General features: G+C 41.6%; 1 protein-coding gene across 2 annotated transcripts; it reads left to right on the top strand.

The window, feature by feature from the left end:
- Positions 1–77,365: 77,365 nt before the first annotated feature.
- CYYR1 (cysteine and tyrosine rich 1) lies at positions 77,366–131,603 on the top strand (the record flags this gene model as incomplete). Of its 2 annotated transcripts, none has more annotated exons than XM_080613474.1 (4): positions 77,366–77,456; positions 79,561–79,663; positions 128,331–128,488; positions 131,470–131,603. In XM_080613474.1, 4 exons carry the CDS (start codon positions 77,366–77,368, stop codon positions 131,601–131,603), a joined length of 486 nt encoding a protein of 161 aa, XP_080469600.1. The 2 variants fall into 2 exon arrangements, with proteins under 2 accessions (XP_080469600.1, XP_080469599.1); XM_080613473.1 differs by having other exon boundaries at positions 79,558–79,663.
- Between the last annotated feature and the right edge of the window lie 12,576 nt (positions 131,604–144,179).

The raw sequence follows: 144,179 nt of genomic DNA, 5'->3' as shown, positions 1-144,179 counted from the left end.
GACGTGTATTTTTCTTGGGCATACAGCGTGCTAAAATAAAAGGAGAGAGAGAGTAAATTAATTTATAGGGCGAGATAATGCGATAGCTGTTTCAAAGCAAAATTCAAACGCTCTCTTGAAATTAAGGATGAATTTCACTTCACAATCAATACGATATCCTCAGTCCCTGGAACCCCCTAGGAGAAATAAGCTTATTTTTTAACCCTCCTTCTTCACCACCACCTGCAATAAATGGTCAGACAGGCTTCACCAGCCCTCTCCCTTGCTCAGCAGGTGACACAGGGACTCAGAGATGAGGTTGGCAGGGCACTCACTGGGTTTTGTGGGCTCTGCTGGTCACAGGCACCTTAACACCCAGCCCAGGGAGGGATGGACACCATGCCTGTGGGTGCTTGTATCCCAGAGGAACCTCTGCAGCCACATTTGCCCATTCTCCCCACCCCTTAGCCTCAGAGGCCTCTGCTGGTTTGCAGCCCCTTTGATCTGAGATGAGGGCTGGGACACTAACCTGTTGGGCTGGGATCAGGTTGCCTTTTCACCCCTTGAGAGTGCCTTCTGCTTTCCCTTTGTCTGCTGTGAGGTAATTTATCTCTGCCCTTATCTTGGCTTCCTCTAGGTGAAGAGGGTAGACCGCCTGGTTTGTTATTAACTGCAGATTCAGGAAGGACAATGTCAACCAAGTAAACAGAGATGTGAATAATACAAAAGGAACCCAAATGGCAATACTTGCCCCGGAAAATCTCACCATCAACCAGGCTAGAGTGGATCCCCATTTGCAAGTAGGTGCACTTTATCTGATAGAATTATAGAATAGTTTGTGTTGGAATGGACCTTAAAGATCATCTGGTTCCAACCCCCCTGCCATGGGCAGGGACACCTTCCACTTAGATCAGACCTGTCCAGCCTGGCCTTGAACGCTGCCAGCAGTGGGGCATCCACAGCTTCTCTGGGTGACCTGTTCTAGTGTGTTACCATTCTCATAGTGAAGAATTTCTTCCTAATATCTAATCTAAATCTACCCTCTTTCAGCTTAAAGCCATTCCCCCTTGTCCTGTCACAATATGCCCTTGTAAAAAGTGTCTCTCCGGTTTTCTTGTAGGCCCTCTTAGGTACTGGAACACTGTTATAAGGTCTCCTCCTGAGAGGAGGGTCCTGTTCTTCACAGAAGCCCTGAAAGGAGGTGTGGAATAGAAGATGCTTTTGGGGAATCTTGTCTATACATTCAGGATTATAGGATAGACTAGGCCTTAATGTGCTGTTTTTCTGTTCGAGTTGTTGACATTATTTTAGTTTCCTGCTAACAGAACCTCCTGTGAGGAGAAAAGCCTTGTTTACTGTGAATATACTTTGCTTTTTCAGTCTGCATTTCGCACTATCCAGATGGCTACTGGTCATCACATCTCAGACCTCTTGTGGATGCATCTTTACGACTGCAGTTATCTGCCGCATGGCATGTATAGTAAGTTCATTTAAACTTGTTCCATGATATTGCCATGTCTTGTGTTACCTCTGCCAACTTGTATATTGCTGTAGTGACATACCCACCATGGCTCTGAGCGGTTGCTGAGCACACTGACAACTTGCATGACTGTCATAAAATAAATGCTCCAGTTCATCAGCTCCAACCTGAGCAGCACTGGCAGATCTTGTTGCCCTTAGATCAAATGGCAAGGACAGGTCTTTGGGGTGCGGGAAGTCCCTTACTGTGATGGTATGGCACTTAGCACCATCCCACAGCTGGGACACTCATGCCTTAGCAAAGTGCAATCACCCAGGAGCATAAAAATGAAGGTAAAATGTTTGTTGCTGCTGAGCACCCATGATGGCTGCCCATTGCCATGTACAGCTAAAATGACTTAAACTCAAAGCTAATCGAAATAGGAGCAAATCAGACTTGATAGCTCATATATAGAGTCTTAATTACTCTGGAAGGACAAGTCTATATTCCCAAACTGGTGGCAAGGACTCTAGGGCACTTTATACAAAAAAAGGAAAAACTAATGCTTCTTAGAAAACATGGTCTTGCCAAACATCTTCTGGATAATCCTGCCTGTTAAAATGATGCTGTGAACACCTTCTCAGCCAGTGTTTTTAGGTGCACTCTGGAGAACTGCAGCTGTCAGTATCATCACTGGAGAAGGGTGGGCATGTTGGAAGATAACAGGCGTGGCTGAGGAGGCATAGTAGTTCAAACCATCAAGACTTCTGCCTCCCTTCATTTATGTCTCCTCTTCCGGGGGTGACACTGCTCAGGCTTCGTATGACAGGTAGATTTCACCAGTCAAGTTCAGATTTGCAAATCCCTGCCTCCTTTCACAGTGAAGGGTCAAACCTTGGTGTCTCCATGACATTGACCCCATTCTTCTATCCTGCTGACATTAAAGGTATGGTCTCAGAAGCAAGTGAGCGAGAAATATGACATTGTAGAGAATCTGAGAGCACAATTAGGCCATAGTGTCTTCAGTTTCCCTTCCCTAATTCTACTTCTTTCAAAGAAATAAAAGTTAGGCAAAATTCTTTTGTAAAGAACTGCAAAAAGAATTATTTTCATCAACACATGAAAGCCAAGCTATAAAATTCATGCCCCAGAACCTCATGCAAAATACTATGGCTCTTTCAATGATTAACCACAGTTCTCTTTCTGGTGGTAGTGAAGAAGGTAGGGGCAAATACTGAGTACCTGGGCAAGTAGTGGAGATTGCACTGCATCTATGGTTGGACAGGCTTTGATTTTCCAGCATTAGTTTCTTTTTCCAGTAAATACTATAAATTTATAATGTATTACTATTTGTGAAAAGAAACCTTTAAATGACATGGGAATCTACAAAATAAATGACTCCTGGGAAAGGGAAATTGAAATTATCCTTCACAGGTTGCATAACTTGGTCTAACTTGTGACGTGTCACATCAGATCACTGAATAGTATTAAGCCTGTGATTTTAACTGTAAAAACTCTTACATGTGATGTCTTTTATTTTTTTAACTAAGTAAACTAAGTAAAAAGTGAAGGACACACAGACATGAATAAACAACCTCTGAGGTAAAATTACAGATAAATCAGTTATAGACCTAGACATCATTAATAGTATATTTGCTTGATTTTAAGCAATTCTGTTCCCATATTTTAGATTTAGCTAAGCAGCATGAAACCTACAACATAGACCAAGTCAGATGTAAAGGCAACAAAGGCCTTTTAATGGTTCTCATAAAATCTTTCGACTTGCAGTCTCCATGGTGGTTTTTTTCCTTTAAAGTTATTGTTTTTTCTAGTTACAAAGGTTTGTGAAGGGCATGCAGGGAGCTTGGTTACATAATTATTCTCCCCTTACTAGTGCTTGTATGAAATTCTAGTTATTTTCTTCATCTTGGTCTTGGTCTTGCACATTTTTCCAGTGCATTCAGTTTCAAATAAGCTTCTATTCAGGCAGTATGGCAAACTGATTTTGCAAATCTGCACAGAAACACAGAAAAGTTCAGGTCCACAACATTTATTTATTACAATTTTGCTTGGTAGGCTAAAATACATGAATAGAAATGAATCTTCTCAATATCAAGCATGTCCTAAGGCAGCAGCTTGCAGAATAATGTTAACCAGGTTGCTGGTTCTAATTTTAGGTAATTGTGTACTTATTTGACAGTACTCTTCCTCCTGGGGCAGAATGTCTGGCTTGTACACACATGTAGCAGAGAGTCCTTGTAACTTCTTATTCCTTGTCTAAATACCTTCTCCCACTTGGATGTCTTCGAGGAAGCAAACAAGGTTCCGCTATCCCTGCCCATGGTGGCTCCACTTTGCAAATCCTGTGTATTGGGAAGCCCTGTAAGTTTTCCCTCCTGCTGTTTTACTGTCAGATTCTGAGCATCCTCTTTCATGTGCTCCTCCAGCTTCTGCAGTGACCAACAGATTATGTCAGTTTTGGATTTATTCTGTGTTTCAGACATCAGTTTCTGTTTTCCTTTTTGGATTCTTTGGCGATAAGTGGCTGGTTACTCCTCTGACAGGACTCATTTAAGTGCTGTGGATCCATTCAGTGTATTATCAGATATTTTAATGAAAATTTCTTTTGGTGTTTCCACATCTGTGTTGAGATGGGAAGAGCATATAAACTGAGTTTTTCCGCTTACAAGTCATCACAGTAGGTTTCCAGCAACCAAACCTTGCTTTAGTCAGTGGATGCAGCTGCCACCTAGTTACTTCAGTCCTTCACAAATATACATCCAGGATTGCATATTACTGCCACCACAGAAAATTCGCTTGTTTCTTGTGCTTACATGCTTTTTGGACATGGAGGCAGAGATGGAGTTGTTCTCCCCCAGTTACAGTTTGGAAAGCAACTCCTTTCAATCCTATCTGCCACAGAGATAATGAGATAATGGGCTGGTAGAAGTATTATTTATGCTAGCAGTTTCAAGGAACTGTGACCGGTCAGCTTCTTATCAGGTGCCCTCAACATCAGAAAAAACAGGTTTTGTTCATATATATGCCCACTTATAAATAGTCAAGTTATAGATGGAGTTCTAGGAAAGTTTTGTGTTTTCCTAATTCCACTTCTCACCATCTAAGTGTCAATCTTTTGCTGTTGTTCATATTGGAACTAAGTGAAGATTTTATTGATGTTGGCTTGGTAATATTTAGTAAGGGGACAAATTCTAATCTTGCTTTAGAATAATCACAGTTTGGGGGATTACTGTGACATTTGAAGTTATCTATAGATTTATTTTTGAATTTATCTACTCCCCTCACCAAAGTCCTTCTGGGTTTGTATGGTTGGATTTTGTTCTTTTGGGTTTGTTGGTTTGTTTTTTTTTTTTTAATGTGGAACATTCCAGCAATTTAGTTTTCTATCTCTTGTGTAGTCCATAAAATATTATTTTGTATCCACAGTTTCTGTAAGTTTTAGATGACGACACATTGCTAGATATTATTTCTAACAGAAATGGAGTAATAAAATGTCATCCTGATTTGTTGCAATAAGACTACTACTAAGGAACTCTTAGAACAGAAAAACGGTCATAACAGCAAAGAAACAGAGCAATGGTTCAAGTTAACATAAGGGTGTTGATTCGGTTGTGTTCTGCTTTTACCTAAAGTATACCAGCAGTCTATGAGGCACAAGAGTCAAGAGACGGTCTTATTTCTATTTATTGAAAAGAATTACGCTGAATATGGCATTCTTCTTTCACACCTCTTATACAGCTTAAAATCGTTAAGTTTCCTTCTGTATGTTTCTGTTCATTGCTGACCATTTCTTGCTGACCTCAGTGTGCCAACTGGTATGAAGAAGGGATGGGGAAAGGTGAACTGTGGAGGTCATATGTCCTTGTGGATGTCCTCACTCCCTTTCCTCCTTTGCCCCTTTCTCCATCAGTGACCTAGAGTTGTTAGATGATTTCTTTGCTTCTACAAAACTTCTGGAAAGATCTGGAGCAATTGAAACTCCTACAGATCCTCTAATTTCCACTTAGAAGATGGGTCTATTATAGACTTCACTGAGAGAATAACTTCTCATTTACAAACTAAAATTCATAGCAAGTGTCTATAGTCTGAAGTGCTATTTTCATTATGGTTTTGAAGATAGCAGTTGCCAGTCAGAAAATCTGACAACTTTCCACAGATTGCATTTCATGTTTAATCAGAGGAAACACACTCCACTTCTGTGACTACATTTTTCTTTAACTTTCTTGGTATGTAGAGGGAGAGATTCCTTGAATCCTTCCCCATTACTTTTCCATAATCTCATCACTTCTCATGTCCAGCTGTACTTCTGAATGTATGTTTATATTTTGTGATATAATGTGAGAATAGTTGTGGTCATTACCCAGCCTGGGTGAATTTCATGGTAATTATTATTTTGGGGTTTTGTTTTTAAAAGATAAGTTGCCTAAGGTGCCATATCTATTTATAAGCTTCCCTCCCTTCCCACCCCCCAAGCTTCCTAAAATTATTATTGTGTTGAAAAAGTGCTTTGCTTTTGATGAAGTAGCCGTCTGCATTAGGAGGAAAGGTTTGTATTTCTGCATTTCACATCCAGTTCTTCAATACGCTATGGGTGTTGTGAAAAATACATTTTTTTTCCGCTTTTTAAAGAAAGGAGGGAGTAGAAGCCTTCACTGTTAGTTACCCCTGGAAATAATCTCACACAAGATACAAGGAAAAGAAATAATCTTTAGTCCAGAAATCAACATGCTCAAATTATTCACTCATTGGACTCATATATGTAAAACCTACTGCTATAAATTATTCATCTCTAGAGAGCACCATTGTTGGATGGATTGCAACAGTGGGCTTGCAGTGGCTGACACTTTTTGCTCACCTCATTCTTAATTTCTTCTAGACAAAAAGTGTGTAAACTAGCATGCAGATGGCACTAAAATGACTAGGGGGATTAATTTGGCTTGGTGGAAGAGAGACTTGTATAAGGTCAGTATTATTTTGCTGTACTTGAATGCAACTTTTTTGAGCATACTGACTACTAGAATTCTATTGCTAAGAATGTAACCAATTTCAGGGCTAAAATTTAAAAAAACCCAAACAACCCAACAAACAACAGGTATGAGGCTTGTAAGGTTCAGGAAGTGGAATGAGCACTCAACATAATACTTTGCTAGATATATAAATGCGTTGCAGAGATTTGTTTATTCTCGTGTCTCTTACGGTGTTTGTTTCTAGTTAAAGAGCAGAAGGTAACAGTTCCCGTGATATCTTTGTAACAAATTTAATCTGAGCTAGCCAGAAGTCCTATCTTGTTTATGACTACAAACAAGCCATATTAGGCAAGGTTGATAGTGACATTCTCAAAACAGCCATGCCATTGGAAGGCTGTTTGGTACTATAACAGGCTGTATGGTTTACTGCAACAAAAAGTCAACCCAGCTTTAGGGGCTACTTATAACTGTAGCTGAAAACTGAAAAATCTCATGTGTCGCCTAGGAAGTGAGTGGAAAAGATGACTAGGGCATATATTAAAAGATAAATGGCATTCAATGATATTTCCAAAATAAATAGTCAGAGAACACCTCTATGTAAAGCTGCCTGCCAAAAAATATTCACTCTTAAAATAAACAACAGATTCCAAATAAGCTATGGCACAATGGTCTGTACTACAGTAATGTGGCATCTCAGTTCATCATTCTCAAGAGAACCATACTTATTTCTAAAGACCCTGTCTTACTAATGTTGTGATCTTTCAGTAGTAAAACATGACATCTGTAGCATATTATTGTTTCATTCTTAAAGCACAATCAATACTGTAATCTGTTATGGTACTTTCAGATTAGTGTTAGTTATTTCACAATAAGCAAATAGCGAAAATGGAGAGGAAATGGAAGAAGGGAAGTGTTCCACAGAGAAAAACATTTCACAAAGAGCAGTGGATCATCCAAGCATGCTCTCTGCTGTGCTTCAGGAAAACAAGTCATTTACCAGATGTTTCAAATTGTGTGTAAAATATAAAAGAGCATATTGGGGAAAATGTACTTAATGCTAGAACACTCGTCTGTCTATTGTAAGAATACTAAATGTGAACCATAAGATAGCTTAAAAATATTAAAATGCATCTTATTTTACCCTTGCAATGAATAACTATATCTTTCTCAAATTACTTTCTTTGCTGTCAGAATCTGAGGAGAGTAGTAAGCTTGCTACATTTTTCTATCTGTCAAAAATGAGCTGATTCCTCTTTTTCTGTTTATATCTCCCTTTACTGATGTTTCCCCAGCTATTATTTCACTTTTTTCGTATGATGACACATACAATAAATTTTTGGGTAAATGTCAAAAGGCAGAGATCATAGAATCATAGGGTAGTTTGGGTTGGAAGGGACCTTAAAGATCACCTAATTCCAACCCCCTGTCACAGACAGCTACACCTTACACTAGACCAGGTTGCTCCAAGTCCCATCTAACCTGTCCTTGAACACTACCAGGGATGGGGCAGCCACAGCTTTTCTATACCAGCGTGCAAAAATGGAGAGGAGTCCAGACTGTGGAGATTACAGACAGGGTGGCTGCTACACAGAGTCTGGTAGAAGCAAGTATATTTTAAGATTGGCCAATCAAAAAATTTATTTTTTAGTGGCGCCTCATTGCCACAAGAGGGGAGAAATACGGGCTAGTATGAAACTGCCAAAGTAGGAATGTGGTCTTGCAGTGCAAAATATTACTTGGAGCACTGGCTTTTTGGTCTGTGATAACTGAACACAAAGTTTGTTGTTTCCAGACTTGGTTGAAATAGAGCTTGCAGTCCTGTGCACACCTGGCACCACTGATCACATTTCCAAAGTACCAAGCAAGTTATAGCAGTGCATAGCAAAACCCCCAAAGTCCATTTTCATATAGATTTATGTTTTGAAGAAAAGCTCCTGTGTATCCTCTGGCATTTGATAAAGAGAACTAGAAAATCATAGTGGCTTTCTATATATTATGCATACTACAAAAGCGTGAAGAGCAAAGGAGAGAAAGATAATATTATCTCGCTTCTCAACATGCCAAAAGGATTGCATTAAGATGTTCACTGTGTTCTCTCTGAGCAAAGCATCAAACCCCACCCGTGAAGTACATGGGCATGGCAGGGCTCTGCATGCAAAGAGGCTCAAAACATGGCATAGCACTCATTCTCCACAGTCCCTTGTGAAGTGACATTGCAGTGACATCAGTATACATGTGCTGAGGAGAGGCTCGAGCACAAAGGAAGCCTATGTGACTGCTGCAGAGGTATGCTGAAAGAGCTGTGCTGAAAGTGTGGAGACAGACAATATGTGGTAACAGTCCTGACATGAAGGCGCCTCACCCTGCCAGGGAAAGATAGAGCTCCAATTGAAACTGGGGGAGAAGAAAAGAGTGGTAGCAGAGCAGCTGGAGGCATTACCAAGTAACTTCTAATAAAACTGTGCCAGCTGACTTCTCTTTTTCCTTAATCTTTTATAAGCCTTTCCTGAAAAGACATTGCTCAAAATATGGCTAACATCTCTTGAAGTCATAAACTTTCCTTTTGGCTATATGATTGAGCCACAGCATTTGGGGTTTGTAAATTTTCAATAACTGCCTGATTTGCATAGGCGTGTTATTTCTTATAAGTGGAGCTGGCAGTGCTGCCAATAGTTACATTTGGCCAACAATTTCCCTTGTAAAATCCTGCTTCTGCTGGGGTAAATTATTTTTCAGTGCTCTGAAATGTCTTATGCCAGGCCTCTGTCTCAGGGTGAATACTTGCACTTTTATTTTACAGTTATTGATGGCTTTTTTTAACATTTCTGCCAAAAAAATAAAAAGAGAAAAAGAAAAGTCATCTGTTCTCAAGATAATTGTGGCATGATTAATTTTCCCATGTCCCTGAGTTCTCAAAAGTGTTCCACTGGGACAGGACAAGATCTTCAAGCTTCGTAGCATCAATTTGACTTCTGGACAGGGAGAGCCGTGTGTGTCTCCACGGAAAAACTGCTTTGCTCATGAAATTTTGCCCAGATGTGGTTAAATACAGAAGCCTTTGAAGAATCTTTCTTCTATTATGTTAATTTGAAACTCACTAGGGTTTCTTGGCAAATGCTCTGGTGCTCCATCTCCATGGGGTCAGAGCTGAGTGCAGGATTGCATCCAGCAGTTTTCAGGGCTGATGCCACAGCAGAGCCAGGACTGAAGCTGCTGGTGGCTCTCCTGGGTCTCACAATCCCTTCGTCAGTGCTGGGACCATCCAGCCTCTGCATGGGGAACAAAGGCATGGACTGGATCAATGAGTTCTAGGGGAGAAAATGGATGAAGCTGATTTGATTGGGGGAGGAGACTTAGGTTTCTGCAGCTCTCATCCAGGAAGTTCTACTTTTTCTGTCTCAAAAAAAGCCCAGAGGCTTTAAAAGCTCTAGAATTTAAGGAAAGCTCTGCAATTGAAGCAAATTAGGATAAACCCATGAATTTCTCAAACCCATCTGCAAAGACTAGATTTAAAAACTGGGCTCTGAAAGGATGGCTCAGTTACAGCCCCAGAAATGAAGTGCACTGCTTAAAATCATGCCAGTTCCCCCCTGCCTGCCCAAGAAAGGTTATATTTTTTTTTTTCTAATTGCAAGTGTTGAAAGGATTGGTTTACGATGTTTTCTGTCTAATCAAGTTCTGTAAATCAGTAAATTCGATTATATTTATCATGGCTGCAAGGCAACCAGTTGTAAAGGACCCATATGGCTTTAGAGTGAAGGACAGAAGTAGGAATACTCAAGGCAATTGTTCAAGTCTACAGAGCTGCTAATAAATTCTTGTGGGGTTGTTCAAGACCTCTGCCCTCACACAGGTATGGCAGTGGAAGAAAATTGTCTGTCTGAGGTAAATATAAATCACTAAAAAGAGAGCAGTTTTCCAATGTGCTGCAAAGATATACATCAGAAAACATATCTCATTACATTAGAGAGAAGTAAATCATACATTCAGAGACATTCATAGGCCTAATGGAGAATTTGTCCAATCAAACATTTTACCATGGATTAATACCCATGCTCCTTGTGTTCCCAGAAAAAACTAATGATTTATGTCTGAGGTATTTTTTGCATATGAAACAAGTGGAGTGGTACTTCTCCTAACAAATAACAAATATGTGAGACAATAGAGTCCAATTGCTTTGGGAAGGAAACTTGGATTTAATATCTGTTTTGCTGGGTTTGTTTTTTAATAGGGCAGCAAAAAGACCACAATATTAGAAGGCTTCTAGGGAAGAAAAATGCTTGTATCAGGGAACTGATGGAATGATTAGCAGAGATAGAACCTGGGCTGTCAGAAACCCCTGGTGTTTGCTCCATGTCTGTTCAGCTGGTCACCTTGGACAGTGCCACCATCTGCCCTGTGACCCTTTCCATTCTTCCAGACAACATTGATCCCAGTGAGAAATGGGTGTAAATCAGCATCTTCCAAAAGAGAATAATGCAAGAAAACAGGCTTCAGGCATAAATTAGTTTTAATTTAGCTGTTGTAACCCATTGTTTCAGAGAACACGAGAACTGCTGTGTTATGTAGAGACCTGATCTATTCTGATCACAGCCTGACTGTATAACTCACACTGATAAATAGCTTCTTTTATACTAAACATCTGTGGGAAAGGCTGCTTCCCATGCTGGCCATATGCCTGCTAAATAAAACCCAGAGGAAATTGGCCAGGCAGTTCTGCATGCCATTCTGAGAGAGGTTAAGGTTCAGCAATGACCTCTGATCTGTTGCCCCTTGAACTGATGGGGCTAGATGCACCATGAAGTTGGCACACTAAGTCTTTGCTTTGCTATAGAAGTGCCTTGACCAGTCAGGTTAGTCTTTAAAAGGATTAGCTGTCACAACATAGGAAATGTGGTTTTGGTGGCCAATGTCCTGCTTTTCCTTCTCCATCAAAAAACAGAGGTTGCAAAAATGCAGAGTAAAAAAAAAAAAAGAAAACAAACAAAAAAAAACAACCAAACAAAAATATCAGAAATGTTAAAATGCAGAAGCTAGGCTGAAATATTTCTTCAAGCTGGTTGATTTCTGGAAGGGAGTTTTATTAATAGTAACTTACCAATTACATAATTGGTTACATGCAGAAATCTGTAAAATTACAGACCAATACGTTCTTTTAATAAATTTATTCATCTCCATAAAATAACCAGTGATCAATTGTGAAGCAAATACTAACTGTGCTCTAAAGACAGATGTCAGTGATGAATGATCCAATTAACCAGACTACAGAACTCTTTTAAAACTCTTTTTTCCACTCTTGGTGAAATATCTTGGTGCTTTCACAATGTATCCCATAAACCTATGAAAGGGACTGCAAATAGAAAAGTCACATTGCAGTATGATTTTGCAGTTCAGTGTTTGATGATGGAGAACAATGCGTGCTCAGACACATTGAGTGTGCCAGGGAGGTTAGAAAGCATTTCAAAGAAGGACTTAAGTAAGTCTCTTGTGGACTTAGTAGCAACTCAGACCTCTGATTCTTTAAGTGCTTTGGGACCCATTTACCTTTACACACAATTAAACCCACTGAAGACAAGTATGCAGTAGCCAAAGCAAAGCTTTTGTATAAATTTTGAGATGATTTGGTGTATATCTTTCTGCGGTTTCTCCCAAAGTTGGGTACTTAGAAGTATTAAGTGAGAAATTCTGCTTAATTCAACTTGAAAAATGAAAATCGAATTTAGTAACTTCCAGATCTTCAAAGAAAGGAGGTCAAAAATTGAGGAAGGGAGTGCCTTGTTTAAACAAAACAGAGATTTGCTTTGTCTGCCCTTGTGTAAATTTTCCTTAATGTTTGATATTTGCAAATTGTTTTTCCTTCAGAGAAGTGCAAAGGAATAGAAAATTTTAAAGAGGTTATTTATGGAAAGTAAATATTGAACTCCTTAGTACAAGAGCTTCCTGAGATGCCTGATTTTTAAATGTCACTTGGGTCTTGAAAGAAAAGAAAAAGCCTGCTTTATATGTCAGCCTAAATACAAAGCAAAGAGGGTTAAGGATACAAAACACTTATCAGTGTATACATTATATACATTAGTTATTGCAAGTAACCTGGCAAAATCTAGGTTTATGTATAATAACTATGTTAGAACTAGGTTTATGTAACCTAGTAAGAAAAAAGATTATGTATAATTACTGATAAATTTTATCTATATATGTTAAAAGTGATATTATTCTGTGCAAAAAAAGATCTAACTTGAGCAATTGCAGATCATCAGTTGTTCAGATTTAAGTGTAATGCTTCATTCAGCAATGTTACCCAACTCATAAGACATCAGAGAATGTACAGAAATGGGAGTTCTTGTCCTTCTCTGCCTGTGCTTGCTTTTGTGGGTTTTTGTCAGACCTTAAACAGTGTTTGTGTTTTTCATCAAAGATAAGCTCTCTGACAAACAGAAAGAGGGTATAGTAAAAGGTGGACATAAACCATATACTGGAACTGCTGGCATACAGGGATTTTATTTGCCTTTTTTATTATTCCTGTATCTGCAATATACCTATCGCTTTCTCTTCAATTGCTGTCTCTTGGCTCTAGTAAATGCTATATAACACAGGATATCTTCATGTCCAGACTGAAAATTGTTATGCAGCAGTTCTTGTGTTTGTGTGTCCTTTATGAATTTGCACAGATACAGTTCACTTGCAAGTGATGGCTTCAGGAGAACAAATATCACAAGGAAACCCCAGTCTTTTTCTATATTCATCCAGCCAAGTAGCAACAAAATGTATCCAAAATGTATGTTTCATTTCTTACTCTTGAAGTAAAAAAGCTCTAAAGTTAACATGTGTGATCTGAGGATTTGAAAGCAAATCAACTGATACAAAAGCAACCATTCCAACTTCAAAAAACCTCACTGATCTGCAGAAACATTCATTGAATCCCTCAGCGAGGAAGCTTTTAACTGTGGCTTTCTCATACAGCATATGGATACTGTAGTGTAGACCAAATCCCCCCCAGAGGCTCAAAATAATTCAGCCCTCTGAAGAATTTGCTTGGGTAATAGAGACATTCAGCACTTTGCCATCTCTTAATTTGTGTCTAATTTTGGCTCACACTTTTTTTCTATGAACAAAACTATGCAATCTCCTGGAAGCTTTTTGATTTAGATGCAAGAGAGGCTCTGTCACAGTCTCTTTTCTCTGAAGATGAAGCCTTATTTATAATACTTTTTTTATCTGTCTGGTTTGTTCTGACTTACCATTCATACCAGCGTTTGTTTATAGCACAGTAGCTCCTCAGGCTTAGTTGAATCCAGCATATAGCATTGTCGTATATAGAGAGTCCTGCTTCTTCATCTGCATAGTACAATTACAAACAACCTGATTTAAGCAGCACTGGAACTTGGTTGAGTTAATAAATCATATTAAAAAGTTGCCAAAAAATATTGCCTGCTTTAGTTGACTGAAAGCTGTCTTCCTGTCCAGTTTTACATGTGGCCTTTTTACCTCAGTGGCATTTGCACCCTCAGACAAATGGCGCTCAAAAATGTCTGGAGTGATTTACCTTGATTTTGTTGTGCTGAAGATGATTTTACTCTCCAGATGTAAGATGCTTGCAGGGCAACAGAGCCACAGTAGGGTAAGTCCTGAGGTCAGACCTTGCGTTACCCTTCGTTTTCTAGCAGATGCTTTGTTGTTTTCTTGAGGTTGCTGCTACCACTTTAAAAACAAGCATCCCAGGAATTTACTTTTGAAACAGGCTTTCCCTCTCAAAATCCAATTATACTACTTCAGCTGGGTCATTTTCAACCCCTGCTGCATTTTTTGGTTCTTTTACAGAGTTTATTAGAAAACATTGCCCTGCTGTGGGGAAAGCAAGGGGAGTTTTCACCAGTCTGACTCATGGCTCTGCTCCAGCGACCCTCGTGGCTCAGGAGTCTGGTGGGTTCCCTTTGGAAACCATGGGCAGGAAAGACAGAGGCAGCCCCACAGGGGCCAGAAGAAGGCAACATCTCCCTTTGGCCAGCCAAGGGCTGTCCACACAGCATGAAGATCGAGCTGGACAAGCCTCAGCCACCCAGGGGTGGAGGGGAGAGGTAGTGTCCAGGAAGTCCCCCATGTCCATCAAGCAGAGCCAAGCTCATACTTCCTGGTGCATGGCTGCATAACCCACCAGGATGCTGCCAGGTGTGAAAAGAGGCAGGGATGAGCTCCAGCTGCTGGATTTGCCATCCATGACTCTGGCAGCACCTGAGTCCAGGCTGTGTTCTGCATGGGGATAACAGCTGGAAGGACTTGACATAGTGGAGGTGGAGGGAATTGCAATAGGACAAAATAAAAGGATGGAGGATGTGGAAGTGGGAAACCAAACTTTATCATTCATGTTAGTTTAGCTAACGGAGTAAGATTTAGTTTAGCAACAGGAGAAAAAAACTCAGCACATCAGATGCTCTGTAACATTGCTACTATCCTACCCTCAAAATAGTTAAATTAGCAAAAGCAATTTGGAGTTAAGGTTGACAACTAGTATCAAAGGTGCCCTTTGATCACCTTTGCACCACATTTGAGGGGAGGGCATGGTGTTAGTGCAGAATCCTTGGTGTCACAGATGCCATGAAACATGCCTCACAAGCAGTATGACTAAAATGCTATGCCTTTTTGCTAGAGGTGCATGATCCAGGAGCAAGTTCCATCCGAATTGTCAACTGAATTCCATAAGAAATCATTTCAGTTTAAAAGGAATAAATATAGAAGACTTAATTAACTAAAAAAGAAGCCCTGAAGAACTTCCATACAATTTGTCCCTCTGGCAATGTTACTCTCAAACGTCAATTAGCATTTCTGTTGTAACCATGTATAAAGACCCTCTTATTACGGGCAGTAATAAGAACAGTAATGGACCATGTTGCCTTCATCAGAAAAGTGGTCTTCTATTCTTAGAAGACATTAGGAAGTTTTCAGATATGGTGGAGTTAAATGCATTTCCTAGCTTCAAAATAAAGTGCAACATAGTTTTGGGCAATCTGTATTTCTGCTGTCTGCAGAATCCGGGTTTAAATTGGGATTATTTAACATAGATTTTTTTTAGGGTTTTTTTTTTTAATGGAAGTCTTATATTTGTCTTTCAAAGACTTCTTGGTCTTTCCTAATTTAGTCCTAACAGTGGATATTAGTGGGGCGCTTCATGCCACAAGTCCCTGCCTAGCTCCCTGTGAGCTCCCAGCTATGCAAGGTGACAGTGGGCACTGCACAGGCTGAGATACTGTGGGAGCCTGTCGGGAAGCCCAGAGGAGCCAGCTGGTTCCGACAGAAGGACCAGCAATTTAGGAATGTGCCATTTCTCTAGTTTTCTTCGGAGTGCTCAGCAAAGGACTTGTTGTGTAACATTTTGCATTACAGCATGGCTTTGCAGTCAGCACCACGCTAGTCGGCAAAAACAGTGAAACAAAACAAGGCTTTTGGACCCAAAACATGAGTTCATTTCTGTTGTGAAATCCCATATAAATTTCCTTAACCGTTGTGCCACACACAGTGAGGGACAGTGAAGATGTGTGTTCCTGACAGCTGTCGCTGTTTCTTGCTTCAGCACAGTGTTTTATCTCTACAGCTGGAAAGAGGCTCGAAGTTTATAAAATGCCTGAATCTGGGTCAGGAAATATTTCTGCTTATTGCAAGTCGATTTCCCCGTGCGATGTGTGCTGGAGGTGTTAAGAGCAAGATGTTGCTGCACAGCTGCTGTGGCGTTGCTCTTCCATCTGATAATGAGCTCTTCAGAGGCTGAGAAGAAAACTCCGAGACAAAACTGCCAGGCGGGCAAGCAGCCCCCTATTAACTGATACTTTCCTGTGTTTCTGTTGTCATATACATGTTTAACCTGAAGGAAAAGAACATGCATCACAAATGCATATATCTGAAGGGGCACCTACCAGCACACAGGAGGGGAGAGGGACATGCACAGCGCTTGGTGTGTGACCAATACATCAGTCATGGCCAGGGTTTCCTGGCATCCCATTTCACTGATCCTCTTTTTCCCTCTCATATCATCACATCACACAGCAGCATGGTAGGGTCCTCACCCCAGTAATGTTAATTCTTACACCACAGGAAGACAGATTTGACCTGACCCCTTGCAAATCCTGAAAAATGGTGTGTTAAATGGGCTCAGCTGGGGACTGGGATGGTGGAAAGGAAATATGGACTCTGCTGCAGCTTGTATGTGTCTTAGAAACACCTTCCAGGTTATAAACCCTGCCCCTTAGGGAGTCTGGCACTTTCGTTGCCAGGGAAGATGCTCACAGTTGCACCCCCTGAGCTGTGGGGAATAATCCCTGGCAGTTTCTCCTGCTGTTTTCTCAGGGAAAACCATGAAGCAGTTTTGCATTTTTGTTCCTGAGCATTTAATCTTCTCTAGACCTCACCAGTTTTGGAGGTGGGACAGGCATTTGATGAGGAAGAAGCAGTTAAAGAGGAGTAAAATTTGCCCCTGCCTCTATGCTCTTAGTTTTGGGTTAGCACTGGGCTTAACAGAGCCATCCTCAGTTTTGTTCCATGGAAGCAGATGTTACCACATACAGTATTTACAGTTTTACCAGCCCTGTAGTACAGCTCTTGCTCTCCAGCCCACCCCCTTTCTCTCTCGAAAGAAAACCTCTGAAGTTTGTTCTTATTGTCCCAATCAGCATTTGCTGTTCCCATCCTAAAGGCAGCTATATTTCACTACTGCATGAGCTGCATGTTTTTATATCTGTTCATTTTGTACAGCATTTATCTCTTGAGATTAAAAATACACCAGAAATCAAGATTTGTAATGTTGTTGTGATTGTTTTCCATTTTACAAATTGCAAACAGTAAATCACTTAGTCTCATTCAATAAATCATGTCATCCAATCTATTTTGTTTATGCTGTCTCTTAGTTCACCTTGGCTCCCTTTCGATTCCAATCATATGAAAATGCTCAGAATCATATACTGGCTTGAAAATGGGACGTTTTTCAAAAAGAAATCTTTGTTGCTGAGTCTAACAAGAAATACTGCTGCATATGGGTGTTTGGTTGCACGTATATGAGAACATCATGTAGAAACAGATATTTTGAACATAAGTGAGTTAAGAGTTGAAGTTGGCAAACATTTTACTTTTTAAAAATTGTTATTTTTAAAAGCAAATTGTCTTTTTAAAAGCTGTGGCATGGAAATGCAAGGAATCCATCTTTTTTCCCTGTTCTTTATATTTTGCCCCCACCTTTAGGTATGGTCACACAAAATCTGACTTTGGCTCAATCCCCTTCACTGATCTAGTGAGGTTAAAAATATAACGCAGATTACCAGTGCAAGCAAGAAAGCTGTACCACAGAACGCTTAAAAGACAGTCAGGATGCTCTCTGGGATATGAACTCAGATGTACAAATGTGAGAAGGACACTAGAGCTCACCAGCTGCCCTGCTTTAGGCTGTGGAGGATTGCCTGCTATTTTGTGAATGGAACATGAACTGTGTGCATGTGTCTGCATGTCTGTGTCAGGGCTTTTGTTTGTGAGCTTGGTCACTGTTTCCATTTCAGAAGAAATAAGATAAATCCTTTTGACATTATAGCTCTTTCTTTTCTTGGCTGTAACTCATGGTGAATACTTCAGATTTGGCAAAGAATTTTGTCTGCCCTAAAACTACATTTCTCAACAAATAAACTATTTGCCGGTAGAAGTCTGCCAACTCAGGACTGCAAAGGTTTCTACACATTTCAAACCTGAATAAAAGCCTGTGTAGGTTTTTTCCAGCTCTCTATTGTTCTAGTAAAAGATATGGCCTCTCTCAACAAGCCCTCCCTACCATCATGGTTCTGTATCTGCATAGAAGTAAAAATATGCATGCCTTTATTTCTTTAATGTGACAAAAATGTTTATCATATGCCTTGCTTCAGCATTTTAGAAAAGTTTTTATATATATATATTTTTTTTTTTAAGTTTTAAGGAATAAATAGATGATAGTTTATTACCATAATCTGTTAGCCTTGGTAAGCAAATAGCTCTTGAAAAATCATTGCTCTAGGCTGTATATGCATTTTATGGTTTTCTGCATGCTTCAAAAAGTTAATGCGAGAGTTGCTCTTTGCATTATTAACAAGTCAGGGCTGGACCATCCACTTGCCACTGTCAAAACATTCTACTTTAGGCAGCAAATTCTTCAGGGGGAATAGATCTGTGTTACTGATTTCTCATACTTTTCTTCTTTTTATTCTTTCTTTTTGGAATTCCCATCCCTTGACGAATGCAACATTTTCCTCTTCCATTCCATTACGCATGTGATGGGAGTAAGCTTTCAGAGGCTTGTTAGATATGCAAAGGTGAGGAATCTGTGCAGAACAGTGATGTATTCTGTGCTAGCTGAGAAAAGCCAGAGGCTGACTTGTTTCTGCCAAACCATGTCATGTGGTAGGCAGTAGGATAGGAACATGATGGAAGCAGCACAGCACCCACAGACATATCTTTCATGGGTTTCAAAGGCACGTCATCATTTCTTCTTTAAATTGTGGCAGACTAATGTCTTGCTTGCTGTAAGCTGAATGAGGTTACAGTAGAGTTTTGAAAGGAAGGACCACTATGAGCCTGTTTGTGAAGAAATAAATATAAACCCTGACAAACCAACCAAACAAACAGAACTGGAAGACAAGAAAAAAAGCTGAAATGCTGACTCCTTGGATCTGTTGGGTAATACCCACACATGCACTCATTTTCGTTTGCTGTTTCTTTTCTCATGCAGTAACAGGCTTCTTCCAGAACAAACAGTTTGCTGAGATTGTATCCAGGGGTTTCTTCTGCTGTTGCCTGAGAAACCTGGGCTCAACAGTAGCAGAAACTCTTAAAGGAATGTCAGATACAGGTTCTTAATTAGGTTGTCTGAGGTTTGGGTTGTGGGTTTAGGGGGGTGGTGGTGGTTGTTTTAAGTATATCTTAAAAGGATTCTAACTTTTACAGTAAGAGCCTTAAGAAATATGTTTCATCTGAAAGGCAAAAATGCATCTGTAGAAACCTGACCAGTGTTTTATTAGACTTCTCTTTACATTTACCTGCAGCCAATAACAACATTGTGTATATTATTTTGGATGTGAACATCAAGAGCTCTGAAAGAACAGAATAGGACATTGAAAGTGCACTGAATGATCTGTGGTGATTTGGCTGTTGTTTTTTTTTTTAATGGGGACAGAAAACTGAGCAGATGCTCCGAGTTCTTAATTTTGCAGATGTAGATACTTATACATCAAAGAAAACTAAAGTCAGCCCTGTTCTCTTTTCCAGAGAGAAGGAAGAGGGGTGGAGACCAACGGCTGTGGCAGTCCCTGTCATCTCAGTGCTTTTGCTCAGTGACATCTGTTGGCCACCTTAGTGGGCAGCAAGCAGCAATGAAGGCAGCAATACCTCTAGTACGGAAAAGGCCAGCTGGCATAAAGTGATTTATTCACTAACTAATGGAAACCGGGGTGTGAGTTGTTCACTCAGATCAGATTGCTGAAACATCTGTGAATTGCAGATAAGCAGCTTGCAAGTCCCTAAAGTCATAGGAGACTTTTCGTTCAGGTGTGAGACAGGGAATGAATGCCTTTCCTTTCCTTTATGGCTTCAAAGGACTTCTCAGAAAAAGTGTAAATAACTGCTCAGAAATCAGATTAATGCACAGGATTTTTTTGGATTAACTTTCAGACCAAGTGTACATTTATTACTCACAATGAACTTTGGCAGTGGCTTGAGCTCATTACTCAAAAGCAAGTTGAAAAATTAGAATTTGTTGGTTTCCCTTCAGCAGAACCTGGACAGCAAAACCCTCCTGGACTACTCAATCAAAGTGCAGCATGGCCATCGTTATCTGCTTATGTATAGCACGTAATTCAGTAGCACCTGGGTCCTGGGTGCAGGCAATAATAACAGTGCAGCTGAAAAGAGATTTGTGGGTTCTGAAGGGATCATCTGGCCTTTTTGAGACTGCGTCATCTGCTATAGCCAAGTAGGGGTTTGTCAGACTAATCACTACCAGTGACGGATGCTCTTTCTCTGCAGCTTTTTTTAGCAAAATAATCTGAATACATGTTATTTGGTAAACATCAGCATCCAACATTTATTTTACCAAAACAAAAGCTCCTGCATTATTTGTAAAACTGTAAATAAAGCAAAAGGTTCCTTTGCATTGAAATTTGATTCATTTTTTGCTTGAATGACTGCAGAAACAGCACAAAACCCCTGGCCATGAATATGAAGCATATGATAAGACAGATAGATGTTCTATTCACTTCTGCGCACACTGGCGTCTAATTGCTGAGCTGGTTGCTCTTCAGCAACCAGAGGGAGTTGCACGGGAAGTTAATGGTAGAAGCATGGCTTGTAAATCAAATACGAAAAAAAGGCAAGGTGGACATTAGATTTTCCCGGTTAACTTTCACCTAGGCCCCTCAAACTGATGACTACTTCTATATTTTGAAATATCTGGTCCCAATTATGCTTTGTTATTTTGACATGTAACCAATAAAATACGTTAGTGCAATCTCCACATGGCAAACAGTAGCAAAGGAAAGGAGAGCTCGGGATAGATAGGCAGTGCACCGGTAATAAATTCCTAGCCCAGGACATCTACACGCACTGCACAGAGCTTGCTGAAATGGGCCCAGCTGGTGTCTAGTCAATGGTGGTTGCAAATGGCTGCAATGCACTTAGCTGTAGGGGGAAACAAGTCCCAGAAAGACACGCACACAGCTCTAGTGTCAACGTGTTGGCCATTTTAGCGTTCTTTTACAGGTAGAATCAGCTGGATATTACAACAAACTGAATCCACTCATTTCTCTAAGTATATCCAGTACAAAGTTAATTAACCATCAGAAATAAACAGATCACAGAATCATAGAATGTTTTGGGTTGGAAGGGACGTTAAAGATCACTTAGTTCCAACGCCCTCCCATGGGCAGGGACACCTTCCACTAAACCAGGGTGATCAAAGCTCCTTCCAACCTTTTTTTTACCAGCAACCAACCTTTTTTTACCGTTTGGGGTTTTTTTTTTACCAACAGCAAAAGAGTACATATATAACGTTTTTATGTTCCAAAAAGAAGCTGCTGTAGGAGAAGGCTCTTAGTTCAAAGCTGTGGCACTAACGTGCTTGGCTCCGCAAGTGCTTCGTTAAAGCCCATATCGAACTGTCAGTCAAATTAAAAGCTATTTCGTGAATCCCAATGGGAAGGTGTGAGACCCCTGAGGGGGCCTGGCGAAGGAGGAGGGCAGAGGACTCCTGCTTCCAGAATGGGCCCGGCTGCTAGGAGGGGGCGCTGCAGCCGAGGAAGAGGCGCTGCGACCCGCGGCCGCTAGGTGGCAGGCAGTGCACGCCTCCAGCAGCCTCAGCGCAGCTCCCGGTGCCGGTCCCGGCGGCCGCCTCCGCCGCCGAGGGAGAAGAGGAGACGAAAGCCACGCCGGGCGGTGCAGTCTGAATGTTATACAGTGTAAACCGTCTCTAAAGTGACAAACCTTATTTGCTTCTCAGAAGCCTTTGGAATGAAGGCTGCGAGAGATTCTGTCGAAAACTGTGATGAAAGTCACATACGTTGAATAAATTTAACTGCACGTTTGCAACGGGTAAGTAAATCAATGTTCCGTTACAGTGAAACATTTAATTTACTTGATGGGAGGACAGTCCATTCATATATTTTTTCATTAAATCTAAGAATCTGTCATTCAATCTCTGACTTGGCTACATCTTTGGGTGTGATAATGAAGTCCGGTTTTATGTTACCACATACCTAAACAGGAATGAGTTAGATCTGTTTTGTTGGTGGTTGCCTGATACGAGCCCACTGCCCGCCTTTGCTGGAGCAGCTGTGGGGCCCCGGCTGTAGGTCCAGACTGGTCTCCATGTCCCTGCAGTGGACATGAGCCCTGTGCTGTTAAAGAGGTGGATCCCAGCCCTGCCCCACTGAGTGGGCAGAGGAGGGTGTTGGTGACCAGTCCAAGGCATCTCTGGGCCACTGCTCATGACCCCCTTCTCAGGCAACTCCTGCCTTCAACAATGCACCTGAGCAGGAGGTAAGGGCCAAAGGAGCTGGGAGCTCGCTTTTCCCTGTTGGGAATGTGGTCTGTGGGGCTCAGTGACTCAGCGTGTGGCAGGGCCAGGTGGCTGCTGGCCACCCTATCGGCTTCTTGGGGACACCTGCCTGGCCCATCACAGGATGGGAGTGGCAATGTCATGAGGAGAGTCCTGGTTCACACCCTGGTGACTTTCCTCCCTTCGGCCATCCTTCTGTACCACATAGTCACCCTTGGGATGGGGGCTGCCTGTCTCGGTAGCAGCCAGGCATGTCGGTACTGTGCTTGCATCAACAGAAACCCACCAGGCTGCAGCTTCAAAGAACTGGTTCAAAGAAAATGTTAAAAGTAGAATAATAATGCTAAATGTTGAGGTATAAGGATTTAAGATACATTCAGAGATATGCATTTTTAATATCAATGAGGACTTCCTTGGTGAAATAACATGGCCTCCAGTTTAACACAGTCACTGAATTCCCCTGAACTCATTTGTGCTTCAAGTTCAAAATAAAGCATAATGAGCTATAAAAGTGCATAATTAGATGGCCCATTTCATCTTAGATGAACTGGTCATATCAGCCTCCTTAGCCCTGCTTAGTGAATTAGATAATTAAGAATAATAAATGATCGGCAGCCTTGGAGTTTTAGGGGTTTAGTTTACTTACTGCATATGGTAATGCATAGTAAAAACTGAGCTATTCCATGCTTTTTTCAGTATTTTTGTTTTCTATATACTAAAGGTATTGCTGCTGGGGAAAGGAGAAGGTTTTAAAAGAATATCAGAGTAAAACATGTAGCAGTAGCCTTCTGGGAGATCCAAAAGTTGCATGTGAACTTTGAAGGGGCTCCTGTCTTAAGTGCTGGGACTGCTTGCTGTAATGTGGATGCTTAGGAAAGCTGAGGGACAGTCTTTTCCCCTCTCAGTTTTAGAGTAGGTTATGGGGGGTTTATTTATTTCGTGTGTGTATACTGCAAAATAATGCATGGTGGCATATCCTATGGTAATTACAGTTCTTTGGAAGGTTATGCCATTCTGCCAGTTTATATACACTTTCCCAGGCTTGCACTTCAGGAATAGCAGACAGCAAAAAAGATTTCCATTAGGATTTTTCCGTGGGGAAATTATATTCTAAAACCTTATGTACTCCATTATTATACCTCTATTTCCTGATCAAGTGAAAGGTGTCCCTGTCCATGGCAGTGGGTTTGGGCTAAATGATCTTCAAAGGTCCCTTCCAATCCAAACCACTATATGATTGTATGATTTTTTAATTTTTTTTAATTATTTTTATTCTTAACTACTATTTTTGGAAATATGCTTTTCCTGCTCTTTTAGACTCAGTTGCCATTTGTGCTAAGTTCTTATCTCGTGTGAGCCTGGTATATTGCATATAGGCTAAAGAAGTAACCAGATGTTTGATAGCCATACTCTATGCTTGTCAGCAGTTCAACATTACAATTCCAATCCATTCCAAGAGGTGACAGACATCCTGTGACATCATAGTCAGCTTCCAGACACAGTTCATGACCATCCTGGATGCCACAGCATTTGTTTTAACTGAAATAGTGAGTATTGAGACTACTCCTTTATTCAAAAACGTTACTGCAGAACAGCAGTAATGCTTTTTGTTCCTGGGTCATCTCATCCTCTGTTTGTCCCTAGCTAATATATAAGGTAGCTTTTGAGCTATTCATTATCGTCAGGAGCAAGATGAGCTGAGTAAAATATATATATATATATATAATTGTATAGCAAATTTCTCCTGTTCCCCACCTCCTCAAAAGTATTTCCTAAAGACTTCAAATATTTCTGAATGCAAAAGTTGAAACAAAGAACTTCTTATAATTTGCTTTGATAAACGGAAAATGAAATATTTTGACTTTTCAGTTTGAAACAGTATTTGGTAAAATAACCTCAGAATGTGTTATTTTCACCTTCCCACCTTCATTAAAGGGCTGGTAAGGCTGCCCACCAGTCAGTCCCCACCTTTCTTCCCCAGCATCTCTTTTTGTCTGCAGATGATTTTCTTTGGAGTTGTAGGGAAAGTGACTGAGTGATAGATGAAACTTACTCTCTTGCTGGAGTAGTGATTTCTTCCATACAAAGACATTCAGGAATAATTTAATGTTGGACTAAACAACTAATCCATCAAACTCCTGTTCATCAATCTACATAAGGGCTGCCAGGACCATCGCCATGAAGGTGCTATCAGCATTGACAGAAGGGAAACTTGCTGAAATACAAACTTTGCCAACAGAGCTGGCTCTCCCTCATACATACCCAGCAGCAGTAATATTCAGAGGATTAATGTATTCATTCTGCAGTGCTACAGAAATCTTCAGAAAGAAAAAGTTAGCATTAGGGAGGTTGGCAGTGAAAGACATGGAAGTGTTAGTGGTGGGTTGGAAGGCACCTTTCCTCTGTCCACCTCTCTTCACTGCCAAGAGCAACACTAGTATTAATTAGTAGTTACAAGAAAATCATGTAATGAATTTAAGCATAATAATAATTTTCTAAACTTTTGATAATTATAGAATCCATCTCCAAGCTTATTACATAGGAGAAGTGCCTACAGAAATAAACTGTGTAATAACTTACATGGGACTATATTGAGAAGGCACACGTTAAAGACCTGGGAGTAAGAAGCTATTTACTTACTTACCACCCAATCAAGAAAGTTTGGTGTTTGTTGTGTACTCTCAAATGCTTGGTCCAGTCTGTACTGAGATGACTCTGGTAATGTGTCTGCCTCTTCTTTTTTGGAAACAAGTCTACAGTTTGATAAGATGTCTTGAGTTTTCTTATAATAATTGCTTTCCTCTTCTTGGCACTCCAGCTGCTTACATCAACAGAGCTGAGAGAAGTCCTTCTGCATGTTTTTATAGCTTGGCAAGTGCAAAGAGGCAGTTTTGTTCCAAATTGGGGGGAGAAATAAATGCATTGCTTAACCAAAATCGCTTTGCTCAAGGAAGAAATTGGTGGTTTGAAACTGTCAGGTCATATCTAGTCCCACTTAGTATTTCAGAGGGTTGCTTATATGACTGACTTCTAAACAAATGGACATGTAAGACTCCCAGTATAAAATTCTGATGGATGGGAACAGATCATTTTAAACATAATGAGACAGATGCTAAAACTAAAAATATTTTTTGAAAGAGAATTTGATAGGGTTGTGAAGAGAAAGTTAAAACTAATTAATTTGATTTGACTAATACTGAAAATGAATGTAAGTATATTTTCTACAGCTGTTTGTTAGTAAAATGACTGATCAATTTGATCAAAAGGGAAAGCTTAGGGACAGGAAAGAGAATGGAAAATGTAGCATATATTTCTGGGGGTACATTTTCAAAGACAGCTGTTTCTCATGAAAAATCCTGCAAAACTCCCTTGTTCATTTCTGAAAACCTTCCTTTCTCGTGGTTTCAGATGAAGGTTGACTTTGCTGTCTTGAAGCATACACACACAAAATGATCCTTGTGTTACAGGAAGGTTATTTTTATAAGCTGAACTGCTCGCTCATATTCGGCTGATCACAAGAGCTGCCACGCCGAGGCCCACGACCTCCCTTGCATAATGTTTAATATCTGCAACTGCTTTCTTCTGGCAGAGAAAAACACAGTGGGAACTGTGGGTTTCAAGCTCGCCGAGACTAGTGAAAACCTTCCCACTGATCTGGGACTAAGGATGAGGCCCTAAGTTAGTTAAATGCATTAAAAATGGACCACATTAGCAAGTTAATATGGTAAATTTCATGCCATATCAGTGGAGATAAATAAAATCTGGTCTCTTTAATTTCATCAGCTTTCTTTCCTGAAGAGTATACCTTTTCCAGCTTCACTGCAGCAAGGCTGATCTGCTACATTCAGCATGTTGCACAGACCAGTGGATACATGTATTTGAACATTAAGGCCACAATGTTCAAACTCAGCTGAATGCAATGAAACAGTAATACTATGCCCTCCTCAGAACGAGACCTGTTGGGGCAGCGACCAGTAGAGTATTCAATATCACCTCTTATTACAGTGAATAAATATCACAGTCCAGTGCAACCACAACTGGTAGATATTGACCACTGAACACCTTTAGATGAAATGTCTGATCTGAGAGGCTGTTTTAATGATGGGATCTCTGTCAGTGGTGAGAGGAAACAGCATGATGAGTAAATCAGAAATGAGCACAGTAGAGCTCTGCTGAGTGCTGAGTATGGGTATGGCAGTGTGTACAGTGCAATGTGTACCTGGGCTGCATGACCAGTGCGGGCACAGCTCAGGACAGAGGCAGGGATGTTGCAGGCAGATTTCACACTTGCCTTCCATGCCTAATCAGTGGTTATGAGGTAGGAGTGCCCCACTTTTCAGTTAGTCAAGCTAAGCAGGAAATAGCTTCGAGGCTCTGATGTTTGTAGGTGTTTGCCTTTACTTCTGGGATGAGTTAATGACAGAGTCTATAGCCAAAACAGCCTTATGTGAGCAGTAGCAAAGTATGCCTGCCTGCCTCAGCCATGTTAGCATTTCTGCACAGGCAGTCTGCATGACACAGCTTCATCTCATCTCTCTCTCCTGCCTCGTGTGACAGAAAGATTTGTATTCAAGCTGGCAGAGCTCTATTTTCAGTATTTCTATTGCTATAGTTTCTCTCTTTTAAAATAATCTTTTCTGAAATTATTGTTATTTGAAAATATTGGATTGATACTATTAATAAGTACTAACATATGTTTGGATTTGGATATTGACTGCATTAAACAATAGCATTTCATATTCTGTTGATTGTTTCTGAACATGCAGCTATTCGTTAAGGCTATTTCTTTAAAAGGGTGCGTTTCTTTGTAGTCACCTCATATAAATATTTAATAGTAAATGATACCTTAAAATTAAACACATGTGTCAGTGCACTAATTACTGGTATAGAGCAAAGACTTTCATAACATTACTCATTCAAAATCTTCGTACAGTTACAAAATGGAGCCTGTATAAAATGTGAAGACACTCTTCCCCCTCCTGAAATAGTGCTGAATGCTCAGTGTTTCCTAGCATCATGGTACAGTGGGAAGCTACTGGATACTTCAGAGAGACTGGAATTTGTACAGGCTTTAGTGCTTTTGAAATGCTTACTAAGAAAAGACCCATGCTCTACTTAGCCCATTTACAGCTCATACTTTAGGGAGAGGATGAGCTAGAATCAAGTTAGGTCCACTTGGTTTAAGTACGTACCATTGTACTGAGGTATTTATACCTCTCCTATTGTGTATGTATTGGTGGAGTCGCTCATTTTCCACCTGCTTCACTTTATTTATATTGAATGTCATCTACCCTGATGATTTTTTTTTTTTTTAATAATCTATTGATCTTAATACCAGTACAGTTCCCCTGGCTGATTGGTTATATTAAACCGAATGATCAGGGCGCTAGATGATAGTCCTGGCAATCAGTGCCATGTAAAAAAGTAGCTCTGAGCAGAGTACTGCTCCACATGTTCTGCAGAGATCCCTTCCAACCCAGATTATTCTATGCTTTAGTGATTCTGTGTTGATTTGCCCCATGGCAAGTTTTATTTTGAGCTCTGAGTTTAGATTTTTGTTTGGATTCAGGCATTGCGATGATTAGACACTGTATTTCTCAGTATGGCTGATTTTCTACATTTAAAGAGAATATAAATGAATTCCACAGACAGATAAAATTGACATCTTAAATGTAGATTCTATTAATAAGAAAGAATATAATTCTTGAAGTAGTTAAACTGTAGCAAAACTACAGCTGAAAATTTCCTACTTTGGCTCTCAAGTCAGAGACTTCTTTGTACTCTGTTGTGTTATGGAAAACAAAATGTTTTTCAGCATACAGAGTAATTTTTACAAGTCAGATTGGTTATACAAGTACAATGACTGTCCTTGTTTCTTAACAAAGATATCTGATGCTGATACCCATTGAGACTAGAAGTATCTGAAAATTTGCCCTGGCAAACACTGGGAATTTTGTGCCAAGTTTTTCCTTCCCTCCTGCTTGGACAGGTGAAACTACCTCCAATAATCCCTGAAGAACTTTTGTGCAGTCTGCTGCTACATTGCCTGAGAAGGGAGACAGCATGGAGCTAGTCTTTCTAGCTAGGAAAAACAAAAGAAGTATTATTCATTTACTGGATCTCTGGTGGGTTGTTTCAGGGTCCTTTTCTTTCTCTACACCTTCTCTCCTGGGAGTGTTGAAGGATGGGTGCATGAGGCTGATGATCCACCAACCAGAGCGCATTGCATGGGGAGATAGATGGTCCTTCTGACATGGGACTGTTGGTGCATGTTCAGAGGAGGACAACAAAGATCACTGTGGGCTGAAGCACCTCTGCTATGAAGACAGGCTGAGAGAGTTGAGCTTGTTCAGCCTGGAGAAGAGAAGGCTCTGAGGAAACCCTATAGCAGCCTTTCAGAACCTAAAGGGGGCCTAAAAGAAATCTGGACAAGGACTTTTTACAAGGGGAAGTAGTGACAGGACAGGGGAGGATGGCTTTAAACTGAAAGAGGCGAAATTTAAATTAGATATTAGGAATAAATTCTTTACTATGAGGGTGGTGATGCACTGGGACAGGTTGCCCAGAGAAGCTGTGGATGCCCCATCCCTGATGGTGTTCAAGGCAAGGTTAGATGGCTTTCAATAACTTCGCCAAGTGGAAGGTGTCCCTGCCCATGGCAGGGGGTTGGAACTGGATGATATTTAAGGTCCCTTCCAACCTAAACCATTCTATGATTCTGATTCCGATTCAATTTCTTTTGTGGTCTCTTATGTCTATGTTGAAATTCACAGTCTCTGCATCTGTGCTTGCTCAGTTCTGCTGGCTGCCTGAAGGGTAAAGAAATGTTTTATTAAATCCACATTGAAGAACAACCTTTCTTGCCCTTTTTCATCTGAGTATCAACAAAATGAGTTTAGCAACTTCATATTTGATGTGAAGTCAAGCATTGTCATCTCCAGAGGTTCTGAATATTTGGTAACACAGGAAGTGCTATATTTGTTGCATGTTGCTCCTTGAGTCTCATTGAACACAGCCCTCCAGTCACAAGAGGACCTGTGGGCCTTGAACTGCCTCCCCCATTACTGTCTGATCCCAGGCTGGTCTGCACCTTCCAGCCACAATGAGTTCAGCTGGTCCAGCCTCAGCTACAGGTCCTCCCTTGGAGGTATGACAATTGGCCAGGTGGCACAGGCAGCTTTCTCAACACAAAGCACAACAAAATCAGCATGAAGTGAAAGGCCAAGGTTAATAATTTCTTTTCCCTGAGCTGAACTCCATAGCAACAGCTGAGGCAGGTTTGTTTTGTCCCACCTCTGCCTCCAAGCTTGCCAATGTTTCCCCTGGCAAAACCTCTGCAAGCCTTCTGGATTACACCTCCTCTTCTGTGCAGAGCCAGTTTTTAAAAGATCATTTAGATCTTCGTTCTCTTAGGTAAATCAGGACAGTCATAGGCGAGATGGAGGGCTTCTCTGTGGTTAACAACATGGAGGGGAACACTCCTTGCGGAGTCCATGGCTTTCCCTTCCCTTGGGGTGCACTTACGTAATCCTGCCTTTTGTTTTGGTAAAGGGTTCTGCAACACTTAGCAGCGCAATCAGACCAAACACATTATTCCTAAAAGCAGCAGAGATTTATAGCACACTTTTTTGTTTCACCCCAGTGCATGTGGGAAGTCACACTACTTAGTTTTGTAAGCATATCTGCTGTTTGATTGACAGTACTATGATTAACTCCACCAATTTTACTGAGTTTTAATGGCTGCATGTTTTGTTTTGTTATCGTATCTCCTGGATCATGTGGATATGATAATCTCATTTGCAAAAATAAAAATTTCCAAACCTCCTGAGTCTGGAAGGAAACTGGAAAGTAAGAACACATTTCAATGTGTAAAGGGAAACAGAAAAAACAGAAAGGTACTAATAAAGTACCTAAAGTAATCACATTTTCCTCTTGAAGGCAATAGGGGCATGTGGCCATGGGAATGTACAAATTCATAGCTTGGAATTAGCAAGACTGAAATAAGGTGTTTCCTAGAGCTGGGTGTTTGGCTTCATTTGTCTGTTCAGAAGACAAAAAGAAAGCATGATATTTGCCAACGCAAAGCTCTAGTATGGGAGGAGATTTTGCTCTGGGTTTTTTTACAGTGCATGTCGCCTTTTTGCTGGCAACCCAAGATGAATTAAACATAAGATTTCTTTACTTTTTTCTTTTTATTTAGTGAGAGATGTGTCTGAGGAAAGTGAAAAAAGAAGTACCTCAGGAGGCTATAGAAAGAAGGCATTGCAATGTCTATTGATTGATAACCAGTCCAGAAAGTAATTGCATTGAATAAACCTCCTCAAAATATCACTAGAACAGAGAGAAGAGACAATAATGATGAATATCCAGTTGTCCAGACCACAATTTCAGTGTGGCTTCTTCAGTATTTTCTCAATAGGTCTTACCTGTATTGGCTTAGGTTAAGGTATTGAAAATGTTTCAGATGTGCAACATATGACTCCTGCTAAAGGAAAATTGACTCTGTTATTTGAAGGCTCCTTCCTATGGCTTTTTTACCAGTCATTAAAGAAGAATACAGGGAGATGAACATGAACAAAAATACTTAGAACTACAGCTCCAGAATACAAAATTGAATCTGAATGCTTAAATGAACAAAATTAGATGTCATGAACTCATTTTTTAGCTGAATGTGGATTTTTTTATCATAAATAGTCCATCAAACTATATTCAAACCCTATCCTCTTTTGCAAACATTTTATTATAGATTTTTTAAAAATTATTGTGTTAGCACTGCAATGTAATGAAGTGCAGAAATATGCGCAGATTATCAAAGACCTTTCATAACTGGACATAAATAGAGCTTTTGGAGAAAGTGAATGGAGTCACAGCCATATCAGAATTCACTGGTCTGTCTCTTAATTTTATCTTAAAAATCAATTTTATAGACAATAAGAAAATCCTTGCAGCATACATGTGTAAGTAGCACGTGCACTGTGCTAGAGGCAAAAGCCAGCCTCTAGTCTTGCAGTAGGACAGCGTCTGAAGTATTGTTTGATTTTTCATAAGTGTCTCTGTATATCACCCCTTGATGTCTGTTCTAATACAGCCATTTATGGCATTGCACACTTTTTCCAGGAAATACTTTTCCTGCAGGGAACTCTCTCTGGCATTATAAAGCAATGATGGATTAACCATCTTCCATAGTGTTTCTGCAAGTAGCAGTCCATGTAGTTTCAAATATGGAGAACTGATATTTTTCAACCTCCCCTTTGTCAATTCACGGAATTTTTTTGTTGCTTTTTTATGAAGACTTGCATAATCAGGGTGAAAAGGAAAAGAATAGAGTATCTGTGTGGATGCAAAGCAGGAACATGAAGTAAAGCATTAGATTTTCACTGGAGTCCACCTATGAAATGGTGAACGACAAAGGGGTACTCGCGTTTTAGTTTGTGATCAAGGTTTTTATATGCCATGGCTTTGGCAATTTCTCTAAATAGGTATGTATATACATCCTGTATTTCAGATAGCAGTCACTTTTTGAAACGTGGAGGGAAAGAGATGACTGTTTCTCTGCCATTTTGTCTTGGTCGTTTGGGGTTTTTTTGCCACATATCTTTTTCTTGTTTTGCTATGGAAGTGAAGAGAAAGTGAGGTAGAAGGGGAAAATTGACTTATGTGTAGCTGGTACAAAAAGCTTGGTAATTCATTCTGTGGGAGTATTTGCCTCCCCAAAATGTTCAGAAAGATTAGATTAAAAAGGAGTTATTTAGAAAACAATAAAAGGCTGGCGCTCTCAGTTCTGGCTACTGTGGTGTAGAGTATTGATATTATGAACTTGCTCCAGATGCTGAGTTTTCATTCCCAGGTTTTTCTCACCCCTTTCTGGAGGGGGTTGACAAACATTTCTTAACAATCCACTGCAATCAAATACACAGATCTGTTCAGAAGAGGAGGAAGAATGCAACTTGTGTAACATTCTTATAGTTCCGGTGCCCTCCTGCCTATGCGATTCACTGCCACTAAATGAAGTAAGAAAGATTCAATGGGTGAGATGATTTTGAGTTTCAGGCCACTGATGTCCACATCTTTTTACCTATGCCCTTCACAGGTCTAGTGTGGAGACACACTGGAAATCATAAAAAGACCTGAATTAACCTATGGACCAATTTATCAGCCCCCAGACCTGTGTGGCAACTCTTGATATGCTCCAGATCTTCATCTGCAGTACCAGTGGTTTCCATGTTGGTGAGCACCCTCTAATAGCAATGTGCAAGCCTCAACAACATCCCAGATCAACAGCAAACCTGCCAAAACAGCAAGCCAGGTCAGTGAATGAGTGCCTAACTATTACTGATTTACATGATTGAAAATGTAAAGTTCCCAGAGCTTTAAAAAAGCTATGGAAAGAGAAAGACAGCATGTCTAGACACTTACTTATTAGGAGTCAAGAAGGCAAAGGAAGTTTCCTTATACCACAAGGACTTAATTTCTAACTTTTGCTCTCATTATAGCCCCAAAACTGGGACGGTTACACAAAGCAAAACTATAAAAGGCCACCACAACACAGACAGAAAGAGTAAGGCAGTCAGAGAAAATTACTTTTTTATCTGATTACTCATTTTTCCTCAGCTGGGTCTGCTGATGAATTTTACTTGAACCTGAAATGCTCCTTAAACAACTTTAGAAAGTTAATAGGCATTGGATACAGATAGGTCAAGAAATCTCTAATAAGAGCTTACTACATCATTGCTAGCTCATAGATGAGACTTGATCTCAGACAAAAGTATTCTTCCCTTCACGCAGAATATTTCATGCTGGTCCAATAACACTTCAGTGAAAATCAGCTCTTCCTCTCCTTAGGTGTTTTTCCATCCTAAAAGCAAGACCATGTTTTCTTTTCAAGTTCTGCCGTTCTGCACTTCTAAGTGGCATAGTTTCAAGGAAAAACCATCATGTTTCACTTTACAGCCTGTCTAAGCAGACTCATCAGTGCTTGAGGAAAAAGAGGGATTGATTTCGAATTTACAGGTAACAAGTACTTAAAACAGAACTGAAGGATGATTTGAAGCTTCCAATCCAGTTAACTGAGAAGAGATACTTTAAGTGAATTCCAATTGGCTTTCAGGAGTTGCTGAAAAAATCTGTAAATCACTGACTACAAATATATGGGAAGGGTATTCTTTATGTCTGCAATTCATACTCAGAAATTTTCATTCTGTCTCTGCCAGAGGAAATATCTTTGTCCCATGTAAAAAATTATTAAGAGATGTTATAGAGCATAATTTCTCTTCTGTTCCTCCCAGTCCAATAAACAGAGGGAAAAAAAAAAAAGGGGGGGAAAGATACAATAATCACATCAAATGCCATAGAAGGTAAAAAAAAAAAAAGACCTTATGAAGAGGCATTGATGACCCTAATGTGAAACCACATGCAGCTGAGGCAATTTGCAAACATAGAACAAGCAAACAGAAGGATCAGTTGAGTGCCATTTGAAGTAAACCAACCTGGTTTCTCATTGCTCAATATGGTGCCATTTGCTTTGGATTTTGTTTATCCAGCCTTTAAATAGCTCACGTGTTCTGTTTGAATTGTCTAGGGTTCTTGTTTTACGTTTTCTTTCATCAAGAGCTTTTAATTTAGGTCATTTAGCACAGCTTTTACAGAAAAAAATAAAGATGCTAGGAAATAAAATGCTTTGTTGCTGTAGGCTAGTGCTTACTGTGTGATCTTTTCTGAAATTAGTACCATAATTATTATTTGTGGCATCACGCCATGTTCAACAAATGAATGTGTTTTAAAGCTTCATTGTCTGCACAACAGTGGCATTAAATAAGTATCAGGCACTGTGTTCTTTTATCACTTAACGTGAATACAGCAGAAGGGTAATGAGTATAAGCAGGGAAGAAAAGACTCAGATCTCAGGATGCAGCATTACAGTGTTTCTTCTTTTTTCCTTTTTCCATCTGAATCACTGTGGCAGAATTTACAGCACCAGCAGACACTCACATAGCTATTTAGCCTATGAAAGGCCAAACTGTAGGTTAGACACAATTTTGCATATGGTTATAATGAGAAATAAAATTTAGTAGCTTATGTCAAGTCTGTGAAAATCTCTAACTCTGAAGAAATATTTTGGCTTAGCAAGAAAGAGAAACTAATAAATAGGCATTATAATTTTATTCCCTGCACCAAAAATGACCCAAAGGGAAAGCAGTGCTAAGCAACCTCCTGCTGTTCCTGCAACATCTTCCTCAGAAGTCATTCCTTTTGCTTTTCTTTCTTTCCCCTACTGTCCTTCCTTACCTCTGTGCTATTATCTTTTTCTATTGTTCTCCCTTTGTCTTACAGCAGCCACCCATGGGCTCTAATTTTTAGTAGGACCTACTGTGCTGGGTACAGGTGAATACAGGTGCTGAATACAGGTGGAGAGAACTAACAAGTTAGTCCTTGCACTGAAAAACTTCCAGTGTGCTGAACAATCTGTTCTCTGTTTCTCTTCCTGACTTCATTCACTTCTTTAAGAATAAAACTGATAGGCTGTTAAAGGTATGTGACATGAGTTCAGCCCCCTATCAGCTGTAAGAGGGTTTTGAAATTTCTAGTACACTGCTGGAACTCTCCTATGAACACAAGAGTAAAAATAGTCTTTTTAAGCAGCCTTCATTTTAGAGGAAATCATCATAACCTCAATCATCTTCTGCATCTTCTTTCATACACCTTGCTTTTACTAAGGCAGTTGTCCCCATTTTTATTTCTGTCTGATATGGCTGTAAAGTTTCAAGGTATGTTTAGCATGATTGGTCCTCATTTTTATTTCTGTCTGATACGGCTGTAAAGTTTCAAGGTATGTTTAGCATGATTGTGTAGGGAGTTGTGTGAGGTGCTTTGCTTATGTAGCATGAAACAGATACTTGTTAGTAAAAAAGGTTCATGGCATCATCTATGGTCAAAAAGAGCTAGCCTGAGAATTTTCACAGCAACCAAACAAAAAAACAGTTAAAAACAGATTTTGCCACAGCATGTTTTTTAGAATTTGTAGTCAGGCAGTAGTAAATATGTGTGGAAGACAGGTGTGGCCAAAAGGGTGACTTCTTCATTCTCCAGCTCTATAGTCTAAAAGTCAGTCAGAGGGGAAAAACACTCCTCTCAAAGGGAAGTTCACAAAGGGAAGGAGTCCTTGTCTGTATCTCCCTGCACTCAGCCTCTGCTTATCTCAGATATATAAAACAGCACAAGGGGCTCACCAAGCCAGCAGTTAGGAAAGCAAATAGAATCACAGAATCATAGAGTAGTTAGGGTTGGAAAGGACCTTAAGATCATCTAGTTCCAACCCCCCTGCCATGGGCAGGGACACCTCACACTAAACCATGCCACACAAGGCTCTGTCCAATCTGGCCTTGAACACCACCAGGGATGGAGCATTCACAACCTCCCTGGGCAACCCATTCCAGTGCCTCACCACCCTCTCAGTAAAGAATTTCTTCCTTATATCCAATATAAACTTTCCCTGTTTAAGTTTGAACCCGTTACCCCTTGCCCTATCACTACAATCCCTAATGAAGAGTCCCTCCCCAGCACCCTTACAGGCCCCCTCCAGGTACTGGAAGGCTGCTATGAGGTCTCCATGCAGCCTTCTCTTCTGCAGGCTGAACAGCCCCAACTTTCTCAGCCTCTCTCCATACGGGAGGTGCTCCAGTCCCCTGATCATCCTCGTGGCCCTCCTCTGGACTTGTTCCAACACTTCCATGTCCTTTTTATGTTGAGGACACCAGAACTGTACACAATACTCCAAGTGAGGTCTCATGAGAGCAGAGTAGAGGGGCAGGATCACCTCCTTCGACCTGCTGGTCACGCTCCTCTTGATGCAGCCCAGGATACGGTTGCTTTCTGGGCTGCGAGCGCACACTGAAGCCGGCTCATGTTCATTTTCTCATCGACCAACACCCTCAAGTCCTTCTCTGCAGGGCTGCTCTGAATCTCTTCTCTGCCCAACCTGTAGCTGTGCCTGGGATTGCTCCGACCCAGGTGTAGGACCTTGCACTTGTCATGGTTAAACTTCATCAGGTTGGCATCAGCCCACCTCACAAGCGTGTCAAGGTCCCTCTGGATGGCATCCCTTCCCTCCGGCATATCAATCAAACCACACAGCTTGGTGTCATCGGCAAACTTGCTGAGGGCGCACTCAATCCCACTGTCCATGTCACCGACAAAGATGTTGAACAAGACCGGTCCCAACACCGATCCCTGAGGGACACCACTCATTACCGGTCTCCAGCCGGACATCGAGCCATTGACCACAACTCTTTGCGTGCGGCCATCCAGCCAGTTCTTTATCCACCGAGTGGTCCACTCATCAAATTGATGTCTCTCCAATTTAGAGACAAGGATGTCACGTGGGACAGTGTTGAATGCTTTGCACAAGTCCAGGTAGATGATGTCAGCTGCTCTACCCCATCCATCAGTTCCGTAGCCCCATCATAGAAGGCCACCAAATTGGTCAGGCAGGATTTCCCCTTAGTGAAGCCATGATGGCTGTCACCAACCACCTCCTCGTTTTTCATGTGCCTTAGCATGCCTTCCAGGAGAATCTGCTCCAAGATTTTGCCAGGCACAGAGGTGAGACTGACTGATCTGTAATTCCCCGGGTCATCCATTTTCCCCTTCTTGAAAATGGGGGTTATATTTCCCTTTTTCCAGTCATCGGGAACTTCACCTGACTGCCATGATTTTTCAAATATGATGGACAGTGGCTTAGCAACTTCATTTGCCAGCTCCTTCAGGACCCGTGGATAGTGTCAAATGATTAAAAGTAATTCTAGCTGTTCCTGATACTCCAGCCGAGAACAATGTTCCCATTGTTGCTGGTTTTAAACCGCTATGTGGCAACCAACCAGGACTCAGACATGTACCCATAATGACAGTTTCTGGCATTTGTAACCAGGTGGCCATGGACTTTTTCCTATAGATGCTCTCTGGTCAGGTGTTTCACACAGCAGGAGTATTCTGGGACCACTTTCCTCTGGCTGGGCTCAGTGCAGCTGAGATATGTGCCAAAGCTCCTGGCTGAGCTTGCCTTGAAGCAGCTTCACCTTTGGCCAGGAATGGCCAGGACTCCTCTCAGGCAGTGATTGCAGCAGAAGTAGGTGAAAGTGTGCTTAACTAATACTATGTTTTGGGTTCCTTTTCTTATAACCAATCCCTTCTACCTGAATGACCTTCTTGCCACAGGATATCAGACAGACACCCTTGTGTTAAGGCACCTGCTCACTCACACAAAAGCCTCTCTTGGCCAAGGCTATTAGCTTCTGTAGAGTTTCTTGCACTTCCTCCTCAGCTGTGTGTGCATCAGGGATGTTGACTGTTTCAAATTTGCTTTTTTCCCAGATAATCAAACTAACTTTAGAGTAACTTGCACAAAATGTCACACAGAACCAAAGAAATTTGATCACCATAAAGCTGAGACAGATCAAGTGAACAAAATGAAGGGGTAGGGATAGAAGAGAAGATGCCATGGCAACAATAGGAATGTGTTAATCAGCAAGAATAGGTATGGGCAGAAAGTGGCACTCCCTCCATCTAAGCCCAAGGGAAGAAGATCTCCTTGGAACCACACTTTCGCACTGCTACAGGACTAGCTCACGTCTGCATCACTCTAAGGTTAGAGACATTCTGTTCCAAGCTATTAAGTAGGATCTTTAAAGATACTGTAATATTTTAGCTCTTGTGTTTTCTAGATAGCTATTAAAGTTCCTGTAACAGAGTTAATGAGAAAGGAAGTCATCAACTTTAATGTTTGGGTACAAAATGCTGACTTTACTCTTGCCTCTCCCAGTGTTGCACAGTGCAGTGACTGGCCCAGTTTAATTTGTAGAAAGTGCTACTTTCCAGTGATAGGCAGAGATTAGTTAGTGGCAATGGACTGGGACCTTCTGAGATGAATGATAAGGTTAAAATAAAACATTGTGAGAGATGTATAACACAATTCTTAAACAGTAGATATGGCTAGTAATGATTTTATCAGATTCATCATTGATGTCATAGAGACAAGCGATGTAAAAGAAAGAGAAGATATATTTGTAAGCTAAATCTAATTTTGGAAAAAGGTATCAATACCCAACACTGTTGCGTTACAAGGTCTGCAGTAAAGTTTGTGCCAAACTAGAAGTCATTACACATAGTTGACAAAGACAATTAAAAAGAGAAGAAATTTAGTCAACTTTACAATTTTCCTCAGTCAGAAACACCTTAGCATACATTCAGTTCTTTAATTTGGGGGCAAAGGGGATGAGAATAGGTTTGAAAGCAAAAGTCATCCTACCACTGACTGCCTGACTGATATTCAGATTCATTTCAGGAAACATAGTGAGCCTGTGGGACACAAGGTAAAGTCAGGTATGACTAGTTTGAATGTCTAGAGATAATGACGTGTCCCTAGTTAGAGGGGTGCACATTATCCCATCCTGCCTACATGATGTTTCTACATCCATCATTACAATTTATTGTTATTATGCTTTTATATGTCTGGAAACGTATATGGCATCTTACACTATTAAACCTCTAAGTTGCTGTTTCTTGCTAATTCAGCTGTGAAACACAAAGCAATAATATCAGTGATATAAAAATTATATGATGTTTTCTACAATCTATTTATATGGAAGAACAAAAATCATCATATAAAGTATTATACTCTGTTCCTTCAAAAGGCAATGAGGGTTCCTAGCAAGAGGTAGGAACTTGCATTAATCAAGCAGGAGAAAGAGATTATTATGAAGATTTACTATTTTAGCAGTCTAATTTGGTTATTTTTGAAGTGAGAAAAAGGAAACAAGATATTGAAAATGGAAGTTATAACAGAGTTCATAACTCTTGAATTGGCTAATACAGCTTTTAGATGTTTTTAATGAGTTTGCACCTTTGGAGAGAGGGCCCCTGTCTTTCTTCCTTCCCTCACATCCCCCACATCCATAGGAATCAGCTTTTCAAGCAGCTGAGGCCCTTCCTTGCATAACAGCAGTGCACCCATCTGAGTGTGGTGCAGGCCTGGAGCCTTGCCCAGCAGAAGTATGTAAGGAAAGGAAGGGATAAGAGGCATTTACTCACCACTTTCAGCTGGAAAGTTAAATGAGGGATGGCAAACTCTTGTGTTGATTAACAGCAAAAAGCCACTGATTGATCACTTACTTTAGTTTTCCCATCTGTGGGATACCAAACGTTTTAGCATTTATTCATTGACAAATGACTTTTAAAAATTAAATGGCTTTACCTGCATTCAGATGTTTGCAGCCGTGAATATTCTAGCAACCGCATTTACAAGAGGGAACAGTTACTGTAGCATTACAATTATATGCAGTTATAGAAGATATCCACAAAATGATGTTTGAATTCATAAAACCTGTAAAAACTCAAAGAATTACACTTATCAAACACATAAAGAGCAAAGAGCCCCTGAGGATACACATCCAGTCTGGACCAAGCTTTGCATGCCTTGATCTGCATTCAAGTCTCTCTGGCCACAAATGTTCACCCAAGTGGTTTCAGCAGTGAGATCCAGAACAACTGATTGAATTTTGATTGTAAGGGAGTCACAAGAGACTGCTTATAAACTGTTTGAGGGAAAGCTGAATAATGAACAGATTCAAGCAAATAGCATGCTGCTCTTCAGAGAATGAACCACTGCCTCCAAGCTAAGACACCCCTGTGGCCAATGTTGCTTTCCATTGGCTCTGCAGAGAAAAAAAAGACAGAAGGAGCTAGCCACAGATGTTAATTAGTTAAATCATTCCATGTTATTTTTACAGTACATTACAAATACCTTTTATTATTTCACAGGCATTGGTATGTTTCTGAAACAATAAGAGCTCTTTCCTTTATCATGTTCTTGCAAACTTCCCTATTGTCACCCCATTGTAACTCCAGTAAAATTGTCCTTGATTGCAATGTAAGTCTCAGTAAGGTCCTACACATTTGGTTTTTATTACTTAGGGTTTAATCTGTGGTCTTAGAAATAAATATGTTCATTTGCCCTTCAGGTTATTAGCTTCACAGATTGAAAGTTGGAAGTAATTTTGAAGTTACCATAAGTAGATGCATTTAACAGTGTGATTACCAAGCTGTTAAATGTGACACACCAGAACCTGAAACTTCATAACATATGCATGATTCATAGCTTTGTCTACACTTGAAGAAAGATATGTGCTATTTCATACCAATATGACACCCAGTGATGCTGCAGGCTTCTGGTGTCATAACTGTGAAGAGTGTATTATCTGCTTGTTCAGCTGCAAAAAATGAAATTAATTAATGCGGCATTTGATCATTTGCCATTTCAATGTTTCCTTCAGCAATGAAGAGGTGTCAGGGTGCTGGGTTTTTTGTTTTTCTTCTTTTTGTTAGGCATAGCCATGCATGCAAACTCATTAAGAAAACAGGATATCATGGAAATATGTAACAAGTATGTGACCCACTCTGAACTACCAATATGGAAGTGTTTCTGGCAGTCTGATGTGAGCACACCTGAGCCATGTTTTCCAGTCCTACTCAAGAGTCCTGTGCACTAAGGATGCACTCCCAGTCTGAAGGAAGAGAAAAAAGGCCAGCTGATACACCTAGCTGGCCCTGTCTCTCCTGCCAGCTTCATTCCAGCCCATGAGTCTCGCCTGACTGGGAAGGGGGATATGGCAAAATAAAGGTCCTCACTTCTGATTCTGATCCTGTTTCTGCAGAAATGTTGCAGCAGAATAAAGAAAGCAAACATTATAAATGTAGTGGACTTCAACAAAAAGCTCCCTGTGATCCTAGGAAGAAAATCGTCAAACAGCCTACAAAAAAAGGCTAGAGTGCCACTAATGTTTCTGGTCTATGCTCTGTCCCCATCCTGTTCTTCTGAGAATCAAATCCTGCACGCAACACTATGTTCAATGTACAGTAAGGAAAGGGTTAGTTTGATTTCTATTCAAAACCTTTATCGTAGCACTGTATTTCATGTTTCTGTGCTTTGTATTTCTCAGAGCGCTTGATCTGGCTCTTCCCATGATAAACATAGAGCTGGGCATACAGTTGAGCAAGAGGCCGTGATGCCCAAAGTTACTAAATATGATCCAGTTCTAAGCAGACGTTTTTATTTGCTTCTTGGCTCAGTTAAAGTGCCACATTGCACCTTAATTATCACTCTTTAACACCACGATGGTACATCTGTAATACCTTTATAGCTTATATGAGCTGCTAACTGTTCTTAAAAGTAGGTGTGTTTTAAAGGGCAATATTTGCATATGAGAAGAAATAGGCTGGAAATTATGCTGGTGTAGCCTTTCAAAGTAAAGGAAGCAATCATTCTAAAATGTTTATATTATGTTATTTTAGTCACAGAGTAAAAACATAAAAGCAACAAGACTGTACTGTCCTCAGTGTCCTGCTGCCTGCCAGTTGTGATAGCGACTCAATAGGAACTGTGTGAGATGCGTACAGTGAAGCGGTTTTTTAGAAAAGATAGATGATGATGACTTTTAGGTTCATTAGGTGGCATGTGCCTTCGAGGCGAAAGAAAACATTAAAACGAAAAAGTGTCTGCAATGGCAGCAGTAGAACAATTCCCACTGCAATAAAGAAGTGTCAGAATACTTTATTCCTGACTATCCTTGTTCAGCTAAGCTAGTTGATTTAACAGTTTATAGGTAAGCTTGTAGGCCTGGTGCAGCTTTATGCACTGTTTCTGCCATGGCTATTACAAAGCCTCCCCTGTCTCAGTTACAGTCTTCAAATATAACCTAAAGATCACAGTAAGTTTAGCTGAACTGATGCCTGCAAGTGATATGTGCTTGGAGTGTCAGCAACTGTTCTCAGGGATGGGGCCATGCAAAATGTCTCCTGTCCCACTTGGAGCACCCTTAGTTCAAGGGCCTCCTTCTGCATCAGCCTGAGATCTGTAGCCTCTGCCCACAGGCCCCGGGAGAAGATGCTGGTGTTGGCAGGTAGAGTTGCCTCTCTTGGGCAAGCAGCACCAACATCTGACTACAGCAGAGCAGCATTTCCTTGTCTTTTTAATGCCACCTATTTCCTTTCAACTCCTAAAGGAGAGTTAATATGGCATGACCATACTGAAAACCAAATAATTTGCAATAGTTATTCTGAAAAGGGCATTAAAAATATAATGTAAATAAACTGAGCACAGAGAAACACAATTAATGAGGTGGACAACTTAATATTTATATTTTTTAACTCGTCAGTCATAGATGGTTGCATTACAAACCAACCCAAGTTTCATCCTAGGATGGACAGATCCATGAGCTCTTGTCCCAAGGCATTAGATGCAGATCACTTCCCTTTGAATGCACCCAGAGGCACATTTTATAGAGACAGACCAGCAGGGCTCTGACGCTCTTAGACGGCTGGGTTCTACACTCTTTACTTATCTCAGTAGTCCCTGTGGTGGATCAGGCTTTAAACATTTTGCTTCAGCTGAAGGTTCATTGAGCACCTAAAAGACACATTAAATGACTAATGTGTGCCCTTCTCCTCATGTCTTAAGGGTAGCAGTGCATAACATTATCAAGGGCCTCTTTGAGTATATCTTAGTAGCATGGGTTTGTAATATTAAGTATAGTTTTGATGGACTTGCACCACTAACATTTACTGGAATTTTGTAAGGACTTTATCAGCTTCTATACAGGAGGTTGACATGGCCGTTTTGCACCCAGGTCAACATTTTTAATTCACTATTTCCCATGTTTTTGTGTCATTCTTTGACCTTGTAAGCACAAATAATGTATGGAGACCTCAGCTGTGAACAACAAATGATGTGTCAACAGCTTCAGCAGGAGAGTGGCATTTTTGTTGGACAGTTTGTTTCTTTCACTCCATAATATAAACTGTTCAGCTTGGCAGATTTGGATTTGCAGTCACAAACAAAAGAGAAGAGAGGAAAAAGTCTCAGACATGGTGGTAGGCAACGCATTTGTGTTAAAAAGCAGGTGGGAGGTTATGGGAAGCCTTGAATTTCTTTCATGTTATAGCTTTTTTATTCTTTACTGCAGGCAAGGGCAAGCGGGGGATATAAAAAGCTGTATTTTGTTTTCTTATTGTAAATTTTAACAATAAGAATCTCAAAAGTCAAAGCAACGTGTTGCTTCAGAAAATCCTGTATTGGAAGTGGCAGCTGAAAAGAAGACTCACCTGGCAGCTGGAGTTTCAAGAAGGGAAGATTAGTTCATTTCAAAGATGAGGCACAAAACAATTTCACCTTTTAACCTTTCTTCCCCTTCCTCTTCTTTCAGTGAAGAATAAAGAAGAAAATAGGAGGAGGCAGAGAAAACAGATTAATAACATTCCTTTTTATATTGCTCTTGGAACTAGATAGAAGAGAGGAGCACTGGAACTACATACTTTCTATGCTTGCTGTATTTGCTCCCTGGTTTTCAAGCAGAGTGTGCTGCACACGATTTCTGTCATAATTCACGTGACAGGAATGAATGCAGCTGCAACAAGCAATGAGAAGGCCTGTGCTGTATTACCATTCCTTCCCATGCTCAGTGTTAGTCCTGTCTTTCCACTAAGCCCTTTCTATTCCTTAATTCACGTGACTACTTTATTTTAGCTTCTTGTTTATTTTTTTTATTTTATGAACATGATTTTTTCAGAGTGACATTTGATGCCTGAGTAGTAGAAAGAGAAAGCCAGAAGGTGAACAAAAGTAACGCTATATTTATTTTATTTCTAAACTCTTATTTTCTTATAGAGGTATTTTTATGATGCCCGAATAATTGGACTGGCAAAAGCAAGAAAACTCCAATGGTTGTGAATTCTAGTCTACTGCCTCTAGCCTGCATTTCCAAGCACTCTTTACTTTCCAGGTACAAGCTATATAGCAAAAGATTGCAAGACTGAACCATAACTTGACATGTGGTATGACCTGTTATTTCAAATAGAAATGTATGCAGGTGAATTGTGGAGGGAGCAGAATTCTTTGGGAGGCTTTTTCTCTGTCAACCCTGTATAAGGTAGCAATTAAAATCCATGTTGAACCACATGGACTCTTCAGACATGATCCATTCCCTCCACTCTCATGGCTGACACTAAGGGAGGTGCCACTCTTCATTTCCTGGTATTAACCTTCTGAGAAGTGGTTAGGATTGATCCATAAGAATCCTAGTGCACCATCTGGACACTGGGCTGCGTTAGTGAATATTGCACCCTCCACTTCTGGCCTCATCAATAAACTCTTCCTTTCTCCTCTGCTTCCCAGCCCTTCCTCAGTTTTAATTGCAAGTTCCTTCTGTGTCAGTCTTTCTCATTTCTAACCTAGATCTTTGTGGATCATTAGGCAGGTGTGTGTTCTGGGGATCAGGGTGAGGATCGCTGAGAGCACAGGACAAACACTTGAGTAGCCTCCAAGTTGCAGTGCATAATCCACGGCAGACAGAATAAACAAAGCTTAAGAGTTGCCAGATGCTCTGATGAGCAGAATGAACTGAAGTTTACAAATGCACAAACTTTGGCCAAATTTGGGTAAGAGTTTGCAGGGGACAACCCACAGTGTATGACTCTTTCTTGCAACATTTGAACTTTTAGCTCCAAAACCCATTAGAACTGTTGCATGCAGTATTCTAAAGGAAATCTTTAGTATAAAACAGGCAACATCTTTTTTCTTAATCTCATTACAAATAACTGAGTGATTCTAAATGGCCAGGTGTAGGGGACAGGTAGACAGCACAGTATGTTTCAGCCCAGGAGGTTTAATATGGCAATACTGTGATGCAATATTACCTTAAAAATCTACCTACCTCCAACACTTGAACTACTGAATTCAAGTTCTTAATTGCAAACTTTATCTACAGAGTCTACAGATAAAAAATATTAATGGTTAAGAAGTTGATCCAATCCTTTGTTGTTCCCTGGGGGGGGAAATCCATCTGTTCAACTGTCCAGAAGTTAGGCATTGATTCTCAATTAGTCAAGGGAGAAACAAGGAGACAGGCATCCTCTAGAAGTATGTTATGTCTCCACAGCCAGCATGTCTGTCACATTGAGTAAATCATTCTTAAGTGCTGCTTGTATCTATCAACTGACCACAGTAGGAATTTAGGCAGTGGGTATAGTGTGAGTATGTAAAGTGAGGTGAGATAAACCCTGCCAGAGGAAGCTTTCTATTAACAAATCAGAGTTGGAACCAACATTATAACACATTCTGGCTTTTTATATAAGCTTATAACACTTCGAATTTCAGCCTCATAACCAACCACAGTAAAACTCAAAGCAGATTTTAAGAGAAGGGTGGAGGAGGGAACCTTTCTCGGGCAACCAGAAGATGCCTGATATCATCTTGTTTGATGATAAACCCAAGCCAAGAGCTGCATCATTCCTGATGGTTTGGCAGGGGAAAGTGAGGATGTGGAGACCTGTTTTTCATTCTTCCACTGAAGAAGCTAGTGTGGCTGAATCAAGATGAGATGGTTGCAGCTTTCTCTTGTTATAGGACCAGAGCAAATTACCTTTCCTCAAGCAAGTGAGAAAGCAATAAATGTAGTTTAGGATTAGCTCCAAGAAGAAAGTCACTACCCTTCCCACACAATTGTCACTGTGAAAAAAGTGTTGGTCTGTAGGACTTTAGGACTCAGGCACAATCACTATGCTAAGAAGAAGAAGACCTAATAGGTTGGCATATACACTGGGTAAACTATAATATCCTACTTCTCAAAAGAGTAATTTTTTTAAAAAATTTTGGGGTTTAATCTGCTTTTGAAGTTCAGGACATTATGAAAGAACATTAATTGAGTCCCGAATACTTAGGTCTCTGCAGGAGGGTATATGAGTCATGTTTCTTTCCAGCTAAAAGAGGCTCAGTCTCACTATGACCAAGGATCAAGTGGTCTCAAACGTAGTGCAGGGAATATCATCTTATTCCAATCTTTTTGGACAGGTTGGATTAAAATTGTGTTGATATGTAATGTTTTGAGTATTTGAACACTCCCAAAGACTATGGAGGCGTTCTTGCCTTCCAGTTTTCTTTATTCAGATTTCAAGAGATTGAACTGCAAGCATGAGGGATTTATCAAGGTTTGTGTTTGACCCTTCAGAAAATTCAGCCCCACATTTACCCCTTGTATTGTAATGATCAGTAACTCTGCTGTCATTCAGCAGAATATTTCTTTCCTTTAGATTCATTATAATTTGAGAATTACAGGCCATAAGCCATTGACTGCTCATGTGCAACAGGCTGAGTCTTGCTGGTGTTCAGTGTCAGACAATATCTTCAAACAGTAAAACATGATGACATCAATATTACTGTGACATAGTTGACTGAGCTGAGCACTTGAGCATTGCAAACTAAAATCAAGGGCACACAGTTTTCACTAGAGCAAGGTCAGTTATCACAAATAATCTTCTCTAGGGGTTTAAGTGTTATAGCTGTTTCATAGGGATGTTATGAACTATTTGTTAGGGTTTAGATGAGAAAAATACAGTATTGCTATCCTGAGATTTGAAATTTTTTTAAGGTGAGAAGCTAAGATCAGTGTTTTGAGTATTTTCTGCTGCGCACATGTGTATGTGGCTATAAAGCCAGTATAAATTATGCCTTTGCTGCAGTAGTGACACAAAGTAAGGTAAAAGGACTGGTTGAAGTACAGGAGCTGTACACTATCCTTCACTGCCTGTGGGGAGTAATCTCCAAAGCAATATATTTTTGGCCATGCTCTGGGAGTACAACAAAAAGGAAGTTCAGCATAGCCCTATAATGATTCTAATCCTGTTCTCTAGAGCAGCTTTGAGGAGTATATTGAAAAGGAAAGGGCTGCTGTCCTTCCTGAGACTCTTCTGTGCAGTTAAGTAGATAGCTTAAATCCTTCCCTGAGAAGTGAAGAAATAGTGGTTACTAGTAATTAGTTCTTTTCTTCTATGTGTATCACTGACTGGGTATAGGCAGGTTATATTTTATTTGGGTTTTGGTTTTGGTTTCATTTTTGTTTAATGTATGTATTCAGTTCTTCTAAATTCCAAAATTTTGCTGTATTTTATAGGCCACACTGGTTCATCTTTTCCCTGCTGTGTTATTTCAGACCCTGTCTGAATGGATTTTTCTAATTTTGAACATCATTACATTTAAAATGTCTGAACTTAACACTTAATAATGTATTTTACTGTTTTGCAAGAATACATACAATTTTGAAGGCAAGTGGTGTGACTCCCCCTACAGTTTTCAATGGAAGAGAAGATTTACAATATCCTACATTCACAGTACTAATACAAGTAATATTACGGGCAGTTTTCAGTAGGGTAGTTCAGGTTCTGGAAGTAGGCATCCATGGTAGCATAGAAGTCCATGTGTTTCAGTTTGGTTGCTACTTGTTTAAAAACAGCTAGTATGTCTTCACTTCCTCTGGCATCTGAATTCCTTGCTAGACTTGTGTATCTCACAATCAGAGCAGTTGATTTTTGTGCAAAACACCTATCAGGACCAAATGTGGGGGGATGTTCACTTTGATTGCTTTTTGCCCCAAATTTTGAAAGAGATCTGAGCAAACAATTCAGTTTTAGAGAGTGTGTTGAGAAAGCAACAGTGGAAGTTAAACCCCTGGGTTCTGTTTCTATATCTGTTATTGATTTTGCTTATTATCTCATGTCATGTAATAGTTGGTGCTTCCATTTTTCCGATACTTACTTGAGATATTAAAACATAACTCAGAAAGGTAGTATAAGGTTAGAGTATTTTGAGTTCCCTGCCTAGAAAGTGCTGAAAATCTTGTAGCTATTGTTAAGGCCCATTGGTCTATTCTTGCTTCATTACTGAGATGCTATCAATTCCCCATCTGTTCTTTTGTGATCTAATCTGTTGTTATGGTGAAGGTATATAATAATTCTTTTGAACCTGTAGGGATGTATTTACCATTTTGTAGTTGCTGTTTCAGTCTCTGAGTAATCAAACAGAAAAAGCAGGAAAAGTATCCACACTATTTTCTTCGTGTGGTCTATACACTACTGTCCATGCACTCAGATTCAAAGGCAAACAAGCCTCTCTGGCCTCCTAGGGAGGAGTTATTTGGATCCAGGGTATTAGACTACTACTGTTTGGTTTCCACCATCACAGCCCATCAGGCAGCTTCTTTTATGTGCATTTCAATATTTTCTCCTCATCTCTGTTTACTATGAAAAAGTCTTTCAGAATTATTGTGTCTACTACCTCACCAAAGGCAAAGACTCTGGTGACAAGAGCTGTATAACACAGAGACAAGCTAACACAGTGACTTCTGATGCTTGCTTGCAATACCCACATAAAAATTAAAATATCTTAAAAGGATTAAAAAAAAATCATAATTCAATACTGCAATTCAATATTATGGTCAATAATATGTTCTGCATGTTGGTCATTCGCAGTACATCAATGGCTCCTGGTGCCATGCACTATCTTGCTAGTTCAAAATTTTATCTGAATAGAGACCACAGTTATACACAGAATAAATGACCAAATGGGTTGACACATTTGTCCACAAAGTTTCTGATAAGACTGTTGTGAGGTTTCTTTTGGTTTTCTCTTTTGCTCACAAGGCAGCCTGGCTGTCCTTATGCCAGCTGCCTCACAGTCAGCTTTTGCCTCCTTGTTCAAGCAAAACAGCTTCTTCCTATTGACAATTTAACTTCAGCTTCCATTTCATATCTGAATAGCCTTGCATGCTTGTGGGTTTTTTCTCTTTTCCTACAGATCTTCCATTTTTTGGCATCCTTGTTGATGTTCTTCATGGCAGCCTTTTATAGCCATAATACAGCCTGATTCCTTATCATCACTATTGGAATTTGTTTAATGGCTTCATAATTTTTCCTTTAATCAGTGACGAATTGATCCCTTGTTTCCTGAAACACAGTATATTAAAAAGATAGTAAGAAACTTATTAATGTAAAGTCCAAAAGTTGCTATTTATTTCCTCTCTGGAACCACCCAAAAGATGCAGGGGTGTGATGGAGATGTGGGTGTTTCCTGTCTAACAGAAGGAATCCACCATGGGGAAAAGGACACCATGATGAGCTTTAAAAATAATAGGGCAGCATATGTGTTTGTAATGTGGAAGCTCTGTCAGGCATTTTCCTCTCCAGAGTAGCATATTCTGTGCCAACCACACAATAAGTAAACAAACAAAATTTGATTTAGCATTGCACTAAAATCGTGCAATGTTCTCATATGTGAATTTTTCTATGTTGCAGGACTGACCTGAATGGAGAAATGTATTGCCGTGTAGCAAATACTCTTTCCGTTTACATGCCTAGGCTTTGCTTTATGATATTCTTGATTATAACAATTGTAGTTGCTTTTCTCACTGAGCCATCAGCTTCAAAAAACACTTCACTGTGTTTTTTGTTTTCCATCCAGCCAAAGTTACACACCATTGACCTCAAGTTTGCTGTTAGGTCTTTTCTATATGGATGCCTGTCACTTCATTTACCTGTTGCAGTACCAGCTTCCAGACAATACTCTGCCCATGCAAAGTCTTCCCTTTAAACAGTTGTACACTTATTTGATTTATGGAAAGATTAATACATAAAGTAAGAATTTGCTGAGCTATTGAAATGTACCCTATGAAAACCTCCTCCTTCTCTCCAAGGAACTATAAGTCTCTGGGGAATGGTGAAGTTAGTCCTGAAAAGGGTTAACCCTTATGAAGATTAATATTCCAGTAAGAGGACGCTGTCTATATAATCACAACTGCTCTGCAAGAGGTTTTCCTTTATTTATGTGTCTCTGCCTTACTGTCAAAGAATTTTATTGAGGAATACTTCTTGTTGTTGGTTTTGGTTGGAGGAAACGGGATCCCTCTTGCATTGCTCTGCAGCAGTGATTCCAGGCTGTGCCTGCTGTTACCACACTCACACATGAGCACACACATCTCAATGATGAAGCGCAAACTTCTGTTTATGTGTTTACCTAATGTGAAACATTAGATTTCTCCTACCATATGCTGTGTTTCCATGATCTATCCAGAATAAGCATGCTTATTAAGGAAAACCAGCCTAGCTGGAATTTGCCTAGACAGCTTGAAGACTCAGAGAGACTATTTCTTTTTCCATATTTATGGTTTCAACAGTTGAAAGATGATGAAAAATTTTTTGCAAATCTTTCTTAACCTTGAAATCTGAGACTGACCAAAAATTGCTTTTAATATAGAGATTTTATTCAGAAAGCTGACCCTGGGCCTACATTGCCCATTCTCTGCCTGGGTCATCAGCTTCTTGGGGATGAGGATACTGGGAATGGCAGGGACTTCCCTGGGACGACAGGGCCCATCCTGCTTCCCAGCCGGGGCATGGGGCAGTCCTAGCCCTGGTCATCGGTCACCTTCTGGGAATGGGTGGGCCCAGGTTGGGGGACCCATGGCTGCAGCATCACTGGGGCAGAGGCCGATGGCCCTGGGGGGCTGGGACGGGGTTCTGAGCAGGCTGTTGAGCCTCAGGGAAGCCAGGCAGGGAAAATCAGGCCCATTAGTGCCCTCAGGAACCAGACATAAACTTGGTGATCACCAACGTCACCTACCCAGTACCTCTTTTGGATTTGAGTTGGAGTGCTTTTAAATGGCAGAACTGTGAGTGGGTTGGCTGAAGGCTTCTACCTGCAGCAGGCAAGATTCTGAATCACATTAAGTAAACTAGTCCAAAAGACTGCTGTATCTAACCTATATTAAATAGACAGACATGATCATGGCAATTCCAGTTGCTTCTAAACTTTCATGAGAAGGACCGATCTCATTCCCATCATTGCAGTATGACTCAGTTTGCTGCATTTCATGTACTTTGGAACTGTTTCAAACAGATTTTACTCCCGCTAAAAATAGAATTACAGGGCTTTCTCAGTGTTGTTATTCTCATGATTCTCCTTTGACACATGCTGATACTGTATTTGATATGACAACAGCCTTGTGATAAAAGAACTTAGTATTAGCCCTAAAATTGCATTTCTTCAGCAGCATATCACACAGCTAAAGCCATAGTGAGCAAACCTCTCAGCAGGAGGAAATAGTCATAGCTCCTCTGACTGGCAATTAACCCAAACCAAAAACTTGATTCTGAAGTTTTAGAAAAAATGGGGAAAAAAACCTCATCAGCTTTCTTCTTCTGTAGGAACACATTAACTTCCTGCTTATCTCTGCTGGTACTGACTTATGGTATCTTATCAGCTTACAGGTTGATGAGAAACTTGACATGAGCCGGCAGTGTGCACTCAAAGCTCAGAAACCAATGGTGTGCTGGGCTGCAATCAAAAGGAGTGTGACCAGCAATTTGAAGGAGGTGATCCTGCCCCTCTACTCTGCTCTTATGAGACCCCACCTGGAATGCTGTGTGCAGTTCTGATGTCCCTAACATAAGAAGGACGTGGACCTGCTTGAGCAAGTCCAGAGGAAGGCCATGAAGACAATCCGAGGGCCGGAGCATCTCTCCTATGAAGACAGGCTGAGACAGTTGGGCTTGTTCAGCCTGGAGAAGAGAAGGCTCCAGGAAGACCTTATAGCAGCTCCCAGTACCTAAAGGAGGCATACATGGAACCTGGAGAGGGACTTTTTACAAGGGCAGGTAGAGGTAGGGATAGGCAAGTGGGAATGGCATCAAACTGAAAATGGGGAGATTAGGTTAGATGTAAGGAAAAAGTTCCTCACTGTGAGGGCGGTGAGGCACTGGCACAGGTTGCCCAGAGAAGCTGTTGATGCCCCATCCCTGGAAGTGTTTAAGGCAAGGTTAGATGGGGCTTTGAGCAACATGGTCTAGTGCAAGATTACCCCGCTCATGGCAGGGAATTGAAACTGGATGATCTTTAAGGTCCCTTGCAACTCAAACCATTCTGTGAATCTGTGATTTTATGATTTTATGATTCTATGATTCTATGATTGCATGATTCAATTAAAGGTGCTGAAAGGTTTTCAGACCTATTTGGAGTGAGGTGTTACAGATGAAATGTCTTTGATGGGTTTTCTTAATTTAGTTGTTGGAGCCCCTCTCTGCTCAGCACTTTGCCAGCAAGAGAGGCAGTATGTGTATCTTACTTGCACAGCTTGGAAAAGAAGGCACAGATATAGTTAGTGAAGTGCCCAAAGTCTCCAGAGCTGGTGAAAACCAGTTAGAGAATCCAAATCTGTATCCAAGACTAGTGTTTCAAGCACCCAGAAGCAAGAGAAGAGCATGTTATTACAGTAAGAACTGTGGTTTCTTCATCCCAACCCCCTTTTTCACAACTATGGGAGAATCACATTAAGAAAATGATTGTGATTGCTTCTGAATTATGCCCGGGTGCTGAGCAGCAGTAATAAAACGAAACAGAAAATCTGTGGTCTGATAGCCTAATTATATAGGTAGAGGGATTTGTGTCTGGCTGTCCTTTGCTATCAGCATGAAGGAAAGTTTTCATATATCTCAGTCTGTGACCCATAAAATACGAAAAGATAACGCATTAGGAGAGGATAACAGCAGCTATCAGAATTGAACTGGCTGTTAAAAATAATTTTGAAATAAGCATTGTACATTCTTTGTGATTAATAGAAATAAGGGGAGAACAGAACTTAAAAAAGATTTCTCTGGGAACATTAGAAATCCAGCTCTAATCCTTCTGGGTCTGTGCATGACTTGGAACAGCGAAAAGTGTATTCAGCAGTGTGTGTTTTCACTGTTCTTATGCTAGTCAAATAAAATATACTGAAACCCAATTAGCAATATTTTCTGCTATTGCTTTGTCATTTCATGGTTTTGCACTACCCAATGGCTGCTCAAAGTAGTTCTCCTTTGAACCTTGGAATAAGACCTTCCCATGCCACAGGGAATTGACTGGTATTAGTCTGATCCAGCACTCTCCATCCTCAGCATCAGACTGCACAACTGGATCCAAGCAATGGTGTCAATTACACACATTTCTGCAGACGCCTGCAATGAAAGCAATCCTGTTTATTTCAGTGAGAGTATTTAGCAAAGCAGAGAAATGAAGAACAGAACCCTGTTGGGGCAGACACCTTTCTTAACACACTTCTCAGTCATTTACTCTGTAAACAGTCCGTTTCACCCTCCTAAAGTAACAACTTACTTCCTAGAAAATAAAAAGATCTCACTGCTAAAGAAAGCATCAGTTAATGGGGAAATTCATGGTGAGAAGAGCAAACATCAGGAGTAAACTCATCTCATTTTTCATTGTGGAAGTTTAGAACCATAAAATGCAGTGCATAGCTTTGAGAAAACATGAGATTCATATTGCATTTGTGTCTGCCTGACAGCATTGTTACTACTAGAAACTGATTTTATCATTATAATTTTTCTCATAATAGTTGTTTCTGCCACAGTGAGTGCTTTACTCCTGTCTTTTGAAAATATTTTGATGATGTAAAAGAAATCAGGCAGCACTGGGAAATTCACACTCTTACTAATTTTAAAGCACATGTTGTGTAAGCTTCAGCAGATCATTTCAGAAGTGTTCCTCAGCTAGGGGTGGGCGCAGGGGCAGAAAAAATCAGAAGCTTGAGGGTTTCTTGAGAATTGAGCCATCGAGAAGGATAACATGTTATAACTGTGATAATACAGGTCACTTCTACTTGTTATTGGGAAGGTAATTGGTTATTAGTGTCATATACTTTCAAAACAGAAGTTCAAACACCATATGCATTCATATACTTCTGCTGTTTAGAACTGGATCCTGTTACTTTTTCTTGCATTGAATGTGCTCTTAATCTGTGAATTCCCCATGAATTCAAGTAAATGCTTGATGAATAAACATCTGAATGTGACTGAAGATAGCAGAATTGGGATTATACTTTCTGAAAAGCAAAACCAAAATATCTTAGATCTTTCTAACAATCCTGTGCTTGGGAGCTTATTATAGGGATATACCACAAAGTGATACTGGACAAAATACAAATTCCTCAGTAGGAACACTGTTTTTAACCCATACCAGAAAATGTGGTGTATCTGTTATGTCTCTTTGAAGCTGTGACATAGCACACCAGCCTACACAGAACTCTTTATTAAAAAAAATAATTTTAGGTCATTATAAATATTGTTAATAAATGGAACATATGGAGGTAATGTATTTTGGCTTATGGAGTTTGTCTGAGTGGACACTATTCTGTATTTTGGTCAAGAAATCAGAATAATTCAAAATCAACTTGATACTCACCAAAGGGATCTAAACTGGCTTAAGTGATGTTATCTCAAAATATAATTGTCAAAAATGACAGACCTTGGGGTTGCTGGCTCTCTCTGAAGACTTTTCTATCTCTGGCTTTGGTTTTGCGCTATTCAACATTTGAATTGTGCTCTGTAAGACTATGAAATCATTGCTAACAAAGTTAGCATGAACACAAGCGGTAGGACATCAGCCAATAGCAGAAAGAATGAAGTCACTGATTCAGAGTCATCCAGATAAGCGGGAGGAAAGCTAGCAAGCCATCTTCCTCTCAATACAGCATAGTGTAGCCACACATCTGGGAGGTCACACTGGAGTAAGAGCCTATGGCAGCAGACGGTCAGCAGAACCACACATGCAATCACATGACTGATGTAGCCAGTGCAATTTTTGACTGTATCAATGGAAGTAAAGAGGAGCAGAAGATACACCCAATTTTGGGGTTTTGCTTTAATGCTCAGTGTTGGTATCAATGATAATTGCAAATCTAAGGTACTCCTTCCTGATTAGAAATAAGAAAGCCAGGCTTTGCAGTCAGAGAGCCAAATATCTTGTGGTTTATTAAGATTTTAAAAAGAAAAAGCAATGGGTAATTTAAATACCTCAGTCAATTCCTGCATGGGGAAGAAGGGAAGTGTGGTGCCCTCCTTCTCTAGTCAGGTCCCATCCCACAGGCCCCATCAGGGCAAGCCCACCATTGCTGGGACATCCATATCCCCAAGGGCAGAACTGACAAATGCTAACAGCATGAAAAGGCAGGTATTTTTCACTGCAATGGCTAGCAATATTCCCAACTTTCTTTCTAAAAGAAGTGTGTCCCAGCACAAGGAATCATGCAGGAGCACTGGCTCAAGATCAGACCGATAGCAGAGTGGAGTTAGGTGTCACACACATAACGTAAACCACATAGAGAACAAAACAGTGCTTCAGGCAAGCCATGGTCTTTCTGCATTCCCATCTGATACTGACATCTCACAGCAGCCAGTATGGCAGCTCTGGTTTCTTGCTCACTAAATAAAATTTGGCTGCTGACATGGGCTTCCTTTTAAAGTGCATTAGTGTTACCTGGGCATTTGCAGTATAATCACCAACAGGCTACTTTGCACACTGGCACAGTAATATGTTTTCCATGGAGCAATGGTAGGCACAAACTCTTGTTTCTCCTTTAAGTTCAACTTCTGTGAACCAGAAATAGCACAGAACAAATTATGCCACATAATAATCCCTGTGCCCCAAATTGAGCTCACCACCTGCAATGTTTGGACAACAAATGCTGTTAATAAGCTTTTTGTCTACACATATGTCCGGAAGATCTGCATCTATTGACAACATTTTTCTGTAAGTAAAAACAAAATCTTAAAACTCTTGTCAGTAAAATACCCTCAGATAGGAAAGTTGGTCCTATTTCTTATTCCATATGGATCATTGTAATTCACTAGAGATGTCAGGCATTCTGTGGCTGCCTCTGCTTGTTTACCAGATCATTTTCTAATAATTTTCAATGGAATTCTTAAAATTAAGACAGAAGGACCCTTAGAAATTAACCTAAAGGTGAAATGAAAATTCAGGTGCATACATTTTCTATAACAGCTGTTTTGCAGCAAGCTATGGACAGGCTCCAGAAATTGGAATCTGATGGTTTAAGTTTCTTAATGGCTACACCAAAAGAACATCAAAGGCAGACACAAGCTCTATGTCTGTTGTTACCTCAATAACATTCGAGTCACAGAGACACAGTCATGCACACAGAGACACTGCTCCTCTCCCTCTCTATGTCTTTCTCTTGCTTAATACCATATATTCCCATGGAGAATGTAGCTATATTAGGGCACAACACACCTAATACAGCCCTGTGTGGAGAGATCTAACAGCTCCCAACTCCTAGGAAGGCTTGTTTCCAGCCTTCCTATGCTCTTCCCTTTCCATTGATGAAGCCAATGTAGGGTCCTACTCAGATGGCATGAGGCACCCTTTGGGCCTACCTGGCTCATATCAACTATTATAAGGACAACGAGCAGTGTGCCAGCCGCATCACTTGGGGGTAAATCTCATCCACTAATTTATCCATATTACATGAGTGCAAGTTTTCAGTTAAATAAGGTGTTCTGTATGGTACAAATAAAGGATTACTGTCTTAAAAGACAGGATGAACAAGAGGCTGAAAGGAGAAAGATGAAAAGAGACTTGCTGATGGACAGGGAACTCCAGCTCAGTGTCTTCAAAGTCTTTGTCACCTCTGTTCACTGCACGTCAGGTCCTTTAAAACCCTTTGAGTACATGGTACCCAAGAAGCTTGTGAGGGAGACAGAAATTGAGATCACATCCTCTGTTTTCCAGTCCAGTCCCTGCTCAAAGGGCTTCTGGTTAAGGGACAAGTATTGCAGGGGGCAGAAGTGATATGTCCTCTGAAAGTCTGGTTTTATCAATAGCTATTGGTTGTACTCTGCCCAGCTGCAGTGTTGCCGCTTGGTCTGGCCTCTCCTACCTGTATGCTAGTAGAGACTGCTGCTCCTGGAGCTTGCTTCATTTTAAGTCTACTTGACAATTTCATTGGTAGATGTAAAACCAGTCCATATGCTGAAGCGAAAACTGAGGTCTGCTTGCCTCAATTAGTCTCACAAAAATAAAGTCACAAGGACCAAGTTGCATGGCTTTTATCATTACCTATTTCTCCTGCATTTCCACTTCAAAACTAGCAGAGAGGATGGAAGTATACAGGTGAAAAAAGAAATTTTGTGAATGCTGGAAGCTCTAGTGAATATCAGATAGAATATCAAAGAATTTGAAAGGTGATGTTTTCTATGTCTTTTATAGTTGTCCTTAAATTCTGCCTGATTTGTAACTTAGTTTATGTCTCCATGAGGGAAAAAAGACCATTAAGTAAGTTCAGCATGAGAGACCGTCTTTCAGCATTTGATCTGAGTTAATTAACATGACTTGCGAACATATATTACTTTCTACTGACAGCATGCTCTGGAATATATAAAACCATAAATAACATGTTGAGTTTTTTTCTGTCAGGAGACAGTCTAACAGTTGTTTATTTCAAATTCTGAAGGGAAACTCTGGGGGTGTAGAAATTTTAACAGAATCTTGCTGATTTATACAGAATACGAGGTGCTGAAGTTAAATAGGTGTTAACAAAAGCAAACTAATACTTTTAAACAGTTGTGTTGAAACCCTATTTAGTTGTAATAGGTAATTTTCTCGTCTTTCATGCAGTCATGATTTTGGTAGTTCTGCAGTGAAAAGAATCATCCAGCCCAGGCAAGATCCAAATCCCTAATGATAGACAGGATGGAAGGAAAGGACAAAGAGGTCTTAATATATAAGGCAGCCCAAATTTAGTCCAGCCTTGGAGATCATCCCAAATGTAAATAAAAAATTACACAGAATTGCAGGAGAATCTTTCCTCTCACTTAAAGGCAACATCCTTTTCTTCATCCAACAGCTCTTAAATACACAGATTCATTTTTTTTTTTTTTCCAAAGCATTACATTTTCAATGCAACTTGTTGCTTTTGGTGATATTCTCCAAACAACACCACATTTACTTCTGCTGTGTCAGGTAAAGGAAAATTTCTAGGTCATATTTTTTGTAGGTTGGGTGACTACTAAGCTCTCAACAAATTAATTAAAGAGATATTTCCATCTCATACATGACGAATTATTACTGGTACTCAAGGAAGAGGAGTATCAGAGGGTAGCTGCCATTTTGTGATTCATCATGTTTCCAGCTTTCCTCCTGTTCTGTATGCATCCTACTGCAAGTAGCTGCTATTGTGTTGTTACTGATGCATTTTTCACACAGGCTGTAATCACAGTCTTTGCTTGCAGCAGCAGACATTGTATATTTTCTGCATTATTTCCGAGGTCAAGAGGCTGCAGATTTACCTGCTTTGCTCTGTTACACAAAACATCCATATTCCCTAGGAAAAAAAGTCAACAAAAAAGAAGACTGTCTTGTAACTTTCATGCAGATAAAAGGAGCTGAATTATTCTATGTTAATTACAGTAGTACAGAGGATGAGCAGTCTCCATGGCAACCTTATTGTCATATGGCACGCATAAAGCTCCAAGTATCCTATGAAACTACTATTTACTTTTTTAAAATACTGAAGGACAGGGCAAAAGACATATTAACATGGGCTTCAGTAAACATCAACACATAGCTGTGTCCATAAATAACCAGACCAAATCTGAGGTCTTTACTGGTGGGATTTTTTAAATCAGTCTTTGTAGGTGCAAAACTTTAATTCAAGAGAATGCTGTTTAGGATCTGCATGAGGACTCCAAGGTCAGCCATGTCCTTGTATGAGGAGCCTCGTCATTCTTCTCATTAACTGCACCTCAGTTTATCATTGTAAGGGGAGAATAGCTATTGTAGCGCCCCATTATACACTCTAACAGGGAGTATATCTACTGGGATAGAGAATTCACCAGAGATGAGTCAGAGCAGAAAACAAAACATGGACACTTCCTTTCCCCAACAACTTTTAACAGCATCATTTTTGTTGTTTTTTCCTTTTACACTGGAAAATTAAGACCTGTAGGCCTGATATCACTGTAAGGCATCCTGACAGAAGCTGCACTATAAAAACAAATTCATAAATGCACAGACAAATATAACATTGGCAAAGTTCACATTATTTCATATTATGTTTCTATAAAGGCAAGTCATGCCTCACAAACACACATTAATCCTCTGAAGTGGATTGAGTGGACTAAGCACACAGACAGGCCTTGCAGGCTTATGGTCCACTTCACCTCCTGAAGGCTTTCAGCAAGATTTCCTCCTCCTCTCCAAGCAGAAATCTCTTCAAGAGGCTCAGTTGCTCCAGACTGAAAGGAGAAAGTCCTCACATCGATTAGTACTTTACTAAAAGGCATGACACATAACGCAGGAACAAATAGCATCTTTGCAAAAGGAGAGAGGTTGCAGAAGTTGATGCCAGGACCTATACAATCTAACATCTCTAAATGATCTACAAATGAGAGTGCAGTGTCAATTTGCAGATAATACTAAATTTTTCAGGGCAGCGGTCAAAAGAAAAGAAAAACGTCAACTGTGACAGGCTGCAGGAGGTTTTTAGAAGAATGATGGGTGAATAAAACAGCATATGAATTTCACTGTTTATGAGGTGAGTCACAAGAGGAAAAACAACCCTCACTTTGCTTATAGAATGATGGGCTGTGAACTAGCAATTACCATTCAGAAAAGAGATCTTAGAATTATAATAAATGGTTCTGTGAAAATGTCAGCTCAAAGCTTGGCAGTGGTCAAAAAAGCAAATAGAACAGATAACAAAAGAACAAACATCACTAGGCTGCTGTATAGATCTAGATGGTAACTGCATCCTCAATAGGATGCATAACCTTCACACACCCTCCATGTAAAGAGAATACAGTACTATTAGAAAAGGTGCACAATGGTAACAAAGGTGCACAAAAATTGTAATAAAGGTGCACATAAATGGTAACAAAGGTGCACAAAATGTAACACGGACGGTTAAGGTGTGGAGCTTCCATACAAAAAGAAATTAAGCAGACTAGAACCCTTGAGCCTGGAAGATAAATTACCTTTATGATATCTACAAACTCCTGATAATGCAGAGGTAAATAAAAGATGACTATTCACTGCTTCCCAGGATAAGGACAAAGGGTTCATCAAATGAATCATAAAAGCAACAGGCTCAAAGCAATCAAAAGAAGTCAACTTTTTTTGCAATCCATAGCTCAAGTTTGGAGTCCCTGACTGCTAAAGGCTCAGTGCCATAAGCTTTCTCAGGGGTTTAGACAGAAATTCAGACACATTCATACAAAAAGGGCCCTTCAAGGGTTACCAAACTAAAGAAGTCTGAGTCTCAGACCGAAGAAGCATTGCAGTGTGCTTTTTGTGGTTTTTTTGGGTTTGTCATTTTGTGTGGCTATGCATCCCTCCTAAGTCACCATCACAGACATAGTACTGAATAAAGTAGGCATCCACTGTGTCCTGGACCAGGAATTCTTATGTTAAACCATTATTATTCCATCACATTAGAAGTATGATAATCACGCATTCAGCAAGTTTTCCTATGTGGCATGGATCTGTGCTTTCTATATAGACAGTTAGCCCATCCTTATCTCAGTTCTGTATGTGCTTGCTCTTAAAAGCTATCAGCCTTCCCTGGAGAGTCTTGATCTTACAAATCCACTCTATTCCCTTTCTGATCATTGAAGGATATCCCTGAGCTTCTTATGAAATTATGGATCAAAACAAGGCAAGAACTCCTTTCAACTTCCAATTATCAATGGGCCAGTTGTGTGTGAAGAAGCCAATCAATCCTTCATCCACTGAAGCTACTTTCAGTGTTGTACATGCCATTCCATAGCAAGCTCTTAGGAAAAATATAGTTAAAAGCCAGTTGCAAATATACTCCTTGTATTGTGTATCTTAGACATGGCGCAATACAGATTTAGACCAAAAGAGGGATTAAGAATTTTAATGTATGCCTTCCTGATGATGATGGAGGGCCATTTTCATCATCCTGAGCTTCTGTGGAGGAACTCACACTCTTGGTCATGCAGTACTGTAGTTTTTCATCAGAAAAATGACATATGGTCAAGGGTGTGCACTTAGAGAAATTTACTGAATGCATAGGGAGGATGGCAAGCTGCGTTCTGCAATTGCAATTCTGCATTGCTACAAGGATCATTCCTTTCTTTTTCCATTCAGCATCTGTATGAAGTCATGGTATGGACTTGTCCTGGGTTCAGCAGCAGCAGGCAGTTTTTCTACTTCTTAGTAGCTGGTGCAGTGCTGTGGTTTTGACTTTCGGCCTGGGAATAATACTGATAAAGCCGATGTTTTCAGTTGCTGGTTGGAATGTTTACCCTGACCAAGGACTTTGTGAGTCTCATGCTCTGCCAGGGAGGAGGAGAAGCCGGGAGGAAGCAGGGACAGGACACCTGACCCAAACTAGCTAAAGAGGTATTCCATACCACAGCACGTCATGCTCAGGGATGTAACTGGGAGTTACCCAGAAGGGCATGTCCCTTTTCTCTGTCGGGCTCATTTCCGGCGGGTGGCATCATATTCTCTTCCCTTGTTATTTCTCTTATCATTATTATTATTGGTGGCAGCAGTAGTGATTTGTGTTATACCTTAGTTACTGGACTGCTTTTATCTCAACCCGTGGGAGTTACATTCTTTCGATTCTCCTCCCCATCTCTCTTTTCCGGGGGGGGGGGGGGAGTAGACTGCGTGGTTCTGATTTACAGCCTGGGCTTAAACCACGACAGGACTAAAAGTGATAGAGTAAAAAAAAAAAACAACAAACCATTTATCTCTCATCCTTGTAGCCAATTTGAAGAGCATGAACTGGATGGGTGGACTGTAAAATGGATGAAGAGCTGACAAGAGCACTGGGCTCAAACAATAATAGTGGTTCAAAATCTAGCTAGCGGTTGACTAATGACAGCATTCCTCACAGCTGAGTACTGAACCCAGGTGTTTGACATTTCCACCTGTGGCCTGAGTGATGTGGCAGGATTCAACTTCATGGATAATTCCAAACCAATGGTAAGTGATTGACAAGGTAGAGGATATACCTGTGCACAGAGAGACCCCAGCAGATAGAGAGATGGGCTGAAAAAATCCTCCTCAAGTTCAACAAAGGCAAATGCAGTTTTTCACCTTGTATTGAACAATCCTGTGAAACAGCACATGCTGGGACCTGGCCAGCCAGGAGACAGCTTTATAGAGAAGGAGCTGGGGATGCTGGTGGCTGACAGGTTGAACATGAGCAGCAGTGCACCCTTGCAGCAATGCAAGCCCACCACAAATACTGGGTAGAGTTAGAGTGTAACCACCAAGTCAAAGGAAGTGACGCTTATATATGCAGCTCTTCTCAACCTCAGCTGGAGTACTGGCAAGAGAAAGACTAACACACTGGAGCAAGTCTTCAGACAGATCACTAGGACACTGCGGAGCTGGTGCACGTGATGTGCAAGTGGAGGCTGAGGAGTTTGTTCATACTGGAGAAGAGATGGCTTCTGGGTGGCCAAGGGGACTAATTGCCTCTTTCAGCTATCTTCTGGGGTTTCTAGAAAAGACAGACTCAGAATGCTTGGAGGTGCACAGCAAAAGGGCAGGAGGCAATGTTCATAAGTGACAATGAGGGAAATTCGAATTGCAAGGTAGAAAGATCACAATTATGGTGTTTAACCACGGGCTTCAGTTGCCCAGTGAATTTTCAGAACCTCTGTCCGTGGAAATATTTTAAACTGTGACTGTACAAAGACTGACCAACCTACTCTGACTTTGAAGTTAGCCCTGCTTAGAGCAGCATGTTGAATTAGACTTACAGCACCTGCCTGTTCTGGGATGCACAGGGATGCTGGGCATTTCTCAAGCACATCCAAAGAGATCTAGGTGCACCTGTTCATGTGTGCTGAACAGGCTGGTGTGGAGCTGCTTATGCAGCCCCTCAGAGCACCTGGAAGGACTCTAAGGTCTCTCTTGATGTCTGTCAAGCCCCACACAACACAAATATCTCCCAGCTGGCATGCCCCTGTATTCTCTGTAGCACAATTTGTCCTGCAAGGAGGGAAATTTATAATAATTTGGCTGTTGGCATTTTAAAGATGTAAGAGAAGTTTCCTTCTCACCTGCAGGTATTTATAGCTGGAACAGTATCTGGGAAGAGACTGGAAAAGTGTTGCTTTAATGCTTTGCTGTCTGTGAAATCTTTTTCATGTGTTTATTTTTACACAGTTGTTCTAGTAGGTATGAATACCTTATTTTGCCCTTTTTCTGGTTTTGGGTTTCTGTTAATTATTATTCTTTCATGTTTGGGTAGAAACCAGCAATTCTTTACCCTTCATTCAGAAGACTAGGAAGGCTCCATCTTGGGTAAATACATATTTATTCATACTTAATAGAGCAAAATTACTCCCACCGGAGCTATTAGTCTATCAGCTAAGTATGTAATTAAGCTTTTTTTAAAGCATATTATGTACTCAGCAGACCAGAATGACAATACAGAAGTTACTCTAGTCTATCTGGTAAATAGGCAATTGCACCTTTTATTCAAATTTTATTTACCATTTAAGAGAGAGTCATTCAAATCCATTAAATTTTCTACAGACAGTACTCTTGTTCATCTGTGTATGTAATAACATTTCATTTATTCAACTGAAAATATATTTTGAGTTGTTAGTGAGGCATGCATGAAGGAATATATGTTATCCAACATGTCAGGGAAGCCTTAGTTATACAAAAAAAATTGCATCTAGGGTGCATCATTTACCTTCTGCCTGTTGCTGCCTCTCATGGGGCTTCTCCAAGCTTCCGAAATCCATTATCATGAAGCATATATCACCATTTAAGATTTAGAAAAATCTGCCACCACAAAAATAATTTGCCTTAACATGAGAATGATATCTAAATATATGGTACTGCTGTCCTGACTAATGAGAGGATAAACATTCAATAAGCTAATAGTAGCAGGACTATTTCATGGAAGCTTTTATGAATTAAACTCATCCTTGTTTAGCAAATACTTACACACGTTTTCTTCCTTTGAAGTGAATCAAAATTAAGGACGGATACGAGAAGGTTCTCAGTTTGAAAACATCAACACTGAAGAGTGATATCTTTTAAATAATTTCTAGAGACTTCTAACATGTTTTTATTATACTTTAATACATTATGTATGCAATTAAAAATGCCTTAAAATGACACTTTAATACTGCAATTTTCAATAAAATATGCAGGACCACCACTGTAAACAGATTACTCCATGAGCACTGCTCTGCAAAAGTAAATGATCTGGTAAAAGTTACAACTTTTCCTGTGTTGATCCAGCAATGCTTTTAAACACAAGCTTAACTTTACCAAACAGGAAGTCCTATGCTAGCAGAAGTAATGAAACTGTTCCTAGAAATAATAAAAATTAGGTTTTTCATCTTTTTAGTTTTGCACAGAAGAAGAAAATGCCTGAATTGATAAATGCCCAGATTCCTCATATCCTAGATACCTGTAAATGGCTTACAGCAATTACACAAGTTGTTTACTGTTAGAAGGAAGAAAAGTGGATATTTTCTACAAACAATTTAAATACTATTGTAGATTTCTAATACTCTCCTCTGCCAGCATAATCAACTGCACTTTTACAGAGATTTTAAAAAGGGTTTTTGTGGAATTCTGTGGACACACAGAATTAAGGAAAAAGCATTTTTGAAACTAGGAAGAGGGTGGTGGTGGTCTTTGTCATAGAATTTGAAGAAGAGATTGAGCAGGAATCCCTGGGCTCAAAAGCAGCTCTTGTATGAAACAGACCTTTAAAATCCAAGCTTATTAAAATCTGTAAAATTACCTCTGTTCTGGAAAATGGATGATGCTAGTTCTTTTTCTTCCTCCAAATAACATACAGCCTTGGATATATTCAGCTACATTCTGGTCTTCAGATGTGAATGCTACCATGGACTACGCATTCACTTGCAGAGCATATCAGTAAAGACTTTTACCCTGGTATGATAATGGAACAAATAAGAAAAGTTTTTAAAGCCTTGTTTTTACATTCTCTGTTGGCAAAAGACCAAGATTTTTCTTCTCTGAAGTTTGGTTATGATCATTTCACAGAATCAACCAGGTTGGAAAAGACCTTTAAGATCATCAAGTCCAACCTTTACCCCACCACTAACCCATGGCACTGAGGGCCTTGTCTAAATGGTGTGTGAACACTTCCAGGGACGGTGACTCCAGCACTGCCCTGGGCAGCCTGTTCCAATGCCTAAGCACCCTTTGGGGAAGGAATTGTTCCTCATCTCCATCTAAACCTCCCCTGGTGCAGCTTGAGGCTGTTTCCTCTTGTCCCATCCCTTGTTCCTTGGGAGCAGAGCCCAGCCCCTCCTGGCTCCATCCTCCTGTCAGGCAGTTGTAGGGAGCGATAAGGTCCTGAGCCTTCTCTTCTTCAGAAGAGAATTTGGGTTGGAAGGGACCCCTTGAGAGGATCATGTTTACCCTCAGTAAATAGATTTAGTGGTCACAAACCTCTCACACCTTCCAACCTGTTTCCTCACACACCTCAGCAGACTGCTGCTGGAGAAAGACTCTGGGAACTCTGTAGTTACAGAAGTGTTAGTTCTTTTTTATCTCCTTGGTCCAAAGCTGACTGATACCTTCAGGTCTTCAACTGACATCTTAATTTGATGTTTCTTACTGTCGCACAAGTTCACCAGCAATATTTGGGTTATCAAAAAATCCTTCTTTCTGCTAGTGTCATGCTGACAATACAAAAAGCGTTACATATTTCAATTTATTACTTATTGTTACACCTGTTATTACTTATTATTACATCTGTAGAATTTGAACCATAAGATATAACTTACATTCTATTGCAGATTCTGTTGTTGGTTTTCAATGTATCTCACAAAACAATTAAGATAGCTGTCATACAGCTGTTATTGTAGGTAGCTGTGGATAGCTGTTATCGTCCAATTTGATTTATGGTTTGATAAAAAAAGGAACACAAAGATTAGGGAGCTTACAAAGGAAATCCTTGCCACTTCTGAAAGTACTCTCATTTTTTGTTTTAAGCCTTCTGTTCCTATTATTCTGCTTCCCATTGTGGCTTCCAAAAAGTAATTGGGATTTGATCCTGTGGTTCAATACCTTCGCAGTTTATGAGTATGCATTTATGTTTTCCTGCAGTTCGCACCTTCTACAAGCTTCGTGAATAAACATAATGAGCCAGGTCCTTATTTGCTGCAGTCTGGTGTAACTGCTCAGATTTCAGTGGGTCTACTGCAGTTCACAACAGCAAAGGCTTTAGTCACAAATTCCAGACATAAATGGCATATTTCAAATATCTACCATGAATTTAGTGGGGGGTTTTAATCTGAATGCTAGAGCAGGGTTTACCTAATCCTCAAGAACACTGGGGTTTTTTTACAGGTATTTTCTTTTTCTTTTTTATATTATCCCAGGTGCCATCATGCCTCTGTCAAACAGAAGATAGAATATCACTGTTTCCTGAAGAGGTCACTCCTTGACTGCTTGTCATATGGACACACATAATATTGACCAATAGTGTTGCATTTAGGAAACCAAAATGGTATTTCTTTGAGAGTTATGTTAATGAACACATATGTATTATATGTGCCAACTTCTTTTTAATGTTTTAGTAAAGCTGCATGTGGCCAGCTGGTGTAAAATAGTGGTTATAATTAAGACATCAACAATTTTATAGGTAGAAATATTTTCTGTTCTGAATAGAGAAAATATCAGTCATTGTGGGATAACTGCAAATCCTGATTTTCATTGACAATAACTTTATTGTAACAAATTAAATGTAAGCTTATGCACAGGCTGTGAAACATCTTTGAGATTATTTGTATTCTTTGCTCCTTTTTTTTTTTTTAATCAGTGTTGCATTCCTGGCTGTGTAAACAAGCAGAAGTAAGAGACCTTCTCTCTTTCAGGAGAGAAATTGATTAAAAATGACCTCTTATAGTTTGAGTTTTCCAGCTGATTTCCCTGAAGTGACCCTCGTCGGTCATCAACCAGTTATAATAATAACCCCTGATCACTGTAAACAGATGAATGGAATTCTAAACTCATGCTTTATCACAGGAATGTCTGACAGAAAGAGAACTAATGAATACAACATAGAGCGCTGGTATCTTAGACAGACAGGGACTCCAGATAGAACAAAAGAAATGGAAAAGATATACTGAGTAATACGTTGTGCCTTGCACAGCAATTTGGCCTAATTCTGCTCTCCGAAATTCACCCAACCAGAAAAGTTTATTAAAAAAAAATAATAAAGGAAGCAATGGTTATCTCAGAGCAGTTTCCCAGTCCTCCTCACCAGGCAATGCCATCAGTTCCCAAGCCAGAACAAGAGAAGGGGATACCAGGAGCAGAATGGGAGCATGGGTGCATAATGAGGTGGCTTCTTTAAAGTAAGCTGTTGTGTAAGGTGTTTGGAGGACTAAGCTTAGTTACAGCTGTCCATACAGACATAATGCTATTGTTTTTCATGGGAATTGCTCCAAGATGGTAGGAGAGTCTAGGCAGCTATCCTGTAAGTGAATTGCATGATTGCATTGGTGTGTTCTTTGTGAAAATCCATACCTATCAAATTTGACACAAAGACAAGCTAGGTGCTGGAAAGCTGTAGAGACACAATTTTCCAACAGAACAGAGTTTTAGCCACTCAGCATCCACGCATGGATATAGAGTTCCCCTATGTCCCTTCTTCCTTCATTGCCCACCTTCATGGGACCATAAGTAAGTCTGCCACAGTGTTGCTTTCACAACATGGTGAGGGCCATGTCCCATGCTGCAACAGTTTACACAAGCTGACCCATTCTCATGTCTAAATAGGAGCTTCAGAGAGAATGTCCCTATAGGTGAGGGCTGAAGTACTTGATAAAATATTACTCCTACTGCATCCAGTGCATGTGGATTAATATAGCAGAGAAGAGCTCACTTTTTCCCTACCCTTTATAAGAACACTTACTAATTGTGTATTGGGTAGTCTATTGTGTGATCCATTACAACAGGATAATTCTGGATAGATGCAATTAAATGTAAATGTACATGGAGATGCCTTCTCTTCTGATCAAGTTAGTAATCTCTTGGCTTAACTCCTACAGTCCAATTTACCAAGTCTTTCATCACTCTGAAAAGATAGCTCTTTCAGTTCCAAAACGGAATGTATATGGCTTGATTATAACAGGCCCCCATTATGATTATATGCCTGTGCTGTTCCAGCCCTTTGCTTTTCAGTTCCCTATCTTGTGTCACCACATGACGAACTCTGTGGAATACAATTAACAGCTGCTGTGCTGCTGGCAAGGGTGACATTGCATGCGAGCTGCCTCCCAATTCAAACGAAAAACCTTAAAAAGATGCTAACAGATTGAAAACCTTCCACTCTCAAAGCTAAGGCATACCATAAAAAGTGGGCCATTGCTTGAAAATAGATCACCTGAACTGTTACAGTAGCTGACCATGAAATCTCTTGAAAATATTTTCTTCTTCAAAAATTATTCCTTAAACAAAAGCCTCTGAGCCTTGATCTCTGTCAGAGGGAGCAGGATCTCCAAAGGATCGTGTCTGGAACGAAAAAGAAGATGCCTTTGTAACTTGTTAGACATGTTGTTGTTAACAGTATTTATTTGTTTTAACAGCTCCTTTATTCCAGTAAGTCCTTCTTATGAAAAGAAGTCATTGCGAGATGTCTGTGGGGCATTTCTCAGAAGGGTGAGCTTTAATCTTCCACTTACTAGTCCTAGCCACTTTTGAATCCTGTGGTTTTTCTCTGTCTCTAGCCCAGGACTTGAAGATTGTCAACTACGTCAGATCTCAGGATTTGAGGATGAAGCCTGTGGCTGCTTCACATAAGGGCCAGAACACAGTGCCACCACAGAAGAGCGCATGAGGGGGAACTCTGACACCTGCAGTTCCCTCCTCTGAATCCAGTGCCTTCTATGGACACTGCCTCTTAATCTTAGCCAGAAGCACTGGGTCCACAACAAGCATCTCGTGCTGCTCTTGTACCCAGAGGCCAGACTGCCAAGAACCAGAACAAACAGCCCTGGTGTTTCCTGCTGCCTGTTACAGACGAGACTTACCACTACTCACTTCTGTAACATCTTGTGAGGCTTGGAAGTGAGCAGTAAGGCTGGGGGTTACCCACCACCTAGCTAACAGAACAGCAGCAATGTTAACAGGATACCATTAGGCTGTGTCCCTTGTCCTCCTTCTGCAGCATCCAACCACTCTCCATTTACAACATGAGTGATACGTATGAATTCTGCACTGCACTTCAGCTTTCTTCCCCCAGTTTCACTAAACTTCCAAATGGCTGGGGATTTTTGTGTGTTTGTTTATCAGAACTCAGGCTCATTGCTTGTTTATACACATACATGTATTTATGTGTCTGTGCATATGTATGTATGCATGTAAAAATATTTTTATATATATGCATGTATATGTGCATTTAGTGTATTACTAGGGAGAACATGTTTATAGCATCTATATGGGGTTACACAGTCTCTGCATTTTCAACCAGAGCAGAGCCATAGTTCTTGAAGCAGATTTTTGCATTAATGCATGTGACCAGTGTGATGGCAAGATATGCCGGCTTTGTCTTAACTTTCTTACCAGAACCTGTTCACAAAACCACTCTACTTAATATTTCTAGAGCTGCATTCAGGCTGTCATTCATGACTGCACTTGAAGGAAGAGACTAGTATCATTTAGATTCAAATCTTGGTTCTATCACTGACTTTTCATAGTGGATTAGAAAAGCCATGTAGTCTCTCTACCACACTTCCTTACAAACCAGGAAGCAGAACACCACTGTAAGAACACTGACAATGTATTTATTCTAACATCCTCTGCTTCGTGGGGATTGATATATAGGCACTTGAATAAAGCACTGAAGATAGTAGACACAAGTTGTTCAGCTGAGCTTTTTTGGGAAGCTGAAAAACATCAAGCAATTGTGAAAATGTGTTTTTTCCGCAGTTTATTAATACAAATCACTTGTTTCTATTGCCAGTTCTAATGAACTAGCAAGCTGCCAGGTGCTAATGAGCATACAGTCTGAATAGTAATCCCAGTGCCACTGGCCATGATGATTAGGACCATTACTGAATATAGGTGGTGCTGTCTTGACCCTTCTCTCTGCCTCCAACTTGAATGAGTTCTACCATGCTCCAAAACATTTGTCATCTTCTTTAACTGAAAAGTTGAGAACATTTTGTTTTGTTTTTCAATGAACGTACACTGCCACTTCTGAAAGCATCCTAATGTAAGGCAGAAATAGCCAAAAATTTGTTTCCACTGCCTTAAGTTGCTCAAGGAAGAGCCATCTCATTTTGACTACAGCAATTCTAATACTGAAGCTAATAAAAGTGGCCACATTAAGATGTGGCTTTGAGCCCTCTCACAGTTGTAAAATTGTGATTATGGCAGTTGGATTTCTTTCTCTTGCTATGTGACCACCTCCTCATCTATCACTGCTGTGCCTCATATCAATTTATATATGAATTTGAGGTGTAGACATTCAGGTCAAAGGAATTTTGACTCAAGGCACTGAGTCCAGCTAACAGGGATTGGATTCTTTCTTGTGTGAGAGTTTAATAGAATCATGTTACCAAATAGCACCCTCCTGTTTCAATTCATGGAAATAGGATACTGAAGGGAATAAGCAGGGCCTATTAGCATAGGGTATCCCCTGAGCTAGCAACATTCCACCAACATTTGCACGATCATAGGTACTAAATAACAAAGACAAACTGAGATAATACGTGATGTGTTGGAATAACAGAAGATAGGCCATACTTTGGAAAAGAGAACGCACCATACCAGACAGAGCTGTTCTTTGGACTCTAACACATCCTTCACCAGCAACTGCTGATCTAATGAAGCCTTCATCTACCTATCCCCAACATAAGCTTTTAAAATACCACTCAGCATTGAACGGTGGAGGCATTGTGCCTGTGCTATGAATGATTCTGTTCTTCTGTTCAGAGCAGAAACTTGAATTTCACAAATTTCACTGCTTCTTAAGAGGGGGAATTCATCTGCTTCTTGTAAATAATTCTGCAATGTTAGCCTCTGCCATGTCTTCAGAGGTCTTGCTTTGTTTACACTGAATGTGACAGAGGCCAACAGTTCCTATGAAGCTTACAGAACAGTAACACATACTTGCAAACAATCAACTTCATTAAAGATAATATTTAGTATTTTCTAAATACCTTCTACAAGCATTTTAGATAATTTAAATATTCTAAGCCAAATTCTTACATGTAGCATCCTGAATCAATGTGAGAGAGAGCTTTAAATCATGTTGATGGTTCCTTGAATCCTGGGCTGCTGGATTTTTCCCATAGAACAAAATTAAGTATCAGAATAATGCTAAATCTTGCCTGCTGGTAATAGCCACTGACAAACTATGGGGATTTATTGCTTTCTGGGGTACATCACATTTCCTGGCACTGAGATAATTTGGCACAGAGCTCTCCATATTATTTCAATGCTTTCCAACATAGTTGAAGGTTTGGCTGATCATTTAAAATGCTCTGTAATAGGAATGTGAAAAGTAACAGTTACCAGGACATTGATACCACATTTTAGCTTGGTAATCTCCATCTTGTTGCTCATCCCCTTACACACCTTCCTGACTGACTGTCATTCTGAAAAAGGATGCTGTTCACAAAAACTTGCCATTGTGCCTTAAAACCATGTGCAGGATAAAATTTTCACAATAAAGCCCTTGAAAAGAGGATTATGAGTCAGATGATAAACTAGCTGTCCTAGCTGTACCTTCTACTTCGATAGTTAACTCACTTCAACCGTGAGGTTTATGTCATGATTGTCTAATGACTAATGCTTTGTTTCAAACAGAAATAGAAGTCTAGTATGGATTAAGTTCTTACATTTTTGATTTTGATCCATACAGATCAAAAGCAATACAGATATTTAAGAAAGACCATTTAATTACTCAGATTCTGAATTCTCATGCTGTATTATTGTTCCAGAGTTTGGGGATTCTGGGTTGAGAGAAACAAAACACAATAGAGAAATCACAACTAGCTTATTAATACAGGGAGAATATAGAGATAATAGAAGATACAGTAAAGGATATTACTGATATCTGGTTATCTTACCAACCCCAAAGACTATGTGATGATGATCAGGAAACCAGCTCCGAGAAACATCATCGCAGTGTGAGGTGGCAGGCTCAACCATAGCGGGCATCCCCGCAGAGGCAACGTTGACCTGGGTGGTATGAGGGTCTGCCTCCCCGCATCGCATGAGGCTCGGGCTCTTATACTAGCAAAAATGCACACTCATTCTGACGTAGGGGGCCAGCCTACATTGGAAAAAGTGGCCAGCTATGGATTACAAAAAGGGTCTCTGGGGGTCGGGGACTTTTTGGGGACTTCCAAAGAGGCACTTTCCAGGGAGGAGCCAAAGCGGGACTTTTCAGGGAGGAGCCACCACGGACCATTACCTCATGTGTCTTGCAACTGGTATAAGACTCCCTTTTGCTAACAGCGGTGTTAACTCCCCTATTTTCAAGGTTATGTTCCCACAACCGGTGCCAAACAGTATTGCTCTATTTTTGTGTGTTTCACCACGGACCATTATCTAGTGTCACTGACACAATTATGAAAAACAATAATTGTCTGAGAAGGGTGCTATTTGGAGGAGAGAAAACATCAATGCTAACGCCTAAACCCAACACTTGTGCGGTTAGTCAATTTTCTCCAGATGTTGTTAGTATTTGCTAAGCTTCACCAAGCACTACTGATCAGTTTATTGAATAAATGTTTCATTAAGGAAGCCAATAAAGCACACAAGTGCCTGTATTTTTAAATTGTGTTCATCAAATCTGAATGAAATTCAGCCTTTTAGCAGGTCCCTACAGTCACCATAGGTTTATAAATCACTGTCTGCTGCTCTAACAGAAAGGATACAGCGTTTTTGAGACACTTCTTGCTCTTAACAGAAATAATGCTAAAGGTGTTCCACTATTTCCCTTCCTGTAGGCAAATGCATGAAGATGGTATGAATGGAGAAATGTCTGCCTTACATGATTAAAAACGAAAACATCCACCTATCTTCTCTGCTACTTGGATCTTTTCTAGAGGCAAAATGTAGATAAAGATTTCTCTTTTACACAAGTTACTAAAAATAATGTATTTCTATCTGTAGAGTTAGAATAATTCTGAAAAACAAAAACACTATACTGTAGAGATTACACCTACCTTAACATGGTAGATATAACTGAAGGGCCCATAAGAGATGTTGTTCGCTGCCTAGGAATAATGGCATTCCTGCATTATGCTTTTTGCGAGCTTTACACAGCAACAGGCAGGAGTGTTGAGTACATTCCTCATGTGACAGAGACCAGCAGGACGTGCAGGAACAATAAGACTGTCTCGTAGCCTTCTAGGTTCTCTGTGATAAATCTCCATTGTCAAAGCTGCTGTCAGAAGTCAGAAACCCCAAAGGAGATAATAAAGTGGCTTGTGTGTAGATAAGTAGCTATATAATCATAGACAATGTCTTTGAAAAAGAAAGCAAGCATGTATTTTTTTGTGTTATAGTCATTAATAGTGTAGTGTAACTATATGCCAATACTACAATAGACCTAATGCATGCTAATGGAGTGGTCAGGAAAAGACATGGCACCCTGTCAAAGGAGAACAGAGCTTGATATTGAAAATCCATTTTAAATATTGTATTTAGTATTCATCATCAGAAAAAGATTTAGCAGAAAGTGCATCCCAAAGTGGCAATCAAACTGATTAGAAGTGTGAAAAGATTTCGATTTGAAGGAGAAGAAAAGATTAAGCCTCTTTGACTAGTGGGTAGGTAAGTAAAGGGAGACATAAGGGAATCAGAAATTAAAAGCCCAGTCCAGCTAAGAGTGGAGTCATTGGGAAGCCTTTCACTAGCTTCAGCAAAGGCTGAAGTAGGTCCTCTGTCAGTTAATCCTGGTTGTTATTTCATGGTGTAGGAAAAGGGAAAATACAAAATGAAATGTGCAATGAAATTATATTTGGCATGTGAAGTATAGTGTATCTGTTGTACTCCCTACCGTTGGACATTGCCAAGGAACACAAGGAAAACAAGGGTGATATTTACAGTCCTCCCAGGTACCAGAGCAGATCCAGGCACCGCTTCTGAGAACATGCACCCAAATCTTGCAGAGCCAGGAGGAGAAAGTGGTGTTCAGGGGTCGCTAGAGCTCAAAGACTGAGACTACCACTTCATGCCATTACAGGATAGCATGGAGCAGAGCTGAAGAGACATCTTCCCAGCCACCCCTTTTTCCAGAACCAGGGGTTTGCCCAACTCAACAGCTCCCCTGCTGCTGCAAAGGGTGTCCCAGCTCTTGTGGAGATGCTCAGAAGTTTGTCGGCTTGCTACATGCCGGAAAACATGTAGAAGACTTACCATTCCTCATGTTGATCCAGTTAGCAGCTTGAGTTCAACAAGAGACATCCTTAGTATGCATACAAGGTATCCTGTTTATCGTTTTGAAGTGATTTCTCTAGGGGTAGTCTAGAGGTAAAGAAGTTTAAATGCTTGTCCTAAGTATGTGCCTTCTCATCTATTAAGTTTCCTCTAGTGCTCTACATGTGATAATTACTGTTTCTAAACTGCTAATTAAGCTTCTAGAGACAGAGATGCCTGATTATAGTGAGTTTCAAAACACTAGTGCACTGGGAGTGGAATTTTCTCCTTGAACTGTGCCTGAAGATCAGCACTTCAGGGCTTGTACACTTAACATAATGCTATCAATCCTGCGTGCTTTTCAAAACTGTTTTTCAAGAAACACTTCTGATGAGATGATTTTGCCATCATGTGATGCTGATATGGAGTTTTATAATGAGTATCGTTGTGGCTAGGCCTTTAGCGCAAACCTTTCGTTGTTCTTCACTATGAATTAGTCTACCTTTAAAATCTCTTTCTGAGAACATGAAACAGTTTTTGGTCCCAGCAGGCCCTCACCTCACTCCAGCACAACCAGATGATACTACCTTCACGTTGTTCTCCCTCTTCTCAGCCTTTTACAAATGCCCTCCATGATGCTAGGGGCAGTGGAAAGAGGACAGAGTAGGAGACAAGTTGAGCGAGCATGCCTTCTTCCAGCAGATTTCTTCATTTCCAGAGCAGACAGCAGAGCCTGAACGGTGAGCAAGCCCAGGGCTATGGTCCTTCTTCTGGATGCCTTTCTCATCCAGGCAGGGGTCTGCCAGGAGCAGGGTGATAACCCGTAACAGAAGCAGCATCATGTTGCCCTTGGCTCTCTTACCCTGGCTCACTTGCAGGGGAGGGTTAAAGGCTGATAACATGGTGCCAGAGGATGAATTTTGTGATTTTCCCAACATATACTCTACTCTCTTCCAAGAAAAAGAAAAATCTACTGGAGTAAGCAGGTAAAACCTTGGATTGAATTTTTTTCATGGATTATTTTCAACATTAATTTGAAGATACATTTCCTTTTGTCAGATGGACCTTTTAATCGTTTGTCAAAAAGACAGTACTTGGGAAGTAATAATTAGGGCTGGGGAGTGTGAGAGTGGTTCAAAGGACTTGACCTCTCCTGACAGAATAAAGTAACAGCTACAGAAGGTCCATAAATCAGTACTGAAGTCAAGCATGCTACACTGGCTTACAACTATGGGCCATTTTACCCAGCTTTTTGGGAAAATACTTAAATGTGACTTGCCAAGAGAGCTACGAAGGGGAGGGCACTGCAAAGGAAGGAATGAACAACAAAAATGGAAGGAGAGAAAAAATAAATACCAACAAAAGATTTTTTATCCAAGACAGGCTGGCATGGTGATTGAAGGTGATTAATTAAAATCTGGGTTTCTGGGAGTTATCTACCAGATCTGAGCCTCTTTTATCAGATAAATTCTTTTCCTTTACTACCAATGCTGTCTATTGGCAAAACCCTATTATTTTTTCAAGCTTTTTTTCAGGGACAAACTGTGACCTGTTGACAAGGCAAAGACACAGGGAGAAGATGCAATTCCTTTGAAATTAAGCAACCCTTCTGGTCCGAGCTTTACTCTCAGCAGCTAACATATAACTGAAATTTCCTTTCACACATTAAACTCAGGCTGTTGCATAAACTAAGGGATACACACTGCAGGGTAGTTAAAAACAAGAGAAGTTGTTTTTCTTTGTTGACAAGTTCTGGCATACATTTGGAAAAGCACTCAGCTGTGCATTGATCAACAAAGTAATGGCTTGGTGGTTCAGGGTTTTGGTGCAGTCACAGGTGTGGAATCGCTAACTCCTTTAAAAAATATATTTCATTATGTGTTCCTGTGTCAGCCTTTCCCTCTAAGCTACCGGCAGCAGGAAGCCCTTTATGAGCAGAAACACCTGTGGATGTTTCTCATTTTTGCGTGCATACTTCAACATTTCAAAAGGCATTCCTTGGCTTGCAGCTTTACACGCAAAGTCAAAGCTCACGCGCTTGGTTTGTGAGACCACAGGGTACATATTTTGGCTTGAGGGCCCTGTCTGTGGGAACTCTCGCACAGAGTTAGTTGCAGCTGCATTTAAACAGCCATAAAAAAATGACTCCTCAAAAACACATCAGATGGAGCACGGTTCTGGCCTGGTTATGAAAAACCTTTAATACCGAGGAGCAGAGAACTGTGCCCGGGGTTTCTGGCCAGTGGCAGGGTCAGGCTGTGGCTCCCGGGGCCAAGAGCGCAGGATGGGCACAGCCCACCATGCGGGAAGCACTGAGCTGTTACCAACATCACAGCCGCCAGCATGGCCAGCATCGCCTTCACCGAGAGCGCGTCCTACACACCGATTCTGCTCTTGGGCTTAAAAACAAACCGCAGTTGAGATCCCAGTTCACAGACAACCGCGACTGTGACCCCAGCAGAAAACCCCTCGAACGCAGCGCCTCACCGAGGCGGCGGGAGAACGACGGGCTCACCCCTTCGCAGCCCTCCGGGGCTCCCCCCGCAGTCAGGCCCGCCCGAGCGGGGCCGAGGCGGGCAAAGCCGGCGGGAGGCGGGGAACAGTGAAGGGCCGCGCCGCGACGGGGCGGCCCCACCGCAGCCACACACGGCGCCTTCGGGCCAGCCCGGGGGCGGCCCCGACCCCGCGGGGGGCAGCGGGCCCGGCCCGGCCCCGACGGCGCCGCCCGCTACCCTCCCCACGCCGGCTCGCCACCGCCCCCGGCCCGCCTTCGCGCTGGGGCGGTCGGCGGCTTTGCGGCCGCCGCCGGCATGGAGGCAGCGGGGCGGCGAGGCCGAGCCGAGGGGCGCCCCGCCTGGGGGGTGCTGCACTCCCCGCTCCTCCTCCTTCTCCTCGTGGCAGGTCAGCGGCCCCGGGCGGGTGCGTGGAGCAGGGGGAGCAGCGAAGCCGCAGACACTGGGTGCGAGCGGTGCTGGGAGGGCTGCGAGGGCTGGGGCACGGCGGGTTAAGGCAGGCGCAGGGGCTTTTCCTGGTTGCCGGAGGTGGAATTGGCAGCAGAGGTGGAAGAGGCTGTCCGGGGCGCCCCATCAGAGCTCTCTCGGGCAGAGAGTGTGCTATGTGCGAGTCTCTCTCGGGCTGCAGGGAGGTTAAATGCGTGCCCTGTGGAAGAGACGCGCTGTGGTGTCCTGCCCCGCACCCCTGAGAAGGGCGAGAGCACTTCTCGGTAGCGCTGGGTGTTGCGAGGGAGCAGGAGCCACAGGAGGCGGCTGCCCTCACATCTGGTGCAGTAGCTGTGCTTACCGGGCATGTTGGGTGCTTGTGCCGAAAAAAAGGGTAATGGTGCAAAAGGCTGAAGCTGCTGTCGTGGGGGTCCTGCGGGGCAACGGTGTGAAGGCCATGCCATGGAGCGTCCGTTGTGTGAGCATGGCAGTCACCTCACAGTAAAGCCCATGCCAGTTGCTGGCTTCCTCTCTCCTCTTTGTGGAGACAAAAGGCCCTCTGGATGCCCCAGTTCACTTGACTGAGGGGCTGGTCTTCAGCCGATGGGTCACTTGTTCCACGTTTTGTGCTTGTGAGTTTCCTCAACGCAAGGATAACAGGCTGAGGGCACAGCTGCATGAGCTGACCTGTGTGATGTGTTGCATAGCCTTCTGCAGCCCTCACCCTTGGTGCTTGTTTTCAAGCAGAGACCAAGCATCAGCAGGTTCAGAGAGCTGACCTGTGGAAATGTAGCAAGCAGGATTAAGGTTTTGGGGTGGATCAGCAGCATGAGCTGTTCACTGCGGAGTCAGTGTGCAAAGGAGCCTTGGTGCAAGGTGGGAACTTGCAGACAGAGGTGGGACTGGAACTGGACTGTGTCAACAGCTGATATGAGGCAGCGTTGCGTGGATACCAGCACGTGGAAAGTTGGGTCAGCAAGGATGAAAGACAGTAATGGGAATGGGAGAGTGGGAACCACTTAGTATGATCTGTTGCCTAGGGAGCAAGAGCCACGGAGTATCAGGAATGCCTCTACATTGTTTACCATCTTCGTTTTTCAGGTCTGTGCTCTGGCAGTGTGTGACCGAAGAGGTCACCAAGGGCGGTGGTGTGTGGGGCGGTGAGTCCATTTGGATTCATCCAGGCTGCAGCTGAGGACCTGGCAGTGGGGAAGAAGATCCGGGGAAGCACAGGACCCCTGAGGGTGTTTTTACAGTGCAGTGTCAGTACCCAGGGACTGTAGGGTGTTATTTACCTGACTTAGGCCTTTGAAAACACTGAATTGCGACAACACAAGAGGCCAATAGCTTTGAAATAGCTTCTCACAGCAATAAAAGGATACATGTTCTTCCACATTTCTTAATTGTGAAGAGCTCTTTTTCTGTTGTGTCACGGTGTGCGTTGTTCCTCAGTCTGACAGAGCATCGCTGCTGGAAACGTTTGCGGCCCTGGCTGGGCAGGACACTGCCTTTGGCAGTGGGGCTGATGGGCACCACCATGCCGTGCTGGCCATGACCATGGAGGTGGAGCAGTGAGGGGAGTGCCACCAGTTGGCAGGGGATGAGGGAGCCCCAGGCAGCTCTAACCTGCACCCCAGGCTAGGGCTGGGCAGGGACTGGGGGAGGTAGCCAGTTCCCAGGCAGCTTCCTTCTCTTCTGCCACCCTACAGCTGAGCAAAACAGGCAGCCTGGCCTCAGGTTTCCCTCTGGACTCCTTGCTGGAATGGAAGGAGGTGATCTGCGGTGTCTTTATGTTTAAAACTGCCTTTTTCTTTCATTTTAAAGTATTAAGCATGAAAAGGAACTGATATGGCCAGCTATAAAATGCCCATGCACAAAGCATCTTAACTCTGAAATGCAGAGTGAGTGGGAATGGGCTGCCACTAGGATGACAGGGTCAGGTTGTGCCTCGAGTGAAGTCGTGTGATTGTATAAAACTGTTAGATTGCATATTCTTCAAAGCTGAGCTGTACAGCATTTTGTTGTTGCTGCTGTTTGACCGCATGAATGTTATTTTTATTCAGCAGAAGATTGTCTGGCTCAGTGTGATAATGACTGCAAAGCTTACTGCTGTGATGGGACTACTCCCTACTGCTGTTCATATTATGCCTACATTGGGAATGTCCTTTCGTAAGTATATCTGTACTTTGAAAAGGAGTGATGTACTGTGTTCATGAACACTAAACTCAGGGTGCAGGAAACTCTGTTTTGGCAGTAAACGGTGGCAGGGTTTGGGGTTTTCATTTGGTTTGTTATTTTTCTTGCTGGTAACAAACACTGGTATTCCTCTGAAGTCTCATGTTACATATATTTTTGAAGCATACCAGAAAGTACGCTAAAGTATGCTAAAATTGAGGGTTATGTGTACAATAATATAATTTGTGGGCGTAAGCTTTAGAGGTAGTGAGAACTTTGTTTCGAGCTCTTCAGATGAAAAGGACTGTGAATAGAAATCTTGTGGGTTTTGTTGAAATGCTTTTGTTACACTATCTGAGTCAAACCACTTGGATTTGAGACCTTTTGCTTTGAGTAAAAACCCCCTTTTCTTTTTAATGGCTTGTTTGTTTTTATTAAGTGGTGTTTTGGCTTTTCCTGTATTTTACTGAACAGATTCTAGGGAGGATAATCTGATCCTTTAACACTGTGGTATGAATAGCATGTTTCACAGTGCTTAAAAAAGACCACAGCAGGTGAAACAAGGTGGTTGTGAATATTTCTTATCTAGAGAAAAATGCAGGAGTAAATTGTTGATTAAACAATCTAGTCTAGTGAAGCTGTTTAGCTATACATCAGTGAGGAAGAAAAGAAGTTTGCGTGCTAGTGAACCTGACTCTTGGCTTTGGGCTTAATTTAAATGAAAACCCTTTAGTATTACTTTCATATGCGAGAACAAATCTAAATGAAACATAAGAACATAGTCACAGAATGATTTGGGTTGGAAGGGACCTTAAACATCATCTAGTTCCAACCCCCTACCGTGGGCAGGGACACCTTCCATTAGACCAGGTCGCTCAAAGCCCCGTCCATCCAAGGCCATCCGTGGCCTTGAACACTGCCAGGGATGGGGTATCCACAGCTTCTTGTGTAACCTGTTCTGCTGCCTCACCACCCTCATAGTGAAGAATGCCTAATCTAAATCTGTTGTTCTTCAGGACAGGGCATCTTACTTTTTTGTTTCATCAACTCCTCCTTCAGGGTAGGGCATCTTACCTTCTCTTTCATCAACCCCACCAATAATGTCCTTAACTTTTAACATGTGTTCTGTAATGTATTTTTGGTTTGTATTCTTGTCTAAACCAGAAAAGGAAAAGGAGGTTCATCATACGGACTGCTTGGTACTTTGGGAGGAGTGAGTGGGAAGGTGATAGTTGCTTTCTCTAAAAAGACTCCTCTCTTGCAGTTTTTGTTTCAGCCATGGTACCTGGGGAGCATGCCAGTGTTCCTTCCCTTCAGCATATTTTATAGCACTTTGAAGGAGTAGGCAGAGTGATGGTGTTTTAATACAGAATCAATCCACAGTTTTTAAAGCAGATCAGACACTTCCTGGACTAAAGTAAATAAAATTATAATAGAGCACTAGAATCCTTCATTCCTCTGGAAAGAAAAAAACATGTACTTAAGATTGATTACTGTTGGGGAATGACAACAAATCGTTTTTCCTGTTTACCTAGGGAATGTCTGCTTTAATTTACTTTTTTCTTCTCTTTTCTCATTCCAAAATTGCAAATTACGTGTGTGGAAGGAGGTGCTGGTTTTGAGTACCTTATTCCAGCTCATGTATGGTTAGATACGATGGGCACAATAGCCTAGGATATCACATTATAAGAAGGAGGCATCCCATAGAGTGCATGGATTTCATCTCCCACTTCCATATGAACATCAGTGGCATTTGTCCAGCCTAATGACAGAGCTGTGCTTTGGGAAGCATCAACCAGGGAATTCTATAGAGTGACTGCTGAAGTGTTGAAACCGTGCCTTCAGCACCAGGTCGACACAGAATCTTTTGTAAGTTTATTTAACAAATGTAAACACAGCTATTAAATTAGAGCTGAGTGCCAGTGGCTTTGACACACTGGAAGGGCTTGTGTGTGTTTGGATGAGTTTAAATACTGGAGGGGCTCTTAAAAGTGCCATTTGCTACAACATGTCTCAAAGGAGACATTTGATTCTTCTAATTTTTTATGGTTAAGCACTTTCAATTCATAGACTGGAAGACCAGGAGTCATTATACTCTTCTGAGCTGACATTTTGTGTGATTGAGCATAGATTATTTTTTTGCCCCCTAAAATCTGTTTTGGGGATGTCTTCTTTAAATGCATGTAATTTCACTTTGAAAACTTCAGGCATTAATGAGTTGACCATCTCTCCTGGTAAACTGTTCTGTAGTTCATTTACTAACATTGCTGAGAAATTTTGCTGAGAAATGAATGTTGGAATCCTACTGTCAACTCTTAACTTACTTGCAAATTTGAAATGTGGCCCTAAGTAGCCATCATTACAGCTCTCAACCTTGTCGCTGGGATGGGTGAACTCTGTCAGCCTCACATGTAAGATTTGCTTTGTTTTGCTTTGCCCTGCTCTGGGGTCAATTCTTTGGCCTTCCTTTGAGCTCCTTCTAGTATTTGTTGGAGCATGGCTAAGTAGGGCTGAGCACAGGGTTTTGACAGAAGCCTTGTCAGGATTATTTTTTCCTGTATCTTTCTTTGAATACCTATTCTGAAGCAGCTATCTGTGATCATCACAAAAGACATAAACAGACTTAGCAATTTGTCCAAGCTCTAAGTCTTTAAGCTATGGTTTTCAAAGTATGTCTACTGCTTTGAGCCTGCAAACTGTTCTTTGCTAGACTTACTACCTTGCATTTATAGCCTTGCAAAAGACGTTATTGTGACTTTTAACTATGATCCATAAGAATAACCTTCCCTTATCGTTATTTGGCATTATATTGGTCTTTTGTATGCAAACTTTTCACACAGAAATTTCATGTTGCCTGGCCCTCAAATGACAAACCAATGAAATTGCATTCGAATAAGACACAATCCCTGGAGTTGGGAAATGGCCGCTAGCTACTTACCTGCATATGTCTTTCTGTTAACAGCTGTGTATTGAAATCTTTTAAAGAATGATTTTTAATCCAACAAATTATGTGTCCTGCTAGTTCCATGTAATGCTGTTCTTTAAATATCCTTCTTTTCCTGTGTCACCATTTTTGATCCTACTGTCTACACCAAACAATGCACTTGATCTGCATGAGTGGTTTCAGAAGTGTCTTTTTACTGTCTTAAACACCATTAGTAGTCCCCAGTGTTGTTTTGGCTCCTCTCCTTCTTTAGAGGTTGTCTGTGCTTCATGTGTTTACCACTAATTTCTGTGCTCTGTCCATTCTTTATAAATCTGTATGTCTTTCTGAAGTTTCTGTTCTTTATCTTTTCTGGATTGGTTTTTATTTCACAAGCATAACTCTCTGTTGCCATTTTGGAAAAGCCTTTTGGCATGCAGTAGGTTCTTTTTAAACAATTTTCTGTTTTGTTTCATGTTTCTCACTCTTCTTTTTCTAGGCCCATATGCCCGCAATTGTGCAGACAGGCTATAAACACCAGGCAGTGACGTATATACTGATTTTAAAACAAAATCAGTGTGACTGGATCGTGCACATTGATACTTAAGTTGCTTGTAGCTTTTAGATGATTAATTAACTCTCTTCACTCAATAAAATGAGATCAACATTGAATTATTCCATGTAGGGGTTTAGAATTTTCCATTTTAGGAAACCGTCATCTTTTTAGGACACCAGGGAATTTTTTTTCTTCAGTCAGATGAGGTTTTCAGCAAACATCCTCCCGGCTGTGTGCATCTCTGATTAGCCTGTTTTTCTTTCCACACATGAAGAACAGATGCAGAGTTATCAGCTCACTTTAGTATTAGGATTTCAGGACCTGTAAGAGAGGTTCCAGCAACTCCATCTTTAGTTGGACTACAGGTATAATCTGTAAGCATTCAACGTCTGTGACTGAGTCATCTGTAGTCCCATGAGCATCTCTAATGTAAAGTAATACATCCTTCCTCCCCCTCTGCCTGCTTCATGATGCCCTTTCAGAGCAAGTTGTTACAGCATTAATGTTCCAGCTATATTTCCCTTCCTACCAGTTTTCAATAGCTACAGCCTGTCATTATTTCCTCTGATGCATATGCATTTCCTCCTGTTTATTTGCTTGGCATCTAGTGCTTAATAGTTAGCCCTTCTAAAAATGGTTTGTTTTGGGTTTTTTTTTTTGACAAATTAGAGATTTAGGTTTGAACTTCGGCAACATAACAGAGCTGTGTCTGTAGGATGAAGGAAAGGTGCAGGGATCCTTGAGTGCTAAAACTGTTCCTCTTGCCCACCTTTTCATTCCCTACTAGAAGAAAGCTTGGAAGCGTCCTTCCCAGCCTTCAGCATCATCCCAGATCTTTGAGTCAGGAAACTGAGATTGCCCTCCAGAAGGTAGTTTTTAAGCAACTGGACTCATTTGTGACTGACCTTTTATCAGTTCCTCTGTGCTCCATCTGCTTCTGCAGCTTGCTACCAGGCTAGGGACTGTGACAACTGCTGTGTTATCTCTTGTGACGGATGCTCCAGGTTTGCCCACAACAGTAGCTTCCTAACTATCAAACCAGCAGCATTTTGACTGAGGAGTTGGAGACATCTGGTTATTGCTTTCAGCTCCAGCCTCAAACCCTGCTCTTAAGAGGTGGGAGTTGGTATGAAAGCGGTTTCTTCTGCAGAACCCAAATTTGAGTGTGTGCTTCTGACAGCGGTTTTTGTATTTGCTTCTGAGAGGCCCCAAATTGTCTGGCCCTCATGCTTTCCCTGGTGGATTTTCTGTCAGTTCATTTCCATTTTTTGGTCTTCTTCATGTTGTGCCTTGTGTTTATCATGGCTCAGAGGTAACTTCTGAGCCACAGAGAGCATTCTGGGCAGAGATGCCAGTAGATGTATGCTGTCAGGAATGGTTCTGGATGCTATCTTTGCTCTTGCACAGCACTTCGTGACCAGCAGCTGTGAGTTGATGTGAAATAAACCCAGATTCCAAGCTAAATAGTGGAGCAAAGAGGACAGAAAGTCCAGCTATTCTTTCAAATGAATGCTTCTGGGCCAGTTGAATATTCAGTGGGAAATGAAGGGAATTACCCCCAGATTTGGTCCACAGTATTTAAGAAAACTCATTGATAAAATACTCAGCCCTGGTGATTGGTCTGTATTTTCCTGCTTAAGCCTTTAAGGAGAGTAAACTGGACTACTGGCTTAAGCAGAAGAAAGCTAAAATGCAGTGATGCTGCCTTACACTGTAAAGTGTATGAATTTTCTTAGTAAATGTCTTCAGAATGACTTACTCTAAGGCAACTTTTATTTAGAAAAACAAAGTAAAACACATGATTCCAAGGACTTCAAAAGTAACTGGAGGAAAAAAGTAAGAACTTTAGAGAACTGTGATCTCATTGCAGTTAGTGGATGATTATTTGCAAGAGAGTAGGTGGAAAAGTCTTAGCAGAGGTAAAGAGGATGCAACAGCCTGTGTAGTTACCACTAAAATATCAGGTGTTATTTACATGACCATAATCTGTGTTGGAAGGGCTGAGTTTTTTGGGTGTATTCTTGTTTTAAGTCTAGAGGTTGCACAATGTGGCCAGGAAGGAAGGCAAACAGAATGGGAGGAAAAGAGGCAGAGAATACATTTAACATAAAAATCGTGTGCATGTCTCAGCCTGCATAACCGAAGAAAAAGCCGTGAATAGTGTATTTAAGTGTGGCATCTGACGTGGAGTGTTTCATAACCAGTAGTACTTTTGAGAAAAGCAGCTGACCTCAGAAAATGTCCCTTAAGCTGATTCACTTGATACAAGTATATGGGATGGAGAGTGGGTACGGAAGAGGAGCAGACTAAAGGACAGAATGAACATTTTAAGAGTTAGGAATATTGAGATGTAACCTCTGGAGTTCATAGTGAATAAAAAAATCAGGAAGCTTGGTATTCACTGTAGATTCCAAATAATTAAAATTAGACACTCTCAGGCATCCCACAGTAAATATGTGAAGCAGCATATGGGTTGGGGATGGTTCTGTGTCTGCACGACAGTTGTATGGTACTCTGCTTAAAATAAAATTGTGTTCCTCTTCATCAACGCAATGTTCACAAATTCCCACGACTAAAGTACTTTGGGATGATACATAAAGCTGCAAACTGTATTTACCTGGTAGTTGGCATTTCATGCCTCTGGCTCTGAGACTCCTGATACAATGCCAGAGGTATGCCAAAGGCCTGGTTCGATAATTATGTTTTCCACGTGGCTTGAGTTGTGGCTTCTGATCAGGAGAGTCTTGCTGAGTGAGCACACACAGTAGAGCCTGAAGAAGCTTGTGCTGAGTGCTTGGGGCTGTGTCATCAGTAAGGGCAAGACTGATAACCATTTCCCTTTTCTTCCAAGAGGTGAATAACAGTTCAGCCTTTCAATCCTTGGTCTTCAACATCTGTGGAAGCATGCTATCCGTGCTTCAGCATAGGAAAACCTCCACAAGAGAGGTATCCAACTCTCCCTCTGTGCAGGGAGTTGATTAACCACAGCTTAGAAAAAGATCCAGGACCACATTTGTATTATAAGATCTGCTGGAGAGAAAACTGGTATTCAAAATGTGACCTTTGTGAAGCGTTTGAACTTCCAGTTGTTTTTTGTTCCATGCCTATTGTCCCAGTTCATATCTTTTAGCAGAGAATGTGTGATCAGATTTATGACCAGAGCGCTATCTGCTCTTGATGACAGCTGCAGAGGAAACCCTTGTCAGCACCAGAATTAAAACACAGGGTGCCTCTTCTTTGGCCTTTTGTGTTTTTATTTCTGACCCTGTGTTGTGACAGGCAGCTCAAAATGGGGAAAAAAACTGTTTTGCTTGCCAAACAGCAGCTCTCAAAAGATAGCTCCCTCTTCAAGTCTCCCACCTCTTTTTTTGGGGGAGTGTCTAGCTGTTTTGAAATGTTTGGGACTAATGGGATTGGGTTCATTTGTTTGACCAGTTTTGAGAGTTTAGGTTTTTTTTATATTAATAGGTAGCCATAAAAACTGGAGTAGTTTTTTCAGTGAAAACTGGAAGTCTTTGTAAACATGCAAGTTCAGTTGTTCGGAAGAAAAAAGGCTAGCACCGTTTCATGCTAAAACTTGAGTTGTTGACATCCCTGTGGATCATCTGGTTTTCATCATTTGGAAGATTGTTAGAATCTGGCCTGAAAGCAAAACCGTTAAGGTATAAATCACTGAAATGCTCTCTGTGGCTTAGAGAAAACTCTGAGGGGGAAAAACAAACATTCATAAGGAATTCAGCGAAATTAACTTGCTTATACTGTACTACTTTGAAAATATGTTTTCAGTGAAAAGGAGAGATAATTTTGTGTTTATCACTTGCAGTGGTCTGTTTTGGAAGCCTGCAGGATTTTCCCATAAGGTTGGGTCATGCAAAAGATAAATGTTTTCTTAACACTTAGTAGGACTGATGCAAAGACTGAGCCTGGGGATTATGCTGATCACAAGAAGATTGTCCTTTCTTTGTGATAATTTTACCCCCTGTCTGTTATTTTATGCCCTCTCACACATCTTTCCCTTTTTCAAATGGTGGAAAGGTCCACCTCCAAATTTTGTAAGAATCCGTAACTTTGTTTAGTCATCTGTACATCCAAAGCTTCGAGAGAATTCAGATAGTCTGCTAGGCACCAGTTCAGCAAAGTAGTTAAATGCATTTGTAACTTCAAGGTGGTGAGTGGATGCAGTGGAGAGAGTCCACATGCTTTTGAAATCAATAAGCTAATTACTAATTACAGGGGGGATTTCATGCACTTGGCTCTAATGGGACAAGGTGTAAGCTGAAGTACCTCCTTGTATCCAAGTGTCATAAAACCACATCTTTTCTTTCTTTTTTTGCTTTTAATAACCGTCGTACCTTCCACATTCACTGTCACTTCATGCTCTCTTGTTCCCAGTCCAAGTACTGCTTAAGGAGCTGTGTCACTCCTGGAGGGTCAGGAGGTACACAGGACAAATCCCACCTCATCTGATCCATCTGTTCCCTGCACATCCAATGCATATATGCCTCCCCTACCTCCTACCCCTGGAGGATTTCTGTTTTATTCTCTAATTCTGAGATTTCACTGAGCTTGATTCTTAGAGGATCAGTCTGTTGCGTTTTGTACTGGTTGCTCTGTAGTAATATCACACCAACTCAGAGCAGAGTTATTAATGAAGATACTTCTGGGTCAGAAGCTGTGCATGAGGGCCATTTGATGCAGTGCAGTGTAATTGCAGCCAATCCAAATAAAACTGGGTGCACTAATTCAATATTTGGACAATATTGTCCTAGAAAGATAAACTCATTCTAATCTTAATGTGCCACTTTAAGGCACAGAAACAAAGTTTGGCGTATATAAGTGAGTTATTAAAAATTAAAGGAAATGAACTATTAATTCACAGGGCAGCCACAAGTTCCTTTGAGATTTATAACAACTGGATAGAAATTCCATAGTTAATATAATCCTTAGAAATTCAATTAAGTTTTCTCAATTATTTTTCTCTATTTAAAAAAGGAAAAAGTTTTGACTTTTACCTTCAGCATCACTTCCACTACCATTAAATCCTTCCATTTTTTTCCCCTCTTTTTTTTCCCTGTAATGAATTGTTTTTGTGAAATATTTCTGCTGGGACTTACTCCATACATAAGTATTTAGTATGGGATGGAGAAATGCTCATCTCACAAACTGGGCAGGCATGTTTCATCATCTTGTCTCCCTCTGTTGGCTCATCCAGACAGATAAGAGATTTTTACTGCTACCATTAAATGCAGTTACTCCTTCTGTTCACAAGGGAGGCTTGGTTTGCTGCTGAACGTTCCAGCTTCTTTGTCTTTATTGAGGCCCGTGGTACAGTTTGGCACAAGCACAAGAGGTACTAAGGATCTAGAACTGTTGTTGAAACATCTGTTCAATAGCCAAGATTCAGTGAACCTTATTTTTAGATGCCTTGTGGACTTGCTACACTGCTATTGAAGCATAAAGGGACTGCACAAACTATCTCTACTCCAGTCATTTATATAGTCCATAATCAGGATGACCTAATGAAGGTGTAATTCGGGTACTGCTGCCCTGTAGCTATTTGCAGTTGCTGAGCAGACAATAGGGCACCAGTGTTAGTAAACTAGGAATAACATATAAAATGCAGTTCCAAATGTGTGTGCTTATGCTATCACATTAATTGCTCTCTGATACCATATACTGCTTATTCCTGTCACTCTTGTGCATTTCACTTTTCCCTTCCAATGTCACGGTAAGAGAGGGCCTGGATGTAAGCATGTCCCTTCCTTTTCTTCCCTTCGCTTTCCCCTTCTCATCACTGGTGCTCCCTCCTCATCCCCAGTAAAAGGAACAGAATAGAAATAACCCTTTTGGGACAGGAGAGAAGCAGTTAACCTTGGAGAGTGGCATGTCCCTCCATGGAGGAGGAGGCAGCACCTTCAGCAGCAGATGTCTTGCGCTTCAGAGGACAGAGCGCCCCAGAAGCAGTTTGCAACCCTCCAGGTAAGGTAACATAAACTGAGGGGAACGGGAAGGTTGTCAAGGAGAGGGCAGGGGATTGCAGCTGCTGCCTGTTATCTTTCATACATAATGTGTATATGCATGTGTGCATGTATACACACAATTATTGTCTTATAATGTATTTACTTTTGAAATTCTACTTTACCAATTTCCGACAACACTAAAACCATCTAGAGAACTGGCTGCGTTACAATACTGTTCTGGTATCTGTGTCGAAGCACCGCATCAGTGGTGCCCATCAACATGAGTCATGTTCAGATTTAAGGTGTTGTGATGTCAGGAGCACTCCAGGTCGGACAGCCTCTGTGATTTTGGCAGGAGTGGTGAACAGGGAGGAGGGAGCAGCATGGCAGAGCAGTTGTTCCCATGTCATGATGCCAATGCCAATAGACTGGTGGAGAAAAAGAGAAGCAGAAATACTGTGGTAGCAGACTGAGGAGGATTTCAGAAATGGAAGACAAGCAGTGGAGGGACCCAAAATTAATTGCTTACATATAAGTAGCACTTGTAATATAATGGTGATTAAATGGTATATGACAGCAGCTCTTAAAATTCTTTTGTTTGGATCAGATCCTTCAAGCCCCTGAGTTTCTGTCCTCTCCTCATCTGCTACTTTGAAAATGTAAACCAAGAGAAGAGAAAATAAGCAGCCAGCGTAAATTTAATACTTCACTTTTCATTGTTGGCATTAAAGCAACTCTAAGAGTGTTTTGTACACGACCTTGTTTTTGAATTATATCTCTTGGAATCTTCTCACATTTCCTGGTAGAGTAGCAAGAATTTTGTTAGTGCAATATTTTGTATAAAGAATACAGATTTTTTTGTAATCATCTTTGCTTTCCACTTGTGTAGGATATTATCTTCCAAGGGTTTCAAAATACTTAAAATTGTCTATTGTTTCAGTCTTCAGACAATATCCTGTCTGCCATTCATACAGAGCATGCTTCTGCTGGTGATGGGGCTCCTCAGTTCTAAAAGCAGTGTAAACTACTACAAATACAGATTAATTGTTTGGGTTATGGGCAGAATTTTGATTACTTAGAGCCAAAGTTTGATGTCTGAATTGAAAATGCCATCAATAAACATATTCAGATGAAAACCTCTTGGGATGGAGAATGACCTTGCGTGTGAGGAGTCCTTGTGTGCCATGTCCAGCACAAAAGTGCTGTCAGCTGTGAGTGAGAAGCCTTGATGTTAATCTAATCAAAGTAAGTAGTAACCTTCCCACAAACCTATTTTGTCATGTGCAAATGTTGTTTTCTTTTAAGACGAGTTATTTTCATCTCCCTCTCTGTTTGTCGAGATCTCTACTGTGGGGCACAGCTTCTTCCACACTGCAGCGTGATGAGTGCTTGCTGTGCTGCGTGGTTGTGGTCCCCAAAGACCTTGGTGAGGCTGCGTCTGATGACGGCTAATGTATTTGCATGGCTGAAAGCTAATACTGTTCTTTCAGTCCATGGTAGTAACCCTGTGTTTGGCTTGGAAATAGATGGCCTATTTACATAAACTGAAATTATGAAAATGGATGACAGGATCACCAGTCTGCTTAGCTTGCACTGCTTTCCTCCAGTGGCTCCTTGGTGGGATAATTTGATACTAAATTCCAGTGGAGAGCAAAAGAATAGAGCTTCAAGGGGATGGGGAATGGATTAAAAGTTACTGCCCCCTTTCTCCATTTTCAACAACATTTAAAATTGTCTGAAGTAAAGCACAATGCGTCTTTGTTCCTGAGCCTTCATGAACTGAAACCTAATGATTGAATTAGCATATTTCCAGAAATGTAATAAAATGTCAGCTTGACAATAATGCTTTCAAAATTGCTGTGTGACAGGGGTGCTGTAAACATAGTGGCATGTCTGCTGTATGTTTCATATAATATGCTACATTAAGATAATGTGCTGAGATTAAGAGGGAAACTGGGATTTCACATCTGTATTTGGTAAGCTTACATTGTCGTTATCTTCTGACATAATTTATTTTGCATTAAAATTCCGTAGCATTTTCCTACTTGTTCCTCACATCTCTCTCCAGTCATCCTTTCTTCTGAAGTAGGTGAGGATGAAATAGCCTTTGGCATGGCTGCCTGCGCTAGCAGGGGATGGATCTGCTGATCTGGGAAGGTCTTTTCACATTGGGTGCAGAAGGAAGAATTTGTTCTGGTTTGAACCTGGGCTGATCAAACGTTCTGATGCTCTCAGCAAGCTGGCAGGTACAGGGGCTTTCTCCCGTATTCCTCTGCAGCCCTGGGCTGACAGCAGCTGCTTACAAGCTGACCTCCAGACTGGTGCTTGCACAGCAGTGACTGGTATTGTTTAGCCAGCAGGGATGGTCACCTCTGCTTGTGAACTGGCCTGTGCACTGCTGGGGAGACAGCTCTGGTTTATACCACTCCAATTCAGCAAGTTTATTTGGTTCTGAGCTGTAGGTCCTTGTTTAAAGCAGGGAGGATCTTCTTTTTACCTCCAGTGAGGGAGGGTTTGTTCTGCATATCTGTGAGTAGTTACCAAGAAGGGTGCCCCAGTAGGTGCCTGAAGAGACTTGCAATCCCTCCAAAGGGCTGGGAAGCCTTGCTGGTGATTCCACTAGGGCATGTGAGCAGTGGGGAGGGCTGGTGTGATTGCTGGCCCAGGGCTTCTCCCTGGGCTCTTTTCTGAGTGTCCACTAGATCATTGGATATGTTTAGGAGTGCATAAAAATAATGCCTGACATTTGAGATCTATCAGGTACAGTCAGGTACCCTTGAGACAGCATTAGTTACGTTTCTGTATACTTCTGGTTTATTTTCCCAGGAACTTGCAACAAATAGATTATACTCCCATTAAAGATTGACTCATCTCTTCTGTGAAGAAGTTGCATTACTTGGAAGTTCTTGTTGCTTAAAAGCTGGAAGGTTACTCCCTAGGGAAGAGGCTGGCTGGCTTATCCAGAAAATCACCAGGGCTCCTGAGGAGCAGGGCTGAGTCAAAATAGAAAACTGCTGCTTGGTACTCTCTGTGCCTTGTCCTACACTGGGGTTTAAAGGAGAATTGTTCATGACATTTGTGCTCCAGAATTGAAGGAAAAGAGCAGGTTATACCTCAGTAGCTGTGAGCTCTTTCCCCAAGCGTGGTCACTGAGTGGGTGCCTGACCCTCCTGCCCATCATCTGCCCATCACCACAGATGCAGCTGCGGACAGCTGCATCTTGTCCTCCCTGTCTCTGCCCATGGTGCCATGCCCTTGGGAGGGCACAGTTTCAGGCATTTTGGTCCAACTTGGTTCTCATCATTTGCCTGGCAAGCAAGGGGTGACCAGAGGCCCTGGGAAAGGCTGGATCCTCCACGGGGAGGATATGGAGGCCTTGTGGGTGATGAGGATGTGCTGCATGGATGCCTTCTTGCACCTTCCCAGTAGGCTCCCAGAGCCACCCCGTCAGGATACAGCATTGAGAGAAAATGCAGTACCTCTTTTAGCTAATATAAAAGCAATTACTGCTCTGCTAGACTGGCAACTGGAAAGCAACTTACTAGTTAGCAGCTGCTGTTTTAAATCTGTTTGCACCTCAAGTGAGGGTTTTCACTTAGGCTTCGTTATGGTTAATAATTTAATACATGTTGCAGTTCCTGATAGAGCTTTGTAATGAGATGCCATTGTTTTTCTGTGCTCACAGAAAACACTGGATGTGTGGATATGAGAAACAAGTCAGATAATTTATTACTGTTATCTGTCACTTGTGTTGAATGATTTTAATAACTGCCAGAACTAACAGCTCCTTCGTAACCACCAGTAGCATTGCTATAGCTGTTGCCGTATTTTTATCACTCTCATTGTTTTTTCAGCTTGTGTCACAAAATACAAATTGTCAATTAACTGGGCCAAATCCTCAAGTCACTTGATATGCACTGACTGAAAATATGGTTCAGCATCAGAAGAGCTATGAGGTTTTGGGCTGTCTCTGGTCCTTCCAGAAGAGCAGCTCCACTGTAAGGATCTCCTGTTCTCTATGGCCATGCTCAGGTGTGAAAAGTACCTTCTTGCTTTGTATTGTCAACAAAATCCTCACATTGATCTTCACAAGAGCAACACAAACCTTTCAGTCCAAATGCCTGTGCCATAAAATAGGGATTGGAGGTTTCTTCCCCTGTGAATGCAAATCTTCAGCTTTGGGTTTTGTGCTCTGACCTACTTAAGAAGTTGCTTGAGGCTGAGCTTCAATCTGGCCCCCTGTTTTGTAGCCAAGTGTTTCCAGTCCTATTTTATTCCTGTGGGTTTTAGCTGCTTATTCATCAGAAAATGATGTTAGTTTCTGTCTGTGTCCCATCTGCCTGGCCTGCCGGTGGTCTTGGAAAAGCCCTCATGCTGGCTGCAGGACACAAAAGCCTCACCCACGAGCATGTCGCGTGGAAAAGGTCCCCTCGCCAGGCATTTGCTTTTCTGGTGCAGCAGCTCCGAACAGGCTAGGAGCCAAAATAAAACCAGTTTGGACTAGAAAGTGTGGCTTAGCCACTGCAGGACCGTGACAGTTCAGAGATGAAAGCTCTCTTTTCTCTTGTTCGCATAGGCTCAGTGTCATCACTGCCATTCACTAGGGGACAATGCTGTGCCTCTTATGCTGTAGGGATGAGTGGAGGCATGGACCAGCTGTCCCGAAGGTCAGGCCACAGCCTATGGGTGGGAGTTGTCACTGCCTCTGCCCAGGGAGCCGCGCTGCAAGAAGGACATCTCTTCAGAGGAAGTTAAGCATTCCAGCGGTGTAACTCCTCAGCCCTAAATGCCTGCTGCTGCAGGGTGGGAGCTCCATCCTCCCAGAGCTGTCTGTCCCTGTGGGCAGGATCCCAGCCCTTGTCTCCATATCATGTGCCATGGAAGCGCTCACAAGGGACAGATCAGTTACTTTCCACAGGACGCCGCTGTTGTGTAACTACTACTTCATTAAGAAGTTAAAAGGATTAAAAACTGGCTGACATGTCAAAAAGTGGAGGCAGCGAAGAAATATTGTGTAATGGGGGTTGTTTGTAGTGAGGTTCTTCGGGGATTAGTACTAGAGCTGAAAATTTTCCAATGCCAGTCAGGACCTAGGATGTAAATGTGAAATCCCTGGTTGTAAATGTGTGTGTGAGAAAGATGCACTTTAAATGAACGTGCTTTGGAATTTCTCAGATGGCAGATTTAAGGGTGTTTCTGTGACCTTAATTTGTTCCTCTTTTTATACTTCTGTGGTGCAGCCTTCCATTACATGGTTCTAACAGAGCAGTGGGATTCTAATATTCATATATGTCTTCCATGGAGGTGTCTTAAATTCATAAGGGTAGGTACATCTTCATACAGATTTAAACTTGGCCCCTTAATGCCCATTGCATGTAGTAGTGCAGAAGTCCCTCTCTGGTCTTGATGCGGGAGATTTCAGACCTGTAAGTGTCTCGGGCCTTTGGTGGCCAAAAATCTTTACCAGCTCATGTGAAATATGTTTCTGGCCTTATTCCAGATGTTACTGATTAAAACCAAAATTCATCACAGCTGGTGCCAGGCAAAATAGTAGTTGGGTAGCTCAGAAGGTCAAGGGCCAGAGAACCGAGTGTGCCTCCTCCTTGGAGAGTCAGTACCTTCTGGCCAAGACAAGCAACAACTAGCAAGGCAGTGCAGGGATGCTTTTTTCTTGTTTTCTGTGGAGTAACTTATCTGAACACAAACAAGATGTGTTCTTCTGTGATGTTAGCACGTTAAGGAAAGACAATAGAAATTTCAGCATACTAGTTGTTGTTTTTATTGTGGTGTTTCAGGAATTCACTGACAATACAAATGATATATGCAACCTAATTAAAAAACATAACAGCGTGCTTTCCAGCCCCTATGTTTAAAGTGTTTAGCATCCGAGGTCCCATTTTCATCTGTCCAGGAAGAGGCTTACTTACAGGGCAGGGGTTCTGGGAGGCCTCAAAAGACTCAGACTTTCTGCAGGTGGTCTCTTGTGGAGTCACCTCTGGGTTTTGGGACATTTGCTTTCTGTGACCAATATTTTACCGACTGTACTGGAAAACTGCATGCCTTTGTGTATGCTAACTTCAGTGCACTTCCTGACTTTTTAGTCTCAGGAGTGTGGCTTTTTCCTGGTTTGGCCTTTTTTTTTTTTCTTTTTTAAAAAAAACCACAAAACCCCCACACGTGGACACCTCGAAAAGCTTTTGCGTTCTCTGCGTACTCAGTTACTCTTGACCCTTCCATACTTTCACTACCATCTTTACATTATTTCTGTGAAACCATGAAATATAATAAATAAACTCTTAATCAGATGTGACTGCATTCCTACTTTTGAAAGCTCTCCAAGATGGTGAATTAAATGGGGGAAGGAAAGCTTGGATTCTTTTGTGATCTCTGATAGTTTGATAGAGGTTGAAAACTCCTCTGAATTAGTGACATCAGCTGTAATACAAAGTATCTACAATTTTAGGGCATCTTCTCATATAAAGGTCAAGAAGAGAGTAAAAATAAACTCTATCCTGTTTGAAATAGATTTCAGTAGTAATATATTTTTTCTCTTCAGCTACTTAGCATGTTTTTCATAGCTAGGAAATAGCTATGAAAATAGTGTTATATTTAATCTATGAAATGGGATTTTTTTAGGTGTATATTTAACAAGATATTTTCAAGACTCTCTTTTAAAAAGAATCTAAAATCTGCTTTTAGATGTCTTTCTCAGGTTTAATATCTACAGTCTGAAAACAGATTTCCAATGATCATAAAAATACCAACTTTATTTATCTTGAAGTAAACAGGAATCTTGTTGAAGCTGTAGAACTGGCCTGGTAACAAATGTCGCTGGTCCACCTGCACAGTGATGGTTGATGCATGGTTCATGTGTGCCATTTTAATCTCTGAAATAAAATGTATGGAAATGATGATTGGAGCCCAGTCAGCATAGCAGTGCATTATCCGTGTAGAATCTTTGTGGCATTCTTCCATCTCTTTGTGAACCAGCATGTGTACCACCCAAATTCATACAGTAAATAGGCTCTAGAAATTTCCCCAGAGACTGTCTGCTGAAGGGAACTACCTTCCCCGTGGTTTAGTGCACAGTAAAGAAGGCATCTCTTGCAAAATACAATGATGTCTGAACCTAAGTGACCTGTCCAACACAGTACAAGTTTCTGAAAGCCTTCGTGTTTAGTGGGAACCAGAATAGTTTTGTAAGGGTTGTTTAAAATACTGTTTATTGTGTAAATATAAATGGTTGTGCCGAGAGTGTATGGATTTGCTGTAACTCATGTAGATGGTTTCTTTTTTTGTTTGTTTTCTTTGTAATAAACTGTTAACATCTGCGTGGTTTGTAACCTGGGACCTAGTTCAGCTCCCAGGGAATCAGCGGGAAGTTTCACACTGTATTTTATGGACTGTGGTAAGAGAGAATAGAGGACTGTCACCTTCCTGCAGTAATACTACCCTCTCCTCCATCTGAGCAAAAACAGCATTTGCTTTTCAGTGCTACTGCTGCCTTCACCAGTCAGCCTCATGACTGGTGCCAGTTACGGTGGCTTAATAGCCAGTTATGGTTGTTGGGAGCTGGATCCCTTTCAGTTCAAAAAGTGGACTGAAGCTATCAAATAATTTCGCTGCTGATCTTACAGCAGTATTTCTGAACCGATCACATGGATATAAATTTTATTACAGCTACCCTGGATGTCTCATGCTCTGAAGCAGCACATCTAAAAATCATTGTAATCTCCATTTAGAACCTGAAGCAAAGCCATATACTAAACACAGGACTGCAGTTTGACTCCAAGAGAGGTGCTTTGATGTAAAGCCAATGCATTTTGAATCTATTCATTTAATGCCAGAAAGCAGAACAGTGAATATTGCAATGTATAGTCCATGCCTGGCAGTTTCCAGTGAATTAGTTATATTGCCATGAAGAAGGTTATGTGTGACACAGACATTACCTGCAAAAATAGCTAATGTGCTGTCGGCTTTAGGGCTCCATTTAAAAGGCAGGGTGATAATGGAAGCACATACTGTTGTTCAGACATGAATATCTACTGCCATGGTCTGCAGGTCATGCTGTAACTGCTCTCTAAATTTAAATAGGTACTTACTGTGTGCATCTGCACCAGATGGCATAGGTTTAGCACAGCCTGTGCTGCACTGAGTGAAATGGAGCCTTTTTTGTTGGTGCTGGTAAGGATATGTTCAGCAAGATAGAAATAGACTAAGTACAGAGTTTTCTTCCCCACATAGTACCTTTAACTGCAGTATCTGCTAGTGGAACAGACGATGCTCTGTAGGAATGAATGACCAAAGGCAAATGATGACCCCAGGTAGAAGAGTTGTTGGCTTAAGCAAATGGCTGATTTCCTGGATGATTGTAATGATTAAGTGGTTAAAGCCATACCAGCTACCCTTCATAAAGTAACAGCATAATCTTTTTTAGCAACTCACTTTAGTACTCTGCTGTTACCACTTTATTAAGGGGATGCAAATTACTTATTTCAGAGGACTAACAGCTATGGTGCATCTGTCCTGATGTTTAAACAGTGCAGTTTCCAAACCAGGAATTTAGAATTCCACAGATAATGCAAGTTATAACTAATTCTTGGTGTTCTCTCACTGGACATACCTGTGTGTGTGTGTGCATGTGGTCTGTTTAAACCAGGATGCTTAGGAATTGCCCATTCCCCTAAAAGCTGAGCTCCCCTTAGCTGGCAGAGGCTCGTCGGCATGCTTAGCTGCTCAGCTCCGTGCCCATCTCTTGGCTCTCTGGGCTGGATTCACAGTGGTTCTTTTATTTATAAGGGTCTCTGCACATGCAGTACCTCTACAGAAGTCTATTTATAGTGCAGGCTTGAATGAAACATAAATTAAGGTGTACACTAGCAGGTAACAAAGATAAGACATGTTTTAGGGCTGAGTGGAAGGCAGGTCAGTGACCCTTTGTTTTGCCAAATAGGAAATACAAAAAAAAATTCATGAAATTACTCCATGTTTCATGAAAAATAAAAGTAATTAGTTATTCTGTAATCAAAATACTTCAGAAATGCTAAGTACTAACAATTGCTGCATTCGTGTTTGCGAGGTGCTATGCATCTGGAATTGTTTTCCTGATGTTTCAAAGGAAGTAGAATTGGGTTTGTTCTCCTGAGAGTCAATTAGTTCTGTCCTGGTAAATATTTCTAAATCTGTAGGTGAAAAAAGAGCAAAGCTTCATCAGTGCCACAGAGAACAGGTCAATTGTGTAACTGCTTCTGCAGAATTCGTTAGCAGAGTTACATGTCAAAGCAGAAGATTAATTTGCAGAGATTTGTGCTCCTTGGCTACAGGTCCTCCAAGCTATAAGATAAGACTGCTGCACTCACTTGAGGGCCCTGGAGCCCAGAGAGGACCAATTTACCTGCAGCTTTTTTGAAGTTCCACCTTCTGGTTTCCAGCTGAAACAGGAGCTGTGTTTTATAGCTCTAATCAGGTAGAGTGAGGGAACCAAACCCACTGACTGCTTTGTATTATGGAAATACTGGTTTGGCCCTGAAGTTGTCAGATTTAGCAGTGGCTTTCCAAGGGCCAGTTCTGTGACAGTGTGTCACTGTAGACTGTGACCACTGCTTTAATTTCAGAATACAAACTGCTGCCAGGGGAAAGATAATGATGATACAAATACTGTGATTATTTTTTATTTTCTACAGAAAAAAATACACAGGTGTGGTCGTGAGAGCTAATGCAAAGAAAAACAAAATTAGCCCTAAGATGTAAAAATACCTGTTTGGTCTTGGTTTTAAAGGGAAATCAGTTGCAAGGTGAAATCTTGGCTCCTTTTATATAGAGGAGGAGTGGTGACTGGGCTGTTAAACCCAGGATGTCAAACAAGTTGCAGATTCTTGTGCTCCTACATTGAAAAAAAATTTCATTGCACTCTTTAAAGAAACAGCCTGCCCCTGTTCTCCAGTTTATAAATATTTCATGCTGAAATTATGCATGAGGTAGCTGAGCTCACACCACGCTGCAGGGCTGGAATTGCTCTTTTCAGATTCAGATTGAAGTGGATCACTGGGGAACTGCACATATGCTGAAGCCAGGGTACCCAAATCTGCCACTGCAGGGTTTGCTTCTCAGCAGAAGTGTAAGAGGGAAGCCATTTGGCTGGCGGGGACGTGGTTTGTGTTGCTTGCTTTTTTAAGTTGGTACAGAGGTTGAGCGTTAAGAAAAACAGGAATAAAAGATACTGTTGTGTCTAATGTTACTCTCTGATGCAATGACAAATGCATTGCCTGGTTCAGCACGTATTGGGTAAGTGAAATCAGTACATAGCTCAAAAGCTACCTTTTTTTTACCTTCTGGTTTGTTTTTTTTTTTCCCATTTTCTGGCCCAGAGGTTCAGATTTTGGGCTGCTGGTGGTTAAGTAGGGTAATTAAAGAGTTAGTCTCAGGAGGCAGTTATGGGAAAGAAGGATAAAACCTCCTTTCCTGTCTGTGGTTTTGAGGTGGAAATGTAGACTCCCTGAGCACCAAGTCGAGAGTGCTTCATGGAAATGGAGTTGGGCTGCAGCAGTGTGTGGTGGTTGAAACCACAGGCAGGTGAACTGCCCCCACCCTGATGGCTGTGCTCCCTTTGCAGGGTTACCCACCAACCTCTGGGAAGCAGTGTCCCCTCTAAGCAGAATGTGGGGAGAGGCAAAATGAAGTTCTGGGGATAATGTGCAAGGAGTGTATGTATGCCCACTACAGCTCATCATTCATCATGGAAATGAGGTGTACAGGGCACACTATATAGTCTAATTTAGTACTATTTATATTCCCCAAGTCAGCTCGTTTTATCTACATAAACACTTAATTTCCTGTGCTCCACCTCCCTCGATACTTGGTTTTGTCATGAACCCCATAGAATGTGGGGATTCCTGGAGGTCATATGTTTCTAGTTAATCTGAGAGGGAAGATGTAAAAGAACTGGAGCAGAAATAAACACTTTATCAATTAAAATGTTATATGCTTCCTTTTCTGAACCATTGGTAATTTGCATGATCTGGTGAGAACTACTGGGAAAAAGCCCTTGGAGAAATATTACAAAATGCCCAGGTGATTTGCATATTTAAACAATTTATTCAGCAATCTGTTAAATCTTAAATGATCTGTTGAAACAGAAAATATAAATCACCCAATATTTTAGTACAAATTAGGTTTCTTCATCGGGAGATAAATCTTAATTGTCTATTGTGCTGTTCTGTTAGCAGGATATTTTATCCTGTTAAGCCTTCATAAGGTCAGTAATTAATTGTTTTACCAAGCCAGTGGTTTGTTGGGGATTATCTGCATCGTCCCTGTTTCTGATGCGCGGGAGAGAAATGCATGTTCCAGGCAGACTGTAATTTTTGTGATTCACCAGAATTAGCTAATACTGGTATTTCCTCCCTCTTGGTTTATTTTGTGAAAGTATCAAGGAAATAATTAGGTTGAAGTGCTGGATAAGGACTCATGAAAGTCACAGGTAAATTTTTGGCTCTGGCATTGATGTCCCAGGCAGCTTTGGGCAAGCTGTGATCAGCTCAGCCTATAAGCACACTGAAGGAATCAAACATTCCCTAATCTGTGAGCATGTATATACAGACTTTTCTGTTTTCTTTTTTCTTCGTGGCTGAGTAGGTTCATAGTCTTGGTTGAAACCCTGTGGTACTGTTAGTCATAATAAAGAATATTCCCTGTTTACTGGATGCACTTTGACAGAATTTAAGAGAGAAATTAAATCAGAATTACCTCCACATTTTATACTGCCCCGCAATCCCAAAGCTCCTAGGAACCAGATACTGCTTTACAGCTCTGTTTGGAAGTAGCAGAAAATCATTCCTTCCCTCCCTCTCCCCCTGTGTTTGCAGTGAGGGACCATGAGGTGCAGTGAGTTGTCTCAACATTTTAAATGAGCAAGGGATGGAATTATATCACCACTCACAACCCATTTCTCCTGATACCCGGTCCCTTGCTCCACTAACTGCAGATCTTTACCAGATGCAGATGGCAGGGCCTGGCATAGCTAATGGACTCAGTCCCTGATCTTACCCTTAGAATCTGGTTTCTTTAAAAGTCGTGTTTGTTATTTGAAAAGAAGCAGACTGTTCTAGCTGCTGACACGGGAGTCTTAGAAACTGATTGGCAAATTTGAATGCAGAAAACAGACTCTGGTTACAATCCAAGTGCATATGTGATACCAGTTGTTTTTAATGCTACTGAAATCAACTTGGCCAATTTCTTGTGGATAATTAAGTACTTGGAGTTCTTTTGTCTTGCATTAGCTGTTTCAAACATCAGGAACAGGGTGGTTGTTGTTTTTCTCTAAAATGTAAACTCATGATTAGGTTAACAAGTGAAAGTATTGACAGGCTGGCAAGGAAGAATGGTGAAACATGGTACTGTAGTCATGGGAAAAGAATATGACAGGTGCTGCTACCGCCACAGCCTGAATTGTGCCAGCAACCTCTGTTTCTGTGGTGGGTTGACTTTTGGCTGGCTGCTGGGCACCCACCCAACCACTGTCTCACTGCCGCTCTTCAGCAGGGGGACAAGTGGAAGAAAATGAGATGACAAAGCTTGTCACCATGAGACATCATGAGGGTTAGCATTAGGACAAGGAGATCACTTACCAGTTACGAAAAAGGGCAAAACAGACTTGACCTGTGGGATATTAATTCAATTTAGTGCCAGTTAGAATAGAGTCAGATGGTGACAGACAAGGTTAAAAACTACAACACCTTAGCTCCGCCACCTCCCCTTTCCCCAGGCTCAACTTCCCTCCTTCATCACCAACTCCTCCTCTTCCCTCCTCATTTGGGCAGTGCAAGGGGATTTTAGGAGATGAGGGTGTTGCAATTGGTCCATAAGCATCTCCTCTCTGCCCCTTCTTCCTCTGCACACTTTGCTGCTCCAATGTTGGCTTTCCATGGGCTACTTCCTTCAGGACAAATCTGCTCCAGGATGGGTCCTTCCCATGGGCTGCAGCTTCCTTCAGGGCATACTCTGCTTCAGTGTGGGGTCATCCATAGCTGCAGTGTGGATATTTGCTCCAGCATGGTCTCTCCAGGGGCTGCTGGGGATGCCTCTATCACATCGCCTCCTTGTCGTCCTCTCACCTCAGGGCTCGCAGGGCTGTTTCTGACCCTTTTCCCCACACTGCTGGGCAGTGTTTTTCCCTTCCTCACCTAGGCTTTCCCCAGGTGCCAACTCTGTATGTTTGGAGTGGCCCTGACCCAAACAGAGGTAGATGCAGAAGGGAGGTCCATGAAAGTCAAAGCGTCACGAAGCAGAATTGTGTTCATCACGCGGGAGACAGCCATGCTCTGCAGACAGCTATCCCAAACTGGGGGTTGATCACCCACCAGATTCCTTTCCTTTCCTTTCCTTTCCTTTCCTTTCCTTTCCTTTCCTTTCCTTTCCTTTCCCTTCCTTTCCCTTCCTTTCCCTTCCTTTCCCTTCCTTTCCCTTCCTTTCCCTTCCTTTCCCTTCCTTTCCCTTCCTTTCCCTTCCTTTCCCTTCCTTTCCCTTCCTTTCCCTTCCTTTCCCTTCCTTTCCCTTCCTTTCCCTTCCTTTCCCTTCTTTTCCCTTCCTTTCCCTTCCTTTCCCTTCCTTTCCTTTCCTTTCCTTTCCTTTCCTTTCCTTTCCTCTCCTCTCCTCTCCTCTCCTCTCCTCTCCTCTCCTCTCCTCTCCTCTCCTCTCCTCTCCTCTCCTCTCCTCTCCTCTCCTTATGCTGGGAGAGAGGACACAGCTGGGTCCAAAGGAGGAGGTGGTCTCCCATCTGCCTCTCTGGGGCTAAGAGCCCTGGCTGTTTCCCTGCTGTGGCTCAGGAGAGGTAGCAATGAGCAAAGAAAGAAGATACTGAGAAAAAGTCAAGGATCTCTGTGTCATCAGTGTTTCTTCTTCTTGTCCAGCACTCATCTGGCTGGAAGCCATGCTTCTTGTCTCCCTTGCCCCTGTGGTAAGCAGCTGAGGCTTTTTCCAGACGACCTTGCTCAATGGCAGGGCACCCTTACTATTCCAGTGGCTGTCACTGATGAGGATGTGACACAGTTCAAAATCTGTTGGGCAGGGTCGCCTGTTTTTTAATCATGACATTAAAATTACATTAATTGGATTTACCACACAAAAATCCTCAAAAGCTTTTATAAGTCAGAAATTAGATTTACAAATCCTTCCATGCCTTTACAGTACAAATCCTGCCAATAAATCCTAAATACTCTTTCAAATATAAATCCTTTCTTTACCCTTGGGAAGGAAACCACTGATTCATGAATCAGAAAAGTAAAAGTCCTGAAGTTCTATCATGTCTACAAATTGTGGTATAATTTTTAAATGGAAAATTCTGGTCTTGTATTTCTGAGTTTGTGTCACTTTATCCCTAGAAAAACAGTGCATGGTTCGCATCTGCTTCTACTTCTACACATGCTGGCAAGGTTATGGTGGTTTATTTCAGTCTTGGTTGTCAGTAAGAAATGTCCTGCTGGACACAGTAGGAAGGAGAGGGTTCTTCTTTCTCTGGAGCCTTTAAATGGTTACATGTGAGAGGCAATGGAGTGTGATTTGTTGCTGTCCCTTCTTGGCAATAGCATGGCTCCCTTTGGTTGCTGTGTTTAGAGGTCAGCTTCTCCCAGGGCTGACTGTTCGGGCCACCCTCTTCCTCCTGAGGTAGTACTGGTGAAGGTGCTGTGAGAATCAGAGGTGTGGAGAGCTTAGTAGTAGCCCTTGGCAGGAGATCAGCCTGGCCAAGTGTGGAAACCAGCAGGATGAAAATAATCTGGAACTGCTGCTCAGAAGGAAAAGTCACTTTTGCCAAAACGGTAGCAGAGACTGTCACATATTTATAAAGTGATTTTTCATACAAGACTAAATTTACTTCTGAATAGAATGGAAAATAACTTTTGCATGTAAGAAGTTCTTTTTTTCCTCTTCTGGCAGTCATGTTTGTGTCTTCCTGCAGACTGCCCTGGTGTCCGTCTTCTCCACTGTTTGTCTTCATCCTTGTTCCCCAAGGCAAGTTGAGTAAACGCACTTATATAGGGATATAAACCAGGAGGGAAGAGGTATAATGAAAGAAACTTGAACAACACAACAAGGACATCTTTGAGGCCTGTCATTTGAGATTCTGAAGTGAAAGCAGACTGGATTTGAACAATTATTCTGTTTAAAAAAAAAAAATCACAGTAGTGAGATGGTAGAATCAAATACTTCCCTCCATCATTGGGCATATTGTCACTGATGAAAAGCTATCCTAAAGTCCCCTTAGCTCGATTTCCTTATTTTGAAACTGCCAAGAAATTGCCATGTATTATTTTGCATAATTTGCTAGTACAGATGTTGTCATTGTACTCTTACTATCATTGCACTCCATATAATCCTTGAAAGAAATACTGACTTGGACATGATTAACAGTGGGGGGAGAACCCAATACACCTGGGTCAGAGGCTTGAATGTAGGCCCATGCTACCAGCTGCTGCCAGCTTGACTTCTGCTCCAGAATTTAATTCTGCATATCTATCCTGCTCACTGTACTATTATCTAGTACAAAGCTGAGAGTTTAAATCATACTGGTTTCCTCAAAAACACCTTCTTGGAAACACCTTAAAAATAACTTTGATCAGGTGAACAGTTACGCTCCCAAATGGCCAGCGGCACAACTCAGAAGGATGTGGGTACAGGCTGCCTTTATTTATCTCAGAGGCTGACTTTCTTTTCCATTTGATGCACTGCTAGTCCCTAGAAATTATTCAAATGGTTTTAAACTAGAAGAGGGTAGATTCAAGCTAAATAAAAGGGAAGCATTTTTTTACCATGAATGAGTGTGGTGAAACACAGAACAGGTTTCCCAGAGATACGGTAGATACCCCATCCCTGGAAACATTCAAGATCAGGTTAGACAGGGCTTTCAGCAACCTGACCTCGTTGAAGACATCCCTGGTTGTTAAAGCGGGGTTGAACTAGATGAGCTTTAAAGGTCCGTTCCAACCCAAACTGTTCTGTGATTCTGTTATCTGTCAAATCCATCTCTGTCTAATCTATCATGCTCATAGAGATGTGGGCTAGGGATGGGTCTTCTTAGTGCAGACTTGATGCTGTGTCCTGGGACTTCCCATAACCAGAAGGATTTCCTTTGCAGACACCCCAGGTAAGACCATCTGTGCCCACAGGAAAGAACTATACACATTAAGGCCAAAGTTTCCGTAGTTGGCAAATCTTATGAGCAGGCATTATACCATTGACACAGGGACAGTTCACCTGGCATGGTTTTAAGGTTTTTTTCCTGAATATCTGCAATCCTGTTGTGTCCAGGATGCACTGCCCACACGTATGCAACACGGTAAATACACACATATTTTTTTCCTGAGAACAAGTATTTGTTTTGAGGGTGGTTAATGAGAAGCTTAGGTCCAAAAAGACGACACAGCAGAGCTCAAATGTGGCACTGACTTGCCTTATGAAAGTGTGAAGAATATTAGCAGAATGTAGACTTGGAGCTTTCAGAGGAAAATTACAGGCTTAACCTCAGAGTTGCTTCATTTTTTATTTTGTAACAGCTAGAATTACCCCAAGAATGACTGATACCTACCTTCTTTATAACGCATGCTGTTACTTGTACTGTGATGGTGCTTGTTGTAGAAGCATGCTCCCTATTACTGTCATTTTGAGGGTAGTTTATGAATAATGCGAACAAATTCAAAACTTTATGACAAGGAAGAGCAGGAGTAACTCTTATACTGATGCCAAACTTTGAGTCAGTGCTCAGAAATGCTCAGAAATGGTTGAGAGGTCTTTCTTTATAAAAGATGTGAGATTTTTTATTTATTTTTTTTCTGTTTGCCAGGAACACAGAGTTTTCACAACAAAGGAAATAGGGAGTAATATAACGTCAGTTATCTTGTGTCCTGCTCCAAGATATGTATTATGCATGAATAGTTTTGCCTGGCAGGCAATGAATTTCAAAGAAGGTTGGATTTACACCACATAGATAACACTGAAAGAATTATGTTGCCAATGTCATTGTGGCTTCCAAACCATTTCATGTGCATACAGACTCAAAAATAACTGTTTACAATCACCAAGTCCTAAGCCAAGAACCTGCCTGGTTCTTGAAATGAAAGAAAATGCATTAATAGTTCCTGGTTTATTTGAAACATGGGAAAGTTGACACAGATTAAAAGAACTGAAATGTTGAAAAGGGGAAAAACATTGTGGGGATTTTGATCAGACTTGTTCTACAAATGCTCATTTATATTTTATTACATACCTTCTTGACTTTTCTGTATGGTTCAGAAGTGCACAGCAGTGCGATTAGGATTGCCAGGGGAATGGGTACTGTCTTCTTGTATTACATTCATGCCACCATTTCACTCCTGGTTTTTAAGGTCTGAGCATGTATTAATGGTCTGAGAAATGCTTGTTGCTTGTCAAATAACTCACCAGTTGTGTGAAAGAAGGAGTATCATAGGGATTGACAGGGGCGGTGGACTTCATACCCTTAGGGCATGACAGTGTCCCAAGCACTGTCTCAGTTTTGTGCTTAAAAAGCTCTTCCACAATCTGCCATGAGGATTTCATGGAAGCATTACAATCTGTTTCCTACCTCTTCTATTGTGAATGCATGCACCACTTACTTTCTTCCTCCCTCCACTGCTTTTCATCTTGCGTGTTAATATAGGAACAGAGTGAGTTTAAACTCTGCCTTTCTAATTTGCAGACTTTTTACTGTCCTTTTACGTGAATGTAAATGGCCACATGAAGTGCAAGACAGTATGAAGAATGAGATGTGCTACCAGACTTTTTCCCTGTTTATTAATAAATAAACAAAGGGAAATCACATTTCTCCCAGGGAGTGACTCCATCCCACCCAGCTTCTTGACGTATGACTTAGTGTTAAGTAAAAGAAGTATTCTGTATTTACGTGGACCTCAGGAAAGCTGGAGACCTTTTCCCCTGGTTTCACACAACAAGCAAACCAACAATGTAAGTCTGCCTTGGAATCACCCATTCCATTCATCCTCCAGTCAAAGGGGGAGAAAAAAATCTAATGGTTACTCTACAAAAGAGGGGAAATCCTTAAAGTTTACTGCTTCCAGCAGCTACATGCAGCTTATCTGCAGCCCTCAGTGCTTATGTATTGAGCACATCAAGGGTTAGTGTTTCAGTAAGCTTCTCATTTGCCAGGGCGCCTGGGGCAGGAGAAGTACCCAGTAAACCCAAAGTCTGTTTTTGACTAGATATGCTTGGAGGAAATTGAAACTGCCTGTAGTACCTTCTGGGGCTGGACTTTCCCATTTATTGCCAGCCTTGCTTGTACATCAGTGCCCTTGACCCGTCACTTCTTTAGTTTCAGTTCATATTTAGCCCAGATCCAAACTGATGGATTGTGGAAATTTGCTGGTAGCCACAAACTGCTGTACATTTATTTATGACTGCCAGTCTCTCTGGGTGAGAACTCCTTGCAAATAGTGAAGGAAAATCAAGCCTGGAGTCAGATTGAATCACTGAAGGACTCTTCAGCGCAGAACCATTTTCTGAAGCACATTCTTTATGTATTAGACCTTCTGAATGCATATGCTAAGGGAAGGGAAAAGATCCTACAGCCTTCATCGAACTCTGCATTTCTTTACAGATTTGTGCTCCAACTGTTGAGGAAGCCTCTAGCATTGCTTTTCAGTATCTTCACATCAATGCAGTGAAACACTTGGAAATTATAAAGCTTTATTTTGCAATAGGGAGATGGATGTCTGTGGGAAGCAGATAATACACGTGAGGACTGGAAATCCTGGGTTCTTTGTCAGTAACTGCTTCAGTTCAACCTCTTGTTCCTCCTTTTATAAAACAGGGTTATTGTTTAGTTACCTTACAGGAGTGCTTTTATAAGGTGAATTTGCTGTCCTAAACAAGATTGTAAAACCCAGTTAGGGACACCAGCATCAACTTCTACAGCTTAGAAAATGTGGTTTCTAGTGCTTTTCTTGGCAAAGCAAATCTGCTATGTAAGAGTGAATGTTTAAGGAATCCATCTGTCTTTTCAGATTTCTCTTCACTATCTTAAGACAGGCACTGGAGGCAAAATCCAGCCTGTGACCTCTAGTTACCACAGACATACTATCTCTTCCAGTATGACATCTCCATTTTATTTGATTGCTTCAGTCAAACTTACCCAGATCCTGTCGCCAGGAGTGGAGACTGGTAGGGTGGGAAAGGACTAAATATCACCAACTTCTCCCTGTTAGCCTCAGGACAGCAGCGAATATGGTTTCTGCCACCACTGTAACTTCTAGGCTATGATTTTTTTGGCTGCATTTCCCAGCTTTACCCTTCTAGCACTCATTAATTTCTTTGCAGCTCCACATAACAGGATGCTGCATACATACCAAAAAAAGCACCTAAAGTTTCCCTGTGGGAGGTTGGTGGGCACAGGTATTTGCGAGAGGTGTGATCCAGCTTTATCATCATAAATCTAGATGATACACAGGTGTTCACTGAGTTTATCCTTAAAGACAAAAATGTGTTTCCTTTACTTTTGTAGTGCTGGGGTTGTCTTTATTTTTCTCTTTCCACATTCAGCCATGGAGATTTGGGGTTTTTCTGGAAATGATGGTTAACCAGCTACTATCAAGTCTTTTTAAATGTTATTGGACTGCTACATAGGGAATTTTTCTGCCCCTCAAGTCTATTTTTCCTTTCCATTTAAACTATTGTCACTTATTGCCAGTGTTTCAGTATGACATTTTAATGAATGGCCTGTTCCCTCAGCTCGGTTCACAAAAGCTGTTCTACCTCTGATTTTATGTCATGTCAGCTTGAGACGAGAATAGGTGAGCTTTGCCTCTGAGCACCTGCGTGTTACATTTTTAAATAGAATGTATTCTTTGCTGGTCTGTGCCAATTCTGATATCTCTATAGTGAGTTGCTTCGTATTTGCTTGCACCAAGCAGAAAATTTTGGAAGAGGCAGAACTTTCTACTGCCCTGACCTGGAGGTCACATTAACATTGCCAAAACAAAACAAAAGCTCAGACATTCAATGAAAAGATGTGCTGCTTCCCCTAAAATGGCAACCAAGCTTCAGACAGTTACAGTAAACTCAGTCCAGGTTTGTGTTCTCTTAATACATCAGGCTGTAATTTGTGGCAGTTTAGTAAGTAATTAGCAGAAACCTGAGCAGTACCTGCAGTGTGGATGGGAATATCTGGGCAGCTAAGGACTAGTCCTACAGGTTTCTAAGATAGATCCTCCCTTCTACTCAAGTAAAAATCTGACTCCTGCTGGTATAGGTGCTGGTTACTTGGATATTTTGGAACATCTCTCTCCGAGAGCCTGAATCATTGAAGAATATTAGATTTAGGGCTTTAGATTATTTATCTGCTTGTGGTGGTTTGGCTTTGTATGGTTGTCAGATGCCTTCCCAGCCACCTGATCACTTCCCCTCCTGAGCGTGACACGGAAAGAAAATAAGATAGCAAATGCTGTGGGTTGAGATGAGGACAGGGAGGTCATTTACCAACTACCTTCATGGGCAAAACAGACTCAACCAGTGGAAAATGAATTTAATTTATTTTTCAGTTAAATACAGATTTGGATGGTGAGAAATGGGACAGTAACTAAAAGTCCTTTCCCTTACCTCCTTCCTCCAGGCTTTATTGCAGGTTCAACTTCAGTCCTTCATCACCAGCTCCTCTGCCTCCCCACCATGACCAGCACAGGGTGGGATGGGGAAAGAGAGATGTGGTGTGTCTGTCACAGCTTGTCTTTGCTGCTCCTCACACCTTTCGCGTGCTCCAGCTTGCTGTCCTTACTGAGCTGCACTGATACAGTGCTGTAGGAGCTGGAGAAGCTATTTCTTCTCTCATTGACCATATACAGGGAGGAAGTACCATAAGGGTCATTTGAATGCTACCAAGGAGAAATTATTCTGAAACCGTCTGGGCTAGGTCCTTGCCTGATGAGTATCTGCATTAATATTTGCAAACTTTCATAGACCTATGTTCTCTCCAGCCAGCTGGGGATCTGAAACAACGTTTTTGTCCTCTGGAAAGAAAGGAGAAGCTATTTTCATATTGTGAATATTGTCACACATGCATAGTGTTGATTAATTAAAAAGAGGTGAGGCTGTTTAGGAAGCTGGGAAGCAGATCTCTCTCCCAACCACCTGCTTTTCCTCACCTTGAGACAGCTTGTTCACCTGAGGCTTAAGGTTGAGCAGTGGGACCAGAAGCATGGTGCAAAACACCAGTTAAAGACAATCAAAAGCCCTGTCTTGGTGTGCACCTCTGGAAATCCAGCACAGCTGTAAGGCTTCGTAAAGCGGAGTATTTCATAATGACTTGTGTATTGGATATGCATTTAAACTCTCTCACTTCACATCAGACCTAACTGCTTGCTGGTGGTCTAAACTGTCAGTGACTGAGCATGATTTGCATTTTGGTTTTGTAGAGTTTAATTCTGTAAGGAACTAAATAAGCTAAATGAAACAGATTTCTGTGCAATTAGTAAATGAGGAAAAGGCAAAATTAAAACATGGCTGTTCCCTTTGACAATTAAATAGGAAGAAAGGCACACACAAATAATATGAGCTTTAAGCCAAGCCTCTGATTAGTAGTGAAAAACTTTTTCTCTGAAATCTCCTGAACCCTGTTTTTGAAGGGAAAAAAAAAAAAAAAAAAAAAAAAGAAAAAAGCACTTTGTCGAATTGCTGTTTTGAAATGGAAGGATTTAATTTATGTTTCTCTGCTTCGCAAAAGTTAGTGTTTACAACAGGGTCTCCAGACTACCCGTAGTCTGGTAATGGGTCTAACACAACCTTCAGTCTCTAAACAGATGTTTATCTGAGCATTATCTGATTCTCTTGTGGTGGGAGGGTCTGTCCATAATCCCCAAAGCCATTAAAGAAATGAGGGGGTTGTAAAAACATTTTTAAATAGATGAAACACCTTTCAAGATAAGTTGCTGACAAAAGAAAGCAAAAGCACAGAGGGACTGATATGATTCCTTGGATACTTCATGCTACTTTCTTGACAGCTGCAATATTTATATCTTACTATGGTGACTGTGCTATGAGGCATGTACTGAACGGTAGTTCCAACATAAATATCTTAGAGGTTAGAAATACAGAGACTGCTTTTTATTTTATTTTCTTATATTCACTTAAAAAAGTGAAAATCGCTTCTTAAAAATAATGCTGTCACAATCCTGTTATAAGCTTTGTCTTCTTTGGTGAGTGCAGGAGATGAAGGTTGAAAACCAAGTGATGTCCTAATGTTTGAAATTAAGGTCTTAGAAAACATGCAAGCTTGTATGTTACTTTATCCACGTGAGTTCTTTGATCTGAAAAAAAAAAAAAAAGAAGCTGTAAATCTCTTTCTTTGTAATTGTCTGTGTGATAAAGCAGGGTAGATACACAATGGGGAAAAAAGGATTATTAAATAATTCCTAAGCAAAACCAAACTACAGACACATTACAGTAATTAAGTAGGTAGAAGATAGCATACTTCATTACTCACAAGCTGGCAGGTCATAAGACAGGCACAAGTAAGTTTTTATGGCAGGAAATACTTCCAATAAATTACACCATTAAGTCTCATACACCGGTCATTGTATTCTCTTGCTTTATGGGTTTCGTATCGACTTTACCTTCCATTCAGTGCTGTAGACATGAGGGCAGCGTTAAAGATTGGCAGATAAAAATGCATTTACATGATTGTTAAGTCATGGGTTTTGCTCAGGCAGACATACATAGCTGATGTATGAAATAGTGAAACTGCAAAAAAATGACCCAGAATGTAAACTGTCTATTGCAAAAGCCTGAAAATGAGAACCATATGATAAAACACCTTCATGTTTTTTCCTGCATTCTCTAATTTCTTCATCCTACAGAGTCATGTTTTATTTTTTCCTTTTTTTGAAGTCTTAAAATTTTTCTTCAGTGTTCCTGGTGATGCTTTGCTTTTGGGCAGTGATTGAATTTCCTCTGTTTCCTACAAGAGTGGCTAATTTGCTAATTAACACAGCTGACACCTTACTCAACTGCTGTTCTTATTCTCCATGACCTTTTTTTGCAATTTGTGCCTGTGCAATTTCATCATGCGGCCAAAATGTTGTGGCTTCCCATGATGGGTTCTCATTCTGTGATGGGCGTATGTGTGTGCCAGGTGATACAGCCGCAGGTTTCTGGTGCATTTCTGCTACTCCTGGATGCTCCCATGTCATGCATCCAGAATTTGGATACTCCCCTCACCACCACCACCCCCCTCCCGCTCACTCCCACACTGTGTGTGCCATTGCTGTCATCTTCCTAAAGTGTGCTTTTCCCAAACATTGAGGCTGGTTGAAATGTTCACTATTCACATAAAGGGTGAGAAGCAGCACTTGTGCCATAGAGAGGCACAATCCAGAGGTACAGCACCACTGCTTATGAAACTCTGATTTAGAGAATCAGCATGCCTCATTAACTTCACTTAACTTCAGGATTAGACCTTCTCAGTTGTTATGTCATCTAGGCTGTTGGTACTTAAAACTCTGTTAATTCTTAACTCTGTTCACAGCCTCCTTCCATTTCAGCTCTTGTCACGTATTAGATGCAGCGCGTTCCACTGCTTCTGCCAACTCCAACATACTGCCACTTATTTTTGTGTTCCTGCTTTCTTCGTTCCCCTTATGTGCTGGAGTCCAGTGCCACAAAGCATTTAAACATATGTTCCACTCTTAAGTGATGAAGTGTTTTGTTGAGTCAGGACCTTTGCATTCAGCTCAGCCTGTCTGAGTGCAAGTAGCCTTTGAAGTTTGAGAGGCACAAGGAGAGATCCTCAGCAGCACAGGGAGGACCAGTTAATTCTTTCTTTTATTGGTCTCTTTGGTTCTTCAATGGAGTTGCTCTCAGATTCCCATTTTTACTTTCTTCGCCTTATTGTACCATCTGCCTTTCTCCTTCACATCATTCTGTTCTTCTTTCATTTACCACTTGTCTTCCCCAGAGTTGGGAAGCATAATTCTACTTTGTGCCTCAGAAAATCTGCTGTACAGTACAATTTAACTGAGTTGTCAGTTCAGATTGGCTGGGCTGTGACATGCTTCTGGTACCATCAGGCAGGTGACCATGAGATCTGTCCAAGGGTACTATCTCACCTCCATTATTCAGGACATGATAAACAAATCTGTGCTGGAGTAGATGTTTGCTGAATACAAGAGTGTTCCTGTGTTTGTATGAGAACAGTTGGTACACGCAGCTGCTTCAGAAAGAAAAGAATTGAAAATGCAGAGAGGTTTGGAATAGAGGCTGCTAATTAGATCATTCCCTCAATCTCTGGGCCCAGAGCTTGCCCGGAGCTTTGGTGACTTCATACTGACTGAGAGACACAAGTCCTTTTGATGTCTTTGCATATTTTTTTTTTTTACCTGCTGCAGCTTAGTTCAGAATTCAGAACTTCTGCTTGCATTGCACTGCTGGGTCACTGCAACTGGGCTCCTGCTATCACGTGCAACCCATCACACAATTGCTTTCATAAATGTGCCAAGCTCAATATTCACACCTCTCAAGTAGCTAACCCCTGCCACATCTACTGGAAAGCTGTTCCAGAGCCATACTCTTCTCATCATTGAAAATATTCTATTATCTGATTATTGAAAATTTCCTTTTCAAGCTTTCTCTACAAGTGTGTTAGTTCCAGTAATACATCTCTGAATTGACCCTGCATATGCCATTTTGATATAAAACTGTGAAATAGTGTTTTCGATCCCTTCTTAATGATGAGTGTTTCCAGACTAGAGTTGTTATGGGGAGCTGCTGCGTGGCAGAGTATATGTCCTTGCATATATCACAGTGGTCCTCTTCAGTACATTAGTTGACTCTGTAGGCTAAAGTACATTTCTTGTTTCAAGAGTGTAATTCTTGTTTAATCACTCAGGCACATGGTTTGCTTACACCAAGGGACATAATTCAGTCTGTTTTCCTGGGGAAACATTTTTCTGTGTTACTTCACCATGCTGTTGACCGACCTGTCTGATCTTTCCAACAGTTACAGTCTGAAATGACAGTAATGGACTGGGACACTTGGGAAAAAAATGACCCCGTGAACATATATCTTAATGAAAACCGTATTAATATGTTGTGAATGCTTTTGATGTTGAATATTTTGCAAGTCATATAATGGCATTCAGTCATTTCCTTCACACTGTACAAAATGGTGTAAAGCCTAGATTAGTAACAGGTCATGACATAGCAGCAGTACTTAAAGCCTCAAGGAAAAAATGTTGTGTTTACAGATCCTTCTGTCAAAATAACTCAGACTGTTGCTATGTCTCTTTTTGCTGCCAGAGATATTTGCATGGATATGAGCCGTTCTGGCTGGTGGATGCCGTTGTTGTTTCACGGAGCCATGACAAACACCGAGCCCTGTTAAAGAGCATGAACTTACTAGAGCGTACAGTATGGCAAAGGACACCTGAAGGTTGGCTGCACTTTGGTGTTCCCGGTTCTGTTTAATTACTGTCAGGTGTGATAATCACAGCATGGGAGAGCCTTCTGCCAGGCTTCCTCTCATTTCCGAAAGGAGGGAGCAGAGCATTTCCTTTCAAATAGTCAAGCAAGCATCAAAGCTGTTACCTTAGGCAAAACTCAGATAGAAAGATAGCATTTTAATTGTCTGACAGACAGTGGATTTAGGCTTTTATTCATCAAAGCACATGAAGTCTGTTGGCTTCATTAGAGGTGTGATATTTAAACCTAAGCATATGTTTAAGTTCATTCCTGAGGTTTCCAAGTGATGCTTTTGGGAAAAGCGCTTCTCACCCTACATGAGAGGGAAAAAGGCTCTGTGCCCAAAGAAATCAGGGCTCTTTATTTGCTACAACTTATTAGCATAAAAAGCAAGGTAAAGTGACACCAAAACTGTGAGGAAGGGACCAGCACAAAGGGGTATCTCTTGTGCACAGCTCTACGGGATAGGGGAGGAAGGGGCTGGGTGTTCAGTCTGCTCTGGCTCGCTGCTCCATGGGATTTCTCTGTCCTTCATCCAGGCCATACAGATGAGCCAGGATTTCATGTACTTCTGAGGGAAGTTATTGCTGATTCATCAGTAACTGGCTCTTCTCAAGCCCCCAAACAGTTCCTGAAGTGGAAGAGGTCAAATCTAGCTCAATGCTACTTAATGTAGCATGTGCACACATTTTTATCATGTGGTGACTTCTGCATCCTCAGCATAGCTGCCTTCAGATAAAGCAACTTTCATCATTTTATGGAATCTGTAAGAACCACAGCATGTTTTTGTAACTGCAGTTTAATTTTCAGGTTTTTTTAGTTTTCTGACTCATAGTCCTTTCTTCAGAAACATAAAATGATTCATATACTCAAGCACTTAACTCCTTTTACATTTGTAAATGGCACTTCATGCATGCTTAATGAGGGTATTCCAAACCACTAAAACCATAATTTGCTTATGCTACATAATAAGGTTTGAATCCTGCAAAGACTTATGTAAATACTTTCAAGCTCATTGTAGGTTTTTGCAAATGGTGATTTAGAGCCAGAATGTCCACTGGCTTAGACTCAGTGGGTGTTTGTGGTCCTCGTCAGCTCTGACACAGCACCTGGGAAGAGAGAATGAGAAAGAAAAATGTAATTGGTGCCATAAATCTGATGCAGAAGAGAATGCAGAAGAGGCTCTTTTATTGCTTTCACAGGGGTAAGAGTTGAATATTAAAGTACATTAGAAAAGGGAGATGGAAAGAGAAGATGAAAAGCATTTTTTTTCTTTCACTCTGCTCCAGTATTTCTAAAACTAAACTCTCAGTGTCTTAATATTTTTATTGGAAAATACAAGGGAAAAATCCCTATGCTGGATAATTCAAAACCCAGATAGATTTATTTCAACTCAAAATATACAGTGCTAGCTAGAGCTGCCTTTTTAAAAAGCTATTGCACTGTTACTCAGGCAATGCACGTAATTTATTTTCTTTTTAAAATGGAAACATAATTTATGGCACTGGGGTTTTAATCTCTTAATCCAAACTTTTTCTCTTAGATCTTCCAGAAACCACTTCAGATTATTCAGTGTACAAAAAAAAATCCTACATCTTTTTCATTTGTCTAACAGACAGAATTCTAACAGCAGTAAAATCTTCCAATTTGGGTTGATATTTAATAAATCATAAACGCATTTGGGAGCTACAGTTTGATGTTCTGAGACTCAGATTTCTCAAAAAGTCAAAACCTTTTTTTTCAGGTCCATAAAGCAGTGTTGTTTGCAGTTCATTTTCAGGTATTATATTGCCTTGTCTTATTCTCTGTTATTTTTATGCTGTTGTTGTGAAAAAGGATTTTTGGTTCCAATCTTCCTCTTCTTTGTTGCATAAAATGGCAACATTTTTCCTCTATATCATTAAAAAAAGAGCTAATAAGCTTCTGCTCCAGGAGTAATTTACAGCTCACTAATGTCAGAGTACAACTGAAACATCAGTATTAGTTAGGAAAGGATCACGAATTGCTTGTGATGTGCAATGAACTTTACAGGAACTGGAAGGGGCTTGGCTTTTCACTGTCAAAGCTGGTTTCCAATTGCAGATGTAGTCACCAGGTAACCAGCACCAGCCCTAGCACTGTCTCAGCAAGTGGGTCACCGTGCTCCTTCCCTCATGGTGCTGGTGTCTATTACAAGTAGCAGGAGCATTTGCTGGGCTTTCCTGAAGGTGCAGGGGGGGAGCCAAAGCATCCAATCTGATTATGCTCTTGGGATGATTTTCCAGTGATGTGTTTTCATTCCTGGCATTGTTGTGTTCAGATGTCTACTGATCTCTCCTAAGACAGAGCTTGTTTCAAAGAGGCAATTTATGAAGAGACAGTGCGTTCCTGAAAAGAAGTTACTCCAGATGATCTGGGGTCCCATGCAACTTTTAAATAGATGATGAGGATGTATCCTAGGGTGCCAGAGGTAGATCGGTGATCCTCCTTGAGGGAGGATGATGGACTCCTGAAAAATGGACTTTATGAGCAGGGAGCATTTATGGGATGAGGGTCTGTACGATGCTTTTCCAGTTCAGTTTGCACAACAAAACTGCAGTTGGTTTTGTAGTATCTGATCTGTGGCATTTGCTTGGTGGTTTCTCTCTCTGCAGTCTGTGATCTTCATTCCTCTGAAAGCTCATATTTGGCTTGTGCTGTCCCTGTTGGGAGCTGATAGTGCACTTCTTTGCAGTGATTCGCCCAGTGTTTTTAGGGGCTACGTTGCATCTAGGCAGAAATCTTTCAATATTAAAAATATGGCTTACTTAGCAATCCACATAAGCTACTAAGTTGGCATTGAGGCTACTTCTGTCTTCAGAACTGACTACCAAAAAGAAAATAAATGTTTCTCTTGCCATGAACTTTTCTGTAATTGGGAAGGAGTTCTTGAGTCAGCCATATGCAATTTTATATGAAGCATGGACTGAATGCAAGACACCAAGTTTGGGCTTTTGCCTCCATTAGAGTATTTTGAACCGTAATGCTTGAACCATGGCCTCTTCGGGAGCCCCTGTGGGAACCTAGAACGTCCAGGGTTGAAGCCTAGAAGAGCCACAGTTACATAATACAAACAAGTTTCTCATTAGCAAATGAAATAATAAAATTGTCTTAGAGTTATATTCAGTGGCATTTGCATCTCAAGGACAATCCTGTCCTGGAAAATATTTAACTGGTAGGAAAATAATGTGTTTCTACCTTGTTTTACTCACTGAGTTTCAGCCAGGGATACATGGTCAGTTGAGTTTGGTGTGAGCTTGTGCTGCCTCAAGCAATGGGGAAGTCTTTTCCAGTGCTGCCGTCCTGAGCCACACAACCCTGGTCTCTGCTGTGCCAGCAGGAGCACTTCTGTGAAATGCCTGGAGCATGCCTTACCCAGCGATCAGGTTCCAGCTCTTAACAGCTGAGGAAAGTCACCCTGGTGCCTTGCACCCTCCCACCCAAATGGAACACTGAGAGTGCTACTACTATTTTTGTTGTTGGTTTTGTTGCCATTTTTCACAAAGTGCAATCAAAATGTGTGATTGTCATGTTAAGAAGTAGAGAGAGTTTTGCCAGAAACCAGTTCATTCTGTTTTACTGGTTTCTTAGTTCCAGTTAAAGGTAGTGTGGTCGTCAGCTCACAGCTCTGCCAGTAGCTACACTCATGCCACAGCACATGGGGTAGTGGCTAGGTGGCACACAAAAGGCTGTTGAGGAGACAGCCTTGTGTGGAAAATACTGCACACAGTAAGGACCAGCCTTCACTGTGCAAAACTGTGCAAGTGAAGTTGATAGGAACAGGCTTAGTGGCGTGGAACTGTGAAGACGGACATGAAGGCCAACAGCAAGAAAGTGAAGGGAGGACCCAGAAGACGTCCTGGAGAGCAGAGCTCTCCTTTGGTTTCTATATCTAACATTTACTTCTCTGTTTTGTCCATTGCCTTGGAAATTGTGAGGAAATGCTCCTTTTAATTACAGCCATTACAGTTCTTTCTCTTTTGAAATTAATTAATCTGTGGGTCACCTCCACCCTGCCTCCCAGAGCAATAATTAAGAGCCTCATCTGTTGGCATTTTCCGTTAGTGGCTACGCACTTGTTTCACTGAGTAAAAAAAAAGCCCTGTGCAGAGTGTTCCTTGGCACATCAAAAACACATCACGCATGTCTGGCTGTGAGATTTGGTACAGGCACAAAGCAGGCAGCAGCCATAATAAAAGGTGCTGAACTATCAACCTTTCTGGCAAGGCTGGGTAAAAATGTGCCTGGGTAGAACTAGGCAGGTTTGACTGTCGATAGCTCAGAGATCTGACAGGCAAGAGGTCACAATAGTAACTCAGGCTTCTACACCAAGAGCTTCCCAGAAGAGAGCTGTGGGATTCTCCTGCACTGAGGTCATGGAGTGTGCAAAACGAAGCATTTGCAGAAGCTGGTGTAAATAAAATCACTGTCAGAAAGAGTATGTTAAGAATTACCAGAAAGAGTATTCCTGGGATTCACCTAAGTGTTTATACTCAGTTACCTGGCTGCCAGAAATGAGCTATCACTAGGGGTTACTAACCTTGTGGTCTTCTTGGAAGCCCATTGTATTGTCCTGACCTTGTACTTCAGCACTTACAGGGCTGAAGTTGGGCAGCAATTTCAGCCTCTCCCATTGCTGTTGATTCAGAAAGTGTTTTAAATGGAAGGCTCCGCCAGCAATGCAAGCTGCAAGCATAAAAATAATAAAAACCCCTAAATTAAACAAAGGCTACATTAGGTACAATTGTGCTGTAACTTTCTATTTAAGTCAACATCAGGTTGGCTTTGGATCTGGAAGCACAATGAGGAACATTTTAGAAAGTGGAAATTGCATTATGGCTTCTGTTTCCTTTCCAGGCAAGCATGTGAAGCACATTACAGAGCAAGGGAAGGTCATGACAGCAGGGAACAGCACAGGATGTCTGAGAGGGAAAGGTGGGGCAAGAGGAGCTGCTGCAAAACTAAGGACAGAGAAGCAGCAGGAGAGCATGAGGGTTGAAAGTGGCAACTGGACACCTTGCAGTATTTTACTCAGAATTCTTTCACATGAAAGGTCAGAAAAACCCAAAAAGCAGCTTGCCCCCATTACTTCTGTATTACTTAAAAATGCATTGTAGGGTTTGGGGTTTTTTGCATATTCTGGTAATGTGCTGAATTTTTTTAACTGTCAAACAGACTCATTGTTTCAAAACCAGCATCCACATGTGTGCACGGTATTAGTCTGGTGAAAATGCTGGATAGGCTGAGACTGATAAAAGTCTATTTGCTTAGCCATGATCAGTTAATAACACCACTGCGTATTAGGTATTGTGCTTGCTATATTGCGGCATGAACCTCCCAGGTATATTTCATGCATCATTTCCTCTGTCCATAAAATTATTTCTGAGCCAGCCGTGCACTAAGTCTTAAGCAGGGTGGGAGCAATGCCATCCCTCTCTCTCCCTGCTCTGTCTAGGGCAGCAGGAGGATCTCAGCCTTGTACGTAGGTGGGCAAAGCAGTTTGGGAACCAGCTAGAGGAACAGCCCACTTTCTCTACTCTCCCTCTACTGGAGAAGCAGCGTTGGCCTTTCCAGGATCACTTTATTTGAAGCACTTTGCAGCACTAGTGGCCAAGCAGCATCTGAGCAGCGTGATGGGGAGAAAAGCATATGGTTTAGCATAAAGGAAGTAAGCACAAAATGTCTGTGTATTTCTCAAAAGGCAAATTGGCTGAAAAGCCCGTCTGCCGATAACCCAAACCAGAGCAAGCTGTAATTACATATCCTTTTGGTTTGCAGTTCATATGATTTTCTCTCTGGTTTTGCAAGTGTGCCACAGTTACGCTTCAGTGGCTCAGCAGCCTTCTAACAAGCTGTAGAAGATACCCTATTGCTCAGGCACTGGCAATACTAAAAGGCAGAAAGTACTGTCTTTTAACCCTTTGCAGGATTACGTAGCTTAACAATATGGAGCAGTCTGAAAGTGCTGACCTGTCCACAAGTTGCTGGGAGGAGGGAGGCCAGGAATTGGGATAATTACCCACTACCTTTTCATTGTACAGGTAGTACTCAGGATGTTTTGGTGCTTGAGTTAATAATCCTGCAAATATAACAAGGTAGAGAGGGAACGGCACAGAGGAAACCATTTGGAAGGAATTAAACATTAACAGCACACCTTAAATACAACTGAGTAGGAGGAAAAGAAGGGAATTACTGTCCAAGTACAGCCTGTACCCAGTTTTAACAGGTAGGAGGGATTTGTTTACGGAAGCAGACAATCATCTCCTTCCTCACAGTAAAAAGTGTGTTTAAAGGAAGTACTAGTTGGAGTTTTGTCTAAGTGCAACTTGCAAAGGACCACCTCAAAGACAAGCCTGGTCCATGTGAGTTGCTACTCTGTAAACTAAGTATTTAATTTTAAACAGGAGGCAGCAGCTAGCTGGCTATTTAACTGATTCTTGACGTGGATGGCTTTTCAGTCCATGCTACCCTGGTGTCTGCGTTCCAGGGCTGTAAAACTGGTGAGAAGGCGGCTGGTTCAGCTGTGGAGCACCGCAGCTGATTCAGGCACTCCTTCATCAGATTTTGACATGGGGTTCTCAAGGCACCCCAGCTTTAAAGCCAAAATGCCCTGGACAGTCACTATCATTTTCAGATCATTCACAGATCATTCACTATGTGTTTTTTTCCTTATGAGAACAAAGGGACAACGCCCCAGAATGGGTCTGCCTGCTCCCTCAGAGGCAGAGGAAACAGTGCATGACCCTGCAGACTTCTGCTGTCAGTCCAAGTAAACCAGGGCTTGCCAACCAAATCAAATAAATAGCCCAACACCTCCTCCTTCCAAGTAACAGCAAGTGCGATGAAGAGTCCAAAGAGTACGTTTTTCAAAATGTCAGTGTCTGGATCAGATCATCAAAGCTCATTGATTTTTTAAATATTGTTTTATCTCAGAGAATGAGTTTAAAAAAAAAATCCCGTACCAACTTCTTTTTGAATGTCCAAAAAGGGGAAAATTAAAGGGTATTTATTAGTATTAGCAGTAGTATTCCTTTTGTGTTGCATGCATTATTAATACGATTCTAGAGATGCAGTGCCAGCAAATCACAGATACAGACAGTTGGCAATAAATTAACTGGAGAACTAAAAAGTACTGGAAATTAGGAAAGATGATGAGGTGGAAGAGATCAGCTGAGCAAAGTGAAGACTGAGAATGGCATGTCTTCCTTGCACTAATATGATAATGAAATATAGCACAGGCAGAGTGGGAATACTGATCTTCACATGCTTGTAACAACTTCTTGCCATACTTGGTCAGATTCCTGTAAAATTGCTAACGTGAGCTATTACAAGATGAAAAGACCTTTATGTCAATGTACGCAGATCTCTGGTGTGGAGCTCTGTCAGTTCTGCAATTCTAGTTTCTAAATTGATGCTGTATTACAGAGTGAGCTGGGCTTTGGAAAAGATGGTGGCTTAAGTTCACCTGTGCTAGCTTTAACCTGTGTCCTCTGGTAGAGGTATGAGCCACCAAGGCACGGCCTATAAATGCTACATAATGCATACAGGGAAAAACAACCCAAACTCCCGCATGAATTGATGGGCTCTGAGCTGACATCTCTCAGAAATGGGGCTTGGTATTATGGTAAATAGTGCCATAAAGCCTTAGTTCCAACTGTGTGACAGTCAAGTAGAAACAGATCTAATACCGTGGGTTATTTGAGAAGGAAACAGAGAAGAATACAGTGAATGTTACCGTGCCTCTCTGTTGTATGTGCTTCTGCTGCAGCTCTCAGAAAACAACAGAAGGGGATGAGAAAAAGTGCAAGGAGGGCTGGCCGGGGTGATTAGAGTCATGAAGCATTCCCTGTACACAGAACAGCCAAATAGGACTGAGGCTCCTGCCAGGTGTGATGCTAAAGGTCTGTAAAATCACATTCAGTTCAGAATAGACCAGAGAAGACAGTTCTTCAGATACGTAATTAAGCTGGGAGCTCTTTGCCACATGAGGCTGTGGATGCTAAAATTTACACGAGCTCAGGATGAGGCAGGGCTGGTTTGCAGAGGAGAAATCCACTGAGTGATACAGTTAAAAAACAAACCAACCTGTCTGGATCAGAAAGTTGCTGAGCTGTGGATCATTTTTGGAGCCCAGGGAAGTTTCCTAATGCTCTTCCCAAGGCATCTTTGGACTGCATGCCCCTAGTAGCTTCTCCAGCCTTTAAAGGTGTTCCAGAGAGGGGAAAGGCTAAAGGTAGGAATCAAGAGAAACTATCTGCTTGTGAAGGACAACAAATGCAGAAAGGGCAGGGGTGTGAGGGTCACACAAAGCTGAGGAATCAGGGGTGCTGGGACAGCCAACAAAGTGCCAGGCAGCATATGCTCCCTCCAAGGCACCTGTGGGCAAGGGGTGCTGCCAAATGGGGATACAGGAGGATGTGCAAATGGTAACTAGTCCCCATGGCTTCAGAGGAGAACAGTGCCAGCAGCTGGGGCTGTCCCAGTGTATTGAGTAGGTGCAAGAGTGGAGGAATGAGTGCAAACATTAGGGAAGCAGGGCATTCCAAGCTTCAGCAGGAGGGGTTTGGGTGGAGATTGAAGCAGCATTGGGATGCAAGCATGTGTCTGGAGGTCTGTGATGCCGCTTGGCTGGGCTGGTGAGCATCTCCCTCTCTGTGCTTCACCTGGTTTGCCCTGACCCATAACTGAAGCCAGTCCTGAGCTCACTTCAGAGGCAGGAGAAGGCCAGGGGAACATCCTGCACAGGATTCCTTGGCTGCAGTGATGTGGGGGATTTGGGTCATGCACTTTGCTGAAGATCCCGGGGTGGAAAACAGGGTCAGATAGGAAGCCTCAGGAGGGACGGTCTCAGTGGCAGTGGGGCTTATCACATTTTGCATTGCAGTCTGTGTGCTTTCTGGAAAAGCTGTCTGAAAGGTTTTTTCTTTTCTTTGTAGTTTTTTCTGTACTAATAAACCAGGCTGCATGGCAAAGTTTTATGCTCCACATATGAAGTTAAGGCAGAACTCGAGAAGGAAAATCAGAGGCCAACAGACTACAAAGTCCCTGCTATACAGCAGTGCCTGCCATGTATGCCTGGCTCTCAAATGTTGGCAATGCATTTGAAAGTTGCCTACCCAGTAATCATTCTTCCTTCAGGAAACACTGTTCTATTGAGCCATAAGATTTTTAGGCCCCTGAGATCCATTGTCTCCAAAGTGCAGAAGACCATGGAGGTAGTATTCGTCTTGGGCAAGTTTGTCATCCACTTTGCTTGCCTAACTCCCAAACTGGCAGCCTTATGGGGGGAAGGGGGCACTAAATGAACTCCATTCCCACTCATTAAAACCTGAAGGATCAGGGCTGCTCTTCAGTCTCTCACCTTTTCTCCAGCTATCTCAACTCCATCATAGGATGGAGTAACCACTGGTGACACCTCTGCTACTTGTGTAAAACACCCAGGTTACTAGATCCCGCAAGGGACGGGTTATCTGACCCCAAGCACCTCAGCTGCACCAAGTCCGGAAGCAGTGAGAGCCCTGCCCTGCTCCAGCATTGCCAAGTCCTTGTTGCCACCCGGCAAAAGGCCTGGTACCCTGCACTGGGTTCTGCTGTGCCAGAAATGTTAAACTGTGAATGAGATTTATATTCTGTCCAGCAGGATGTTGCTAAAAGCCAGTGGAAAGCTGCTGCTTTGAATATCTGATTTTTACCTTGACAATGTCTCTTGGCACTTCCACAATTTTAAAATTACTTCTCCCCCTCTCCATCTTTACTTTTCTCTGCATCACTTTTCTGTAGCAGTCTTTTTCTCTTCATTGGCTTTGTTTCTGTAAAAGACGTCGCATAATGTTTTCCTTCAGGTTGCTCCATTTCAAAGTTTATCCTTTATTTCTAACTTCCTAGTTGCTATGTGACTCTGCTGTGTGGTTTCTAGGTCTTCTTTTGCTTTATAGTGTCCTTTTTCTCTTAGGCACTTTTCCTTGAACAGCTCTGTGGTGGTGATAGTGTAAAAAATCTCTGTATCCTCTGTGTCTCTATGCAGAGGTATAACACATCAGTGAGAGAGAGGCAAAGCAAGCATCTTTTAATATAAACCTTGGAACACTTAGTTAATAGGGTATTTATTTTCAAAAATTACCCACTAGCATGAAGAAAAACTTCACCATTTTGTAAAATATGCATGCTTATTTTTCTCCATACCTTCTAGTCAGACCATCGGCTTTCCACAGAAAGAACAAGCGTTTATTTTTGTGCTGTGTGCCCCCAACAGGTACTGTGTGACCATTGTGCTGCCAGGATTTAGTGCTGAGGAGGTGCAGCCTGTTGTTTAGAGCAGAGTGCTCGTGGTTTTATTGAGGGCCATTGTGAGTGGCAAGAGCTGCAGGTCTCTGAATTAGGTTGAGTTTATGCTGTAACTCACTGTCAGAGAGTGTCACAGCACTATATATATTCAGGAGAGTACATCTCCTGAAGTCCTCTCAAACAGATCCTTTTCAACTCAAACACTTGATTCCTGGAACAATTTCACGTGTGTGGCATTGGGTCTGATCTGAAGCCCACGGAGACCAGCAAGCGCCTTTCTGCTGGTACTCAGGCTGTAAATGAATTTAAAAAGTGACCTACATCTTCTGCTCTGTATCTCAGGCTGTCCTTGCGTAACCATCCATAGGGGGTCTAAATTTACCACTGCAGTGTGAAAACCTGAATCCACAAGCAGCGGTGGGTCTGGCTATTTAAACCACTTTTTGTCCTGATTTCAGAGCTGTGAGCAAGACTTGCACTTGCCAGTTTTGTCAGCAAAGCTAAGCTGGTGAATGTTTTCCTCAGTGACCAGTTTTGTTTCTGGTTCATGGCTATGCAAGCAGGAGCTACAGAGGGGATCAGCAAAGAATGCTTTAGTGGATATTCCATATTTTGCTTACTGACCTAGGTTTGCTAGTCTGTCTAGAAGTGGATTTTGCTTTCCAGTGTGGCTGTGTCTAGACTGAGAGGCCTTTTCCAACTTGGAAGTTTTGCCAGTGGACTTAGCCCTTTTTGACTTTCAGGAACAGGCAGATACAGAGGGGCTTTCTACAGCTCTGACTTGCTCTGCCACTGTTTCTTTGAAGAGACAGCACAGCACCAGTCAACTAACTGTAGTCAAGTAGGGGTCAGTAGGAAAAGCTGTAGGACTGCAAGTGAGTCCTCAGATCTTGGCATTATTACCCAAAGCAAGCTGACAAGTCTATAAGTATCCGCTTAATGTCTCAGGAAAGGTGGAAACTTCTTTTGAAGATGGTATCAGACCTTTTGTAATCTTTTTTTCCTTTCCTTATGAATACTTCTTATGTAAAGTATCACAGAATCATCATTTAAACTAGTGGAGTTATATTGCTTTGGAGCTGTTCCTGTTCATGTAAAAGGGTAGAGTGGGCTTGGGTGTGAGGCTGGGGTGTCTGGTAGGCACTGGCACACAAAGAGTGCAACCCATCGCTCAGGGCAGATGACCAAACGGCATCTGGCTGACCACTTCTGGAATGAATGGGATACTTTTGCTGAGACAAACTCTATTTAAACTGTGTTTAAAATGGGCTTTATGCATACAGAAGTTGTAAGTTAGCAGTGGAAAGGTAACACATGTTGTGTGTTACCCACTTCTGTCAGCCATTAGGATGGAGGTTGGGTTTTCCTCAGGGTACAGCTGGTTGGAAGTGCAAGAAACGGTTGTGATTTCTGGATTTGAGCAGATCACACAGGCAGAATGTACTTGGGATGCAGGAGCTGGGCAGCAGTGGATCATGTACAAAGCAGAAATGTAATGCAGGGCTTGAGGCCAGTAGTCAACAGTGACTGGTTCTGCTTCTTCCACAGAGAAGGGAGAGGGATTATTTCAGCGTAACAGTTCCCTGCAACTCTGTAGTGCAGTGCTGCCAGCACTCAGGGATGTAGCAAAGGCAGTAGTGGTTCACTGTTATTAATATTAGGGGTCCTGTGCATTATGTCTGATTTTTAAATCATGATATTATAAGAAAACTTTCTGGAATTAAGAGAGTATTGTGTTAAAGTCACTCCTGAATCGAACTGTTTTCTCATACAGTAGTTTTCTCTCACAGTAGTGATAATGTTCCCAGCAAGAGCAGGATGGAAAACCTGGAGGTATTTTGGTCACATCTCCCAAGAGCATCAGACTTTGGGCTCATTAGAAGCAAACTGACGGGGATATGAAGGGTCAGGGAGGAGTTTCTCTGTTACTTGTGGTGGTTAATACCAAAGCACTTGGTCACATCAGTGTTTTGAGCTACTGGTTTTACGGCCAGGTACTTGCTGCCATGACAAAGGGTTTTGTAAATTAGGCCTTTCTATATTCTGCAAAATATTAACAGGTTTGCTCTCCCTGCACACTCCTCATTCATTGCTACATAACAGCAGAGAGCAGGTTAGCTCCCTGGCAGTGTATTTCAGTAAGACAGCAAACTGTCTGTGTTTATTTATGCTATGCAATTCCATTAATTGTACTGCAAATCTAGGCCAAGTTCCTGAGTGGAGTTGGGGCCTAAGAACAAGCTCTTAAACTCATAGCTAGGTTCCTAAGCAGAAGGTCTGATTTTTCGAATACTGAGTCCACCCTGACCCTTGCTGACTTCGTGGCACCCAGTGCTGTGTAAGTCAGCAGTTTGAAACTCAGGCCTGCTATGTGTTCCCACGCTTCTATGGGGAAGTGCTTCCTAGTGGAGCTTATGGATGTTAAGAGACTATCAGTTTGGATTAATTAAAATGTCCAGTAAAAAACATGCCAGCAAGGTTGCTATTTGAAGTCTTTGCTGGAAGATGAAGAGATGCACAGAGTAAGAATATTCTGGCAAGTCACTGGGTTTTTTTTTTATAAAAGAGTAGGCTGTAAATACCATCTTTCATATGATTTACACTTCATTGCCTGTACCTGACAACAAAGCTGAGTGAACTAGGGTTCATCAGAAAGGCTGATTTTGCCCTCAGTATTATTGGAAGCTCTTCAGTGACTCTTGGTGAGGTTTTTCTCCCATGTATCAGTGCAATAAGGCTTTCTTTCCTTTCTCTATATAGTTTCAAGGAAGGTCTGATTCATTACTTCAGGGGATGAGCTAAATTCTTTCCTCTGGACCTTTATAAAAGAAATCATTTAAGCCTCAAATACTTGTGCCAGCTGCAGCAGCAGATGTGGAAGAGCGGGCATTTGCTTTGCTTCTTGCTGCTCATCCTAAAGAAGAGGAGGCTCTCCTTAATCTGCAGGCTCAGAAGCACAGCAGAAGGACTTTTTGACCTAAGATAAAACAATGACAAAAGCTTTCCTGTGGAAGCACAGCATGCAGGCTCTTTAGGATGCTTCTGGAATATATTACTGGGGATAACTTACTCTTTCTTTTCAAAAGAAAATCATACCAATGCTTTTAGGGAGAAAAAAAAAGTCTTGTGCCATGAGGGGAAAGGGAAGAAATTATTCTTGGTACTATTTAAAAGTTGTTGAATTCAGATGGCCCTGGAATGGAAGGATTTAATATATGGTAAATCGGCAGAGTGAGCTGGCACGATTGCAAAACCGACTTTGACAGAGTTTGTCAATTTGGTCTCAAAGATCTTTCTTCTATTCAGATGCCATGATGGATCAGAATTTGCAGCACTTCCAGTAATCAATGTGCACTTCTTTTCTCAACTGGGGGCTGCTCCTGGGAGAGAATTTTGTTTTGTAAACATTAGTTGTCTGAGACTGACTACATGTGTTCATTCTCCTTGCAGAGGCACAGCAATAGCTGGAATCGTTTTCGGTATTGTATTTATAATGGGAGTGATTGCTGGGATTGCCATCTGTATCTGCATGTGCATGAAGAACAACCGCGGGACTCGAGTAGGGGTCATCCGAACTACGCACATCAACACTATCAGCACATTCCCAGGTAAGGAAGCGAAATGACACCCCTCCAAGAGTGCCTGTGTTCATGATAGTGTATCTTTGGATAGTTATGGCTCCACAGTAAACAGAGGATGTGAATACAGCAGGAGGCTCTTCTCAGTCTGGAGGGAAACGGCATGACTCCTTGCTGAGAAACGCAGGACAGCTCAGTGTGCGCAGTGTTCATCAGTGCAGCATTCTGCCTGGGCTGATTTATTCAGCTACTCAGTGGGATAATGAGGTCTGGCCAGGTGCCATACTCACACAGCTGTATGGCTTGCGGTGCCTGCAGTAGCACGGTGGGACCTCGCTCAGGGCAGTGCTGCACTGTGCAGATAGACCTTCTCCTGTGCCAGAGGCTCCCTGGCAATGGATCAGTTGTTCTTCTTTTGTGTTCTGATTCTTGTATTTGCTCATGTTCATGTGCAGTCAGCTGCCTTTCATTGCCCGATGTAACAGGGGCCCAGCATACCACAACAAGGGAAAAACCTGGACAATAAAGTCTGTGGATCATAGCACAAAGGCTTCAAGTAGTGCTGTGTGAAGTCTAATGCAGCCCAAGCTGGCTGGTACTTGGCCAGAGCTCACCAGCCCTGCTGGGTGATACAGGATCACAAATGAGTTCTCCAAAGGGACACAGGCATCTTTGCAAGCTGTTCTCTGCTGTGAGGCCCAGGAGGGCCTGCTGCCTGGCATGCAGTGCTGGATCCCAGCTAGCCCTCTGCATCAACCTTGTACCACGCCTGAACTGATAGGAACTGGTAGCATGGTGCAGGGATGTCCGTTGTGCCTTGGTCAAAGTTAGCTGAGTGTCGAATATGCTCAGTGCAGGCTTCTCTGTGGGTTAAAATTGTTTTGACATAATATTTTTCAGGTGCAGGGCAGCACCAGGCACAATTTTAGGCTCAGCATAGAGCCTAAGTCAGTTCTGGCACTGAGCTAGTCAGCTGTGACAAGCCCCAGAGCACCCCAGGGGAGAATAAGGGCCCCTCATGCATCTGCTCCAGTACAGTTGTGCCCATAGTGAGTGAGGACTGGTACATCACACTGTACCTGAGGTAGCTCTGTGCAAAGCTGCTCTCTGCACCATGCTTGTCAGCTTCCATCAGTCTATGATTGGGGTACAGAAGCACCAAAGGTGGATTTGCACTGAGCCAACTGGGGTCTTGCAAGGCTCATTTGTCTGAACTCTCCACCATATGAAAGTGGCCACATTGCTGAAGAGCAGAGCTGACCCTGGAAGCAGCCTGACAGTGTTTATACAACGCAGCTGTGCCTCTGCTTCAGTGGCATTGTTAATTACAAATCCAGGAGTGATTGCCTTGGGATAATTTGAGTTCACTGTAATAAAAGGCAATGGTGTTTCAGGGATGAAGTTCCCTTATCCCACTCAGAGATCCCTGCCTTTATATTCCCTCATGTTGCAAAGGTTGCAGCAAATCCCAGGTGCGTTATGGATGCTTATAGGCAAGCTATGCAATATTTATTATGAGTTCCTTTATCACATTCACTGCTGTCAGTGTCTGTTTGCTCCCTCATGTTCTTACTTTCCAGTTAAACTAAAACCATCTATAATCATCCTTACCATTGCAACACTGTTTTGCATAGAGAGATGAGTAATGAAAGACAACTGCAATATTCTCAACCATGAATTGCTGAAGAGCTACTTCAGAAAATAATAGTTGCTGCAAGCTGTAAGAACAAGAGCAAAATGAAGACTCCAGGGCTGTAGCCTTTTCCTCCCCAAGTCTGTTCCTGCAATGACTCACTCCAATCTCCACCTCCAGGCAGTTTGACTCTGCATGCTCCTGATTCCTGCTGCAAACATTAGTTCGAGCAGTTCTTCCCATCAGCAGCAGTTTTTAGAGGATGGGGAAGCTCTGAAATTATTTCTGTGTTCCCTGCTGTCATGAACATTCTGGAGTAATGACTGACCTGGCTTTGGCTGCAGGATTTGTGACAAACCCTCCACACTGCCATTACCTGTTTTGGATGGGAGCAGCCAAGTGGATGCCCTTCCTTTGGCCTCAGCCACAGCAAAAGCTGGGTTTTCAGAGGGCAGGGACTGCTTTCCATAGCACAATGGGATTTGTGTCTCTTCCCCCCATCATATACATCTTAGGTTTCTGTTTCCTCTCTACTCAAGTGCTATTTCACTGCCAGTCTGCTTGAGGCATCTAGGGAGGGGATATATCTCCATCTGTGGAGATATGAGCAGGCTCTGGACCTTAAAATTTGTAGACACTAATGGAGTCTTGATATGGAGCCTTCAGTTCCTACCATGCTATCATTCTGCAGCATTTACTGTGCAGTAATGAATCCTTCTTCTCTAAGTTTTAGTAGAAGTAGTTGAGAAAATGTTTTCACCTGTTTGTGAATATTTTTGTTGTTCTTAACAAAGCTGCCTGACCCAGTTTACAAACGCTAGGTTCTCCTCAGATGTCTCTTTTAGGGTGAACAAGGCAAAAGCCTTGTTTTAACTCAGACTGAGCCCTGCGAAGATGTCCAGCGTTTCCTCTGGGAAGTGTGATGCTGTTATGTTTGGCATGACATGGCATGTCACACATCTCCTGGGGATCTAGAGGGTGTTTGAGAGGTCTGTGGAGGTCAGCAAAAAATATGTAGTTATATTGAGACAGCATAAATCCATGTTGCTGCTGAAGGGGGTGGAATGGAATGGATCTGATAAAAACCTAACCTTCTTCCACTAAAAAAGTTTAGCTCTGCCACATCATCCTGTTGTCATCTGCTGTATGGCCACTCAAACCCTGTTACCAGCACAGCATGCTGGTGAGCATACAGCTAAGCAGGACTTGCATTGACATAAAGTGGCTGTATAATGACAGTCTGAAAACAAAGAAAGTGCATTGCTAGGAGACTTTACATCTGTTGTAAGGAAGTCTGAATGTCAACTAGAAAATATGTGGGGGCCTGCACCTGAGTAAAAAGATTTGTAACTATGTCTTCTTCTTTCTCCCATTCCAGTGGCTCCACCACCGTACAGTTACGAATATGAAATGGAGTACCCAGTTGACCTACCTCCACCTTATACTCCAACCCCACAGACTTCAATACAGTATCCCCCACCCCCTCCATACCCTGGATATTCAGGGAAATAACTACATGGCTTCACATGGATATTAACTGCCTGTTGAAACAGCCAGCACCATTAGGACAAATGTCAGCTCAGGGGCAGATATGATGGGGTCTGCATCAACACATATGACTAGGTGTTGAAATAACCTGGGAGGATCCCCGTGGCTCAGGATGGAGAAAAATACTGATCACTCTGAACCTTCCATGTTTCATGATGAAACAATGCGTAACCAAAGAAACAGTTCTGCAAGTTAGCGCCTGATGAGCAGTGCTTAGCATCAGTACTTAGCTTCAGCTGCAGCCCCTTACAGCACACAGAAGTGGGGATCTTCCCAAGAAGGAGCATGCAAGTGCTACAAATGGTTCAACAAGCTGTTTCAAAAGCACAAGAGGCAGCTGCTGGGGCTTATTCTGGGGGAATGTCCAACTGTTGTCTTCAAGTATGTTACGCCTTCCCTTAAAATGAGAAGAATAAGGAAGAACAAGGAAGATTGAAGTTATTTTCAGTTTCTACTTCAGACTGATAATATCCTGTGATCAGCTGTGCATATTGGTCTGATAAGCACATTACAGGGAGAAGTGCTGTCAGAGTTATTCAGTAACCAAAAATGACGGGTATTATTTTTTGGCCAAGTGCAGGTTTTTTAAGTGCCTACTTTTAAATAGTGTGAGACTAGTTTGTGGTCTGAAAGGTAAAACATAAAGAGCATTTTTATATGTGAAACACTAATTTATAGCTGATTTCTCTGGTCTTAAAAACTGTATATGTTGGAAATATGCTACAATGCCTTTTTATCAGCAAATGATACTTTGATTTTTTTAAAATACTGAATCAGGAACACTGACAAGTGGGAGAAGAAATACAAACCAAATACTCAAACATCACTTTTTTATCTTCAATTGGATTGCATAAAGAGTTCTTTTATCATATTGTTTACCAGTAAAAATGATACTCAGCCTAACCAAAGAGAGACTATGAGTGTCAGATTACTTTTGACTGTTTTCTTGGCCTTTTTGAAACTGTAAGTCATCAAATAATACTTCTATGCATTTGTTATGCATATTGTTCAAAATTACTTACCCTCTACCATATGAAGTACAGACCCGTATGACTTAAAATGTTCCATATACTTATGGGGTTAACTGTAATTCAGCGGCAGCTGTTTGACTTCAGAAGAGAGTATCTCATAACCTAAAGCACCATCCTTCAATTGTAAGACTAACATTTTTCTCAGTTTTATATGCAAACCACAAAGACAGGTGTTCTCTTTCAGGATTTAAAAGTGCTGAACACCCTTAGCTCGAGTTGGGTGGCTGGGCAGTTTGAGAATGCTGCAGCCAAAACAGTGAAAGGTGACAGAAATATGGCACTTAGAGTCCAGGACAGCTGTGGCATGAGGTCCATTTCAGAGGGAGAGACTGCAGGTTACAACTGATTCCCAAAGATCAGAGTGCATTTAAATGTTTTCCAGTGTAGTCCTCATCTTCTCTTCGGGTATATCAGTGTATTAATGAATAAAAAGCAGCTTGCAAAAGGTGGTGCCGTATCTCAGTGAAGTCAGCTGACAACCTAAATCTGGTATTTTTGGCATTCAGTCCTGATTCCAGGAAGCACTCAAGCAACTTTATAACTTTGAACATGAAAGTTATTCAGAGGCTTTCTTGGAAACAAGACTTTATTGAGTGTTCTTGCTCAGATTTTGTAGTGGTATTTGTCCTTTCCAGGCTGACTAACCTTATCCTCTTGAAACCCCACTTGAAAGCACAAATCACCTCGGTCCTCACCAGTATAAGTTCAGAAGATCTGTGTTGTGACCCTTGGCCAAACTGAGCCTTGAATCAGAGGCCCACTGGCTACCTAGGCATTTGTAACCCAGTCAGTGGAAAACTGAGCTGTGTCACAGGTTTTGGTTGCTGCTGGTTCCTTGGAGAAGACTCCAAGGAAGTAATTTCTCTTTTGCTGCTCAGATGTGACAAGTCCTGAACTCGGTTATCCTTACAACTGCTTCTGCTCTGCTGCTGTGGGCTATGTTCTGTGACATTTCAGCTGGTACCCTTGACCTCTCACGAGATGATGTTCCTCGGTTGAAATCCTCCCATGAAGGACAACCTTCTGCATGCGGTGCATTTTTAGTCCCTACTCAAAACCATCTGCTGGGGTATTGATGTGCCTGCCAATATGGTGGCCAGCATGAAGAGCAGAATAAGCATAATTTTCTCTGTGGGAAATCCTGTTCCTACCACATCATTCTGTGCTCGTACCTCAGCACTTTCCAGTTGATCACACCAGGTGCTATTTCTGTGCCAAAATGTTACCTATAGATAAAGAGTATTGTCATTTTTCCCATTCTTGTACTTCATTTCTTCGTGCTGAACATGCAGACACACAAATCAAAGAGCAGTTTGTGTTTGATGAATCCAGTGTCCTGTAAAATACAGAGAAAGAAAACTCCTATAGATCATAAATCTTCCCTTAGTGGAAGAATTTCTTCAGCCGTGACATTTGTCAGAACAAGTTTTAAAACAGATCTCTTAAATAAAAAGGCATTTCTGGAAAAGAACTAGAAGTATTTGATCATGAAGTCCTCTGTTTCAGCTTTACGATTGCATGTTGCCTCTGATGGTATTGTGGGTCAGTGATAGTATATACAGGTCAGTGACTGAAGTACATACAATATATACGTGGCTTATTTCATGGGAAAATTATGGAAATATGAAATTGGGAATTTCATAGTGATAGAGAACTGTTTGTTTGCTATGAAAACATTAGTGAGGATGTTGAATTTAGTAGGTCAATTAATGTTCTGCAGATCTCCATATATGGAGCCATACCAGGCAGTGATTTTAGTCTCCAAGGACACATCTCGTGTCCTTGCTAAGGGCATAAAACATAAAGGTGTTTTATATTACATGAAAAGGTATTATCCTTTCAGCAGACCAGGTAGAACTAGTACAAAGTAGCCTATTTTCAGAAAGAGGTGGTGATTTTGTATTGAAAATAAGTAAAACTGAGAGCCAGAGAAGAGGAAGGAGTCTGAAAGATTTATAAAAGTCAAAGAGTAGAACAAAAGTTGCTGCATAAACAAATGGAAACATTTGCTAATACTAAAGTTATATTAGTTGAGTTTAGTTGAGAAAGTTAGGGTGTTATTATACCTTAAGTGTTATTTTCTTTGTGTGGAAACATGTAATTTATTTAACACCTACATATTCAAAGTTCCTGCAGTGCAGATACTGCTGGCTAGTAGTCATTTATTCTGTTTCACATGAATAGTTTGCAGATGAGTGGGTTAGCACAAAGGGTTTTTACTTAGTCACACTGACTTGTTTCAGTCTAATGCTCTACATCATATTGTAAGAACAAAAAATAGGAAAATGTAATTTTATGGCTGAGAAAGGCTGAACTTTTTCTTTTCTCACTCGGCATTGGCTGTTACCACAAATTTGGTCAGTGAGTATAGTGTGTCCTGGGCCAAATGCTGCTGATTTCTTGCGGTCTGAGATTGCTCTGCCTTTGGTTCAGTTTCTAGGCTGAGCTGGGGAGGCAGAGAGGGAAGGTGACCATGCCAGAAGCACAGGACCTGGTCCCTTGAGCCTTTCTCCTTGGTTTCCTGGTTTAGCACATTCAGTGACTGCTCGGTTGCACGATTGCCTGTTAAGGATGGGAAGCAGCAGGAGTTGCAGGTGCTTACAAGGGCACATATGCTTGCACGCATTCTGATGCCAGTCCTCTTTTGTGGGGGGTGGGGGTAATGTGTGATGTCTTAGTTAATCGTGTTCCAGGGATATTTCAAGCAATGATGGATTTCACAAACTTAATTTAATCTGGCATTTTGTTTACCTTTTTTTTTTTTTCCCAGAAAGAGGTACTTTGAAACCAGTTATGTCTCTGACAGCCTACTGTTGCCACGGTATATACCAAACAGCAGGAGAAATCTATTTAAGAGCTAATGACCCATTTGGGAGACTTTACAAATTAGGTAATAATCAGTTGGAGGAGTTAGAAGGCCAAGACGAAGCCAAGGGAAGTTAATGTGTTAGGCTGCCATTACCTAAATGACACACTCTGATGAAAGGATCATTAATGCTATTATAAGCCTTTTTTAATTAATGAAAAATGTAACAATTTGCTTTTTTAATGTTGGTAACTTTGAGAGATGCAGTTTTACCAGTACACTAGACCAGATTTTCAGTAATGCCACAATGAAAAGATTAGATTGCTCCATAGAGCACCTGGATCAATATTAACAGTGTTCTTGGTATAGTAGAAATAGAGTATTTCAATTTAAAGCAAATGTTCTCAAGACTCTTTGTGAAATCACAGTGGGTTTTTTTTGGATTAGATGGGATAGTTCATGAAGAACTGATGGCAATCTATTAGAATAGTAAATGTTTGGCATTCCTGTATTCACTTTCATCCTGGAAGCTCTCCAAATGCTTTAGTAACTAGAAAAATAATTATTTCAGTCACCTTGGAATAAGACACAACAGGTACTTAGCAGCACGCAGTAATAGTATGTAACACCCTGGGGCAGAAATTGCAGAAAAGAATTAAGTGAAATTAAATGTATTTCTTCAGCTTCAGTGAAATGTCAGTCCACAGAATACCTTGAGAAAATAATGACCAGGAACTTTCATCCAGTGGTCTCTATTATTACTTTCCAATGGGTACACCCAGTCTAGTACTGGTTTTTATACTGCAGCAATGTTGATTGGTAGGAAGCTCAACATGAGCCAGCAATGTGCACTTGCAGCCCACAAAGTCAACTATATACTGGGCTGCATCAAAAGAAGCATCACCAGCAGGTAAAGGGAGGTGATTCTCCCCCTCTACTCTGCTCTCATGAGATCCCACCTGCAGTGCTGTGTTCAGCTCTGGGGCCCCCAATATAAGAAGGATGTGGACCTGCTGGAATGAGTCCCAGAGGAGGCCATGAACATCTGAGGGCTGGAGCACCTCTCCTATGAAGACAGGCTGAGAAAGTTGGGCTTGTTCAGCCTGGGGAAGAGAAGGCTCAGGGGAGACCTTAGAGCACAGCCTGCCAGAACCTAAAGGGGTCTCCAAGAAGTCTGGAGAAGGACGTCTTACAAAGTCATGTAGTGACAGGACAAGGGGGAATGTTTTTAAACTGAAAGAGGTTTTAGGTCAGATATATTTAGGTCAGATATCAGGAAGAAATTCTTCATTGTGAAGGTGGTGTGGCACCGGAACAGGTTGTTCAGAGAAATTGTGGCTGCCCCATACCTGGAAGTGTTCAAGGACAGGGCTTTGAGCAAGGTGGCCTAGTGGAAGGTGTCCCTGCCCATGGCAGGAGTGTTGGAACTGGATGATCTTTTAAGGTCCGTTCCTACCCAAGGCATTCTGTGGTTCTATGAATCTATGAAAGTCTGAGGTCCAAAAAGCAGAGCCCCTGTCCAAGCCTGGAATGTAGTGCATCCATGTAAAAGCACTGCTGCTTTGTCGTGATTTTGGTGTCCAGACAAAAGAGATGAACAAACAGAGAACTAAAGAAATGAGAGGTGGTAGCCGCTCACTTTTAAAAAGGTAAAGAGAGATGGGGAAAAACAAAATGGTCAAAAAATGGTTTGATTTTTTATGACCCACAGAGGGCTGGTGCTGGTGCCTGTGACTATCACTGTGGGAAGAGCTAAAGCGATGAGCACAAAGTGTGCCGAAGAGCTGCCACTCAACTGGGAGAACAGCCCAGAGAAGGATACAGGGAGCTCTGTCTTGGGGATTGTGTAAGTCAAGGTGCTGGAGGTAGTAACTAGAGCAGAAACATTTGTTTGTCCGGTTTACTGTGAAGATTAGATGGTCAACATTTACACAGCACTTGAGTTGAAAAATGTCCATTATTTCTGTTGCCCCATTAGTATTTTGCATCCTTATTGCAGAGTAGGAAAGGAGAGGCTTTGGATGCCATTGCTATCACAGTGGTGACTAAGAATGGACTAAAGCCAACAGAAACAAAAGGAAAGCCAAAGACTTAGGTGTTTCTGAAGAAAGTGGGGGTTTTGTCAGCCCAGCATATGGAGCTGGTTCCCTCATGGAGGTGAGCGGGCCTGCTGCCAGGGAATGCAGAATGCAGATGATTTTAAACAGCTGAAGCCTGCAGGAGGGAGGCTGAAGTGGGAACTGCACAATGCTGGTTTTCCCCGGGCCTGAGACTTCACCTGACCCCTCTGCTCACTTGCAGGAAACCTGCTGGGGCGAGGGGAGACTTCAAAGCAGCCCTCCTTTCTTGTGCCAAGCTGGCCATTTTAACTCAACCCCCGCAGCACATCTGCAGTACATTCATTTTCAGGAACATGGGCAAAACCGTTTTTTCATGGCTGGCAAGCAATCCCCAAATTTCCTTCAATAGATCCCATGTTGTATTGATGGAAAGGAGCCCATTACAGGAACTATTCTGAAGACTAGTACCACCTTTCAGCAGTTTATCCAGATTGCCCCTCTTCTTTATATCACAGCACATTCACCACTGACTCATCTCATTGCCCTTATTTTACACGCTCCCTCAAGATCTCTCAGGGCTGCATCCTTATTTTACTGCTGCTTGCCAGAGAACTTCGACAAAGAGCTTTTCAGAAGAGAGCTGATCACAGAAAAATCTTTTCCAAGCAGAGCCCTTCCCCTGCCATGCTGCATCACCACTGCTAGGGGCTGCCTGGGGAGGCTGGGCTCTGCAAGAGCCATCCCTGCCCTGGTGTCAAACCTTTTGCAGAGGAGGAAGGCCAGCCATCCAGCAGCTATCCTGAGATCACCCCTGGACACAGCTTTGCTTGTGGGGAAGCTCCACTGTCTCGCTCTCTTTTCCCAAAAATCAAATTGTGGTTAGTAAGTTTAGAAAGAGGAAAGGGAAATGGAAAAAGAAGTCATGGCCACGTCTGCTTTCTGGGTTAGCTCAGGTCTGAGGGATGTCTTGTTTTTTTCCCTGTGTGTTGCCAGCTACCAAGCTGATAGCATGTCTCCTCTTTTCTAAAGGTTTCTGTTCTCCTTCACTGCAGAGCATCTTTAACAGGCGGGGAGGGTGTGTTACAGTCATCTGTGCAACAACAAAGCCCTGACGTTCCATGGGCTGCCTTGTGATTTCAGTACCTGTAACCCCCTGCTTTGCATTTGGACCTTTATGAACAGTCACTCAACTGGGAAATTGTTTTTACCCTTTTTGATTAAATATAATATACTTCCTGGCTTAATTTTTAGACAGCTGATGTCCCTTGGTCTTACACAGGTGGTGACTTGCTGAGGAATAGGCTGTGCTTAATAGAACAAAATCTATAGTGGAGTTCAAGCTCTTCCAATAAGCCCTGAAACTTGAACAGTAGCAGATTATATAGATTGTACAGTGGAATATGCAGAACATAAATATGAAATAAATCTGTATACTTGCAACCAGCCCTTGTTTGAGGCTGAGTATCAGTGCAGCGAGATGCTTTGTTATGGTAATGGGCTTGGGGTGGCTGATCACTTGCCAATGCATAAAAGCGATATGAGGTTACCTGCCGTTTGTTGACAGCTAAGAGATAAGGTTACTTCTGTACCTGCTACCTCACATAGCAAGAATTCATGATATCATCTGAGGCTGCCCTTGTCAATTATCATCATCATTATTTCTGTGTTTAAAAACAAGACAGTTCTTGTGGGCATTCATCAAGGATGTGCTGTCATAGTGTGGTCTCCACTGCTGTGCCTCAGCTGAGACCTCATCAGGTAAATTCTTGAGATTTAGAAATTAAAATAGATGTATATGTTCTGCATGTTCCTCATTTGATAGTGCACTTGTTCTGAGGTGGAGGCTGGGGGATCAGCCATCAGCCATCTGATTTAGGATTGGGAATCAGCTGATACATGTGTGTGCACATAGTGATGAACTTGGAGATAAACCATCCCTGCTGCGTGATAGATTTGGGCTCTTTACAGACAGACTGTGAACCTATGATTAAGAGGTCTGCCACAGGCATGCTATCACTGTGTATCCATCTTCAAGGAGTCATGGAATCAACCAGGTTGGAAAAGACCTTCAAGATCATCAGGTCCAACCGTTCCCGTCTATGAGAGAGTATGGCAACGTGTAGTGGTTGCTGACACATCTGAGAGACTGGTAGAGTAAAAGAAAGTTTCCACCAGCTCTCACTATGGGATACAATCAACCTAGGGAAGTTTTATTTCCCTTGGCTCCTTCTCCCCAGCCACGAGCCCTCATGCCCCTCTGTACTTACTTTCATTGAAAAATCTATCATTCAAATCCACATTTCCTTCAGGTTGCTGGAGTTTATTGCTGATTATAATTTCTGGCCAGCTTCTGTGAGTGGCATAGAGGACTAGGGATGTAATGCAGAGAGGGGATGCCGTATGTCTCAAGGATTGCAGTCCTGCAGAAAGTTAAGATTGACCTGATAATCAAGAAGCCTGGAAAAAGTCACAAGATAAGCATGGAGGTTCACTGATAACTTATTTTTAAAGCCAGACTAGGATCCTGATGCTCCTGTCCTTTCCCCACCTGTCATATTCGTTTAAAGAAAGATCAGGAGCCAACATATGTTCCTCCTCTAGCTGCTGAGACCTACGCCTAATCTACTCAGTAGTAGGTTTGGACAGTGGTCGAAGGAATAAGGATCATAAAAGGGACTGATTCAGATCTTAAGTCTTGGCTTATGGGAATTCAGGTAAAACAAAGCATCCCACTAGTTGAAGCTCAAGATTCACTGACATTTTAAAGCACTTTTCCATCCATAGATAATAGACTTGTTTTGATCATGATAATCAAGGTACCTGATGAGAATTTTCATAAATGAAATATGACAACAGTGATAAGTTCTACCTGTGACAGAAGAATAATTCTGATCTAGGCAGAACAAGGTGTCTGGTTTCCTTGTGCCCTGTTCACCATGACCCTCACATAAGACTGGCATGCATGATAAAGTTGGATTAAGCAAAGTGTGACCTACATCCAGAAGTACACTTATGCATTTTATGTCAATCTAATGAGCTGGTATTTTCAACCTTTGCAACTGAAAAGGGCAATTAAGTCTCTGCCATTTGTTTCTTCCATGCCCCACAAGTAAGAAAGCAGAGTACAGGCTGACCCCTGGCAGTAGCTGTGCCCATCCTCGCCCTTCTGCAGAGCCTGGTGACAGTGCAGACAGAGCCTGGAGGGAATGGACACAGCTCTGAGCATCTGCATCCAGCCCTGGGAACTGTTAGGCAGTTATACAGCCAACTTTGCAATATTTAGAGTGTTAATTTTTAAGACAGTGTAGTTACTTTGCAGAAGTTGTCCACATCTTGGCACCTAACCAAGAGCTGAGCATATTTTGTTTGACTTCCCAGCTCCTGAAAAAAAAAGTTCTCCACCTGCATGAATCATGTATTGCTGTGAAAGGCCAATTCCAGTGGATATAAGGGCTAAACTAACAAAATGATAAATCTTCCCTGGGCTTCACCTGAACACTTCCACACTTCAGGTAATTAGCTCCAGTCCACCCTGGAAAATGGGACTGGAAAATGACAGCCAAGGATTTCTGCTACGGGGTATTTCTCATGCTGGGCAGCGGGAGTGACTTTGATGCTCCTTCTTTAAAATATGCAGAATGCAATCTGTGATTTAGAAATATTTCATTTATCCTGGTTATGAAAAGGAAAGAACAACAGGAGGTAAGGGAGATTTTCAAGTGCAGGTAAATCTTTCTGTTTTTCATATCTTGGAGGTCAGTGCTTAAAAGTAAGCAGCTGTAGGTAAAGATCTTCAGCAATTTTCAGTCTTCTCTTGCCTATGTATTTCCCAAGTGGCTGTCAAGTGTTATTTCTTCCTGGTGTTGTCAGATTCTATTGCCTGGTACATGACATATATTTTAATTGACAGCCAGTAACAGCCATTCCAATCATAGTGAAAATGATGTTTTATAGCCAGTGTGGATGGAAGTTGGAACTTGAGGATGTGTCAGTTAGTTGTTGGAAATATGAATAATTGAAAATGAACATAATGCCTTTTTACAATCTCTCTTTATTAGAGACAACACAATCGCTAAATAGCTTTCTATTTTCTTAATGGTTTCCTTACATATGATTTGCTGGTCTGTGTAATTCAGGAATAGTTAGGGTTTGAGTGAAGAATTGAACTTAGGAATGTAATCGATCATGACAAAATACTCAGTTTTTCCCACAGAAATACTGAATACAAGTTAAAGTGTCTTACCAGCATCATTCATTGAAATGTGCCAGCAAGTCTTCAGGCTAGGTCTGTGTGGTAGTGTGGAAGTGTGATTCTCACACATTGTACGAGCGGGTGGGCAGCATAGAGGATGCAATAGTCAGACCAGCAATGAGGAGCTACACAGAGGCTCTGCAGAGACTGCACCACACACCAAGACCACGGCCGTATGCCCCTTGCTCCATGTTTGCTGCTGCCATTACCCCTGTTGTTGCTGGTGAATTTGAGTTGGGTGAATTGAGTTCAGTGAGATCTGATATCCCACCAAAGGCAGCATGAGTACCATAGGAGAGAGAATGCCTTTTGAAGAAACCTTTTGGTCTGAGCATCCATACACATGGAAGAGGAAGCTCCCATGGTGCCTTTGGCTTCACTGGCGATTGTTTTCTATTACCGGTATGGTATTTCTGAGCTTGGCTAAGGCTCGCCATTGGCTCTGCCACTGATCTTGACATTTATCTTTTCCTGGGCTGGAGTGTGATGCAGGCACTTGACCATCTAAACCTGAGACCATGCCACCAACATCAGTTCTTGTGGTGACTGCAGGCCACCAAACCTGCCCTTAAGCCCCTTAGTGGAAGGAAACATCATGACCCTTGTGCACACTGCAGGGGTGTCATCAAGACCAGAAGGAATTTAAAACCATCCAAGTGAGTTGGGAAGCATCCCATTTTAAAACTTCTTACCTAACGCTGAAGGTTTTCAATGGAGACAGCCTACGAGAAGGTTCTCTTTTGATAATGAAGGGTGAATTCCAGTTGGATAGGATGGGTTTTTTTTACCCTGAAATGAACAGCTGACCTGGGGTTTTAGGAGAAGGGGAGGGGGGAGGAGGATGTGTCCCTCTGTTTTCTATGATTGTTGAATGCTGAATGTCAAGACCTGGAGGTAATGAAATTACTGTAATAGAGGAAAGCTTTCCAGCTACTCTGGTTTTATAGCCTGCTTGGGCTAAGATGACCTCGTCTCCAAGTTTTCATGGGGTTTTCGTGTGTCTGTCTTGTTCACCCAGAGGGTTTTCCTTGGCAGATTTAGGGGATTATGCAGCACACCCATTGAGGCCACCATGCGGGAGTCAGAGGCAGGAAGGCTGCCACCTGTCCCATGGCTGCCTGTATGCCCCACAGGTCTAATGGGTCTGGGAAGGGGCAGAGAGGTTTCTCAGCTCAGATGCTGCTGATTGCCAGCTCCTTGTGGTAGACTAGTGTTATCTTTGAAAGAGATTTACTGCATCTTCTCAGAGCTTTCCAGAAAATTCAGATTTATTGTTCATGCATTCATATTTCTGGGCAGGAAATCTCCAGGCTTAAATAAAGGAAGAAAAGGAAAGATGTTTTACCGCAGGCTAAGCTAATAACCAGTCCTAGTTACCTTACTGCAAAATCAAGTGGAAATAGAAGTCAGAGTTGTTTGTTTTAATATTGACAGCAACTTTGCTCTCCTCAACCACATGCTGCAAACAACAGGAGTCACTGCCACCCCCCATTTTCAGTGAGATAATCAGGTATCTCACAGCTTAAAAAAAACTAGGCAAAACCCATCCTTCACATGGGGAAGATACAGTTGTTTAAAAACCTCAGCTGAGCTGAAGAAGGGAAGAGCTCCCTTCACCTTTAAACCTGAACTGAAGCTGTAAGTTCAATTTTTATGCACCGGATGGGATGGATCGTGATGGCTGCCCTGTTGCCACAAGGCACACCGGCACACCACCACAGTGCCTCGCTCTCTGTGATGGTGCCATTGGCATCTGTGTTTGGTGGGGATCCTGGGCAGTGAGGACTCCGGAGCAGTGGGACTTGGTGGAGCTGGTCTGCACTGCCACTGCTCAGCCGTGGGGTGGGCTGAGTGCCCCTGCCAGCCTCTCTCCTTGGGCTGCCTCCATCCCTGGTGTCTGGCACCTCATATCCAGCTGGGATATGCCAGCTTCTTCACAAATCCTTGCTGGAAATGTGAGTTTAATGAGACTGAAGTCAGCAGGTAGTTTGGCAAATTATCTTTTTATATCCCTAGGTGATTTTCACATGTCAGTTCCCTCTCCCTTTTCTTTGAAAGCTGCCTGTAGAGCAAGAATATGTGACTAAAAGCCCCTTGCCCCAAACTCTTCTGACCTGAGTGCAATTCTTCCTCTCAGTAGGGTGAGTCCTTGTTTCTCTTTTTCAGAGATACTTTTCATTACTTTCTAAAGCAGAGCACTTTCCTCTTTTGGGGACCAATGACACTAAGCTGTGTGGTGCAGTTGGCATGCTGGAGGGAGGAGATGCCATCTTGAGGGACACGGACAGGCTCAAGAGATGGGCCAATGCCAACATCATGAAGTTCAACAAGGCCAAGTGCAAGGTCCTGCAACTGGGTTGGGGCAATCCCAAGCACAAATATAGGCTGGGT

This window comes from Psittacula echo (assembly GCF_963264785.1).
Source record: "Psittacula echo genome assembly, chromosome: 3".
Lineage (NCBI taxonomy): Eukaryota > Metazoa > Chordata > Aves > Psittaciformes > Psittacidae > Psittacula > Psittacula echo.
The sequence above is the reverse complement of the archived record's forward strand: the minus strand, read 5'-3'. Positions and strand labels throughout refer to the sequence as shown.